The sequence below is a fragment of the Passer domesticus genome, chromosome 12 (genome assembly GCF_036417665.1).
Source record: "Passer domesticus isolate bPasDom1 chromosome 12, bPasDom1.hap1, whole genome shotgun sequence".
In the NCBI taxonomy this organism is placed as follows: Eukaryota; Metazoa; Chordata; class Aves; order Passeriformes; family Passeridae; genus Passer; species Passer domesticus.
The window spans coordinates 16,897,646-17,041,824 of NC_087485.1; the positions used below are offsets into that span (position 1 = coordinate 16,897,646).

General features: G+C 39.6%; 2 long non-coding RNA genes across 2 annotated transcripts; both read right to left on the bottom strand.

The window, feature by feature from the left end:
- Window positions 1-16,960: 16,960 nt before the first annotated feature.
- On the bottom strand, window positions 16,961-102,680 carry LOC135279661 (uncharacterized). The gene is made up of 6 exons (XR_010346885.1): window positions 102,615-102,680; window positions 102,053-102,291; window positions 43,340-43,404; window positions 22,964-24,353; window positions 21,686-21,847; window positions 16,961-17,946 (listed from the first exon to the last, which is right to left on the bottom strand). It is a non-coding gene; the product is annotated as an uncharacterized LOC135279661 (long non-coding RNA).
- LOC135279448 (uncharacterized) lies at window positions 58,509-61,246 on the bottom strand. The gene is made up of 3 exons (XR_010346679.1): window positions 61,113-61,246; window positions 60,243-60,358; window positions 58,509-58,719 (listed from the first exon to the last, which is right to left on the bottom strand). It is a non-coding gene; the product is annotated as an uncharacterized LOC135279448 (long non-coding RNA).
- Window positions 102,681-144,179: the final 41,499 nt, after the last annotated feature.

The following is a 144,179-nucleotide window of genomic DNA, read 5'->3' on the forward strand; positions in this document are numbered from 1 at the left end:
AGAAGCACAGCTGGCACTGCAGGAGGGCTGAGCCCCCATGGGATGGGACTGTGCCACCACCCTGACCCACAGGGGGCCAGGGCAGGTTCTGACTCTGGCAGTGGTTTGTTTTTGCACTACTGCATTTGTATTTTTAATTTTCCTAGTAAAGAACTGGTTTTCCTGCTCCCATATCTTTGCCTGAGAGCTCCTTAATTTCAGAATTATAATAGTTTGGATGGAAGGGGTTTACATTTTCCATTTCAGAGGTGGCTCCTGCCTTCCTTAGCAGACACCTGTCTTTCAAACCAACAGACACTCACCAGTACAGAAAAAATAACATAAATTATGGGATCACAATGAAGGGGTTTTGTGCAAAGTCTTGCCCTGGAGCATTCCTGTAAAATTTCAGGTGCTGTGGGCAAGTCTGCAGCCTGGAATATGGTAGAGATACTGAAGGTGTTTTACATACAATGGAATTTTAGGTACTGGATTTTGGGGTTTCTTACTGCAGTTACAGCCACACGTTTTGTGCTCTGGAGGTGAAGCTCTTAAAATAAGATATATTTGGCTCAACAAGGCTGGTTGTACCACCCAAGTCACCTCCCCATGGCATCTCTAAGTCACATTAAGAGCTGGAATCTGCCTTAAACAGCACCAAGGCGCAGGAATAACTGCTAGGGGACACCACGAGCTCTGGCAATTTGTGTGGACATTTGTCTTTATCCCACAGCATATTTAACACAGATTAACCCCTAACCTAATCACTTCAGCCTACTCTCTTATCTCAAATTTTGCAAATAGTTGCAATGACTGATTTCACGGCATTTAAAAAATGGTTCAGTGGAATTTAAGCTTTTATAAATCTTAAATTATAATTTGGTTCTGCAAAACAAACTTTTTTTTTTTTTAATGCAGCAGGGAATTTTCGACAAGTGATATTTTTTTGGCACAAACAATGTAAAAATGAGGAATTGAAATGCAGAAGATGCAAAGTTCCTGATTCCATTAATATGCAGATTCCATTAATAAATGGAAGCACTGTTTCACTAACTTCAGGTGGAGGGGGTTGCCCATTCCCAGACTGTACAGGAATGGAACTGGAGCACTGGAAACATGAGACAGGAACTTCTGTGCTGGCAGGAAGAGAAAACACCACAGTGAAATTAAGTTTAACTTCTACAAAGGAAGTAGCAAGAGCTAAGACCAGAATTTAATTTTTTTTCTTTCTTCATAGTACAGCAGACTACAGATAATGCTACATACAAAAATCAATCCATTGTTAGCAATGACACTTTTTAAAGCAAAAATTTTCACTTTAACCAGATAGCAAACATTCAGATGCTTTTCTTAAATAAAGAATGTGAATTATAACAGAAAAACAAAATTAATTCTAGCTCCTCCTAGGCAATAGACTCATTCTGTTTTAAGAACTAATTATTTTAATAAAGAATTTATTAAAAATCAAAATGTAGGACAGACTGTTTAAATGTAGAGTTTGTAAAGCCAGAAAGAGGCAGCATTCATTCTCTTTGTCATTCCTAATTGACTGTTACCAACCCAACAGGACATATAATGATGAGAGAATAATGAAGAAAACTTTAAGAACTGAGACCATGCTTGAAGCACCCCAAGGTGTTCTGTGGACCAAGAAGGCAAAAGGAGTTTTCACACTGACCTGGGTACAGATGGGCTTCTGTGAAGAGAATGAAAATTTGTCCAAATCTTACTGCAGAGATTCCCAGAGCCTTTTGGGGAGCCATTGTTCTAGGGCAGTTTGCTGCCGACAAAATTCTGATGAATTCTCTTCCACCAGCCCAGGGATTATTAGAACAGCACAGGGAAACCTCTCTGAGCATTCAGTGGTGACCTGAGTGGCCCCAGGCAGAGGGAGGACAGGTGACCCAGTGTCCTGACCAAGAAATGGGTGATGGAAGATCAGAGAGGCTGCTCACAAACAGAAACCAGTGAAAGGCTCCTGCCCCAGTTCACCCATTCCAGCTGGAGTGCAGACAGGGAAATGAGAATATTTTCTACTTTAGTCATGTGCCTCATGCTTAAATAGCCAAGATTTGAGTCCCAGTAAAGACAAAGCAAACTCCTTATTCACAGTGAATCCTGATGAGAGCTCACATCCATTTCCAATTATTTATGCAGGAGGCCTTTAAATCAATCCTTTTCCTCATCACAGCCTTCTCCATCTCCTTTTCCATCCTTCCTGACTCTGCAATTAATTCTTAATGCTGAACATGGGTATTTCAACATCCTGGTTTTCCAAAACATAAATTCCACATGAATGGATTGGCTCCCCAGTTAGGATGCTCCAGTGTGGGATGTGGCTTTGGCCAAAGGTGAGGGAGCAGCTCATGGTGCTTCCCCTGGTGGTGTTGGGTGCAGTATTATAATAACCCAGTCCGTGGATGCTGTTGGACAGCTCACAACAGCTCCACACACACGGTTTCATTTTGCCCCCAGACTCCAAAGGAAGAGGCTGTCAGAGCTACTGGGAGCTCACAGGAGAACAAAACAGAGCTCTGTCACGAAACATGCTGCAGCAGAGAGCTTAGGCAGATATTCTGATTCTCATTTGGCTGAAATTCTTGTGCATTTTCTTATGAGGTGTCTGTGGTGTGACAGACAACAGAATGTGCCTTACAGCTCCTACATGCTTGATTTGTGTGCATTGATCACACAAACCCCATTGGCACAGTGCAACCCTCCTGATATTGATTAACACACAAATACACGTTGTGACAACCTACCTGCACCAGAATCCACTCCTCCAGGTTACACCTTGTGATTTTAACTTCCTTCCAGTAACATCTATCTTGGTCTAACATCTTCAGCACAAGATCAAGGATATAATAATTAATAATAATAATAATAATAATAATAATAATAATAATAATAATAATAAATAGTAATAATAGTTGTTGTTGTTAAAAACAGCCATGATAGTAAAAAGTCCAAATCTAAATTCAACATGTTTCTTTCAGATAACTTTAAACCCACTTTTCCACACCTGTAACTTTTCAAATAAAAGGGTTATAATAATAATAATAATAATAATAATAATAATAATAATAATAATAATATTGTTAAAAACAGCCATGTTAGTAAAAAGTCCAAATCTAAATTCAACGTTTCCTTCAGATAACTTAACTTTACACCCACAATTCCACACCTGCAATTTTCAAATAAGAGTGTGAAAAAACAGCGTTCCTTGCTATGACAACTTCTTTAAACAAGTTATCTCAGAAGAAAGGTCATTCCATTTGAGTGCATTTCAGGTTGTTTTGTGTCTGAGCAGCAGATTGCACCACACAAACACTGACCAGTGAATAAAAAAATGAACAGTACAGGGTATAAGCTTTCAGGATCTGCAGATTAAATATTTGTTTCAATATTTAGAATCATAGAATATCTTGAGCTGGAAGGGACCCACAAGGAACATCCAGTCCCTGCCCAGACCCCCCAGCAATCCCCCTGTGCATCCCTGGCAGCCTTGGGACTGTGCCCATTTCCTGGGCAGTGCCAGCACCTCTGGGAAAGCAGAACCCTTCCCTGATCTCCAGCCTAATCCTTGTGACTTTAGACCTTTACTGCAGTTCAGATTCATATTTCTCTTACCCAGTTTAAACAAGTTTCAAAACACATTCCTCATGTGGCATTCACATTCTCTGGAAAAATCCCTTTGCCCTGGATTTTTCTCCTTGGAAGCTGAGAAGCCTCAGAGAAAAAGGAAAACAAATATTATCTCATTTGCTTCTCTTTTTCAGAGAAAAAAGAAAACAAATATTATCTCATTTGCTTCTCCTGTGTTTTGCTCCTTTGGAATGTGTTTGGAGATTGTTTACCCACAGTGATTGTTTCTTTGGTTTTGCTGTGAGTTGTTTTGACTTTTTGGCCAATCAGTGCCAAGCTGTGTCGGGACTCTGTAAAGAGTCACGAGTTTCATTATTATCTTTTTAGCCTTCTGCAAGTATCCTTTCTGTATTCTTTAGTATAGTATAATTTACTATTCTTTAATATAATATAGTATTATAAAATAATAAATTTGCCTTCTGAGAACATGGAGTCAATTCATCATTCCTTCCAACATCTAGGAACCCCACAAATACAATACCCACATCACTGAAATCCCATTTTGTGTGCAGTTGGCACATGCTTTTTGAGCTCTCCTGCTGGTGACCACTCATTACAAACATCCTTTCCTCCATCACTGTTGCAGCTCCTGGAGCCTTCCCACCCACCCAGCTCTGGGGGTGCCACAGGCTGCCCTCAGCCCCCCACACCCTGCAGAGCTGAGCTGGGAGGGCACAGCCGTGGCTGCAGCCAGCCCTGACCCTGTGCCAGGGCAGCTGTCAGCATTCCTGCCCAGCCCAGGGCTGGGGCTGCCACACTGGGCTTGGAATGGGACAGCACATTTCCTGGGAATAGCATGCATCTCAGGAGTTCTGCAGGAGATAAGTAACATATTCCTGAAGGTCTTTAACTCCTGCCTCTCTCTCTCTCTCTGCTTCAAACACACTTATGAAACATTCCCTCACATTTTTGAGTCTATTTATATTAAGCCTGACTGTGAGAGATCCATTTCCTGGGGTTCATTGCACACAGAATAATATACAAACAAGCACACTAAATTCTCCCTTCTATCATAATATTAGATTTGTGCAAAAATTTTGGGTTTTTTTCCCCATTGCCTCCTGTTTCACTCCCTTTGATGGCATTTAGCCAGTGACCAAGCTGAATGAGCTTGTGCTGATATGTTACCATGGGTTTGTGTAAGGGCAGGCAGATTTCTTACACTTCAAACAAGTTTGCAACTCCAGGAACTTACTTATTCTTTCCAAATGAATGGTGGTAAAGATTCTATAAAAGAGAAAGAAGGTGAGGGGAAGCTGACAAGCTACTAGGTCAAGAGAGAGGTGAAGGATCTGAAAGACTCATAAAAAAATAAAAATAAAAATTCTTTTGCAAGCTCATAATGGCATTTCTCCCAGTACACCAGGGAGCAGCAAATGACCCTGCAGAGGGATTTAAAGGGGGAGATGGGGAGGGGGGAATTTCTGTTGTAGGAGAAAATAACCAGAAATCCAGTCCTGCAAGGACATCTCAGAAACCCACAGTCTGCTGGGCAAGAGCAAACCAGAAGATTGAGAAGATGGTGCTTTTGGGAATGCTGGAGATGTTGAAGAATGGATCAGGATATACAGAATTCTGCTAATGAAAATTACAGAAATCTAAATAAAATACAGCTTCTTATTGTATTCCAAACTGAAATCTATAGACTGGGTGATTCTTTGTCTAAAATGTTATGGTCCAGGAGTTGGCACTGATAATTCAGCATCCTTTCATCCTGGCTGCTGCCCTTTCTTGGAAAAGCTGACAACTACAGAAGTTGGACAGGGACTGTGGCCACATTTTCATTTGGCATTATGTGCTCTGCCAGGTAAGAAGAGCAGATAAACTGTGAGCTCATATCTCTCTGTGCAGTGGGGTTCAGCACAGGATCAGCAGGAGCTGTTACTGCAACTGCAATTCAAAAGCTGGGGCTCAGACCTTCAAAGCTTCTGAAAGGCTATAATTGCCTAAAAGAAGTGGCATCATTTCCTCCAGGCCAACTTCTTGACCACTGTTCCATGACCAACTGTGTTTTCTTGGAAGTGGTAGAACATTCCAAGAATGAAGGAATACAGACTACTTAAAATTACTTTGTGCTGTCTGAACTTGACTCAGGCGTGCATGGGGGGACAGAAATATTGTTGGCTCTCAGAAAAAAACCCCTCAGGTTTTGTAAGAACAAAGTAATGCTAGCTCATGCCTTTAATTTGCAACACAATCTTCCTGTAGTTACTCTTTTCTGCTGCAGCAAGGCTCTGTCTTCTGCCAGTGAATTGTTTTAATTGTCAGGCCAACAAAGAACTTCAGCAAAGCTTCCCAGTCAGAGCTCTCCAAAGTCAATGGTAGCAATCAAACTTGTCTCTGGAAAGTTTTTTTTAATTAAAATTTATCTGCTAGAATTAATTCATACTGAGTAACTCCAGCTGAAAGGGCCATCCATAAATGTGTTAATCTATTCCTCCCAGGTCCTTTAGCAGTTTTCAGAGTTCTCTCAGATTACACAGATTTAAAAGGGATAAGTCATAAAATAAGAAGTATCTCACAGTAGTTTCTGCTTTTAGTTGCATTCATATTTAACTGAGCTGTGCTTGTCTTATTTGGCTCCACTTATGAGCTAAAATGCAAATTTCACCATGAATCCAGGGAAGATGAAGGCCTCCTCAATTTGTAAAGTAGGAATTAACACAGTTTGCTTTAACACTGTAAAATGTTGCAAACAAACAGATCATGAGAAGTACCAGCTCCTCTCATTTGAAGTGACACATTCACACCTTTGCTGATAGCAGAGTTTGGCTGCAGAGAGCTTCTGCAAGGTTGGGCTAACAATGCAGCAGAGTTTATGTTTGCACGCTGACAGTGTATCCTGGAAACAGAACCACAGCTTCTGGGCTAATTCCAGAACATAACAGCACCTTGTATATTCCAGCTTCTTGTTCACATCTCTTTCCTCTAGGGGTTGTTTGGGGTTTTTTGCTTGGTTTGTTTTGGTGGGAGTTTTTATGTCTATGTTGTTTCTGATACCAATACAATGGCCATTGGAAGGGTTTCTGGGGATTCCATTGAATTATTTGTGTCATAAACCATGCAGAAGTGGTCTGGCCAAAGCTCTGCCTGCAGGTAGGCAGGGAAAAAATGTGACACAAATTCTGCAGGTTTCCTCAGCAAACAGGATAAGGCTTATTCTGCATCACCCTGAATTTCAGTCCAAGCCATTTCAAATTCAGGTGGCATCTTTCTGTTTGACATTTGAGCATTCCCCAGCAGAACCCATGATTAGAACTTTTAAGAATGACCACTCTAATCATAAATGCATATATGCAAGAGAAAAGGGAAGAGAGACGTTATTATATACTGGGGTTTTCATTAAGCTTTACCATAAAGTTATTAATATCCTCAAAAGCAAAATTAATGATGAGGTTTTTTTTCAAATTTGCCAAGAAACACTTTAGCACAACCACTGCAGACAGAGATGTGTTGTTTCAAATAAAAATATCATTCCCTATTACCTCAACACAACCTCCTAATATTAATTTGAGGTTACCTCTAAGCCACAGCAACTTGGCCTCTTCACACACAGTCCTGTTATTTCCAGCAAGGCTGCAGATCTTTGGTTAAAACTCCCACAACCCAAAGAGCAGCACTTTTTTTTTCAGTGAATATTACAGAAAAAAGGCTTAAATTTTCATCATCTTGCCAACTCCCTAATGGCAAAGTTGTATAGACCCATATTTAAAGAGCAAAACCACTGTGTCCCCATCTTGAGTCATACAAATTACTGCTTTCAAAGGACTTACTTGCTGAAAAGGAATATGCAGAAATGTCCTTGCATCTTTCAGTTAATTTGTTTTCCTTTTTTTTTTTTTCTTTTTTTTTGACCTTCAAGTGTCATCAGAGGAACAAGCACAGAACACTAATTAGGACCCTCCAACCACTCCTAATAAGCCTTAATAAGGAGTCTGCTGTACTGTATGAATCAGCACCACTGTATGAGGCAATCCTGTAGATTTCAGGCAATATTCCACCACAGTCTGTGCATTCCCCTGCCAACAAAAAACTCACCAGCACCTCTGCCAAAACTCAACACATAGTTACTTTGCTTCTAGTTACTCAAAGTGAGATTAATGAGTACTCACTTTAGCTTATTTTTTACTTATTAAGAGTTTATTCAATTTTAATGTAGCCTAAATCAACAATTATGGGACCTTTGTTGTTGTTTGCTTTTAATGCTTTAGGCACTTTCAGGATTTACTGTTCACATCTGAAAAAATTGCAAAGGTGCTCTGGGTAATTTTTCCTCTGGAAATGTACATTTACAATTAAAATTAATTGCAATTATTAAACACCAACACTTTGCCTCAATTATCTGAGCACTCACATTAGAAAAGAAAAACCTTAAAATATTTATTTGCAAGAATTAGAGAACATTACTTTGGGCCTTAGTGAAGTCTAAAATGCCCATTAAACGTCTGAGTGAGCTTTGGAATAGTCAAATTCCCATTAAAGCTAAAATATTGACCACAGCACACACATTCCTTTCTCTGAACTCACCTACAAGTTTAAATCAATTCCTCAGTTTTCTGAAACTTTGAAGGAAGTGGCTTTTTGAAAATATCAGGGTACAAAGGAGTGATGAGCATCAATCCCTTGAATAAAACTATTTCCCTCTTTTGCTCTTTCTTAGAAACACAAGAATTTTTTAGGTTGGAAAGAATCTCTCAGATCACTGAGTCCCACCATTATCTTGACTCATAACACTTTTTTAAAGAGAAAAAAACCAGAAAAATATATCAAGTATCCTCATCATGTGAGGTTCTATGTAGCACACATAATTTTAACACCTCACTGCTTGGAAGAAGAACTTTTTTAAAAATCATCAGGGTCCAATTCTGAAATTCTGTTACATTTTTCAAAGATTTGCAGACATATTCTGCATGATATCCAACTGTGACACCTTTGTGCATGCTGTTCATTAGCAAACACATAATTTGGTTCTAACTGTCTATTCCGAAATATTCTGGCTAAAAGGTCTTGAAATATTTCCAGGAGCTTTTGCAAAGTGGCCGTCCCTGATCTCCAGCCTGGACTGACCCCAGGGACTCTGCTGGAGCTGCCTGGGACACCTGAGTGTTGGAGAGCAGGGCTTTGGGTTTGTGTGTGTCATGGCACTTTCCAAATTCCTGCTTTTCAGGGCACAGACATATCCCAGGATCACCTGGGACATAAATAATGAGCCCAAAATTGTATCACAGGTTTAGATGTTTGCTGTTTATCCTCTGCAGAACCAGAAAAGGCATGGAAATTCCCCTGCCCTCCTACTCCCAAACTTGACTCCAGTCTGCCTGATGCTAACACCTCTTTTTGTTTGACTTATATTAACAACCCAACAGTAACACTGTAATCTCACTTATATAAAAATACACTGTTCCAATGAAGTAGATGTAAGTAAATAACTTGCCAACCAATTTCATAATTTTGTCTGTGCCCATTTCTGCTGTTTCAAATGAAGTACAGAATATACAGTCTTCAAGAAGCAAAATAAAGCAAGCAATATCTCTATTTTTTATCCTAGTAATACTTTATTTAATTGTAATCACCTTGAATTAACTTAGACTTTTCCCAGTAAAACATTATTTTATATTGACCAAACAAAATCAACCAACCTAAATCAGCAGGTTTAATAATTTCACATCTCCTGATGAAAGCAACTTATTTCTCTACTTCAGAAATGCCAAATAAGTAACCATTTTTTTCTTACTGAAATAACTAGATCCATACAAACACTGCTATTCAACAGAGTACCAGCACCAATACAGTGAAGTTCTTAAATATTCTGGTTGGGTCATTAAAACAGGTTGGCGTAGAATTAATTGACAAAACTTGCTACAACTCACCTCAAAATTATTTGGTCATGATAAGGTAAAAGGCTAAATTGTACGTAAAATCATATTTTTAAATCAGCATGAATTAGCCTGGCAGTTAGGCTGCAGTTGGTTAACAGTTTAATCCTCTTGGATGACAGAGTTAAGAAACATTATATATTATTAATATGGCTGGCTAATTTCTAATTAGGAACCCATTAGCAGTTCTAACAACAAGAGATTTTGATGGATTTGCAGTCAACCTGGCCAAAAAGAAAAAAACTAATAAATTACTAGGTGACCTCTTGCATGGGATTCTTCCATCTGTCCATTATCATTTAATGCCAGTGAAACCTGGATTGGAAATAGAAAAAAAAGTGGGTGTGTTCTGACCTAATTTCATCAGTGCACAATGACCCCTTACCTTCTTCTGTGGACTTCCCTCAGGAGATCATGGTAATGTGTCTTAAATCAAACTGTTTTTTCTTAATTAAGAATTAAAATCCCGAGTTATTTCCTGGCTCACTCATTCTCCTAAGTTTGAAGGTGTACCCTGAGAGAAATGCAAGCATTAAATCATATCTACACGGCCTATTTGCAAAAGGGAAGAATAATAATTGACATTAGTGGGGACTGAGCTGAGCTCTGAAGTCAAGACAGTTCCAGTGGCTCTGCAAGGGAGCTCCCAGAAAACCAAAAATTCCACATTGAAGGATGTGAGGCTCTGCATGGAAAGACAGATGGACAGGAAAAATGGAGATGTTGCTCAAGGCCCACTGAGATGGCCATCACTCCTCCACAGGGAGGAGTAAAATTTAAACACTATTTAGCTGTTTTTCCCTTTCATTGCTTAGGGCTTATAAAAGCCAAATTAGTCTGGGAGAGTTTTGAATATGTTTTATTGGAGTCATTCCTTGTGGATGCTGAGGACTGGGCAGAGAAGAAAGTCAGATAAACTTCCCCAGACATTCCTCTGGGAAGTTTTGACAAAGCTCAGAGGAAGAATTAAAACAATCCTGCAGCTGGTGTTTTGCACTTCTTGTTACTTGTAAGATGTTTACAAGAGGGGTGTTGGTTCTAATTAGCCAATGGTGTGAGGGGTGCTCATTAAGGACCAGCCAGATCCACCTTTATGGTAACTGTCTAGAAAAAGAATGTCTGGTTTCTAATAAAGGCTGCATTTTGCCTTCTGAAACTTTGGAGTCTCTGTGTCACTATTATTCTATGTCACTCTCTATGTCACTTTATTCACCCATCCTCAATATAGTGGCCACAGTTCCTATCACCAGCTGAACTCAACCTCAGCCCAGGTGTGGCTCCTACTCTGGAGAAGGTTTAGCAGCAACACTGCAGCATTTGAAAAAGAAAAGATGTCAATATTGTAAGGCTCAGCTTGCCCTGCACTGAAGGGACAGCAGAGCATTAAGGAAAAGGAAATGTGGAAACTTAAAACAGACCCAAATGTCTTCTGTGGGATACCTGGAAGGACTCTGGAATCAACAGGAATAAAAGGATGCTTTGCCATGTCCACGATCTGCTAGAGCAGACAGTCCCAAGTGTTGAGGGCACATTTCTAAGGAGTACTGGAGAACTTTTGAACACTGCCCATCAATGAACTGCTGCTTCTTTGTAAATCTGTAAATTCCAGATGCTCTGGCTCCTGAGAACACTGAGGAGCAGTCCCCACCTATGGCTGATGTCACGTGTGAGGAGATGAAAATCTTGACTCCATGTTTCAGAAGGCTGATTTATTATATTATGATATATATGATATTAAAATGATATACTAAAACTATACTAAAAGAATAGAGAGAAAGGATCCATCAGAAGGCTAGAAAGGACAGGAGAGGAATGAATAACAAAAGCTCATGACTCTCAGAGAGTCTGAGCCAGCTGACTGTGACTGGCCATTAATTAGAAACAACCAGCATGCCCCAATCACAGATGCACCTGTTGCATTCCACAGCAGCAGATAGTTATTGTTTATATTTCTTTCCTGAGGCTTTTCAGCTAGAATAGGAGAAAAATCCTAGCAAAGGATTTTTTATAAAATATCATGGCTACACCCACCATTTTACTGGGGGCTGACATGAAATGCTGTTCGGGAGAAGAATGAAGCAGGGCAGGAATTTCAGAATTTCCTAGAACAGGATGAAACAGACTGAGCAGCATCTTGTGTCCGAAAATTCATAAAGTGCATGTCAAGCACACCGACAGGACACAGTGGCAAGGGTAAAGCCAACCTGGCCAAGAACAGCTGTCTACAAACAGTGAGCTGGGGCTTTTTGTCTCAAACCTGTGGCTATTGACTGGAATAAAATGGACTGAGTGGCAGCACAGCATTCAGCTGGGTCAGAGAGGTTTGCAGATAATAATTGGACGCCCAGTCATAGAAGAAAGCAGGTTATAACCAAAGGAGAATATTTCTCATGATATTCCACTTCTGAAATAAAGCAAAAAGCTCATGCATTATCCTGTGCTTGAAAACTATAAACTCTGTGAACCTGTAATCCACTCAAAGTAGCAAAGGAAAGGTCTCTTATTGCTGTGGTGCTTTTTGCTTTTTGGAGATTTATTCCACCCACCCACTCTGGTATATACAAATCCCTTTCTATTTCCCCTCTCTTTCAAAATAGAAAAATCAGGTGGGGTTTTTTCCTTGTTTGCTTGTTGTTGTTTTTTAAGAGTGATGAAATCTGAGTCAGATCATAAAACATTTAATAAAATAAATAAAATAAAAAATATTTTAAAATTTTGTACCCCAAGCCAAAAAAAAAAAAAAAAAAAAACAAACCCAGAAAACAAAACCAAACTAAAATGTCCCCAAGTATTACCACAATACTATTATTAATTTATCATATAATCTGACATTCTAGGTTTCATTAAGAGCAAGAATAAATTTGGGGGTTATCCACTACCCTATAATGAAGATTTCAAGTCAAGCATACATTATAAAAACTGAAGATGGCTGCAACAGGTTAGCCAGTGAGTTATTCCTAAAATTCATTGCCACTAAAATGAAATTGACCCTGTAGCCAACCCTGTTTGTAGAACATATTGTAACAGATTGTGTTTTATTGCTTATTCTTTTAAAGATCTCAGACTGCCAATGGAAAGCTCAAAAGCAGCCATTTATGATTCAGTTTTAAAACCCTGTAGAAGTATGGATTATACACAAATTTATAGCTCATATACATTTAGATCTGTCTTGAAAAATATGAGAAAATACTAAATGTTTGTAAGAAAGAGGCACAATTCAAAATGAAGAGCCAAAACAGGATTGCTAATCAAATTTCTCAGTGTTTCAGTGTCTGGCTCTCTTGAAACATTTCCACAACATTTCACAGCTTGGCTTAAGTTACTACTGCAGTTCAGTTTTTACTGCAGGACTGCCTGGATTTCAGTGTTTGGTGTCCACTGGCATTTGGAAATTTGGTCAGTGGCTCATACCAGCATAAGAAATTGCAATTGAATCCTTGTCTGCCCTTCTAGCAGTTCAATTATCTTTTCTGTGAAGTGGATACCTTGTGCAGTTTAATAAATTATTATTGATATCTAATCCATAGACATCAACAGCCATGGATAGCAGGTTTATTCACTGTCCTAGGCCAGAAAGACTCTCCTTCCCTTTCTCATGAAATAAAGGTTTCTTCTGCTGCAACTTCAATCAAAACTTGACTTTAAGTTTCATATTGAATTTGTTTGATATGTTTATTTTTAATTCCAAGCACTGCCTGCCATAGATTCTTAATTATTGTTCAGTGCATTCATAATATATCTTTTTTAAACTTATGAGCAATGGCTGCTTTCTGCCTGATTCTGAAACCACATTTTTCTCCAGTGACTTGGGCATTTGCTTTCTCTTCCCAGACCTCCCTTTAAGCTCTTGAATGGGCAACATCCCCATATTTTTGTTTTTCTAGTTCAGAGGAGAAGCTGATGCACTTTGGTCTCAATGAATGGTCCTGTATTGAGGAAATAGTAATAGGAAATTCTGCTTTCCTTCCTTTAATATCTCTGAGTATAATATCTCACTGCTGTAGAAGATATTTTAGCTTCAGTCAAGGTATACAGACACACATGGTGTGAGATTATATGTGACAACTTCCTTTTCCACTATCTTTGCTGAGTTATTATAGGAAAATGCAACATGCTCTTAAATAGTGCAGAAAAATAAATTACTAAAAGCCATTCAGGCTTTTAGTACACTTTCAGGCTGTTTTCTTAAATAACTAAAGGCCAGCTAAATTTTTCTCTTAAACCATTGTGGACGACCCCAGGTAAAAAGAGCAATGGAAGAAAAAATACCTTAAAGTTGGCAAGCTGAGTAGCATGAAGTTTGTTCCTTGAGAAAAATCAATTGCTAGAAAGGCAAGAAAGCTGAAAGGAGAGCAGGCTGATGAGAAAAAGGAAAATTAGGATTTCCTTGTTAGGCAGTAACGTTCTCACTGACAGCTCTTTTTAAAAATGCTAAAGACAGGTTAGATAATTTATATTTTGAAAACAGGTTTTTCCCTTTCAACTCAGAATACCTAAATTCAAATAATTCACTCTGATTTACAGATCTATATTGTACTTCAAGTTTAATTATGAAGGAGGAACCCTCTAGAAATCCACTACTGCCACTTATAAACTGACTCCTGTTCTTCTGAAACTGAAGTTACAATATCCAAACCCACATTCCAGAGGAATTTTTGATATATCCAGTATGGAAACCAGTGTCCCTACAGAATCCTCAGTATCCTGCATGTCACTGTAAAATCTAAATGCTTAGTTAAGGTACATTAATTGTGGGTATGCACAGCTTTTCAAAAGCAAGATACAGAAAATTAGTAATCCATCAAAATTTGAATTTTAACAGAGCTGCAACATTAAAGATAAAAACAATGTTGTTGCTGATCATCAAGGAATAAGAACAGCGTGTAAATATTTGCTTGATTTCAGTTCACCTTAAAAGAACAACAAAATACAGAACAAAGAAATAGCAGATAATATGCAACTCCCACATAAAATTTTGAGCCTTTGCCTCGCATTTATGAGGAATATTTCTCTGCTTCTCAATTTATAATTACAGCTTTAAGTAAAGTTTCTACATTCTATTCTTGCATTGTGGCCTTCCAGTACCTGAAGCAACAAGAAAGATGGAGAGAGACAATTTACAGAGGTCTGTAGTGACATGACAAGGGAGAATGGTTTCAAACTGCCAGAGGGCAGGGCTGGATGGGAGATTGGGAATGAGGAATTGTTCCCTGTGAGGGTGGGCAGGCCCTGGCACAGGGTGCCCAGAGCAGCTGTGGCTGCCCCTGGATCCCTGGCAGTGGCCAAGGCCAGGCTGGACACTGGGGCTGGGAGCAGCCTGGGACAGTGCAAGGTGTCCCTGCCATGGCTGGAAGTAGAAAAAGATTTTGAGAGTCCCTTCCAACCCAGCCCATTCTGTGATTCTATGAACATTAAGCAGCTTTCTGCTTTCTCTGATGGATGTTAGCTACAAAATGCATTTATGCTCCCAAAGTCACAGGCACATGAAGGAGGAAAGAAACTGCAGAAAACTCTCCTACATTCAATTTCCCCAAATTGCAGTTTGTTTGCAAGAGAGGGTTTTGGTTAGTCAGGCTCCAGTGTTCGGTTTATTTCACTTACTGTAAGCTGTAGGATTTACCAGGTACCGGGAGAAATCAAGTTTAAACCTTCCTCATGCTGGGGGAACATTAAAGTAGAGGAAGACACAAAAAATTATCTTAACCTTCACTTCTCTGCATGGGCTTCTTTCTGGTTCTCTGCCCTTTGCATTTTTATGCCCACACATATGCAAATCTAAATCACATACACACAGACACGCAGAGCTTTTATAGGTGGATTAACAATCTTATGTAATATGGCAGCTCCACATGCATGAGATGGAAAGATTGCTGCTACACCACTGGTAACCATGGCTAGGATAAGCCTGAAAAGCCAGAAACAATGCAGGCAAAGTGCCACAGCTCATAGAAAGGACATTTAGAGCTGTGGCTGAGCACCAAGATGAAACAGAAGAGCAGCTCTTCACTTCCCAGGGTTTGTTTTGCAGTGGAGCTTTCACCTTCAGCGTGTCAGTCATGGTTCACACCAGGGCTGTGACACAATCACTGCCTGGAATAGGAAATGTTTTAGAAACCCTACAACAAGAGTCCCTCTGGCCCACTTAGAGCTCTGTGGGGCCCTAAACCAGCAATGCTTTGGGGCCTGAGTGCAAAGAGCCTGGGAGGGTGTGATGGACCCACCACAGCCCCAGGGATGGTGAGGGTAGGAAGGCAAGCTGAGGGAAGCCTTGCAGGGACCCACCCATGGGTCTGGGGGGGACAGTGTATATCCACATTCTCTAAACAGAGAAAGACATAATTTCCTCTGCCAGGATTTTTCCTGGGAAAGGCAGTGAGAAGCTCAGAGAAGAAGAGAAAACAATACTTATCTCTGTTCGCTGCTCCAGTTGTTTTGCACATGTGGAATGTGTTATGGGGATTGTTTACCTAAAGGGATTTGTTAATTGGACACTGGTGAAGGTTGTTTTGGTTCCTTGGCCAACTGGGTCAAAGATGTGTCCTGGTTGTCTCAGAGAGTCGTGGGTTTTTCTTTAGTATCTTTTTAGTATAGCATAGTATTCTTCAGTATCTTTATAATATAGTGTCTCTTTAGTATGTAATTTAGTATACTATTAGCATAATATAGCGTAGCTGAATAAAGCAATTCAGCCTTTTGAAATCATGGAGTCAGAGCACATAATTCCCTGGCTGGGGGATTGCCTGTTTCTGCTATGGGACAGTGCTGGAGAGCTGCTGTGGAACAGCCAGCCAGAGCTGAGAGAACCCTGTCCACCCTGCCTGCAGCACCCCAGCAGGAAGCTGCTCCTGAACTGAGCTTTTAACTGAAAAGACAGACATAACAGTCAAAAAAAAGCCAAAAAATCAAGCCAGGCTCAGCTCCTGCTGTTGTCCTTCTCCAGCTGCACAGTGTCTCTTGCTGGAGGTGGGGCTGGTCCAACAGCCACCGCTCCTCACACAGGGACTTCAAGGGGACCCCTGGGCTTCCCCACGAGCCCCCACAGATCGAATCATCCTGACAGGCTGGAAGAAGAGAGGAGATATTACTTCCAGACAAGGTTATTTACTTTTCTCTCTTAGGTTTGTCTTTTTCTCCTGCCACAGTTTGCACATTTGCAAAAATATCAGGAAGGATCACTTGGGGCAGGGACCAGAAACTGGTTTCTTTTCATTCTCAGGGCCCTTCTCAGCCCTTCATCTCTGAGAAAACAAAGATCTGATAGAAGTTGAGTGCTGGAGTGTCTATAAAACTTGGGGAAAATATTTTCTGTGATTGAAGATTGTGTTTATTCCTTTAATGATACACTTAGTCACAAGGGCTTTTCAAACATGTATGAAACCTAAAACAATAATAAGTATCTAAAAAGATGCCCTAGTTATAAAGGCAGAGCACACACAGCTCTCAAGCTAAATATCCAATCACTTGTTTGGGGTATAAGCAGTTTCAAATAGAATTTTTACTGGTTTTTGTTCTCATTAACACTGAGTGATAGCAGCTCCGTGGCATAAGAGGGAAAAATATAAAGACAGTTCTAGAGATGAATAGAAAAACTGTGATAGTGGGTCTGGTATTACACATAAAAATATGAAATATGCTCATACAAATGCCACCAATTTTGTGATAATTCTCTTGAACAGAATAACAAAGCCTGTTTCTCATTAGTGGTTTGATAATTCTTTTTCTTTAGAGTTTTCCACTTTCTCCTGTGCTTCATTCTTCTGCCATTCCAACTCCAGTGGCTTAACAGCACCAGCATTGGTGGTGGAAAAGGCACCACCATTTCACTGTCACCTTGTACCTAAATAAATCCAGAAAATCTTGAGGATTCTGAAGCAGAACAGGCTGCTTAAGGAGATGAAGCAGACTAATGTAGGGGTCCAGCTAAATCCAACCAGGTCCTCTGGAATTTTGTTTGCAAACACATTCAGGAGAGATTATGCCTTCCCACCATGGAAACTGCAGCAGCAGAAGTCTTGAGATATCCATGTTTATCACACTTCTCCTGCTTGGATCTGTGGAGACCCACAGCAGCTACACTTCCAGTTCTTTCCTTATTTCTACACGTCCCCAGACTTGCCTTCATTGACACAGTTCAATTGACACAAGATATATTTTTTGGGAAGCTTGGAAATGTGATTTCCATGATCTTTCCAAACTGCTTCCTCCTTTTCTCTGCATAAAGCCACAAACATTCCTTTGCAGAAGGACTGTTAGTGGCTTTATCCAAAGAAAAGGAGAATCACATCAACAGGAAACATCAGTCCTCCTTCCATCTTGCTGTTCTCTAGCTCAGATCTGAGATCAGTCTAATAACAGCAGTTTCACACTTGAATTTTTTCTGATAATGAGGAAACTGTCATGAACAGTCCAGGACTTCTGCTATCCTGCTCAGCTGTCCTCTGTAATTCTGTAGAGGAAGGAAATATAATTTATTATAATGTAATACTTGTTCCTCTCCAGCCACAGCACATCTCTGAACTTCTACACTGCATTAGCTCACAGCATGTTGTGTACATTCCAAACAATATTCCAGGCTGCTTCTTGATGAACATTTTAATATTTACTCTTGACTTAGCATTTAGATTTGATGGCAAACAGAGCTGAGATAAAGAAGTTCTCTGCTTGGACAGTCCATGAAGTTCAGCCAGCCTGTCTTGACACAGGTGGGTTGCAACCAGAGCCAGCATCACCTTAAATCCCTCATGCTTGTTAAAGATTTATGATTCAGCAAACCCCCCTAGAGCCTCGAGCTCAGTGGCAGCAGGAGAATGCAGTCTCCAGTACAAAGCATATAATTTACACAAAAAACTGAATTATACTGGGTCCAACACGAGGAGCCACCAACTGTGACAAAATCCAAGTCTTTAAAGTGCACTGAGCCTATTTACAATTTCTGTGTCTTAAAAAGCTGCAACTGCCCTAGAACCAAAACCAGATTTCCACCAGATTCTGAACAGCTGAGCAGAATTTTAAGGAAAATACAACCTTTTTGTTACACATTGGTGTTCAGGTGCTCTGAACATCAAACCTGCATCACTCACTGTTGTTCAAACACAAACATTTGCAGCTTTAGGTACTTTCAGGCTATGTGGATCTCCCTTGTTTAATTGCCTTAGAACACACATCAAACATGATTGAATGAGAAAGATAAGCCTTTCCTTTTTGAGGAAAGATTTGTTCTAAATTGTATTGAACAGGAAACTAAACCAATATGAAATGTTTCCCTTCACATGATCAAGTTATCAACAGCACTGAGCAAACAGATTGTGCTTTATCACCTGTTTTATTGTCTGTTTGTGTACAAGCACCACTGCTATCGACTGGGCACATTCCTCAAGTCTCTGCAACATCACAGCCCCTCAACCATTTGATCTACAGGCAGAATTATGATAAAATATGAGAGGGTTGATAGATTTCTCAGACAGAGAGCAAACATGAAGGAGAAAAAAGCAGAAAATTATAAAATAAGTTTTCTGTATATATATTTATGCTTTAATCCTACAAGTAAATAACTATTATACTCCATTTGCTGAAAGTAGAATTGTAATTTGTACACATACACAGTAAGCTCTACCAGAAAATAGAATTTTTTATCACTTGGAATTGAAATAGAGACATTTTGTATAGAAGCCTAAAAAGACCCACTACATACCTTTAATGTATCCAAGCTGAACAATATTAATTGCCATAAAAAGTAATTTTTTTCCCACTCTGAGCAATATCAGGTAAAATATTTGCTAAGCAGATGAAGAGGTAAATAAACTCTGTGTTACACTGTAGGCAAAAGGAAGAGACATTTCTTCATGCATTTTCCCAAAGGAATAAGGCTCACAGACAATAATTTAGAGAAGAAAATATTGCAGGAGACTTTCTTATGAGAGGCTACATCTAAAATCCAGTAAAGAAAATAGGAATTTCTCCACTAAGATCACAGGACTCTAAATCTAACACAATATATAGAAAAACCCCAATGTATTTAACTTCAGTTCTCTGTAAGAGGTATACAGAAAAACCTCTTTTAATGATCAAAAGCACTTATATCTACCTCTAGAAATTATCATGCCAGGAATATGTTCTTTTTTTGGACACACTGGACTGCAACAAGATTGAGGCAGAAAGCAGAACAGCCACTTTTCTGAATTACTACAGAAGTGTTCAGGGTATCAGATCTAGCAAGTGTCTCATGGCTATCACCTGTGCTTGTCCTAATGACAAAGATGAAAATGCATCAAACAAGATCTGAGCTCAGTCAAGGAGGCAATCAAAAAAAGCTTAGCCTAGGAGGGAAAAAAAAAAGCTAAAGGAATCTGCAATAAAATAGAGCATTTTTATTTGTTTCTGTGATTCCACACAATATTGTTCTCCCATCCTAGTACTAATAATGAATCCCAATACAGAGTTTATTTGGAGAAGTGCATGCAACCCTTCTGCCTTGTTATGAAAAGAAATTCTTCCTGGATTAAAGGAATAAGATTCTCTGCACAGAAACTACTTTATCTGAAAGTGCACAATTCCTGTGCAGCTTTTTCCTTCTGATATCAGGTACATGTTTATCACTTGGCTCAAGCAAAAGGACCATGTAGTTTTCATAGTTCACTTTTAAACTTTCATTGAGGTATGAAAAATATTAAATAGATTTGATTCCACTCATCAAATGTACAATTGGATTCTTATACTGTGATGTTTAGTAAAGAGAAGCTTTGGGGTCCAAATTAAAAAGTGCAGTTGCTCTGTGGGCAACAAGCAAGAAACACTTCTGCCCTTCATTCTTTAAAGAGAAGACATTTGCCCAGGCAAAAATCTTGTAACAAACTTAATTCTGAGCACATGCATTGCATAAAATATAAATAAATGTAGAAGCAGGTACAAGAAGGGAGGTCACTTCAGACATCTGGTGTTCTGTCTCTAAAGTTCTGTGGTACTGATTCTAGCTGTTATAACCAGTAAGATAAATTAAGAAAGAGTTATTAAAATTGCAGCCAGTTAGAGGAAAAATGACATTTATTTCATGGAATCTCCACCTTCTAATGACACTGATCACTGTAACCTAATTAGACCAATCAACACATTTTGTATTTTTTATATATTATGTATATGTGCACACACTCACAAATATATATCTGTATATATCAGTATATATATATTTATATATTAGATGTATTTTATATTTGTCTATTATATATTATATATAATTATATTAATATAAATACATTTTATTAATATAAATATGTATAGATATATAAGAATATATATTTATATTAAAATGAGCTTATTACTCTTAGATTGCACACTATTCAAGTTATTAAAGTAAAAACTGTGCTTGCTTAAACATTACTTTCTCTTATTTTCTACATATTGTTTACACTGGGGAAATCACTTTTTTAGGTAAACATTTCCTGATTTCTCCACGTTAATGGACTGCATCAGGCTTTGCAATACAGTGAGGTTTGATTCCCCACACAAATGTTTTCTTGTGCAGAGCAGCAAGGATAAGGATGAATTCCTCTGAAGGCACCTCCAATCTTCTAGCTGGTTTCATTGCACAAGGAATGCTGGATATAAGGGGAGCTCCCTTCCCCCAGAGGCACAAAGCACTACTGTTAAATTTGTCAGGCAATTCCACCAGCCCCTGACCCCTTCTCAGCCTAACACATGAAATGAGGAGCAGCCCAGAGCGCATCAGCGCTGCAGTTTGTGCTGTCTCGGAGGATGAAGGCGTTCCCAGAGCCCCAGCTGCCCATCACTGCCAGCCCCTCACTGCAGAGCAGGGCTCCCTCCTCCTGACCTGGCAGCAGCCGAGCTCCAGCCCCCATCCCCAGCCTGCTCCGGACTCCTTCTGCAGGAAATGCTACAGTGCACTGCTTGTCTTGGGAATAGGAATCATGAAATGACTTACTGGATAATTATGGCTTGAGAAGAAATGTGTTAAAAGCACAAGCTGTTTAAAGACAAAACCCCTACTTGAATTCACAGATAACTTATTTACTGTAAATGTTTGTGCTCTAATCAGTAAGTACTTTAGAAATCAATGTGGGCACACGGAAAATGTTTTACTCAAGAGATGGAATTATCTTTGGACACCTCAGGACTGTGGAATAAATCTTATAAACTAAGAACTATCATAAATATATGCACATTTCACTTACCTTTCAAGACACATCTCACCACAACCAGCAAGTGTGGGGCTGAGTAAGCACCTGTGCTGCTTCCTTCCACACCCTCCTGCCATCAGCAGCACATCTGTGCACGTATGCTGATTATTGTTTTACCATTTCCTTTGTTTTTGCACAAACACATCCCATAGGAAGCTACAATTCAAAACAAGGGAATTTGCTTTAATACACTCCCCTCCTAAAGAGCAAACTTCATGGGAGCTGTGAACTGTGCTGCAAGAAGAACATGGGTACCAGGCAGGGCTGAAAATGCAACATCCCATCCAGTGCCACCCCTGCCATGGCAGGGACACCTTGCACTGTCCCAGGCTGCTCCCAGCCCCAGGGTCCAGCCTGGCCTTGGCCACTGCCAGGGATCCAGGGGCAGCCACAGCTGCTCTGGGCACCCTGTGCCAGGGCCTGCCCACCCTCACAGGGAACAATTCCTCATTTCCAATCTCCCGTCTACCCCTACCCACTGCCAGTTTGAATCCGTCAAAGATGGAAGAAAAAAAAAATATTGCATAGGTAGGAGGGTAACTTTTATTTACTGCTTTTAACACATCCACTTATTCATTTTAGGATATCCAAATACATGATGCTAAAACCTTTGAGTCATTAGTTCAGGACAAAGCTTCTCGTGAGAAAACTTCACTGCATTTTTAAGGACATGATTCAAGACAAAAGTATTTCTTTCTGTGAATTTCAGATATTGTTCTTGTGGCTTCCTAAAACACAAAGTATGAGACTTCAGTTAAACTGACTTTTTCTAGAGTCTCATAAAGTTTGAGGAAAATTTTTAAAAATAATTTAAATTAAGCATATTTATGGAAAAACAGTTGTATTTCCAAAGAACACTGGCAGCACTCCTTCCGCAGCTCCTCTCCACATAAAATTTGTCTGTGAATAAGAAAATATTCAGCTTTTGATTTCATGACCAGCAACCACATTTTTAAGTAGATTTGTTGAAGTATCTCCCTCATAAAATACATATCCAAATTCCAACATAGCACCAAGTTTCACAGCTTAATAGAAATTATTGTTAAAGTTCTCATTTTGCAAATTTAGTGGAGGGATTTGAAAGAGATTCACACTTTCATAAATGTGACAGTGACAGACCATAAAAGGGGGGTGGGGGGAATTATCTTACCCATTGGGTTAAATATTGCTTGTATGCCTGCAATTCCTGCTGCACAAAGCACCATGAGATCTTTTTTGATAAATATTTACATATTTTGTAAACATAGCAAATATCCAGCATAAAATATGTACCTGGAGAGGAACCCAGCAGGACTCTAATTTTCAGAGCTGTCCTGCAATTAAACTTTTAGTCTTTACATCAATAATGGCACTGAATATTGAGCTAGATTGCCATGCAATAATTAGCTTTAAAACAGGACTGGCGTTTCTGAATGCTTTCTAGGCTGCGGCTGTGAAATGCTGGGTGATGTTATTTAGCACATGCACAGAGCACATTGGCAGCTCCTCCCTCCCGGTGAGGGATGGCCATGAGACCATTATTGTCAGGATGATTGCTGCTAACTCTCTCCTCCATTAGTGAAATGGGCTGTTCAGCTGTGCTGCGGTGGCCAGGATCCTGGCAGTGAGTGATGGCCACTACAGATGCTTTATGCATCTGTCTTAATGAACAGCCAAGACAGCGAGATAACAACTTTTAAGAAGGATGCCAAATAGCAATTTGTTTATTCACTGCTACACGTTTCTGGTGCTTTTTGCTTATGACAGGACACCTTTTACATTTTTGAGCAAGGCGTTGCAGAAACAAACATTGGAGGTGGAGTGGAAGATGTAGAGCAATAGCAGAGATAAAGTGAAATAAGACTCCAGCTTTAACACTGCCAGAGAACAAAGGGCTGACGTGTTGAGTAGGCAGGTTCCAGAGAAAAGTCCCTGTCCAAGATAATTACATTTTGCACATCAGCTTTGGACTGGATAAACTAGTCCTGGGTTTGCTTGTGTATCATGACTCCAAGATTTGAAACAAGTAAAAGGATGAAGGAAATCAGCAGTGCTGTCATTTTCTTCCCTGACACTAATGCAAGAGAAAAAGAGAACATGTTTATATGGTGTGACTGACACAAGACTTCAGCTTTAAGGGAGCATAACCATTTATCCTTGTTTACAGCAAAAGAGAAGGATAAGGAACTGCTCTGTGATAGCAGAGGCACAGCTTTCATTATCAAACACAGCTTACCCAGAAACTGAAGCACGTGTGTTTTAGAAACAAACAAAAAACAAGACTGGGAAATATATTTCAGAAAAGTGAGAGAACAGCTCCGCAATGCCTCATCTCCAAAGGCACCACAGTGTAACAGTAATGCTGGCCATGCCACACACACTCCAAAGACACACAAGTTATTTAAGAAGCAGGGTTTGGATCAGTGCTTTCACCTTTGCATTCTGAAGAGATTCTGTGAGAGAAGTTCATCTGCTTCTTGATGCTTCTATGAAAGTCAAGAAGGGAACTCTTTCTGATGAATAAAGGTCCTCTTAGAGATCACCAATCCAAATTCAATTTCAGGCAGTCATGACAATTTGCCTTCCCAGAAAGACCTTGTTTTGCATTTCCAGTTTTGTTCTGAGCCTTTTTTGTAGCAGGTTTGGTTTTTACCAGCTGCTGGGTTTCACTGCAGCAGTGCATCTATTGATTAGGACAGGTGACAAATGAATTAGTAATAGAAGAGCTGATTTAAAGTAGGAGGCTGTAACTTTATTAACTTCTATCACAAGCAGAGATATTACACTAAAATGTTTTTGCTTGGTTCAATAAGTTGCTAACAGTGTTCCAAGCCAAATAAAGATACAGCCTAGGCCCTCAGATCATCAGGTCTTCAACTATTAAAAAGAAGGAAAGCAAATAGAGAAGAGCTGTCTGAATCAGAGAGGATTGAAAATACCTTTTTAAATTATTGTACCAAAAAGATGGTGCTCATTATCTCCTCAATATCCTGTATCACACTGGAAGTAATCTATTACACTGCAAGTAAACCTGTTGCTGGCTGAGTTTACAACTTCCCTCTCCCTGGTAGCCTGGTTCTAAACATCCAACCTGCTGTAAGAGGAGACCTTGGAAATGCAGGTTCCCTGGAAAAATTCATTCCTGGTTGTGTCTTGGCACAGCATCCTGGGAATGCTACAGCTCTCTTTAATCCAGGACAGGGGAGGTGGTTCCTGTCCCACACATGGACACACAGCAGAGGCAGACAGCAGGAGCAGCTCTGCTCTCCTGGACCAGCAGCTGGCCAGCAGTGGGCAGCTACCTCTGAAATGAGTGGGCAAGGACTGCAGGGCTCATTTCCAGGGATCAGCCTTCTCCCTGCCTGTGTGATCACAGGTCTGGACAGACAGGATTAAAACTGCCCTGGCACCTGCACACTGGCACTGGGAGGGGTCCAAACCCTGCCACACACTGTTCAAACACACACAGAACTGCCCCAGCTGACTCCAGGGATACACAGCATAACTTTGGAAGCACCACAGAGTTTTTAACCACATTAGCAATTGCTCTCTGACACTTTAACTTGCAATTTAAAAAAATACATATATACATATTCCTTCAACCTCTATGGTTCAAACAGAACCAATGAACTCTGCTTGTAGCAGAAAGCAGATTTTCTGCAGCAAGAAACCACTGCTGTGGTATCAGTTATTTATATTTGCATGACAAACAGTTGCTGGCTCCTTGCCTAACGCGTTGGTGTTGGAACATTTGGTCCAAACAGTGTGTCTGCCAGCTCAGGACTGTGCTGAATCTGTCAGCAGGCGTTAGAGAAATGTGTCACCCTTGACAGCCTGCATGTGGATGGTTTGAACCACGATGAGGGCGAGTGACTGACCACAATGCAGCCTGTCCTAGGATTGCACACACTTCCCACGCACCCAGAAACAGTGAGGGCAGCTCTAGACCCATTTCTATTTCCTGCCTGTGGGTGTTGTACTGTTGCCCACCACTCTGAATACTATTTCAATTCCACACAAGTGGGCCAAAGCAGCCTTTACAGCCAAAAAAAATCCCAAACAAAATAAATGGAATGAAACCCCAACCCGGCACTCCTATGTCAGCAACTCAAAATCTGTTGCACAAATTAGGATATTAAATACCACAAGCAAGTTCTCCAACTGCCTTCCCCTGAGACTCTGCCACTACAGGGCATCTATTCCCGAGTCAATGGATGCAAAGTGAGCAGCTCAGGCAAAGAAATCCTGCAATCAAAAGAGCCACCAGGGCTCTCACCAGTCACTTTTGTGTGCATCTTCACTGTGTGATGCCAGATGTACTAAAATGCACTCGTTTAGCCCGTGCTGGAATCACAGGGATAATTCTGAGGCTCTTCTGAGGAGGCTGCTCTGTGTTTCACTGAGGCTCTGACCTTCCTCCCTCTGAGCTCAGTAGGGGTTGGCTTTCAAAGAGAGAACCACTGAGCCCAAAGGTACCCACACTACAGGCAGCACCAGAAAAACACTAGTGGTATTCCAGTGATTGGATGGAAAACTTATTTGTGGTGCCTCACTGGAATGCAGAAAATCATTCTTTACAAAGCAAATAGAATGAATTGTAATAATTGAAAACAGCGTGAGCTCTCACTGTTAATTTGGGGAAAGGGATCTTGAAATCTGAACAGTTACCATCTGAAGCAATGACAAAGAATTTACCAGCAATTTATAGAAATACCAACCCAACGTAATAGGGATTTAACTGAGCAGCAGATGGAAGGGAAAAGAGTTGTCTCTGCTTTTGCAGAACTGCTTAGCACAAATGAAGCCAGCAGGGTATCTGCTGAGTGACATCACACTTGGATAATAAATAGATCTTCCCTGGCAAAATTATGACCCAAAAATGTAACTCACTTTTTGAAAGTTTAGGAAACATATATAAACAGTATATTTAGTAATTCTTATTTGTTCTGTTTTCTGGAATATTAAAAAGTGACTGCCAAAAACTTATATTTGTACCTCCATACTGTGTTCTGGACACTCATCCTGGCAAATTTAAACACTTTGTTCCTTAGCTTTAAAAAAAAAAAAAATTACCTATATTGTACTTTTTTGTTGTTGTTCTGTTTCCTTTTGGGAATTTAAGTCACTACAAACAAGTGATTTTCCTTATCAAAACAGAAGACTTAACTTCGCTTGGAGGTTTCTGAAACTTAATTTCCCCTTTCTATACACTCATGATCACTGAAGTCATAAATATACTTCACCTCACTGCAGTCAATCATGGCAAAACTACATGTCTGCATCTGCTTTACCCTAATCCTCAACATAAATGTGCTTAAGCATGGGAATTAACCTGCTGAACCATACTTAATTACATCTAGGAAAGAAAAAGACAGTTCAGAGCTTGTCCTGGAGATTGGATCCATATTCCACAAAAACATCAGTCCAGCAGGAGGGCTCTGCTGGGCACTGAGGGGTGCCAGGGGTTGGGTACAGCCCAGGAGCCAGGCTGTGATGCTGCAGGAGACAGTGAGGGCTGGCAGCCACAACAGAGCCTGTGCTGGGGAACAGCTGAGGACACAGCTCCCTTCCAGCCCAGATGTGCCAGACAAAGCTGCTGCCAAGCTGCCTGTGCCTGCTCCTCCTCTCACAGCTCTGAGTGCCATCCTCCCTCAAACAAGCAGGGTGGCTCCAGCCAGTTTCTGGAGGAGTCTCTCCAAACCCAGCTTGCTGCCTGGAACGGGGCAGGGAGCTTTCCAAAGGGCAGCTGTGCTGCTGGGGAGAACAGCTGGCCCTGCAGGGGTGAGCAAGGGGGTGCAGGGCATCACTGGCAGGAGATCATTGTTTCCAGAGGCACAGGGAGCCACAGCCTGGCCCAGCTGTCTGTGCCTGGGATGCCTTCTGCAGGCTGCCCTAGAACAGAGGCTGGACAGAGATAAAGAATAAAGTAGGGACTTATTAGAAGGCCTCAGTGGATCCACCTTGGGCAGCACAAGAGCCCAGCCAGGGCTGCACCCAAGATGAACCAAAATGGTCCCAAAATGCACGATGCGCACGGGGTCTCTCACTGTGATCAGTTCTGCTCCATTTGCATAATGGAGCTCATTGTCCAATTCCAGCTTTAGGTTATGAAGTCCCATCTTTCTTGTTTCACAGAATTCACAGAATCACTGGGTTGGAAGAGACTTTCAAGATCATTGAGTCCAACCCAGCCCCAACACCTCAACTCAACCCTGGCACCCAGTGCCACATCCAGGCTTTGTTAAACACACCCAGGGATGGTGACTCCACCACCTCCCCAGGCAGCCATTCCAGAACTTTATCACTCTTTCTGTGAAAAGCTTTTTCTTAATTTCCAACCTAAATTTCCCTTGGTGGAGCTTGAGACTGTGTCCTCTGGTTCTGTCAGTGCTGCCTGGAGAGAGCCCAACGCCACCTGAGCACAGGCACCTTTCAGGAGCTGTAGAGAGTGAAAAGGGCACCCTGAGCCTCCTTTTCTCCAGGTTGAGCACCCCCAGCTCCCTTTTTCTCTCTCCAGCCCACGTTGTTTTTGCTCTTGGGCCTGAGATTTGGATCATTTGTCCTTGGTCCCCAGCTAGAGAAGGAATTGTTTTGTCTCCCTTCTCTGTGCGGAGAGCTCACCATCCCTTAATATGAAGCTCAGAACTACACACTAAAGCAGTACAGAATCTGAAAAATATGAAAGCTAAAACTGAAGGCATCACCTGTGCCTGCTGATGAGCTGGGAGCCAGCACAGCCCAGCTGGATAAGAGCTACAATCCCCAGCCCTCTCCTCTCCCACCTCCCCCATCCCTGTGAAAAACAGGCTGTGATAAACCCAAGGCAAAGAATTGGTAAATGTTTTACTGGTCTTTTCACCTCGATTTTAATGATTTGACTGTCCTTACAATTTTAAAGTACCTTCCTGAGAATCCTTTGAATTATTCATCCATTGTGCAGGAAGGCCAACGTAGAACACCAGTAAATATTATGCAGGTACTGAATGGGGAAGTGCTTTGTCTATTTGCTATTGTGTTATTTAAACAGAATTCTTATTAGAAACAAAACATGACCACCAGGAATAAAACACCTCTTTTTTGATATCTGAGGGTTCACAAACTGTTTTAAAATGCACCATGCTCAGTGTTATGCTGGTAAAATTACACTTTGCCTCTCCACTAACAAGCATTTCCATTAAACATAGCATTCTCAGCGAGATGTTTTCTCAATGGCGAATACTTTGATTGACAAAGGATTAAATTACTGCTGAGCCTTTCATGATTTATGGCTCTTAACACCTGTTAGGTGTTAAATTTACCTTTTCACATCTCTGCTGTGCAAGATATCTGCTCCCACTTCGTTAAGGTCCTGTGTTTTACACCGGTGATGACACTTCAACACAAAAACTGATGCCTTTTTGAATATAATACTGCAAGGCTTTTTAATAAATTTAATTATTTCACAGGCTATTTTTTGTCTCCCAGAAAGGATTTAAAGAAGGAATTTTGGAAGATAAGCAGTGCTGAATTTGGCGTTTTTCTTGTTGCCCCCTGCAATATGGCATGGTGAAAAAAAAATACTTTTTGCACTAACAAAATGTCTATAGACATTGTGTCCGAGTACAAATGGCAAAATATATTGAATTCAGCATCTAAATTTCAAGAAAGGATTCTCTTAAGGGCTATGAATTACACCTAAAAGAGGTTCAATATATATGTACAGTCAAATATAGCATATAATTAAACAAAAAAATATTTAGTCATCACCCAAATTTTCTCTTAAAGAAATTTATTACAGTGCTGCAGTAGCACAGTTAAAAACCACTGAGACTATCAGAGCATCACAGTGTATTTGTACAGGCAAAAAGTGCTCAAATGTTTTAATATGGTGCTGTGCAGTAATAACTTCAGTGTGCTCCCAAATCACAGAATTAATTTACAGTCCTTTTGCAAAACTAAATGGATTTAATATAGTGATCATAAACTAACATTAGCAATTGATGTAAACAGCTATGTGAGAGAGATTTCCTTCAGTTCTGTACCTGTTTGTGGTGTGATAAATCAGACTTCAAGGTATTACAGTAGAGAGGCAATCTGTTTAATATGGGAAACAGACTTGGAGGCAGGGAGGTGACCTGTTTGCAGAATTCTCCTAAATCCCAGGACAATTATTAGAGAAGCACTTCTATATAATCTTGACAAAGGCAGTGAAACGTGGCACTGTGGTGATGTGACTTCTGGAGAAATCTTTTAATTAAACAAATGCAAAGGGAAAGGTTAAGTGAAAAATAAACAGCTCCTAAACAGGCATGATGAAAAGAGCTTAACCCACATCAAAGGGGCAGGAGATGGTTTCAGTATTAAATCAGACCTCGGGAGTTAAGCTGGCCAGGAGGAGCCTCAGAGTCTTTTCTGAAGTGCACTTCTGTGTGACTCAGCCTGTTCTTGCTCACAGCCAGGCTATCCAGAGACTCCACAAAATACATATGCAAGTTTTCAGCTCCACGTTAAACAACAGCAACTTGCTTTCCATTTCCTTCTTTAGGAACCATTTTTAAGACAGCTGCAACCCACTGCTTCAGGATTCCAGACTGGAATCTTGCAACAGAAAAAACTGCATAAAACCTGTAGGAAGCCCAGACAAAACTCAGATTGGGTGGTGTTTTTTTGTGTGTGACTTCTCTGTACTCTTTGGAATAGCAGTGAACCAAAACCACCTGGTCATCTTGCACAGGACATCACTCTGGTTCTGAGGAGAAGGAGCTTTCCACCAGCTGCAAAAGAAGCTGGCACCCACACTGCCTGGGTAAAAGCTGCTGCTTCACTAAGGCCTTTGGAAAATCACTCAAAAGGTAGTAGGAGACTTTATTCCTTCTATTGAGAGTCTACCCCATTTCTTCTCTCTCTATAAGACAACATGCAAAATTAAATCCAGTGAAGAACTGTTGGAAATACAATTTCTGAGACCTGAGAGCCTCATGCTCATGAGTGTGGTGACAGCCCCAACAATCATGCACCTGCAGTCAGTATTTCCTGCTATGTCAACCAGTTCTAAGTGGCTTGTCTGTCATTTTGTATAATTCAGCGCCTCATCCTCCTAAGATCCATACCACCACTTCCTTAAATCTTACTGGGAACACTCTGCATTTTCAAATGTGAGAAACCTTAATTGGAAACACCAAATGTGCCTTTCTCATCCCAGTAGACAAGAGACCAAGCAGATTCCAAGTTGGATGTGTGCACCAGAATTAAGATTTAAAGGAAATTTATGTGCTTCAATCTGCAAGAGCAACACTCAGAATTCCCATCTACTCCCTTCAAGCAAGTACATTTTCAGCAGTAATATTTCAGGTGTTACAGATGTGATTTTCTGGTGAGACCAGACCTAAGTTACAGTAAAGGTGCCTTTGTTTGGTTTTACCTCAGCAACATTTGTCTTCTACATTAACATTTTTCACTAAACTGGAGAAGGGGATTCTCTCTCCTCCTGGCCCAGCACATTTGCCTCGTGTTCTCCAGGTCCAAGTACAGGCACCTAAAGTACTTTACATCCTGCTAGGGAGCTCATCTCCTCCCTTTTCTATCCAACAAAACTCTTTCTCATGTTCAACCTCTCTCCTGGCCACAATTTCCAGGTGGTTGGGTTGCAGTTTGACTGATCCCCTGCTGAGGATCAGTATATTAACCCAGAATGATGATTTTTCTGCAGGAGGAAATGGGGCTGGGGTTGTTTTTCCTGGGGTTGGCTCAGCTCAGTGAGTGGTCAGCAAAGCACCAGATTCCAGATGGACTGGAGTGACCACGCAACTTTGAAAGTGATAAACAGCTCTGGCTTTAGCTGCAGAGGAATATTTAGATATTTCTGTTGCTATCTAATGGGTAACATTAGGTTCTTCTCATTCTTTAAGGTTTTTTATATCAGCTTTCCAGGTTTCTTCATTATCTGACCACCTTTATTTGATACCTTAAGTGTCTAGTTCCAAACCCCATTATGAATTATGAATAATGCTGGCTATATTTATAATACATCCAAAATCAGATAAAATATGTAAAAAGAAACAATAATTAGTTTTACCACCTGTTTTTTCTGCGAGGCAAAGAATTTATCAAGCTAAGATCAAAAAACAGTCCTCTTAAAAAAATAAATATTGTTTTTAAAAGGGATATTGATTTACCATATCTTCAAACAGTATAAAGCAGGAAATAATACTGCTAATGAAAACATCTAAACAGCCTAAGGTACTTGACCTTTCCCAAAGCTCACTATAAATAGCTTCCAATACTGAGGCTTGCACTCTGCAACTGCAGCAGATTGATAAGGAACAACAGCAATGCAGAGGGAGCAAAGCAGGTTATGAAACACTGTCCCTTGTTTCAGATAGTACAATATAAACCACTCCTGTTAATGCACTGAGAGTGCCAAGGTTATGTGGCTGAATTCAGTCCTGTGATGAACGAGTGCAAAGGATGTCAGAAATGTGCTGGGATAAACAAAGAGCAGAAACAACTCTTGTTTCTGCAAGAGAAACTTGCATTTCCTTTGAAATAGCCTGGTTTTTTTGATAATTCCCTAAACAGCCTGGGAGCCTGTGTTAAGTGACTTTAGGCAGCACCTTCAGTAACACAAAGCTCAGCCCAAGCAGACAAGGCCATTTGGCAAGGAGAGATACGATAAAAAATAAATAATAAAAAAATATAGGGCAGAATGATGTGTTTAGAGTTGTACTCTGTCTAAACACGCTGTTCCATATTGCTATGAAGCAATCTTTTCTATAGTAAACCCACCTTCAGAATGAAGATATTTCTTCTGATTGCAAAAAACCCACATAATTCATAATTCCACATCAAGAGCAGTATAGCAAGTGGTTACTACTTTCTACAGTCTCCTTTTTAAAGGTAACTACTTTCTCTCTTTTGGTTTAAAAATTATCCAAAAAGCATGATATAAATAGAGGTAAGCCCTACCTAGGTAAAACCCTTCCACAGCATTTTAGTATTCATAATATTGGCCCAAGAATTAATTTCTAAGAATTAAACAAGTTGGCCCTTTCTAAATATTGACCTAGTCACCAACGTTTTCCTTTTTCAGAATTCATTAGACACTGACATGGCTCATTTAGAAACCAAAATACCTGATCTATTCAGTATCCTATGAACATTCCCTGCCAGCCTGGGGCTGGGCATTTTTCAGCTCCCTAATTCCATTACAAAATGTTTCCAGTGTAGTTGTGATGTCTTTGCATATGAAGATCAGCATCTTACACAGATAATAGAATCTGAATGCTAATTTCTCCTAAAAACAACCACTAGAACAAGAATCATCAGGCCTTGCTGAAGTATTAACTTTGTTAAAACCAGCATTGTTCCTTTACACGTTTTTAAATGCCAATAAACTACCTTAGTCCCCACAGGTCTGTCATAATTCATGCATGAGATTATCTCATTTTACTACTCTGGAATATGTTCTGAATACAATTTTTGTTTCATTTCTTCTGGGAAAAGGGAGAGGTTACTACTTCAAACTGCTTCATCTGAAAAATTTCATAATTAACTCAATGCTAATTCTGTGCTACAACACAAACATAATCACGTTATTAAATTAATATTTAATTATAAAATAATCACTGTGCAATATAAAGGGTAAAAACAAATTACAGAATGATTACAGGGTAATTAAATATTTATCATTGAAACATCTGAGTGACAATTTGTGACCATAATGTGCTGAGAATTCTGTCCACAGCAAACTGCTGTGAACCACAGTCAGTCTCTTTCCTTATCTTTTACACTCAGATTAATAAACCAGGCTTTATCATCTCTGTGTGAGAGTAACCATGGGTTTTCACTCAGCTATATTATCCTCTGTGAGTAAAAACAGAACTATTATTCCAGAATTGTGCTGTTCACTCAGGAGTAACTGAGCTACTTTTTATAACTGTTCATTAAGAATATCGTGAAGTACCAATGTTTTCTTTTCCTCATGGAAGTGCGTAAAAATAAAGGAAAACAAAAGGCCTGAAAATTTCTGAGGTTTAATGAAGGGAATGAGACAAGAGCTCCTCCATGATCAGGTATTACCACACCTAAAACCCCATGGGTTCAGCCTAACCCACTTCAGATATTCTAAATTTGAGTGAATTTTAAATCTGAGCTGCACAGGGCCCCTCTCAGCTGCCCTGGCAGAATAAAGCTCCTTCCTCAAGCACAGCCCCCAAGCCCAGGCACAAACATTTGCATGCACAGAGCCCTTGCCTCTCCCAAAACGCTGGGCTCAGGCACCAGCAGGGCTGGAATTCTCCATGCCTCACCCAGGGAACCAACACTAAAGTTTTCACAGGGAAGCTTCCTCCCAGGAGCTGCTTCTTGTTGAGACAAAGAGAGGAGCAAACACGAGAAGAAAGCAAGCGTGTTACTTCACTGCTAAAAACAGCTTCCCTTGAAATTTCACTGAGTGATGATCTAAAAGAAAGCCGTGATCCTTAGGGCTGGGATCTGAAGGTTAACCCTGAGCAGAATCTGCACTCTGTATGGCTGCAAAATAAAAATGCCCCAGAAAAAAAGATGCTAAATTTACCATAGGTGTAATACCCAATCCTAAAAATAAAGGTAAAAGTATTTCTGCCACTGCCATGCAATGAACAGCTCATTCTGTGCCCAAAAATGATCTCTTTTTTTTTTTTTTTTCGTTCTGCAAGCACTGGTGATGGTGCAGAGGAGATGTCACTAATCTACTTTGTTCTCAAAATCTAGTGACAAAGATAAATATTCCCAGAGAATTTCCCTGTGAGGCTCTCCAGAAGAAGGCTCTCTCTTTGCTTTGCCTATTCTCCCTTTCGTTTTTTTAGCACCAAATCTAATTTACTTGGGAAATTGTGGAAAATTATCAAAACAGCTCCGATTTCACCCCTACTGAACAGCAAAAAGCCAATTCTTTTACAGCATTTAAGTTTCCAAATGGAGAATCTTTGTATTCCTACAAGATGTTTTACCGTGAAAGTCAAAAATGAAAACAAGGATGCCCAGAAAAAAAAAAAAAAATCACACTTGGGAAAGGTAAACTTCTTCAAAGAACTCTCCACAGCAGGTTATCAATGGAATCTAATGGAACTTCCTAGGAAGATCAGTTCTGAGTGAATTGCTGCAGGAACTAATTACTGCAGAGTAAAATGACAGCACACAGTGCTGAAGAGGGCTGAAGCTCCTGACACAGTTGGCCTGCTTGTTACTTAAATGAAAGAGCTGGATAGGAAACTTCACATCAGTAAGGAGGACAAAGACGTGAAAAAGTATATTCTTGAGATGAAACAGAAGGTAACAATGTAAATGAAGAAATTAAAATCAAGCCTGGGCTAACTGCAAGTTAAAAATCGATTTGACTGGGCTAGAATAGTTCCTTCAAACATGGATGTCAAAAAATTCCATGTGAATGAAATTCTGAAATGAAATCATTGAACACCACAAAACCTTTCTGCAGAGATTCTTAGAAAGAAAGAAAATATTCTTAGCTTAGCTACATGTAAATATTGCTGGACAGCAATAAGTTTAAGGCAACTGATGCCTCCACTATAAATTCATACCTTATCATTAATACCATTAATAAGACTGACAAAGCACAGAAATCGAGTAACAGGTTGAAAATATACATTGGAAATAACATAAATAGCAAAAGTAATTTTCCTGGCACAATCTCTGCTTAGTCAAAAATGAGTAGAGCTGAGGAAGGAATATTTGCTGTACAGTAAGGAAAGCTTAAAAAAATTGCAATCTGTAAAATAACATGGACAAGGATAAAAGCCAGACCTCCATACAGTAATCTAAACATGTTTAGTATTTTATTAAAAATGTGGTTAGAATTTTTTGTTATGATGAGTGTGTTTAATTAGAGAAAAGAAGGAGGATGGGTCTTTGTAGGGTATGGGACTCCAGAAGACATTCCAATCCATTGACTGTTCACAGCCACAGCCTCACTCTGCACAGAGGGGAGCCCTTCCAGACCTGTTTTGAAATCCTGGATTGATCATAAACTCACCCTTTACCTGGCTGACTCCACCAGGATTAGTCATTTATTCAGGTACCTTGGGCATTAAACATCTTTTGCTTATGCCAGCACAAACCTACAGCAATCTTGCTTTACATCAGCACAAGACAGAATGCAGAATTTAACACCAATTACAAACTGGCTCTTCCTTTAGCTCTTGCCAAATAGCAAGGAATTATTTGTTGCTTCCTAGGTACCTTGGTGATTAATGAAGTTTAAGAAGGGCACCTTCACTAATAATATGTGCCTCACATTGATCATGTTTCCAGCAATCATTAGTATTCATTAACAGCAGTCAACTTCTTAATTCCTTTTTGCTTAAGTCCAAATTATTGCAAGTTATTTACAACACCCTGTAGGAAAGAACAAAGCTCTCAGAAAATCTTAATGGCTTATTCCCAGATCCTCATGTACCAGCACTTCTGGGAAATACATACACACTGCAAAAATATCCTGGCTGATAGTCCTGAGAATTAACTGCACATAAAACTCTCTGGACAGAGTAAGCAGAAGATAAACTTGCATCAAGCACATGGCAGAAATACAAGATACAGGAAGGTAAAATTACTCACTTGCTCAGGTCTGATTGTCTTCTATAAATCCAGCACTGCAGGCCTTCTCCTCCAGGTGGTCTGGTGCAGTGTCTTAGGATAATTACAGCATCAAACCATCCTACAATTTGTCTGCACAGTCTCACCAGAAAGCTCCCGGGCCAGTTCCATACAAGGAGCTCTCCCAATGTGCCTATCAATTTACTTCTTGCTTCTTACAAACCAAATCTGTTTTAGAATAGTGGAATCACAGAAGATGCTGAGTTGGAAGGGACCCATCAGGATCATCCAGTGCAGCCCCTCTCCCTGCACAGACCCCCAGAAATCCCCCTGGGCATCCCTGGCAGCCTCGGGGCTGTGCCCATCCCTGGGAGCCTGGGCAGTGCCAGCACCTCTGGGGAAGCAGAACCTTTCCCTGATGTCCAGCTGTTCCCTGGGTGCTGTCCCTGGCCCAGGGAGCAGAGATCAATTCCCGCCCCTCTGCTTCCCCTTTAAATACCTTTAACTGGGAATTAAAAATATTTTTGCCCAAGCTGAGTATCTCTTGCCTGTGACAGTGACTGGTAAAGATTTTCCCTCTCTTTATCTTACCCCTAAACTTTCTTATTTCAGTTTTTCCTCCCTCATCCAGCTGAGGAGCAGGGGAGAACAGGAAGCTGTGTGAGCATTTGTCTGGAATCTCTGTCTGCCCAAAGATTTCCAGCATTTCTTTTTCACAATGGTCCCATCCTATTTTTCAAAACCTACTCTGAGCTATTCCTACATCCCTCCAGCCAGGTTCTCCACTTTGCAATCTGTGTATGAAAAGTATTCTAAATAATATCTATGCATCTTTCTTATCACTTTTCTCTTTTGATTTAAATATTCAAATATTACAAGGCAAAGCATCAGAGCTCTAAGATTTCTGAATACATCACCCATCTGGCAATGGTCTGATGTTCCTAGCTGCAGTAGAGGAGTAAATCTGAAATTATAATTCCTTCAAAGACTGTCAGGAGGACATAAATTTGCTCAAATCTGTAACATTTTGTGAAATGCACTAGAAACATTGCATGCCTCAAGTTGCAATGTGTATATACCCCGTATCAGGAGTTCAAATATAGAAAAACAAGTGAAATCTATGATAATTTATCCACTGAGGAACATAAGAAAAATATAATGCCATAAACACAGAGACTGCCTTTTGGAGAGTTAGTTTCTAATTCCTCTATTGGATTGAAATAAAATGGAAATATTGTGGTTCACAACTGTAAAACACAAATGTACAAGAAAAACACAGACCTCAGGTGAGGAGAAATCTGTTGAAGAAGAAATAGTTGACTGCATTTGAAAATATCAGAGATTTCTGCTGGTGTGTCATTCAGCAGAGATTGTTTCTTTCTTCCTCAGGTGAGCTGCCTGTGCAATAGGAGAACTAAACAAAATAATTGTCAGAGCTTTAAAAACCCAACACTCACATTCACTTGCCATTTGTGGTTCTGCACTTCTGGTGCCTCATGGGACATTCTGGAGGCATCTCATTGGTGTTCAGGCCTGCCCAGCCAGCCCCAGCTCCATTCACATCCACAGAGGTCTGTGATGTGCGACAATCCTCCAGCCAAGGAATTTATTGTCTCACCCACTCCACCTCTCTTCTCTCCTTTCACATCAGAGCAAGAAGAGCACAGGAATGAGGAGAGGTTTGGATGTAGGCTTTGGCAGGAAAGGCTGAAAATCCTTCCACACTGTGGAGATCAGCCCTGCTAATGATGCCTTGTGAAGGCTGACCTAGAACAGAGACTAGATGGAGCTGAAGAATAAAGCAGGGATTTATTAAGAGGCCTCAATGGATCCACCTTGGGCAACACAACCCAAAATGGTCCCAAAATGACTGCTCACGGGGTCTCTCACTTTGATCAGTTCTGCTCCATTTGCATATTGCAGTTCATTGTCCAATTCCAGCCCATGCAGTCCCATCCTTCTTGTTTTTCTCTCTTCAGTCCACGTTGTTTCTGCTCTTGGGCCTGAGATTTGGATCATTTGTCCTTGGCTAGAGTTGGTCCTCAGCTAGAGCAGGAATTGTTTTGTCTCCCTGCTCTGTGCAGAGAGCTCACCATCCCCTCATATGAAGCCCAGACCCACACACTGAAGCAGCACAAAATTGGAAAAATATAAAAGCTAAAACCTGAGGCATCACTAACACTGTCCTGAGTACTTTCTGCAGCAATGAGGGGGGCAGTAACCCCAAAGCTGATCTCTCTCCTGGGTCCAAGCAATGTCCTGTGCTATCATACAGTTTCTGATGCAGAAATTTGAGTTTGATGAACAGCTCTGTGACATAAAAAGAAATAATTGCCATCATCTTCCTGAATAGCTAATTTGAAAGCCTGGCAGCTATAAACACACCTCCAAAAAGCAGCTATTAATGAATGGCTTTTCCTCTCAACTTTTCAGGTCTGAGAAAAGAATAAGGAACTTCAAGCTTGTCCATATGAATGATTATGGAGATATTTGTCATCCACAGGCCCAGCTTCATGCATGGGTTAGCTGTGGATTCACCTCTGTGGGTTGGCATGAGGCCCTGCAGCCAAAAACCAAAGCAGAGCTTCAGCAGTGAAAAACCTGACCCAGCCACACAGTTAAGCAGCTTAGACATTCCTTTTCCACTGGATTTCTTTGTAGCAAAGAAACAGCTAAATAAATAATAAAGCAAATTTTAGAGAAAGGCTTGAAAAATTAATGGAAATCTGCAAGATCAAGCCTGGAAGAGCCCGATGTGAAGCTGGCTGCATAGCTCTGATCAAATCAGAATAGTCAGGAAACAGTTTCACAGCAATGCAGACATCTCTGGGAATACTTTTATAGTGACACAACCTCAGCACAATTTATTAGACTTGTTAAGATATATTATAATAATATCTGACAAATAAGTAAGTTTGGATCTATTCCAAAATGAATCTACATATCATTGTAGCAGATTCACATGCTGGTTTAAAAATATGGAATTATGCAATAGACAAAATTACCATAAAGGTAAAGGAGCAAAATAAACCAAGCAGTAAATAAATTGATTTTCAGGTGATATAGCTCTTAAACCTCCTCTGAACCTTGGCAACACAAAACAACACATGATGAAAGAGATGAGCAATTCCACTTCACTTGTCCCATTGCTGGGCTCTAAAACCTGGAGCAAATTAAGGGATGGGGATTTCTAGCAGAGAGCTTTATTCTCACTACTGCTTAAATGTGCAAAATAAAAACAAGGCCTATTTATAAAGTGCTGATATTGGGGAAACTCCAGGCAGCACTGAACACTAAAACTCTATGGCTGGTCTTTTCTTCAACATCCTGGTTTTTCTGGCTCAAACTTTAGCCAGCTCTGTTGGCATTTCCTACACTGGGTCTCTCTCTCTCTCTGGTTGAGCTTTTCTTTCTCATTTTTGAGAAATACTTTCTCATACTTTCCTCCTGCTCAGCCATTTCTGAGACTGGCAGTGGGAGAGAGGAATTTTGCACATGTAAAACAGTTCCCAGACTTTTTTGTTTTGAAGCCTGCTAGCATTTCCACACTTCCTACACACGTAAGCAGGCTCTCAAAGAATAACAAGAGAAAGAATCTGTTCTCAGTGCCTGAACTGAAGCCTCTCACAGCTCAAACTGTTGGATTTTGCTGACCAAACTTTACAAGCATTGTGTCTCTGGAGGAAAGTGGATGTTAAATTAATGTCCCAATGCCCTGGGCTCACTGAGCACCTCCTGCTCTTTAGCAGTGGAGAAGGGTTTAATGATAATTGCTGTTACAAAACAAAATCAGGTGTTGGCATAAAAAGCTGAGATCTTTTGTCTCCTTGCACTCTGCTGGCGTTCTGACACCACTGAATCACAAGCTAAAGAAAGAAAGAAAAGGAGCAGTCTGAAGGTGCAAAGAATGTGCCAAAAAACTGACTTGTTAAAGAAGAGAAGGTTGATGATAAGCAAAAAAAAAAAAACCCACAAAAAACACAATCCCAAACAAACCAGGATTGGTTAGCATTTCTGAAGGGTAAAGAGCTGGGAGGAAGAAACAACAAGGAGCTGAGTAAGAAAGCTCAGTTTTTGTAGTCAGTCCAGTCTTGGTGGGGAACAAGGTGTAATCACAATGTACCTGTAAGAAGGGCCCAAATGCCAGGTATTTCTCAGCTTTTAGAGTATGTGCAGTGGAGTGTCACTTTTATTTTGTACATACTTGATGGAACATAAACGTGCTGAGAGCAAGTTCAGGAAGGAAATTTCAGTTTCTCAGAATTTTTTTATTTTCTAGAAAAATAACACTGAGTCAGGACAATGAGCCAAAACTTGGGAGCCTGTACTTGTTGCCAAATATGACATATTTCTAGAATGAAATATCCACTTCAAGGTACCAAACTACTTGCTAAAAATTAGAGCAGGACATCCAAGCAAATTTGGTAGTTCTAGAGAGATATGGATAAAATATATGGATATGAATAAAATATCTGTCATTTCCATGGTTATTCACCATTGACTAACACATGAGATTTTTATTCTGACTGTGGAACTTAATTTCAGTCTGCACCTGCCACAGCTCCCATCACAGCTCATTAGGGATCCCCCACAGTCAGGAAATCTGGAGAGCAGATGCCAAACAAGTTGGCCTGCCTAGGGATCTAGTCTAGAAGCCATGGATTATGAAATCACATGGCAAGTGGTTCCAAATACATGACCTAAGAGGTGTTGGGTGCTTGGCAACCCATCTGTATTCATCTAGAGCCAGATGAGCAATTTAAGAGAAAATGAAGTTTCATTATGAGCTCATAAAAATGGAAAGCACTTACATGAAATGCTTCCAATCACATAATATGAAAAATGGAACAAGTGAAAAAGTCACAAAATGCAAGGCTATTGCTACTACAACAATCTGGTAAATAAATTCCAAAAAAATTCTCATTTTCGTGTTCTCCTCCATTGCTAGGTCATATCCTCATAAATTCCTGAAAACTCTTACCAAAGGAATACAAAGAGCAGTTTCCTCATGTGGGAAAACACTCAATATTGTAATGGCAGCACTTACTACAATTTATCGTTTGCTGCCAAACTACACACTGCACAGAGGGCACACTGCTGCAATGCATATAGCATCAGTGATCCCGTTTTTAAAATCATACAGAAAGGGGATATTTATTGAGAAGAAAACCTGACCCTCAACAATGCACTGTTGTTGGAGATGATACGAGGAAATCACATGATATATTTCACACTAGGGACCAAGGAGAAAATGCTTCAAATCAAATGCACTTTCTGGATGAAGGAGAACACACAGAGCAAAGCCAGACAGAGAACCTGCAACAACAGGGTACAATTACAGTTACAACTGCTCCAAACACTGCTCTCCAAAAGCAAACATTTTTTTAGAATTTCTTTGGGACCTCTGTGGCAATTTAAGGTGACTTCTTTAATGGAGGAACTCCTACAACAATGGGAAAATCTCTGTGCCATAAAATTGAAAAACCTTTACTTCTCCTCTCCCATACAGCACACGAGCATTTTGATTACCACTCCACACTAAAAGGATGTTTCAATTTAAAGCTCTTCAAGGGGCTGCCAGAAATGCTCCTCTCAATGATAAGTCCATTTTACAAGACAAGTGGGAGAGCATTGCCTTCCTAAGGGCCAGGAAAGTATATTATTGTGTTATTTACAGCCAAGTGACAAAACAAAGAGAAATGTGGAAGATGTCAAAGAGAATCCAAAACCAGAAGCATTAACAAATAATCTGAAAAAAAACACACAATGCTTGGTTTTTTTCTCTCCCCACCCCATTGGTCTTAATATACTCTGAAGTTTAAAAATGATGGAAAACCTTCTGAGGGAAGCCTCAAAGCTGTGATCTGCAGGTTAACCAGGAGGTAACTTGGTTCTGCAGGTTGAACAATCACTGTTGGACCTCCTACCTCATAAATAGGAAAAACTGAGGATGAGAAGGTCCATGGCAGCCGGGGCTGCAAAGATCACACAGTGGAGCTTAAGATCCTGAGAGAAGTGAGCAGGAAAAAAACTCAGCTAAATTAGAGCTCTGAACTTTAGCAAAGGAGATTTAGCCTGTTCAGGGACCTTCAGGGAACATCACAATATGAGACTGTCCTAAAGTGCAAAGAGGTGCAGGGAAGAGGCAGGGCCTGGCTTGGGGAAGCGTTTCTATCGAGAAAGGTCAGACCACAAAGTGCTTTAGCAAATATCATGGACATTTCAAAGCCTGTATGGATTGAGGATGCTCAGAGAGTTTTTCTATGCATTGGGAGACCATTCCCTACCCCTCTGAAACTTTCCAGCAGCCACACCAGGTGCCCAATGCACAGATCCTGAGCAATCTGCTTGGAAAAGCACCACCGCATATGAGGACAAGAGTAGGTGATAGAGAGAGGCCTTCTAAAATAAATCATTTTAATCAAACCCAAGATATTTTGAAAAAAATCTAACAAAACCCAGGATTATTTTGGTTCTCTGTAATAAAATGACATCTGCATGAATGAGTATTGCTTTCCTGTTTCTTGTGCTGCATGTATACTATTATAAACACAAAATACAGACATAATTCATTTGAGAGAGGATATAAACTAACAGTAATCTGATAATAAAAACATATTTCTTGGTACAAAAGATTAAATAAGAATGCATTTTATCAAAAATATTTTCCTTTGTCGAATATCCTGTGCACTAATTACTATTGCATTTCTAACTATCTGCCACTGGCAGATTACAAGCCTAATACTGTATAGAGAAGAGCCTATTTCACTAATATTTTTTTAAACACTAGTTTCCTATCCCTGGAGGTATTTAAAAGCCGTATAGATGTGGCACTCAGGGACGTGGTTTTGTGGTGGCTCAGGCGGTGCTGGCTTAATTGTTGGACTCAATCTTAAAAGTTTTTTCCTACCTGAAAGACTCTATAATGTTGTAATTGTATGATTATGGCTCTCATTCAAAAATGCCCCTAGATTATTCCAACATCTTCACTGCAAATTGGATCAGACTCAAAGGTCAAGAATGGTACCAGAAGACTGACTAATCTCCAGCAGAAGTGATGAAAAAACCTCTATAAATTAGTCACTGCAAGAGTGCACTTACCTCCCTTTCTCCAGGCCTTGTGGTGGCTAAACTCCTTCAAGGGCTGAGGAGAGGCAGAACTTTACCTGTAAGTGAAACAATTGTTTGGTGAGCATTTAGTTTTCCTGCAGGAAACCTGTGCCAGTCCATCAGGAGCCTGCTGAAGTTTGCCAGAGTTTGTTTTCCCATTTTGCTGCCACCTGGGCGTGGAGCTCCAGCCAGGTGAGGCACCTGGCCCTGTCACTGTCACAGGGGCCATCGACCCTCACAAGGAGCACACCAACCACAAGCACTCCTTCCCAGGGGCCTGGGCTCTGGGATAGAGACATGCAGCTGACAACTGCCAATTATTTCATCTTTTGTGCCCATTTCCCTCTGGGACACTCACAGTGTCCACTGCTGAAGGTGCAATACACTGCTGCAAATATCTTCATTCTTCCAATGAACATTCTGCCCAAGGAATTTAATTACAAGGAGGAGTCTTTTGAATGGGTTACTCTTGCAAGCAGCAGTAGACAAGAGAGATGAGAAATTAAAGAAAAATAAATTGTAATGTTGGTAACAAAAAGACAGACATGATGCATAACTTGTATATTAAATAAATATTACCCATTTTGTCTGAAAATTGCAAAGGGGTATCATGGCAAATAATCATTTGTCTTTATAAAGGAGCCAGGAGTGTTCTGGAAGTTTACTGTGGCCTCAGTCAAACAAGGCATGCAAGCATCAGTTAAGTTTAAACTTTACAACCCATGTAATGTAAAAATATGTAAAAATGGACAAAGGGCACATTTTAGATGACCAGAGTGACCTTATTTGCTTCTTTAAAAATGCTTTGGATAGAGATATGTGCAAGCAAAGCACAGTTCTCAGACTATTTGGAAAAATGTTTAAAGTACACACTTATGTTTTAGCCACCCTGACAATTATAACTCTGTTATTCAAGATCTGCTTATTTTATCATGGTAGCTTGTAACAATAATAGCAGTATTTAAAAAAAAATAAAAGAAAGAAAAAATAGGAAAAGGGAGTTACTGGCAAGTCCTATCAAAATCATCAAAAACTCTGTGTTAAATCTTAGCACACCTGTTTTCCAAGCTGTTGACAAAGTTCACAAGAAGGTTTGGGGAGCACACAGTGCAGATTTCTGTTGAAAACATGTATCTTAGCCATCAGGGGAAAGAATCATAAACTAATATCAAAGAAATGAAGGCAGAGTTGGATTTTAAAATAAAAACCCTTTGTTCAAGTTTAGTATTTACTATTTCATTCAGCTACAAGCACAAACACACCTGGTTGGTTACAAAGCTACAACTCCTCTCCAGGAAAAAGGAAATGCTAAATTAAATAACTCCAGGTATTTTTTCCTTCTTCATAGGACTTATCTTTTGAAGTAAGAAGTTCCAAAAATGTTGAGAAAATTTCAAGAGAAACAGATGGGATGAAAAGAAAGTCTGTTAGATCACCCACTAACAAAATGTGTGGATTTGGTCATTTCATATCTCAAGAAGAGTTTCAGGCACTTGCTTAGAGTAAGGGTACACTTAGGCACTCTTCAGAACAAGGACCTATGCTGGCTTTGCTCTGAGAATTGTGGAATGGTTTGGAAGAGACATTAAAGATATTTTGTTCAGCCCCTGCCATGGCAGGGACACCTTCCACCATCTCAGGCTGCTCTAAGGTCCATCCAACCTGGCCTTGGACATCTCCAGAGATTGGCCACACTGAGCTCACCCCAAAGCTGGAACAATCCCAGCTGTGCCAGCCTTTCCTCCCAGCAGAGCTGCTCCATCCTCTGCTCATCCTGGAGCTTCCTTTGGGCTCATTCAGTGCTCACCCATTTTAGAAAAGCACAACAGCAAAAGCATCTCCCCCAAATCCATCAAGCAGTTCCTCTTGCAGAGCTTTTTGCAGGAGCTGTGCATGTGAAGTGCAGCACGTACAGTACTGCTGATAAGTGTTGGCACAGCAGGCAGTCCATAATAAGCCACAGAGACAGTAAAGTATTGCAGCAATTCAGCACAGAGACAAAGAATTCTGGCCATGAAGTCATCTGTCTACACAAATCTAGGAAAAGCAGGAAAAATGACATCTTCACTGAGGCAAATAATGTTCCAAACATACCAAGCCATGTAAATCATTGCAGGAGAGCACATGTTCATCTTCATGAGCAGACTATGTGCTGACAGGTAGATCATTCACAGCACTGGCAGCCATGGTAGAACTTCTATTTTCTCTGACTTGACTTCCCAGCACTCTGCTTACTTCATACATTTCAGTTGGAGGGAATAAAATAATCCAGCACAAATAACTGTTGCCACAGAGATTATTCTGGAATTACATACTCATCACACTTTCTTTTTTCTCACATTAACTAGACTAAGACTTGCAGGAAGAACTTTTCATATCCTGATTTAACTTGGGGATAAATGTCAATTAAGTCCAAAGCAGTTAATGCTAAAGAAAAAGAGTCTTTCTGAGACGGGTACTGAACCAAACCAAGTGAGTTCAGAACAGAGATCTTTATCTCACCCTGGCCAGTTCTCTGAAAATTAAAAAAAAATATAACCCATACAATTATTACATTATTTTCAGAAATTCTGCTTGATTTAAATTCATGGAAGAATGGCATCTCATATTGGAGCCAGTCTGGTCACAGAGCTCAGAGAAGGGGAATAAGAAGATTAGAGAAGACAACACCACAGAAGGACTGGCTAGAACAGTCTGAGAAAGAGGCATTAGGATACTACAGAGATTTTATAACATCCTGAGAAGTAGTGAGGAAAAAACTGTGGGGCAATAGATTTTCTCACAGTACAAGAACTGAGAAACCATCAATGCAAGTATTAGGTAGCATATTAAAAGTCCAAAAAGGAAAGTAATGCTTAAACTTTTAACACAATCCATAGTTACATCGTGAAATTCATTGCTACAAGATATGGTGAAACACAAGAATAATTTTTAAAAGTCTGAGCTATAATTCCTGGAAGATTCTTCACAAGTCACAATCAAATGTGATTTGAATAGTTTTCAAGGCATTTCCAACTCAATAAATCTGCACCATTGTTAGCCAAAAGCTCAAATAATAAAGAGGGGAAAGGTCACTCTTCTCCTTCAACATTTCTAGTCCTTTTTTCTGGAAACAGTGAAAATTCTGCAGCTTCAGGTGTTAGGAACAAGATACAGTGTATGACAGCTCTCAAATTCTTATTATTTCCTTAGGAATCCTGAAGGAAATCCCAATCAGAATGCACTTTAATAAAGGGGTCTTCCTTGCATAGGTGATTTCAGGCTGCATGTATAACAATATTAGTTTCTAACAAGGGCAGAGAAATATGACTAGCTGATAAGATGTAGACATTGTTTATTAATTTCTCAAACCAGCACCAAAGTTTCAAACTTACTAAACTCATAGAAAACTAAAGTTCTCAAAATCCTGCTCAAACCATGAGCTACATATTTTGTATTCTAGAAAAAATGAGTTCATGCCTTACATTTCTAAACTTCTAGTATTGCCATAAACATCAACCAAGACATGTAAAACCATAAAAAACAATTCCCCAAAAGTACAAAATTAGTGCATGTTGGGATATTTTTTTCTCCTCACGGTCCTGTTCGTATGTTTGGTGAGTACCCTTCTAATTGCACTTACCAGAACTTAGTTAATTAGGGGAGTTTGCTAATTTTTTCAGAGCAACTGGAATAAAAGACAGAGATTCAATTCCATTTAACATCATGCTACAGCTATTGGAAACAAAGCCTGCTTACTTAATGAAAAATAAAGAAAAATTCCAAGTAAAAATGGCAAGCATTCCACATGCTATGTCCAAGCCAAAAGGACATGGAGCAGAACTATCCAGAAACATAATGGATTCTCCAAATACTCTCAAGGTCCCATGCTGCCATGCCTCCAGTCATCCCAGGAGCAATGACCACACTGGAAAATCCATAGGAGAGCCCTCACCCTGTGCATTATTGACCTTGAGAGGGAAAGGATGCACAGCTCCCAGTGCTACAGTCCCATCACTTACACTCCTATGGACACTGGGGGGTTGGGATCAGCCAGGATTCTGGAAACAGCTCAGTGTTCCAAGGGCATTTGACCCTGGAAATTCAAATGGAGACCTCTGCTGTGAATTATTACTCCCTTACATTTGAAATAAAATAAAATATCATGTTTTGAGCTGTATTTAAATTACAAGAGTCCCAAAAAAGGAGTCCTGAATGCCTAAAGAACTGAAGCAGTCCTTTTGATCTGAGGATCACAAGCTTCCTGAAAACAATTTCACAGACTTTTATGAGTTGCAAATGCCTCTGTGACTGAAATGTTCCTTTAAAGAAACAGCCCCAGACTAATTCAATCTGTGACAACAACAGTTTTTAGCTGACATGCCCGTGCCATTTCCACACCAAGCCCTGGTCTGTAGGGTCCGACATTGCTCCAGAAGGAGTGGCATCTCATAAAGAATCAAAATTTCTTGATCTGATATCCTCCTTTGTTCAGAGAATGGCCAGAGGTTTCTCCACCCACCCTGACCATGCAAAATGCAGTGGACTTATACTTGTTAAAAGTTCATCTACTGAACGAAAAGCACTGAAGCAACAGGAGAAGCCAGCAGTAAATATGGCAAGTTGAAAGATCTTAATGTGGTCTTAAAGACACATTAAGATCTTTCAACTTATAGTTTTATTAAAAGTCTTACTTTGGTGTCAGTTTGGGGCTGGACAGAACTGGAAAAATATTATCTTGGAAGTCGCAGCATGTTTTTGGATTCTTTAGGGGTTCTTTGTTAAGGTTGGGATTAAATGTGTGAGATGGTATTTCTTGTTCAGATTCAGATGTTTATTAATTCTTATCTATAGTACAGTCTTATAAGTTATGAGTCCTATAGTATTTCACATATAAACTAAAAATTGAGCTGAATCTTTTTCTCTAGAAGGCCATTTAAGGATAAACTGTCTAATTGAGAAGTGACACCTAAATTATTTTTACTTTTAACCTAATGATTAACTACTTGTGCCACACAATGCTGATGTTTTTATCCAATTACACAATACTACCTAAACCTTTGAAACAGAAGGTGAATAAGAAGGACTAGCTTCCACCTTAAAATTTCTATCTTGTTTTTTATATATTGTATATTCTAAAACTTTAAACTCGAAGTTTTTTACTATGTGATAGTACACACTTCTATTCAAACTCCACACCCACAATCCCAGTCCTATCACTCAATTTTGGAAGCCTTCTCCAGGTCAAATGCAGTGTTCTCTTGGGGGTCAGTGCCTGGCAACACAGGAAATCTAAAATTCTCACCAACCAGGGTTCCAACACTTGTTTTTTCTCCATTTGCATTATACACTACTTTATCTAGAATGCACCGCTAATAGGGAAATCTTCCTGTTGTTAAAAATACTTTGGAAAATTGTTTGTATTGATTCTTGATTCAATTTCTAATTGATATCACTAGAATTCTGTGTTTCGTACCAGTTCTTACATTTTATGCAACCTATTTTACCTATTAATTTAAAACCAGAAATGTGTTCCCCAGGAGCTGAATACCATTTTTTCCTACTTGCCATGCTAATGTTCATAATGGCTTTACCAAAAATCATAAATAGATAATTTGAGTTAAAAAATTATTAATTACTTCTACTGCCACATGTCCTGAGTATTTCCTAACTGTGTATAAAACTGATCCTTTCAAGATTAAAACTCTATTTTCCATAAATTTCCATCAAGTATTTTAAGAGAGCTCTGCACTGGTATTTTAATGTTCACTTACTTTGAAAACAAAGTGTTTTCATCCTGTAGATATCTCATTATTTGTCAATCTTGACAATTTCTTTGTTCTGCTCTCTCATAAACCACTTTCCTTGGGAATCCCTGAGGAATGCCTGTTTATCCTAGGGAATACCTCCTTCCTATCAGTCGATGTAATTGGAGAATCTTCTTTTCACCTAAAAAGCATCCATCAAACCCTCAAACAAACAACAAACAAACAAATCAACCCCACGCCCCCACATCTTTCAGATCATTGTGCTGTTCAAAGGAAGCACCTTTAAATTTTTTAGGAATGTGGTGAAGAACACAGTGAAGAACATGCAGCTCCTGTAAACACCTAGGAGACTAAAATGTGCTGACAAAAACAAAAAAAACGTGGTATGCTTCAGTCACCACAAAAATTATGAATGAATTTTTCTACTTGTTGACAACACAAGTCCACAGTCCTCTAAAACAGGTTAGCTGTAAAAAGAAATGTGATAACTCTCCAGGAGCAACAGAAAAATTTAAATTCAAAATGATATGCAGCATTTTACTTCCTAATCAAATGCTTGCCAGATTATGGATTTGATAAAGTGCACACAGCCAGAAATTACACTTGCAATGAATGCTACCTGTCAATAGCTGGTCATTTATTTCTCCAAAATCAAGTGTTAAGTCATTGAAAAAGTTGTGAAGGGAAAAAAAATCCAGAATAGCAGCAACAATAACAGAAAACAATCTGCAAGAACCTCCTTAATTCTCTTTTCTGTAACATTTGAAGTGAGAAAGTGAAGAATCGCTAAATACATTCTGTGCTTGACTGGTATGCAAAACTTCCTGTCAATGGATGTAAACTCCTAAAAAGATCTGCAGCTTAGATAAGAGAGCTGCTGTGGGACCAGAGAAAAGAATTTTACCTCAAGGATAGCACAGAAAAGAAAATAAATGTCAGGTTCAGAACAGATGTTAGGAAGCTTATCAGGAGATTAAGCTGGAAATGGCCTGAAACACAAAACATCCCTACACCTTGTAAGATGCTTAGCAAGGTGCATCAGCACCACCCAAGCACTGCAACGCAGAAAGGAGAATTTTCTTTTGTTGGCTTCCTTTCTGACATGTTCTTTAACCAACCCTGAATGTGTGCAGCTTCTGCTGCTTCCTAAAGCAGCTGCCTCCCCCAGGCTATCAGCCAGCCCTCTACCTCTCTTGGAATTCTGTCATTACCCCCAAATTCCCCTGCTGTTGTCTTCACAACCCCTTGGCCTTTACCTTTCCTCCTGCCCTCGCTTATCCACTTCATTCCACTCCTATTTCTCACCAGGTACCCTTCACACAGCAAGTTTTACTCCTCTTCCCCAACAAAGAAAGTAATTCTAGAAAAACACACATCATATTACTCACTCCTGCATACTTTATTTCTCTTGCTGTGTTATCAGTGTTCATTACACACTGTTTGATAAGAGGATTACCTGTTGATCTCTAGCACCTCTTCTGCACTGGGTATGCACAAATAGCTGTTTTCTTGCCATTAATATAATTTGTTACTTGCAGGCTGTGAGTTCCATGGGATTTCAGTCTGAGCCCCAACTCCAGAATTACAGCTTTACCTGTGGTTCACTCCACAAGATGGAATTGTTTTCCCCATCTACCACCAATGCAGAGTTTACTTTTAAAAGCTTGTCAGTAACACACAACTGTGCTGTCTTCTCAACCTTATTTTAATGGACATTGCAAGAACAGATTACACTCATGCACCTCACAAAAAGCAAAATTTTTACCGTGCTCACTCATGCAAAGGAGACAATTTTATCTTAAAATGTTTACCTGTCTTTAGGGAACCTTGCAGCATTTTTATTCTGAAATAAAACAGTTCTTACATAAGCCAGAAGGGCACTCCACATTCTAAGATTTGAGCTCTGCTTAAAAATTGACATTTTTTATTCAATTGTTCATTGAAATTTCAAGTTTTTGATACTAAAGAGTGCAGTTTAAATGAAAACAGGATCCCTGGAGAATTTAATAGCATACTTCCCATAGTTTAGACTTTCTGAACAAGTCAGCTTTTATCAGCAATAATTGAAGTTGCCAAATTCAAGAACAGAACTGATGTGGCTACACACTGTGAAACCATTTAGTGACAGCACAAATACAGAACACTGTAATTAGTTGCCTAACCATTGGTACAAAAAAATTGTGCAATGTACTGCCACCTCTACAAAAAAATTCAAAGTGCTTATAGTGTGCATTATTTCTAGAGTCATCAACATTAAGTGGCTTGCTTTGCCCATCTGTACGTGTAATTAATTGATTCATAACTTTATGTAACTGAACAAAGATATTTGAAATATATTGAAGTGTTATTGAAAGATCATTATTCCAAATGATCACAACAGCACCTGCATTTGAAATTCCAGATTTTCAGTTTGACTCGTGTAAAAACATTCTGAAGGACTACCCAAAGAATGCTTTTGAAAGTGATATTTGTTCCCATCAGGTACATGATGTTGCTTGCCTTTAAGCTGTTTCAGAGCCATTCTTATTTAGTGAAGATTTTTTACTTCAAAGAACAGAGGTTTACATGAGGTCTCCCCCTTGGTGCAACTTCACAGCTGCACAGGTGGAGGAAAATGAATGAGCACCACAGCGAAGGAAAACAAAACATGTTTTCATACAAAACTCCCAGAAAAGAAGGTTATGAATGTTCTTTTTGACTTTTGACTTACATTTTTATTATGCTGCTTGACCTGAACTTCAGTCTAGCCTTTCTCCTGCCCATGAAACTCAAAAGATGGACAGAGGACATATTACACTCCCAAAAAAAGAGAAATATGCCCCATGTTGCTGCTTCAGAAATTTACCTACCATCACCAAGCTGTTTATTAAATTACATGTAGCAGAACTGCCCAAAACTTTAATCTTTACCAGCCAATAGTAGAAGACATAAAGGGCATTATATTATTCTACCAATTTTCCTCAGCCTATATCCTTTCAACACACCCAAAGCCATGTGTACCAAGGAAATTTAAGAGAAAAAAAAAAAAAAGAAGTGAGAGGTCATTTCCTCTTATGATACATAAAGATGGAGTTCCATATTTATGCAAATTATTTAACAGTTTCCTAGGTTTATTTTACAAATTTAGATGCCCTAGTTTTGAAAGGTAAGTAGTTTATTGTAGATATGTTCAGAACATCTTTGCTTGATTCATTTAATCTCTCCCTTGCACAGGTATCAAACTGTGATTCACTCACTGAGGTTTGAAGACTTTCAGTTGTTTCTCTTACAGGGACAAGTGGAAGGAGCTTGTGACTTCTTGGATACACTCACTGTAACTTTTAAAACTAAATTTCCTTCTCAGAGCAGGACACAAATGATCACAGAATCACAGAATCTCTAGGTTGGAAGAGACCTTCAAGATCATCGAGTCCAACCCATCCTATCTTATACCTCAACTAGGTCATGGCACTAAGTGCCACATCTAGTCTCCTTTTAAACACATCCAGGGATGGTGACTCTACCACCTCCCTGGGCAGATGATTCCAGTGTTTGACCACTCTTTCTGTGAAAAACTTCCTCCTTAGGTCTAACCTGTATCTCCCTTGGCGCAGCTTGAGACTGTGTCCTCTTGTTCTATCTGTTGTTGCTCGGAGAAAGAGACTGACCCCCAGCTCACCACAGCCACCCTTCAGGAAGTTGTAGAGAGTGATAAGGTCACCTCTGAGTCTTCTCTTCTCCAGGCTAAACAAACCCAGCTCTCTTAGTCGTTCCTCATATGGCTTGTGTTCCAAGCCCCTCACCAGCCTCGTTGCTCTCCTTTGGACACGCTCAAGCATCTCAGCGTCCCTCCTAAACTGAGGGGCCCAGAACTGGACACAGTACTCAAGGTGTGGCCTCACCAGTACCGAGTACAGGGGAAGAATGACCTCCCTGCTCCTGCTGGACACACTATTCCTGATACTGGCCAGGATGCCATTGGCCTTCTTGGCCACCTGAGCACACTGGTGGCTCATGTTCAGCCGACTGTCAACCAGTACCCCCAGGTCTCTTTCCACATGAGCACTGTCCAGCCACACCATCCCCAGCCTATAACGCTGCAGGGGGTTATTGTGGCCAAAGTGCAGGACTCGGCACTTGGACTTGTTGAACTTCATCCCATTGGATTCTGCCCATCCATCCAACCGTTCCAAGTCCCTCTGAAAAGCTCTCTGTCCCTCTAACTGATCGACACATGCTCCCAGCTTAGTGTCATCTGCAAATTTACTAATGAAAGACTCTAAACCCTCATCCATATCATCAACAAAAATATTAAACAGAACTGGCCCCAGCACAGACCCCTGAGGGACACCACTGGTGGCTGGCCTCCAGCTGGATGCAGCACCATTCACGACCACTCTCTGAGCTCGGCCATGCAGCCAGTTCCTTACCCAGCACAGAATGTTCCTGTCCAAGCCACAGGCTGTCAGCTTATCTAGGAGTATGCTGTGGGAGACAGTGTCAAAGGCCTTGCTGAAATCCAAATAACATCTACAGCCTTCCCTGCATCCACTAGGAGGATTACCTGGTCATAAAAGGTGACCAGGTTGGTTAAACATGACCTACCCTTCCTAAACCCATGCTGACTGGGTCTGATACCCTGGCCATCCTGTAAATTCTTCATGATGGCACTTAATATAAACTGTTCCATTATTTTGCCAGGTACTGAGGTCAGACTGACTGGTCTATAATTACCAGGATCCTCCTTTGCACCCTTTTTGTGAATGGGTGTCACATTGGCCAGCTTCCAGTCTTCCGGAACCTCACCAGTGAGCCAGGACTGTTGGTAAATTATGGAGAGTGGCTTTGTAAGCTCATCTGCCAGCTCTCTCATTACCCTGGGGTGGATCCCGTCAGATCCCATAGATTTATGAACATCCAGGCATTTCAGTAGTTCTTTGACTGTCTCCTCTTGGATAAAGGGGGAACCATTCTGCTCCCTGACACCATCAACCAGCCCAGGGGGGCAAGTATCTTGAAGGCAAGTCCTCTTCCCACTAAAAATTGAGGCAAAGTAGTCATTAAGCACTTCTGCCTTCTCCTCATCTGCAGATACTAAGTTCCCTGCCTTGTCCAATAGGGAACTAAGGCTGGTCTTACCCTCCCTGCTAGCATGAATGCATTTGTAAAACCATTTTTTGTTATCCTTTACAGAAGTCACCATTCTAAGTTCAAACTGAGATTTGGCCTCCCTAATTTTTTTCCTGCACGCTCTAGCAGCCTTCTTGAATACTTCCTTAGAGACCTGACCCTCCTTCCAAAGCTGATAGGTCCTCTTTTTATTCCTGAGTTCCTCTAAAACCTCTTTGCCCAGCCAGGCTGGACGTTTACCCCGCTGACTTATTTTTCAGCACACAGGGACAGTCTGTTCCTGTGCCCTCAGGATCTCTGTTTTGAGGCATGTCCACCCTTCCTGGACTCCTTTGTTTTTAAGGGCTGTCTCCCAAGGCACGCTTTGAATAAGTCTCCCAAACAGGCCAAAGTCTGCCCTCCGGAAGTCCAGTGCAAGAGTCTTACTGGTGCTCCTTCTGACTTCACCAAATATTGAGAACTCTATTATTTCATGATCACTCTGGCCCAAGCGACCTCCAACCATCACATCTCCCACCAGCCCATCTCTATTTGTAAACAGCAGATCTAACATAGTCCCTCCCCTGGTGGGTTCACCCACCAGCTGTGACAGAAAGTTGTCTTCCATACTCTCTAAGAATTTCTTGGACTGCTTCTTTTCTGCTGTATTAAGTTCCCAGCAGATGTCTGGTAGGTTGAAGTCACCCACAAGAACAAGGGCTGATGATCTCGAAACATTACCTAGCTGCTTATAGAACAAGTCATCTACCTCTTCTTCCTGGTTGGGTGGACAATAACAGACTCCCAGTAGGGTGTCAGCCTTGTTGGCCTTCCCCTTAATTCTTATCCATAGACATTCAACTCCAGCTTCCTTAGTTTCAATTTCTATGGCAACAAGAGTCTGCTTAATATAAAGGGCTACCCCTCCACCTCTTCTTCCTTTCCTGTCTCTTCTGAAGAGCTTGTAGCCATCCAGTGCAGCGCTCCAGCCATGTGAGGCATCCCACCATGTTTCTGTGATGGCAACTACATCCTAGCTCTGCAGCTGCACCATGGCCTCCAGCTCTTCTTGTCTGTTGCCCAAGCTGCGTGCATTGGTATACATGCACCTCAGCTGGGCTGCTGATTTCACCCCTAACTTAGCCTTGTAACCCTTGGGCCTGCTTCCAGAGAGCCCAGCTGCATCCCCTTCCCCCTTCAAACCTAGTTCAAAGCCCTCTCAATGAGGTCTGCCAGTTCATGAGCTAAAAACCTTTTGCCCTTAACAGAGAGATGTAACCCATCTGGTTCCAGCAGAGCAGATGCTGTAAAAGTTTCCCTATGATCAAAGAATCCAAAATTTTGCCGATGACACCAACCCTTAAGCCATTTGTTGATGATGCGGATTCTCCTGTTTTTTTCATCATTTTCCTCTGCCACCAAAGGGACTGAGCAGAACACTACCTGTGCTCCTGCCCTATCAACTACCTGACCCAGTACCCTAAAGTCGTTTCTAATTGCCTTGACACTCTTCTTTTCAATCTCATCACTGCCAGCCTGGAGTATCAGCAGTGGATAATAATCAGAGGGCTGAATCAGCCCAGGAAGTCTCTCAGTGATATTTTGTACCCGGGCCCCAGGGAGGCAACAGACCTCCCTGTGGGATGGGTCTGGTCGACATACAGGGCCCTCAGTTCCCTTCAGAAGGGAATCACCTACTACGATTACCCTTCTTTTTTTCTTGATGTTAGAGGTAGTGATCCATCTTACAGATGAATCATAACTGGGGGGCTCAATGGGCAGACAGTTTTCTTCTAAGTCATCTAGTTGGGTCTCTAGTTCCAGGACCTCATACCTATTCTGTAGTGGTACCTGGCTGGATGATGGGGATGGGGAGGAGTTTTTGTTATTACCTCCCATGGTAATAACAAAATTGGGGACCAAGAATGGGGACCAATTTCCACTCCTCTTCATCCACCAGGTGCACTTCTCTTGCCTGAGAGTGGGAGGCATATAAGTTCTCAGTCTCTCAGTCAGAGGCCTCATTTAAAGATGGAAGGGCTGAACTCCACCAGTCTATTTCCCTTTCACTTTCCCTGATGCTCCTTAATCACATGATGACATGTGATTTCTTCATTCAACCCTCCAACTTTCTCCTCCTAAATTTCTCCTCTTAAAATGTTAAAAATGCCCTCCTAAGCTTTAGTTTGGACAGCACTTCATGAGGTTGTTTAGGTGGGACTCAAGGTTTCATAACAGACTCCTTCACTGAGGATTCCTTGTCTTTTGTACTTTGCTTTCACAAGCACAAAATTCCTCAAAAGAAACAGACCATTTAGAAAGGCACTGACATTATTGTGTTTTTTCTTGACCCAAAGACTTCCTGCAGTTTCAATTCTCTGCTTCTGTGAAGCATCCAAAATACTCTTCAGGTTCTAAAGTGACTGGCAGCAATTAAACTCCATCCACAACAGAACTACTGGATATTAATTTAGGCACTGGGCAGCACAGAGCTATCAAAACTGACTTCAGGGATGTCTCAAGAATTATTGCTCTTGCTGTGTATGCAACAGCTATTTATCCCAGGTTCCTGGGCATCAGGAAGCTGAGCAGAGCTCCAAAACTCCTGCCTGGTGCGTAGAATTACTGACCAAAAGACCAGATACTGAAAGTAAAGAGGGAAAGGACAGGAAGAATTTAACAAGTAAATTCATACTTGAAATGGATTAAGAGGTGATGATCCATGTGTACCCCTATGACAATCAAGCCTGGATATTCACAGATCTTCCACTAACACCTTGTGCCTGTGCAAATTGATATTTTTGACGTTATTGGGCAGACTGAAGAACTTTGGAGGTAAGGAACACATTCCTTTATTTTGTACAGTACTAGAGTATGGTGCCAGGAACACCAAAGTGATGGGCTGGATCCCCACAGGAGCTGCTTGGATTCAGTGAATCTCCTGGGTTAGAATGTTCTGTGATTCTAATACCAACAAGATTTGATATTTAGGTAATACAAGAGATGTACACTGATGAAAAATCAGCTCCTCTCCAACACTTCTGTGCTGTTTCATGTGCCTGATCACTACATTTGTTCCCTGCAATCATTCCACCAACAGAAGACAAGTCCCATCTATTTGGAAGAAACTTTCCATAAAATTTCAGAATGCTTCTGTATATAAGGACCAAATATACTCCTGTTTCTGGAGAGAGGTTGCCCTGGGGCTGAAATGCAGGAAACAGCCACTACAGCTTAGAAATATGATTTCAGGACAAGCCCCCTGTATACTTGTTTTTATTTTATTATCTCAGTTAGTGGTAATGAATTCAACTATTATAAACCTCTCCTATAATAAGCAACAATGGATTAAATATCACAACAGCTATCAAAAATATTTTGCTATCAGATATTTCTGCTTCACTTTCAATCAATTCCAGCACCCTTTGGTGTTGGACCATTTCCTTTGCACCCAAACACTCTTTTATGAAAATATAAAAGAAATGTAAGACATTTTTCCAACAAAGACTACATGTAAAATAACAGAGTTCAGAACACTCTGTTGGAAATCTATCTGGAATGGACAGTTCATCAAGAAAAAGAAATAAAATTTAAAAAAAAAGCAGAAAAAATCTATACTTACACAACATTAATTTGTGGTGAAGAATAACCAGGTAAAATCTTCACACCTTTGTGGAGCATTTCACATGTGCACATCTACATGCTTTTCTCCACAAATAATTTGAAATATTTTTATAAATTGTCAGAGAATGGCATCCTAATGTCCTAAGTAAGTGTAGCCATCTAACAGCACTGATTGCCTGTATTTATTACTGCGGGTTGCTTTAAGAGGAACAGATGGTTTCCATGTGCTCCCAATCAAATACTCTCAACTGCTTATTTGATCATCCACACTAGGTTTTTTGATTTAAATAATTGAGCTTTAGCGTTCTGTACTTTTTAAATTTGACCTGCTGCCTGCAGCTCTTTTGACTTGTGGCAATTGCTGTTGGCTGGTGGCCAGCAGCCTTCTCCTCAGACCCCAACACAGTTAATTCAGCAGTGAATTAAAAACAGACACTCTGTATTCCTTAGGATAACATAGTCTAAATTCTGTTCTTCAAATAATCCCTATAGAGGCATACAAGAACAATTAATAATTCAACTATTAACCAAAAATAAAAGACTCGTTTAATCTCATTTAACACTGAGCAGTCTTATGACACATAAATGAGTGTCTTTAACCCAGTGTTTATTTAATTATTTAAAGAGTAAAGTAATTTAAAATACAAATGCATAATTTACAGGGAGACAAATAACATTTAAAATCTACCTTCTATTTCTCTTGTCCATTTGTTTCGGAGCCAAGGCTTGTTGCAAAATCATTCTATTACACTCTGCATCTTGGGTTATTTACTTGAAAACACAAATATGTATATCAGTGACTTCTTTAGCTGCTATTCATTGCAAAAAAGCAGCCCTTGGTGTTCTGCTGACTTTAGTTTGTTACTTCCACTGAAGTTGGATGTTTTAATGAGATAATATAAGCTCTCTTGCCTGGAAGTGCAAGGAAATAAGCACACTTGACTTGTCTGGTTACTGAATGATGGAAATGTATGTTTTTAATTACCAACACACAATTTGGCATATGGTCCCTTTTGAGAGAATTCTTCAAATAAAAGTTTTAAACATCAGGGTAATCACTGGCAAAATGGAGGGCTAATCCAAACATTAATCTGAAAATAAAAATAAAAATTGAGAGAGTGACAAAGTGCCTGGGAAAGAGCACAAGCACAAAAATGTATTCAGGGAAATCTTAGTTCTTTATAAATATGTATTGAAGGGTCTTCTGAAAATGAAGACACATATAACTGCACCAAGGCATATTGTCTAATGGTGGAATTGCCTACAAAATTTGGCATATTACATTTATAAATTAAATTTGAATTATTTTTTAGTTTTCTGTTTTGGTCCATCAAGGTGAGGCCTAAGGAAATTTTGTGTTACATTGCTGATTAGCAGTATAAAATTCCAACCTAAAACCTCTGATGGCTGAGTCAGGTCAATGAATCTGTTAGAACACAATGAGGATTAGTAGGTTGGTTTTCTTCTGTGTGCATGTATATGCAGTGAACCATACAAGTTTGGGTGAGGATAATAAGGGCAATTAAGGTAAGGATAACTGATTTGTTTTTTGCACCCATCCTCCCAGAGCTACAATAGTGCATCAGCAAAATATCTTCAGAGCCAAGAAAGGAAAGTAAAATGAAAAAAAAAGTGTAGTTAAATGCTTCCAAACACAGAAACGGTGTCCAATGGGCACCCTGGCAAATGGAAATGTGCAGGGGAGGAGAACAGACAGTGAGAAGCAGGGTCAAACAAAGGGTGAACATGCTCCAACCCACCCTGGTTCTGGGTTCTGACTGTCAGGGAGCAGAAGGTCACAGCACATTAAAATGGAGTTTCTGCACAGGGAGGAGAAATAAAAGTAAAAAGGGCAGTACTACCAGTGTTGCCAAAAGCAACAGCACAATCCAGGGAGAGGAGGAGGACTCCATATGCCAGAAGGATGGAGAGCCAGATTTGCAAAGATACTTCAGTACCTAACAAATGGTACTGAGCTCCTAGCTGCAAGACATGTTAACAGTTGATTAATCTCGTTGATTACAAAGCTGTACTGTAGTTAAGTCTCTCAGTTCCTCAGGGACATAACAGGGTCTTTTCAGTCACACAGGTTTTTCAGCTCTTTTCCACCTACATTCATCTAGTACCTATAGGTTTGGGCAATATTCATCCAGTCCTGACCAGATCCTCAAATTTTCCAAAATGCTGCAATACTTGGATTTCAAAATGAGTACTCAGAAGGTATCCCAACAGTTTGTAAATTAGTAAAAAACCTCAGCTAGCACTGATTGAAAAATTCTTGCAGACTTCCCATGTTCATCCACCTGAAGTGGATTTCAGTTTATTATTTGCTTTTATTTTTTGCTAATTAAAAGCCCAAAGTGAAAGGAGTAACTACTTAATTCTATTGGGATAAAACCCTTAGATGAGTTGAAGTAGAATAGGAAAGCAAGTACCTGTTTAAACTTATTTGGAGTAGGATATTGGATGTCTTACCCCAAACCCTTCTTCCCAGGCTAGGGGATATTGGAGGACCACTCTCACTCAGCTTTACTATTTCAGTTATTTCAGACTGCAAAATAACAAACCAGTTGTTAATAACAAACAAACAAAAGCAAGCAAAAAACCAAACAAAACCAAAAAAAACCCAAATCAAAACAGAACCCCAGAGTGGGCTGGGTTGGAAGGGGCCTCAAAGCCCATCCCTGGCAGGGACACCTTGCAGTGTCCCAGGCTGCTCCCAGCCCCAGTGTCCAGCCTGGCCTTGGCCACTGCCAGGGATCCAGGGGCAGCCACAGCTGCTCTGGGCACCCTGGGCCAGGGCCTGCCCACCCTCACAGGGAACAGCTCTGAGGAAAGGTAAATCACAGAAAGAATATTGAATAAAACTGGGAGGTGAAGATCACAGCTGCTTACTGGAGAAACAAAAGAGGCTTGGAGGTGTTTGGGGGTTTCAAGGTAACTAAAATGTGTTGGTTATGTAAGAGGCTTCTCCTAACTTCAGGAGTGTGCATATGCTCAGAGTGCTCTGCAAAAGCAAAGTCTAACAATATGGAGAAAATAAACACCTTGATCATTACCAGATGGAATTTGTGTATTCGGCACTACTTAATTTCATAAATACTTAATCATAATTAAAGTCACTAGATGGCTTTTTAAAAGCAGTTAGTTGTTAAGATGATTGGCAGTTTTCCTTGCTGTTGATAACACCTAATGATGCATTGCAGAATGGAAAGCTACATTAAGAAATCCAAAAATACCTTCCCTGTACTCGCCACATTAGATAATTCTGAGTTTTCTTTCCACAGACATTTATTGGTACTTACCAAGTAAAGAAGGCTGATGGATGTCAAAGGCTCTCCAAGGATACTTTTCTGTTTATTTATTCAAAAGTTTCTTCAACAGATTTTTATGTGTTGGTTGGTTTTCCCCCCTACTCTATGGCCAACAAACACAATTAGTTTCATTGGATCAACTGAATCACTTCAGAATTTTATCAATTTTTACCTGTCTTTAGATAAGAAACACAATTATTATATTCAGCATTTAAACTCAAGCCTTGGCTCACAATAGAGCATTAGGACATGAAAAAGTATCTTCACTTGTTTGTGCAATAGGAAAAAAAATCTGTGGGAGTACTGAAGAGGCCAAAACCAGAAGATAAAAATGGGATCAACCTCATATATGAGAGTTTAGTAAACATAAATTAGCTTCCAAATCAGGTTTACACAGGACACCACTCACAGCTCTGATAGCCACCCTGACTTGCAGCAAGCCCAGAGTACAAATACAGAGTCCACCTTCCAAACCTTCCATTTTGCGTCTCTTCACAGTGTTTATATACCAGAATCCTACAACACTGAGCATATTTACTTAACTTCAGGCAAACAAGAAAAGCTCCTTAGTGATGTGCTCTATTTAACTATTTTTTAATTAATTCTAAATACAGAGGCTTTTGTTGTATTTAATTATTCGTATTTGGTATGACAGACTAATCACAAACATTATCATTAATTCTGAATAGAAGAAAAAGAGAATATAATATTTTCCCTAAATTTCTACTTTTTTTTCTTTCTGGTTGGCTGCACCAGTGGTAAGTTTCCCCTATTTATGAAGGAACGAAAAAATAAAGAATTTGCAACGCTAACCACCAACTTTGATATTTCTCTGGAAATGTAATTGTTAATTCCAATGAGAAATTTAAGTTATGCATAATTTAGGGCTTTTAGTCTGTACAAATACAGCATAGCAAAAGAACAAAACACTTACTACCTAAAAGTTTCAAGCCTTAATTTGGCCTGGATTTGTAAAGGAATTTCTCTCAAAATTGAGTTTCCAGTTGTTCACAGTACCTTCGCATAACCATCAACAAGGCCAAGGGCTTAAAAATCAGGCTACTTTTAATTTTCAAAGCCTTTATGTGCAAGCCAGACTTTGAATCCTTTTTGTATAGAAAAAAATCCTCCAGAAATGTGTAATTTTACACATTAAAAAGACAATAACAAGAACACCCATGAAGATTGTTGATGAAAGGACTTCAGGTGCTCCACCCTGGGTAGTGCCAATGGCCAGGATGGCTCCTGGCTCCTGCTTCCTGCCCTCTGGAACACTGAAAGGACACTTTGCATTCCTCCAGTGCTCAGGCCCCTCTCCCAGGCTCCGTGGCCATTCCTAGGCTGTGGAGACTGGCCTCCCAGGGAAATCAGGCATGAACCCATCAGGGCCCAAGGAGTTTTGCACATGCAATTTAGGTGCTCCCTAACCTGATCCTGTCCCATCACAGCAAAGACTCCCTGGATTGCTGGGGCCCTGGGTTTCTGCAGGCCAGCCTTGCTGCCAGAGGCTGGGATGGAGATGTTTGATGGCTCGGCCTCCTCACCCCTGTGCCCCAGGCCCCCACCCCAGTTCTGCAGCAGGCTCCTGCTTTCCCTCCTATTCCTTTGGCTCCTGATGTATTAATGAAAACTCTTCTTGGAGCCTTTGACAGCTCCTACCAGACTTGACTCCAAGTGGGCTCTGGCTTTCCTAAGCCCACTCCTGAATGCTCAGCTTCTCTGTATTCCTCCCAGAAATAATTTTGTCTTTGTCCTTGCTTCTATCTCCCATGTATTCCCTTCCCATGTTTGAATTTTGCCAAGAGCAGCGTGTTGATCCCTGCAGGCCTCCTGGCTGGGTGTCCTGGTTTTGGCTAGGAGGATGTTCCCCAGAGTATTGTTTTTAGCTTCTAGGATGTTCCCCAGAGTATTGGCCAGCTTTCCTGCAACCCTGCTGCCACTGAGGCCCCATCCCTTCCTGCTGAGGGAATCCACACTCCCTGGCAGCAGAATCCTGAAAAGATCCAAGTCTGGCCTTCCAAATAAAGCTTTGGGGTTTCTAATCTTGAGGAAGGAGCTGATTCTTTAAAAGTGTGGGGTTCCCCCTCACCCCCTAGCATGGGACAGCCATGGGACACCTCCTGCCCCTCTGCTCCCTGGTGTGGCACAGGCAGAGCTCTGCCATAGCTGATTTCTCAGCCCCAGAGAGGGCAGCAGGACTGGGACCCCTCCTTGCAGCCCCCAAGATGACAGCCCAGGAGGTTAGGCTGTGCTTTGGTTAACACTAAATAAGCTCAGTCTACTTAAATATAACAGAGCTTCTATGCCTAACATGGGGGCTCAGGCTACAAACCAAGGGATGACTTTTGCCAGCAAATGCCCCAGCAATGCCATCCTCTGCAAGGTTCCAAACCCCACAGCACTGCACAAAGCTGAGTGCACTGAGGCCACTGGTGCCCTTGATGGCACATAACTCATGCCCTGTAGCTTAAAAATACCCCAGCTGCTTTGTAAGGTGACACCACTTTTCCTACTGCAGTTTTTTAAATGATGCTGAAAGAAGAGTCACACCTTGTTCTTAAAATAAACAAAGTATTTTGCTTTTTTTGTAACCTCTGACAGCACAAAGTAAAATGATTCATTAAATGACTACTTTATGGTTATTTATGAGATGCTAACTAGGTGTATGATGTGCTAATTATTAGGAAAGCACACATTTGGAACATATCCAGGTGTCTTTCCAAATCTTTTTCCCCAGGTGCAGCTGTTTTTCAATTTCTTTCTGTTTGAATGAACATTACAATAGCTACAATTTCTTCACTTAGTTTCATTGTTTCATCAGAGCAAATTCAGGGCACCTGATCACCAGCCATTCTCCCTTACCTGGACACTGCTTTTACCAAATCCACAAAACCATTTAAGCAAGAAAAGAATCCCCACCATAATTTTTAAAATTAAAACAACAAGATAGAAGACTAAGAGGCTGCTAATATTCAAAGCCTCTGCAAGGGCAGTGAAGAAGATCTTTTAAAAGCTTCTCGGAAAAAAAAGATTGAAGGACTCCCCAGGTTCATCCCAGTCTAACTTAGGGAAACATTCCTATTGCTGATCATACAAGTCTGGATGATCAACATAAGCACCTAAAAAGAAAACTGACCCCCTCCATGCTCTGTGCTGTCTCTAGGGCTGACGGAATTGTCCTGTTCTAAAGACACAGAACAAGGATGTGGATTCCTGGAGCAGGAAGAGCCTGAGCTGAGTCCCAGAGGCAGAGCAGGCACCAAGACTGGCCCTCAGCCAGAGCCCAGCTGCAGAGCTGCCCCAGCCCGGGCAGCACAGGAGGGACCTGGAGCTGCTCAGAGAGCCCAGAGGAGGCTCCAGGACGAGCAGAGGATGGAGCAGCTCTGCTGGGAGGAAAGGCTGGCACAGCTGGGATTGTTCATCTGCACAGGAGAAGCTTTGGGCTGAGCTCAGGGTGGCCCTGCAGGGCCTGAAGGAGCTGCAGCAAAGATGGAGAGAGACAATTGCCAAGGGCTGGAGGGACAGGACACAGGGAATGGCTCCCAGTGCCAGAGGGCAGGGCTGGATGGGGTTTGGGAATGAGGAATTGTTCCCTGTGAGGGTGGGCAGGCCCTGGCACAGGGTGCCCAGAGCAGCTGTGGCTGCCCCTGGATCCCTGGCAGTGCCCAAGGCCAGGCTGGACACTGGGGCTGGGAGCAGCCTGGGACAGTGCAAGGTGTCCCTGCCATGGCAGGGGTGGCACTGGATGGGCTTTGAGGTTCCTCCCACCCCAAACCACTCTGGGATTCTGCGTTTATGGCAAGCAAGAGGAGCCCAAATGAGTGAATCTTAAGTTAAATATCTGGGAAATTCTTACTACGCTGGCATGTTCAATTGGAGGAGATCAATACACACACCCCATTTCATGGACTATTTACTAGTCTGATTGTGTGATTGCATCACTGCTAAATGGAAATGTATTTCAAAAGGATTCACTTACATTGACATCACTGTCACTGATTACACTGATGTGGTCATGCCTGGAAAGATGTTTAAGTAGCAGTAGAATTCAGAATTAATCAGTTTTGACATATATTTGAGTGTAAAACCTGTGGCTCCACAGCACAGAACTGAGAAAAGAAAGAGAAGAGAAAGTACCACCAGACAGTGATATTCTTTTACCCTGAATACAGCATTTTTTATCTCACCCCTAGCATTTTCCATAGTACTTTGTTAAGATTATTCCCACACTGAATTGGATGTCAAACCATACAGCACAATCGTATCTTTGTGCTTCAAACAGTCATGAGCTAAGAACTGAGTTCCAGGTTTCGGCAAATGGAAGGATGGAAAAGGAAGATATTTTCCTGACAATAAATTTGAAGTTAAGACAATAGTAAATAACAGAAGGCAGCACATGTGTGCAGAGCCATGGTATTATAGATAAGGCACAAAGCATTTGGTGCACACCATATAATTAAGTTGAATATTTACATTTCCTAATATAAAAAATATTTTTAAATTATAGATTGCAAACAAAAGGTTTGTTCATCTGGCAGTAATGGGAAGAATAAAAGATTTTACTTAATATTCTGCTAAGTCTAAATTCCTGAGCTTGTCACAGAACAATTATTTCATTTTTAGTTCTTAAGGATGCATGCCTAATTTGGGGAGGTTTTTGATCTTTGCTTACAACCTGCATTTTTGTGTTTATTAGCTAATTTAAGTTCTTTTCCACATTCTGAGAAAATTCTTTCAAGTACTTGGATTATGTTACAGGTCACATGTAATAAGTTAAAAAATAATTTCATTGCACTTTCCCTTTAAGCAAAAGTTCGGGGGCAAACAGTTAAAGTTCAGACTAACAATAGATGTTTTATGAAAACCTGAGCTTGTGAATTGTAGAAACAAAATATTTCTAAGGCCTTTTACCAAACTGAGCATACTTTCTCTTATAAGCAGAATACATTTTTTTGCTTGGTTTACAAAAATCACTAAAGCAATGTTGAAGGCAACAAAGAAATATTCTAAGACAGAAAATAAAAGAACATCAGCTTGTTGCTGGTATAGATAATTGTAGCCTCAAGTTACAATTTTATTCAAATGCACATTATTTCCCCCCTCTCTCTCCTGTCCTGCCCTGGAGATGTTAATGCATATTTCAGTGACCATGACACTCCCCTTTTAGAACAGCCTGGTCAGCTGCTGCTTGATGAATTTATGCCTCATCTGTAATTAACTATGCAGTCTGGAAAAGAAAACCAGGAAAGACTTAAGAGAAGAAAGGCTGTGAGAGAAATTCTGGATATATTTTTCCCTAGAAAATGAAGTATATTTGCATTTATTTTCATCAATACTTTGCTAAACGTAAATAATTTTCAAGAAAGAACCTTTTTTTTTTTTAATACCATTCATTCAAAATTCAAATAGAGCTAAACATGAAACTACCCCTGATTTTGGTATTGTTTGAAAACTGACAAGAAGGTAGCAAATGAAACTGTAGTCTAGGCTCAGGGTGCTGGCCTGCCCCAAAATTGCACAGGAGCCCTTTAGCTTCCTACCCAATCCTGCAATGGTTTTTGTTCATAATTTAATCCAAATGGGAAGAACTCTGGGGTTCCAATAGGCAAGACTCAGGTTCAGCCCCTTCTTTAAATGCTCAGAGAGTACCAAAGAACAATGAGCAATCAAGAGGAATAACAGACTAAGTAAAAACCAAAACTCAAAGAGCTAAAGCCCTCTCTTTGAAGCAGGTGCCCCAGGCTGGGTTGGAACAATGCCCCCTCTCCCTTTCACTGGGTCTGCTCCTGATTCCCACCGGGAATCTCCCCCAAAGGGCCCCACGCTGCTCTTAACCCCTCTCCACCCACAGGATTGTCCATCAGTGCTGGGGCCACCTCCTCTCCTCCTGCTGATACTTCATGTTTAGCTTTTATATTTTTCAGATTCTGTGCTGCTTTAGTGTGTTGGTCTGAGCTTCATATTATGGGATGGTGAGCTCTCTGCACAGAGCAGGGAGACAAAACAATTCCTTTTCTAGCTGGGGACCAAGGACAAATGATCCAAATCTCAGGCCCAAGAGCAGAAACAACATGGACTGAGGAGAGAAAAACAAGGATGGGAAGGTTTTTTATAACCTAAAGCTGTAATTGGACAATGAACTGCAATCTGCAAATGCAGCAGAACTGATCACAGTGAGAGACCCCGTGCCCATCGTGCATTTTGTGACCATTTTGGTTCATCTTGTGTGCAGCCTTGGCTGGGCTCTTGTGCTGCCCAAGGTGGATCCATTGAGGAGATCCTTTTAATAAATCCCTATTTTATTCTTTATCTCTGTCCAGCCTCTGTTCTAGGGCAGCCTCTCAAGGCATCACTGCCACGAGTGTGATGGAGATCAGGCAGCTCGGGCTGGCCAAGTCCTTTTTAACCAGAACAGGGCCAGAAAAACCTTGCTGGGTTCTGTAAAATCCAAATAACAGTGACTGCAGCACCTGGCTCCAGGCTCTCCAAGCCTCTGATTATGACACATTATGGAATCCACTGCAACTTCCATTCCTGAAAATTATTCTTTTAAATCTTGTAAAAGAGGTAATGCCACAATGCTGTAGGTATTTTGAAAGTGAAAAAAACCCAAAAAATTCCTAACAAAGCAGTGCACAGTTTAAAAAAAAATCTAAGTATTTTACAGTCAATATGGTTTTAAGTATTCCAACAAAAAATTTATATGTCTGTTGGCTTAGCTTAGTTGATTTTTTTTTTACTTTAATCCCAAACAATTTTCTCTGTTGTTTTAGGGTTTAAAAAAAAATTCAGCTGAACTAAAAATTTCTAATGAACATTACATACAGTCTGAAAGACAAGTCATTAAAAATAAATTCATACAAAAGTTGATCTTAAGCCAGCACAGATTTAATTCATGGCTTAATATAATAGATAGACATGTTTTTAAAGAAGATAATATATTCCTCATATGTGAAATCATTCTGGATCAAGACTGTAGTGAATTTCTAAACAAATAAAGGAACAAGTTTAGAAAAAAAACTTTCGAAGTATAAAGAAATTGTCTAAATTTTACCAAGTGAGTTGGTAATTGAGTTAGTTAAGCTAAAGAAAGAGCTCTAAAACACTTAACAATCATTTCAGAACAGAAGCATTAAAAGTGTCTAAGGTGGGCAAGAATACCCATCTGCAATCAACCAGAATCTAGATATTGTCTAATTTCAGTGCAGTACAGTGGAAAAGGCTTATAGGTGACATAAAATCTTATTACAATTTTCCTCATTCTACTGGTAATTTTCATTAATATGAAAAATAAAAAGGCACATTACTATGACAGTGACATGATGTGAGCAATTTTATTGAAGTAGAAAGCTAAGAATGATAATATGCAATAATTATTTTATTGATGCACAGGAAATGAATTATTCATAGTTACAAAGTATCTGTGGATAATTCTAATTACTTGCTTTTAAAGTATATGAGATCCACAGAAAATACATTAACAACTTTGATTGAACACCTGCTATCCTGTGGAAGATAACAAGCACCAGATTCCAAACTTTTCTGACACTGACGTCAATGGCATTAGGGCTTCCAAGGGTGTATTACTGAAAGATCATGGAGGATTTTGTTCTATTCTGTGTTTCACTGGCCTGTGATAACTTCTGATAAAACCAGGCAGACAGTAAGAGCTCAAGTTCATCTCCTGTTTCATATTTTTAGTTCATGGTTCACTTTGTATCTGTATTTTATCTAATGCAGGGTTATTAATGAGGTCAAAGTCTGTATTATCAAGTGTCCTCTGGGATAAACTTATTATTTAAATTCTCTAATCTGCATAACTCTCAGTGCTAGCATGTAGTAATAGTTACTGTTATTCTGTATATTAAGCTGACCTGATAATTTTTTGATGTGTCTGATCTTTGCAAGCAGTTTTAGGTAGGTGGCTACAACTTGCAAATTTTGAATTCCTGAAGTTCAGATTCTGCCACTTCACTCTGAGGATTACCTTTAGACTAACAACAATCCAGTATTTCTACTATCAGCTGCTCAGCTGGAAGCTCAGTGGAACAGAGAAGGGAATAAAGTCCATTATAAACTTCAGGCACGTGAGGTAAGGGGCAATTCTTCACATCACTTGCCATAAAATCCTGTCCAAAAGTGTTGTGCACCATAAAACCCATTGCTTTTAAGACAGGCAGAAAGCTCACGGATTATTTCACTACCCTTTGCCAAAAATAAAATTAAATCTAGAGTGATTTGAATGGAATCCCTACCTCTGAATCCCTAGTTTGTCAAAGCAGCAGCAATAAATATTTCCTTGGGATAAAAAAAAAAAATAAAAATTATGGGCTGTGCAATGTATTTCTGAAAAATACCCAAGAATATTTTAGTACTTATCTGGACATTGACTGATCTGACTTATAGGGCAGATAATAATTACCAGTTGCCTCGGGGTTAATCAAGTTAATTACAGTATGAAACATACCACCATATGATACATTAATTTTTAAAGATTCCTTCTCTATACATTCTGCTGGACTACAATACATATTCCACAAGGCACCACATAATCTTTCCCCCTCCACACTACCCTATAAAACTATTTATTTCCTGGGTATTCTATACATTCCACTACAGGACTGCACACTAAATAAAGTATTTCCTCACAAGTTTTCATAAAAGATGAAATGCAGTGGGCATGTGCTGAGTTAAGCTCAGCTATACCTCCTGTTCATCCAGTGTGTTTGGTCTCTTCTAACCCAAATAATCTTAACTTCCCAAGCAGACATTCCATTGTTAACTTCATTTTGTCTGACTAAATATAGAACAGCTTTTGAAATTACTTAGCAGTGTGTTTGCTAGGGCAGATGCTCAAAATAAAGGAAATGTCAAGAGAAGCTGAAGTGTTGGAGCTGAAGGTCAGCTGATTTTTCCTGTGTACATTTGTTAGGCTTTTTCAATTGCTTAAATGTTTAATCAAGCAGATGCAACAGAATTATGAAACAAGAGTAAATACATCACAATCATTTTGACACAGACTTCATAAAATCAGAATGGCAGGTTTTGTTGGTTTGAACTGTTCCAAATCAATCTGGTGTTTGCAACTGCCAATACATTCTTAAAAATTTCTGTAGGTTTTCAGCTACTTAGGAGCAGCTCCAGCTCCCCTTCTGCTGTGAGGATTCAAGGCCCACAGGAGCAGCTTAAGAGGCAGAAAAATTATTTCATTTTCTTTCCCAGTTCTGGTTTTCAGTTGCCACAGAAATTGTGCCCGGCTGCGGTGTGATGGAAGGGATTTTACACAGAAATTATTTCTTTCTAAGAAACAGATTAAGAACTTGATATGTCCTAAAAACCATCAAACAGCCACCCAGATATGATTTTATCACTATTGGATTTCAACTGATATGACACTATTTGAAAAATTATTCATCCTATTACAAACCTATGGACATGTCATCTACTATTCTCTGACAAGACTGGTCTTTAAGAGAATATTGATTTAAAAAAAAAAAAAGAAAAAAAAAAGAAAAAAAAACAAACCAGAAAAACACTGCAGAAAAATTTGTTCCTATTTTTTTAGGAACTTTTTTTAGGAAAAGCTAAAATTGATTCCAAATTTTACCTAAAGCAGATGGTGAGATACTCTCCTTCTCCATGACCTGTACCAAAAGGCACATACCACTCTTCAAGGAGTTCATGAAATGTCAAACATATTTGTGCTGAGGGGGCCAGACAGTAGAAAAATATGGACATTAAAGGATGTTTAAAAACCATCCTGACAGGAAATAAAGATGGAGCATCAAAGCACATAAGAGTAACTTGAAGCCATGAGATCAGTTCAGGGCCTGCTGCAAGATTAGGAGTTCATTTGTTGGTAGATGCTGTATTTGTTACTGGTACATGATACACATCTGGAGAACATCTCTGCTTGTTTGGATGAACCAAAAACTGAAGGGAAAACACAGCTGCCCTCACCAGAGCTGTAAGTTACAGACAGCTATCTCAGCCACTTTAAATAACATGCTGAATTTTGAATAGCAGATGATTCAGTACCTCACAAAGTGGAGGGAATTGCCAGAAAGGAAATGCAAAGAAACTTGAACGTACACAGAGCAAAGCAATCAAAGTGAGAAAGAAATAAAGTGCACTGCCACAAGAATGAAAACTTTTGATCATAACCTAATATGTGTACACACCATAGCAAGAAGGACAAAGGGCACTAGGGGCTGTGCTACTGAAAAGATGGTGATTATTGGTTTGCTTTATGTGAAGCAAAGGAAATGAAAACACAGAGCTTAGATATGACAATTAAACTCTGATTTTTTGCTAAAGTTTACCCTAAGTGTAACTTATGTAACTCACTGAGAATTGTATTTAAATTGCACAAAATCTGAGAGAAGCCTTCTATAACTGCCTACTCCAAAACTTTTTAGCTGGCTGTTTGCTCTCAGCTGTAGCTCTAAATCCACTCTTATCTTCCATGAAATTCTCACAGTTCAGTTAATCCAAAAATATAAACATTTACTCATTTATGAGCTTCAGAATCAAACAAGTTTCCAAATGTAATCTCTGAATATGACAGAGGAAACAGCATGTCTAGAAATGACTGATCAAAGCAACAGCAAGAGCACAGCCTGTCCTTGGATTCACATTCAAATGCTTGGCTTGCCTTTAAACAAGATACACGTGTAAGATGTGAGCCACAGCCAGCACAGGGCTTGCAGTTCCCATCTAACTCATCCCCAGTTTGATTTGTGCAAATATGTTTATTTATTATTTAAAAATGATTACTTATTTTCAAAGCCTTCCCAGCTAAAATGCGAACAGAAATGTTGTCATCAGCAGAGACTAAGGTAAAGTTTTGCTAGAAAATAAAGAGCTATATCACTTTCTGTCGATGAATGGAAAGTCAAGTCCAGCTGAATTGTAATTATTCCAAAAATGTGTGGCAATTTCATGTGGCAAAGTTCAAGTGGTGATGTACTTGGGGAATGGCAGAGATGTCCTTAGAAAGGTAAATATGCAGGTATTTTCCTGTAAATAAATGTACTGCATGACTAGACCTGTTAATCAGAAAAAATAATGACTGGGTGTTATAATGAGACATGGCTGCCCTGAGCTGATTGATCACTCAAGGTTTATTTTCAAGTGTTACACCAACAAAACCACTAACAACAGCAAAGCAGCTCAACCTTTCCTGGGACATTTTCAAAATTAAAATAGAATGTCTTAGAGAAAAACAGCAAAAGGCAACACCACCAACAGGAACTGTGAAACTCATTTCCATGCAGGGAGCACGAAGAGGAAGAGGAAGGAAAGAAGAGGGAAGGGGAAGGAGAGGAAAGGAAAGGGAAGGGAAGGAGAAGGAGAAGGGCCAAAGTGAACTATTTCTACTTAGGCTATTGTAACTATTGCCATTTTTAAAGAAGCCAGAGTTTTGTCATAAGGGCTTTGTCATACCATGACATAAATATTACTTCATGTGAGCTGAAGTGTTTTTCTTTGACTTACACTGGACAGAACTTTCCATATTCTTGGAGTAGAAATCTAATTCTCATACCAAAAATACAGTTATTATAATATAAAAAATAATTATATGTGAATGAACATTGTATCTGACCTTGTGCAATGTGCTCAATTAGGATGAATTGCTGAAAGTCATTCTCTGAGAAAAACCCATATAAACTCCTTCAGGCTTACCTCAGAGTAGCCCAGTGTTCTTCAACATGCAACATGATTTTTAATTGAGAGAAGCATATAAAAACATCTCTATACATTATAGACTCACTGCAGAGAATATAAATAAAGAGTCACGGTAGGATTCAGATTAATTTCTTTTTTAAAAAATTCATATTCAGTCTAGAGAAAATTAACTGCACTTTTTTTTTTTTTCCTGAAGGTTCATATCTGAATTAAAAGTATCAAAGACAGAAGGACACATCTAATGTGGTCTGAACACCACAGAGAAGGAGCAAAGCCCATAGAGACCTTCTAAGATTGTTCAGTAAAATAGAATTTGAAGTAGGGGCAAGAACTGCTGCATTCAGGGAACCAGAACTTCATAGAATGTCCTAGAAACAAATAATGCACCAAAATGAGAAAGGCCTCACAGGAGAAATGAAATGAAGAACCCTGAACTTGCAGTTCTATTCCTGTGACCAATCAGGACAAAACTTTTGGCCCCTGACCAGCCCTAAAAACCCCAAACCACAGCAGCTTTTATGGTGAGATACCCTGATAACTGCCTGAGCTCTTCACATTCAAATCTCTTGTAGAAAAGGTTCAAATCACCCCCCAGTGACAGAAACTGGGCCAATGGTTTCTACAGAATCTTTCTGACTGACATCCAACAGACCTTTCCAGAGCAGCTTAATGCTCCTTTCATGGTGTCTCACCTCTGCATAAATAAAAAGCCCAGGGAATCAGCACACCAGTTAGACTGGGAAAACCCCCCTACAAATTAACACAATTTTGATGAATGTTAAATTTTAAAAATATTTCAAATTCTTAAATTTATGAATAACAAAAAGATAAAAAAACCCAATAGTTTTTATGCTTTTCCTTCTTACATTAAAACATGTGAATTACAGACTCGGAAATACTTCCCCACATGCTCTCTTGTATTTTCAAGGTGCTAGAGGAAATTAAAACCCTACAAAAAAATTTAAATCCCTGCAAGCTCCAGCTTTTATTTATGCTGGAGATATTTTATATAACCATGTATATGTATTATACATATATACATTAAAATATCTGAAAGGGAAAAAGAGTATTTTTTCAAAATCTGAACTGTATTTCATTCTGCAATGTGCACAGTTACCTTAATTTTGAGAACTTAAGAAAATCCAATTTATATAAGCAGATTTGGAATCCTTTTCTGCAATTGCCTCCCCTGAAGGTTTTTTTGATGTCTGTCTCTTTTGCTGGAAGCATTGCCAATGACTTTTTCTGAAAATATTTCAAAGTAGCAATATTATCAAATACATAGGAGGTAGAAACCTATTATTTTAAAGAAAATAAGACTTATTACTACAAAATGAAGAGACAGACTAAGCACCTTCTTCAAGATCAGCATCAAGGCAACTTTTGTAATTGCTGCTTTTCAAATTGTGTGTTCTTTTGAAACTAGAAAATATAACTCTAAATACTTGGACACTTGACATGTGCAACACATGCCTGAGGCTGAGCTTCCAGTTTCAGATATTTTATTTTTTAATGTATTAAATCATTCCAAGGACTACCACCTCTTACACAGGGACTGGAGAAAGCTAACACGCTGAATCAGAGACAGCAAGGATTTTTTCCTTTTACCCTTCTTTTATTTAGCCTTTGCTATCCCAAATCCCCTCTATTTCTGGGTATGGGTTCCCATCAAGAAGGAAGCACTAAGTTCTCTTCCCTTTCAGAACCATTGTTACCAAATAAAAAGACCCACATTTTTCAGAATCGATATATTTGTATTCTAAAATGTCAAAAATTACTTGTTTGTATTCCTATTTGCCATATAAAACTAGGGTCACTTGGAAACAATTAATAGCCTTTGCAAGTAATACCACTGCAAAATGCCACATCACAAGCATGATGGATTAGTTTGTTTAAAAGATGATAAGTGAGAATTACAACCAGTCTGGTAGTTCTTTATCTAGCAATACTTCATTTCTTTCATCAGCAATTATAACAGAAATTAGAAAATCATGGAACATTTCTGTATTTTCTGTGTACAGTTCATGAATCTCTATTTATCAAGCTTATATTTTGTGTTTAGATAGTTTGAATATTTCATAAAATTTGTGATGCCAGTTTTTCTTTAAGAAAAAAAACCCCATATTTATATATCTTTGTTATATAATTTCCTAAAGAACAGCTTTTCATCATAGAATATCATTAATATCAATTTTAAAAATCAGTAGACAACTTATCAATTCTCTCACTGAATTTCATTCAATTTCAGTAATTCTCAACTAAATTTCAATTAAATCCAATTTCTTCACATTAATTTAATTACTTCTGATCTCTATCAATAGCCTTTGTTAATTTCAATTACTTTCAATAAACCTTCAATTAAATCCTTTTACCTCTAATTCATTTCCATACATTTGTTTAACTCATCTGATGGCTTTAAAACCAATCAATACAATGTCTGACAGGTTTTCTCTTGAAACATCATATATATATATATATACACCAACTCATAGAAAAAGTATTAAAATTTGGAAGAAATTAATGAATTAGAAGGTTTATATAAATTTGACAGTTTCCTATTGCCTATGGAATTAATTGTGAATACTCATAAAACAGTGAAGGCTCTTGGCTTTTCCATCATGTTAGAGGCATGTGGACATCAATAGTTTTCAGAGTTATCCAGATATTTTCCAGGTTATCCTCTCCTGATTTGAAAGTCTCCTCAGAGACACCACAAAGATTGTATTTAGGGATCCACCTACAGAAAGAAACACCTAAGTGCCAGATTGCAGAATTCAAAGCAGGCGTGCACGCTCTGGGTCCAGGGAAACTGCTCTGGCTTCACCTGAATGAGGCTCTGATCACTTGGAATTTTGTTTTTTTTTTTTTTTTTTTTTTAATTTGCTTTCCCAAACTTGGATTAAATCTTTATTCCTTCATTAGCTAGAACTTCTCTCTGAAGCAGAAGACAGAATTAAAAAACACTGGCGATCACCAGATCAGCCCCTTCAAATCCAGACTCACAGCCAGGGGAGCTCTGTGGATGGTTCTGATCCTTCTCTTCTTCCTCTCTACCCACCTGTCAAGGCCAAAGATTTTTAGGGGTGCAAGTTACACTTTGTTTCCTCTCAGCTCCAGGAGCTATGAAATTCTGAGCTGCTCCAGCCAGGACCATCACCAAACACCAGCTAGACAAAAGGTTTTGCTGCTTGGTTTTGCTCCCACCTCACAAAGGTGAAGCACATTCCCACTGGATGAGCCAGGCTGCAATTCAGGTGAGAACCTCAATATTCCCATCTCTTAGGGTACATTCCCAAAGTTCACCAGGCAGTGACTCTTACCACTGAATTTTGCAGAATCCCATGAAAACTGCCCTAATCTGCCAAAAATTATATTGTTTCTTAGTAAATGCTGCAGAAAGTCCTCCTGAAGATGGTTTATCCACTTTGAAAATACACACATGCAACCCTAAAACCCAGGGTAAGTCAATAGTTAGAAATGTATTTTTCTTTCAGGAAATACACTTTGAGCCCTATTTTCCCGTGCTTGTGTCAAGTCCCCCTCTCAGTCTAAGTATTTCCTTCAAATGTCTAAAAAAGCCTTTTAGACTTACAGAAATCTATCAAATGCTCATAAAGCTTTACATTCCTATAATAGAGCAATAACAGAAAAATAAATACACAGAGCTTCTAGGAAAAGGTGTTAATTTTCAAAGAGAATGTGTGTTTTATAAGGCCATTCCTGAAATAATCCCCCCGATTTCCCCTCATTAGAGAGCATTCCATAAGCACTCTCTCTGCCCAGAGTTGCTGATAATTAGACCATCAGGGATTCTTTGCAGCCTGGCTTGGACGAGGACCTCAGTGCCCTCAGGGCAAACTCCTTCCTCTTGAATGGAGGAAAGTGAAACAAAGCTTGGCAGGTTTGGTTTCTTTAAGCAGTTTTTAAGGCTTCTTTTGTTCAATATGAGAATTGAGTTTGTTTTCTTTCAGTCTCTCAGGGGTTTAATATAGAATGGTACCCTGACTCTAAGTATTGTGAACCAGAGAAAAAAAAAAGTATTCAATGGAGTACTTTATGTTCTTCGTTCTACAGATTTTCCTCAGTTAAACTGAAAAACAAGGTGGGGGAAAAGGAAAAGGAAAAGAAACACACACACAAAAAGAAACTAACAAAAAAATATCTGGAGAGAAAACATTCCGTAAGACATTTAGAATATTTTTGTAATATTCAGCTCTTTTCTCCACTAAAGTTCTTACTAGGACTTTCCCAAAGCAATAATTTTCAGCTGAATTTATTAAATACTTATAGCCAAGCCAGAAGTATGTAGGGAAAAAAACCCTCAGATTATTGAAACTTTAGTATGTTTCGTCTCTGCTGTATGTTGATCTTCTGAAGTAGGCACTAGTAAATCATCTTCAGTAATCTATAGATTGCAAATTGTAACAAACATATTTTTCTCTTTTAAACTGCTACTAAGTAGAAAAGGTCTACATGACCTAGACTTTTGAAAATCCCACAGAAGAATCACTCATCTGGGCAAGAAAGTTCTTGAATGCTGAGGAATTGCCATAAAATTTAAAAATAAAAGGAAAAGAACTCAAGTAGTAATGACTTAATGCACTACAATTTAAGACCAATTTAAAACTCCTTTAAATTCTCAACACATGTAAGATAATAAAAAACATAAATAGAATCACAAAGCCAATAGCGTTGGAAAATCCCTCCCAGCCCATGGAGTCCCAGCAGTGCCCGATGCCCACCTTGTCCCCAGCCCAGAGCCCTGAGTGCCACCTCCAGCCCTTCCTGGGACACCTGCAGGGATGGGCACTGCAAAGCTCCCTGGGCAGCCCCTGCCAAGGCCTGAGCAGCCTTTCCATGGGGAAATTCCTGCTGGAGCCCACCCTGAGGCTGCCCTGGCCCAGCCTGAGGCCGTTCCCTCTGCTCCTGTGCCTGTTCCTGGGAGCACAGCCCGACCCCCGGCTGTCCCCTCCTGGCAGGGAGTTGTGCAGAGCCAGAAGGGCCCCCCGAGCCTCCATTTCTCCAGGCTGAGCCCCTTTCCAGCTGCCTCAGCCCCTCCTCCTATGACTCACAAAATGAATACATCTCCCCCCTTCCCTACCAGATACCGGCACTAAATAGAGTTCGGGTTTAACCGAGATGCAACTTCAAAATGGAACATTTTTGATAAAATTAGCATCTCTCTCAAGCTATTTGGCATACAAATCACATATGCCAAAGATATAAAAAAAGTACACTTACACTGCCTGTAACAGCCATACACTGTTTTCTTTCTCTAAAAGGCACTAAGCTTAACAGAGGAATTCAAATTCCAGTCTCTATTCTCTTCTCCCTTTTCCTCCTTGTCCAAACCTCCTAATGATTACACAGCAGTTACTTGTTCTATCCTCCCTGCAATGTACTTCAGATTTTGTCAGCATTTTCCACTTCAACGTGGCATTATTCTTTCCTGTCCTGCTTTGAGGTTTCTGAGTAGTTTAAAGTGTCTTCCCAATAGAAATATCTTTGTGTAAGTATGTCCATTTCTGAATGGTTGTGATTAAGGAGATAATGTTGCAGGCAACTAGCAGAGCACATCATGTAATTAAAACCAATTCTTTTAGGGCTGGTGCATCATTCTTCCAAACTCAATACATTGGCACTTCTGTATACTCTTCATAAATTCAAATATAGTTTTATCCCAGCACCATCACAGTGTTTGTTGTACAGTGTGTATGAGAAAGCATTTTGAACTTCTTGCAATGGTTTTTAAACTGCTATAATTTTTCCAAATGTAGTTATCTCTACAATAAGCAGAACACACTTGAATGTTGAGGACAGGGTCTATTTAAGGAAATTGTTTTTCTGCTAATCATGTGTCATTCTACCTTCTCAGAGTAACTCTGCTCTCTTCAGAATACTTGTCAAGGCACACAAAAAGCTGAAAGTTTACACACGCCAGGAATTGTCAGGACAGTGGCTTAAAACACAAGCATGATACCCCCAAAAGTCATCTTTGTACCTGATAGCTGAACAGTTCAAATATTTTCCATTACCAGAAAAAATGAATTTATATTGATCTTCATCCTCTCTAGAGCATCCTTTGGAAAAATGATATATATGTATAGATGAGGCACTGTTCACTTCAGTACCATAACGATTGGCTCCAGGTGAGGAATGAGGACAGCAGCTCATTATACAGCACACATGGGGCAGTGCCTTTGTTTCCTTGGCTTTTCTTTGCCAGAGTAAATGTTCTTGTTTAAAACTTCCTCACCAAAAGCACCTGTATTTACATTACAGCATAAGGAGGCTTTAGCCAGCAACCAAAAATCCCAACCACCAACTCAAAAAGCAGGGGAGAGTAAGGGAGGTTTGAGACAGTGCACAGTCCTTACTCCTCCTGCTGTAAATGGATAAATCAGTAGCCATTTTTATGGAACATAATCTATTATAATTTCTCATTTCTCTACAGTCATTGTATTTTGCTTTATAACGTTCTTTATAAACATGGATGAAAAAAATCTAAACTATCTCAATAAGGCAATCAGATGGGGCTTTGCAAACAACAAAACCAACACAAGCAACAATCCATATTCAAGATCAAGGAAAAAAAGCCCAGTAGCTCTCATAAAACATCAGAAGGGTTTGAATGGACCTTTAAGATCATCTTGTTCCACCCCCTGCCATGGGCTTCCAGCAGCCCAGGCTGCTCCAGGTGGAAGTGTCCAAGGCCAGGCTGGACAGGGAAGGTGTCCCTGCCCATGGCAGGGGCTGGAACTGGATGGTCACAAAGCTCCCTGCCTACCCAAGGCACTGTGAAAATTCTGAGGCTGAGCATAATTTCCTCATCTGATTGGAAAGATTAAAGCCCAGTAATTAATTATCTTTATGAAATAAAGAAATCTTGTGGATAAATTCAAGAGGTACAAAACAGTAGGAAAACCAGCACCAGATTTTTTTTTTTTTTGTGAGACACACGATCCCTATTTCTTTTTCAAAATTCTCTACATCCAAGTGGAGATAACATCACAAATCATTTCTTGTGGAAAGGGTTATATTTCTGTATTCCAGCCCAAAAACTGCAACAGAGGAGCAACAAAACCAGGTGATATTAAATTGCTCCACAGTGACTCTTCTCTAAGGAATTTGCAAAAGGCAGATTCACCAAGAAAATGTGGAGTAGGGAAACATCTAAACACTTCTGACCAATTATCCATACACCAGGATATACCCTGAAGCTTTCTGTGCTGGCTTCACTCTCACAACTAAGGACAGGAGTTTTGATTGGTTTGAATAAAGGAGAGAATAGAGGTTTCCTATAAATATTTTCCCTTCTGGGCTTTTTTAGGAACAAACAGACTTACTTTACTACAGCTAAGAGCTCTGTTTTGCATCCAGTGAAACGTTCTCTACTCTGGATCAGCAAAGGAAGCTGATTAAATGAAAGCATTCCTCTTTGCTTTGTGCAGGAAGAGTTTCTCAGGTTTGTAGATAACCAGAAAATTCCTCAGAGGTCCAATCCTCCAGCATCACCAACTTCAGAAGCAGCTGAACACTTAGAGACATCACAGTTACTGTCAGAAGTTTGGAGCTCTCATCTTTGCTAAGCCTGATAAACTCATTTTTATTTCATGCCAGCAGTTAGCAGTGGTGAGGGGAGACCCAAGCAGGCAGCACTGCACTCCCACCCTGCAGCAACCCCAGAAGGCTCAGAACCAGGTGGAGAATTTATGAGGAGCCTCTGAGGGGTGAAGAAACTTCTGTGCAGAGAGGTCTTGGACTAAAAGCTACTGACTGTAGCTGTGCAATCAGCCAAAGGTGGGGTTTGCATTGCAGTGTTTGGTTCCTTCCCAGTCACCAGCTCCAAAGCCAGCGTGGGGCTCTGATCATCTCCCTGCAGTTCCCCAGTCAGGAACCCCTGCCAAAGTGCAGTGCAGAACTACATGACGTGACAAAATATGATGCGACAGGGAAATTTTAAAGAAGAACCCACTAATTTGAACTAGTAATTGCTACAATTCACACAGCCCCATTACTTATATGCTGAATTTTCCAAGCTGGATTTGTGGCATATTTTTTAACTGGATTAAATGTCAACCTCAACGGAGCAATTAGCATTTTTAAAAAATATTTCTCATCAATAGAGTACTATTTATCACCTGGCAGGTAATAATTTCTTATTCCTACCTTTAGTACTGTGGAATATTTTCTCTCAAATAATATATTCAATCAAAAGAACACAACATTTTATGCTAATGTAATCTTTGTACAGCTTTAGCAAAAATCTCAAGTGCTGATAATTACAAAGAAGTCTGTGATGGGATTCCAGAAAACTGGCATTTTATTTATTTATATTTAGGGGACAAAAATTCAGCACATTCTTGAACAATGTTCAGTAGCACAAACTGTTATTTTTGCATGTCTTGTATTTCTAGCTGAGATATTGGAAATAGCTCTGGAAAAGAGCAGACAACACAGTGCAAAGCTTCTGGAGAACTGTGCCATCTACATACAAACACCACACTTCCTTTGGAAAGGTGACACAAACATTTCCATCTGTCACTTTTTAAATTTAAAAAAGAGAAAAATGGGCCAGGTTCTATATAAAGTAGCACTCTGGCACCATGTAGCAATATTCTAGGATGACAAAAGTCATATAGTAATATAAATTTTTGGGTGGTCTGCTGGGTACCACCACAATGCTTCCTTGACTGGAGATTGTGAGTGGAGATTTCATCTCCAGAATGAACACAGAAAAAGTAATTATTGGAAGATGAAAGTATACATTTAACAGATTATATATTAGAATCCCAGAATGATTTGGGGTGGGAGGGACATTAAAGTTCATCCCATCCCACCCCTGCCATGGCAGGGACACCTTGCACTGTCCCAGGCTGCTCCCAGCCCCAGTGTCCAGCCTGGCCTTGGGCACTGCCAGGGATCCAGGGGCAGCCACAGCTGCTCTGGGCACCCTGTGCCAGGGCCTGCCCACCCTCACAGGGAACAATTCCTCATTCCCAATCTCCCATCCAGCCCTGCCCTCTGGCACTGGGAGCCATTCCCCTAATTGTGATTGTGGACATTTACATTGCAATGCTTGGACTTAGCACCAAGCCTTGCTCAGAGTTTCCAGATGTCAGGTTAATATAGAAAGGAAACTGCCCATTTCTCCTTGTTTATTTACTGCTTCAGATGTTTTTCCTACACCCAAATGGTTTTGTTCCTAGAAATTTCATAAGGGATTCATCCAGGGCTCAAGCTCCTGCTCAGCTTAACTGGTTTTATTGCCAGTACCAGCCAACTGAGAATAGCCAAAAGATTGAAATTCTTTATTTTTGGGTGTGTAATTGGCTTGGAGCATTTTTAAAGCTAACAAAATATTGGAAATCCTCAATGCTACTGCACAGTCTCAGCTCTATTTTGCAGAGAACTGCTCAGTATCTTTCCATTCTTTGGGTGATGTGCCAAAGTTAGCATGTATTAAAAAGTTCCATACAGTACATGACCATTTCTAATCTCTCACATCTTCAGCTTTCTCACAGCCAATACCCATAGTGTTTGTTTCCATATTAATTACACATATTTCGGGCAGGATTAAACAGCACATAAAAAAAAAAATCAGAGGAACCAGAAGGAAGTGGTTTCTTAAGCTCTTTTATCTGCTTAGAAGTAAATAATAAAATGTCAAGCTAGAAAAATTGGCTCAGATAAGTATGATATTTCCTGAATTAGTTCCCTAAGCTTTTATCCTTGCTGAACACTTTCAAGTCAATCCTAAATGCTGTGCTTACCTTAATATTAAACAGTTGTGCTACAACATGTGCACAATATGGGATGTATGAGCTGTTCTCAAAGTGAAAGAGTTTGTCTCTGTTTAAATAAGGAAAATATCGAATTTGTTTGGCACCAGAAGGAACAGCAAAGCCATTAGGATTATTTTTAGGTATTTCTCTTCCATTTAACTGAGGGCTTCCACTGGTGTTATCTTCCATTATATTCATTATACACTGCAAAACTTGAGATCTTAAATCTTGCAGCTATTTAATTTCATATATTCAAGTTTTAACAATAATATAGTTATGTCTGTTAGCAATTACACTGTCATAATTATATCATCATATTTTCAAGTGTTCAAGGCTTTAAAAATTTTAAACAAGCTGTCATTTCAGACTCCACAGGGCTTTCATTCTTTTTCTGTGACCTATGAGAAATCCTGTTAATACTTAGTCGTACACTATATATGGAAAGAGAGTACATAATTTAGATAATGTATCCTTAATTCTGGATCCAATGCCCAGAATGTATGAAAGGAAGTGTTTTAAGGAAGTATTAAAATCCTAAAGTTATGTAAAATTGAAATTCTAAGCCTGAAAAGAAGTCTTTACAAACCCTTTTTCAGCATGGTAATGAAAGAATTTAGAATGAAAAATATGTTAATGTATATATATATATATATATATATATATATATATATATATATATATATATATATTTAGATGGCTGCAATATCCATGATATAAACAAAACAGAAATTCCACAAATTTTGTATTTAGCTACAATTTTGGCTACACACCTCAAGGTTCCCTTTGCTCCCCTTTCAGACGTCAACACTTTGGAATCCCCTCGCATCCCTAAATTTAACTGTGCTCTTCTTCCCAAACCAGCAGGATTTCCCCGTGAGGTAGATCACTCAGGCCATGCAGAATGTTGTCATGGAGCCCTTGATTGTGGCCTTAGCAGATAAGACATGATTCTATCAGCACTGAGAGATGTTCTTTCCTCTCAGGAAATGGCCACCAAGGATGACAGCTGCTACCTGCATATCAAGAAGATAAATTTACATTTGAAGCCCTCTCTCCATTCCCCAGCATCCCCACCACTGGGAAGCACTCCTTGCAGTGTGAGCAGCCCAGCAGGAGCAGGGGTGTGTAGGGATGCTCATCCCTGAAAGAGGAACAGGGCTGTGCAGGGATGTTCATCCCCTCAAACAGGAACAGGGCTGTGCAGGGATGCTCATCCCTGAAAGAGGAACAGGGCTGTGCAGGGATATTCATCCCTCAAACAGGAACAGGGCTGTGCAGGGCTGTTCATCCCCTCAAACAGGAACAGGGCTGTGCAGGGATGTTCATCCCTCCAAACAGGAACAGGGCTGTGCAGGGATGCTCATCCCCTCAAACATGAACAGGGCTGTGCAGGGATGTTCATCCCAGCAGGAACAGGGCTGTGCAGGGATGCTCATCCCCTCAAACATGAACAGGGCTGTGCAGGGATGTTCATCCCAGCAGGAACAGGGCTGTGCAGGGATGTTCATCCCTCCAAACAGGAACAGGGCTGTGCAGGGATGTTCATCCCTCCTGCAGGAACAGGGCTGTGCAGGGCTGTTCATCCCTCCTGCAGGAACAGGGCTGTGCAGGGATGTTTTCATCTCTCCAAACAGGAACAGGGCTGTGCAGGGCTGTTCATCCCTCCAAACAGGAACAGGGCTGTGCAGGGATGCTCATCCCCTCAAACAGGAACAGGGCTGTGCAGGGATGTTTTCATCTCTCCAAACAGGAACAGGGCTGTGCAGGGATGTTTTCATCTCTCCAAACAGGAACAGAGCTGTGCAGGGATGTTCATCCCTCCAAACAGGAACAGGGCTGTGCAGGGATGTTCATCCCTCCTGCAGGAACAGGGCTGTGCAGGGATGTTCGTCCCTCAAACAGGAACAGGCATGTGCAGGGATATTCATTCCAGCAGGACCACAGGTTGGCAGGGATGTGCACCTGCTTTCAAGGACTGTGGGTGCAACACTGAGGTCAGGATGGTGCTACTGCCTCCCAGATATGTGCCTCATCTCCTCCTGCTGTGGAAGCTGAGGAGACCATTTTGTCAGGCAAACTTATCTGGGCAGAAGTTTATTTGAGAGGAAATACCTGTAAAAAAAACCTGACCTCTGTGCGTGCCTTGAAACCTAAACAAAAGTGGTTCTTGTGTGTGCATCTTATACACAAAATTAACCAGAAACTAACTACAAAGGACTTCTTTCATCAGTAGCATTAAAAAAAAACAAACCTAATGTTAAAAATTACAACAGAATTAATATTAAAATCCACTCCAGTGCATATACAGAGAGTGAAGGGATGGGCATCATCTTAAACTGTGCCAGAGCAGGCTCAGGGTGGGCACCAGCAGGAATTTCCCCATGGAAAGGCTGCTCAGGCCTTGGCAGGGGCTGCCCAGGGAGCTTTGCAGTGCCCATCTGTCATGGTTTGACCCTAGCACAATGCCAGGGCCTCCATGAAGAGTATATTTCTAAAAAGGGTTGCTGTGAGATGTTACCCGGGAACAGAACAAAACAGGCTCCCATTCGGGGATGGAGGGAAAAACCCAACATTTTATTAATAACAATATCCATAAAGGAACACACACACACAGAGCAAAGAATAAAAACTTTCCAAATACATTCCTCCTCCCCCCTCCCTTTTCTCCACAGAATGAGATAACACCATAGATTCCCACCTTTCAGGTAATCAACTTTCAGTCCATCATCATCTTTTCAAATAATCCACCCTCAAATCCATCGGGGAGAGAGAAGTCCTCCCTTGCACCATAGGCTTCCCCCCCATGTCCAGTGCTCTCACCACTGGACACAGGCCAGGACTGCTTTTAGGGTATCTTGTTTAAGGATGCTCTACCCAGTTCCAAAAGCAGCAGTCTCTCAACTTTGGGACACCAGTCCCCCCCAGATTTACCCCCTGGGGCCGAGGGGCTCGTGAGCAGAGATCTTCCCCTCCACGGAGACAGAGGGCATCCCACACCCTCCTCAGCCGTCTCTGTTCACTCCACTGCTTCACTCTTGGCTCCAAAGCATTGTCTCCCCCTAAATACAGTCTCCAGGTATGGGTCTGTCCATGGCCATACAAGAAAGAGTCCCGCTCAAGGCCACTCCATCATCTCTTCCCACCTAGGATTCTTCTCATCTCTTCCAGTTTTCCTCACACGCAGTCCATCATCTCTCTCTCCTCATTCTGATTCAGGAGGAGCAGTATTTGCAAGGTTTCTATTACTCTACCAAGGGGTTAAAAACTTCGCCTCTGCCTGTCCAGGACTCCCACAGCTGCCGGGCACCTTCTCTCTCCACCTCCCCCGCTTCTGGCCGGCTGAGTTGCCAGCACGATCTCTGTCCCTCTCTCCGGGGCGGGGGAGGGGCTGCCCAGACATCTCAGATCTCATCCACCCCTGCATGTTCTCCTCCACCTCTGCACCTTTTGGGGCTCCCGGCCTCCTCCCTGTCATGGCCTCCCCCTCCCCCACCCAGACGCAGCTGGGCAGGGGAGAGGCCGAGACCTTACTCACCAACGCCGGGTTCCCAAAGAGGAAGTTCTCTGGGAATTTCTTGCTTTTAACCCCCGTGTGTTCTCAGAGGCGTATCCAAACCTCAGTGGCCAGATTAAATGCCAATTTTGGATTTGGCCACTGATTGGCCCGACTTAGACTTTTCTAGAAACACATTTCCGGCCAAACCACGACACCATCCCTGCAGGTGTCCCAGGAAGGGCTGGAGGTGGCACTCAGGGCTCTGGGCTGGGGACAAGGTGGGCATCGGGCACAGCTGGGACTCCATGGGCTCAGAAATGTTTCCCAACCTCACAGATTCTGGGATTCTATGAATAGATTTGTAGTGCAAGTCAAGTACACATCTAACTTAGCATGAGTTATAATTCATCCACCCTTAAATGGAACAGCAATTCAGAAAAATAATGTGCATTTCCTTTGAGGTTAAAGATGTCCTAGGGAAAAATAACGTGGCAGAGTCATAAAACAAAACAAGGGGGAGGAAAATTTGTACTACATAAAGTAGAGTGTTTTCAATCCATCTTGATTGATGGTTCAAAACAAGGCATTGAAAGAAAAAGATATTAAATTTCAGCACACAACAATGGTCAAACTTCTCTTCCACAGGGCATATTCAGACTTGCAAATAAACACAAATAGTCATTAAAAGTTTGTATTTAACATATTGCACTTAGTAACTTAGAATTGAGCAAAATCCCTGAATACAAAAAGCAATTAAATGTAAAGAAAATAGAAAATTGCTGTAGTCCTTTTCTCTTCAATAATATATGCTTTTTTGGTATGATTTTGTGAGGCAGTTTCAGCTAGATCCCCTTTGTGACTCTCAGAATTATTAATATGACGTGCTGTTTTTGAAAGCATTTGGAAAATGTGCCAACATGCAAATGAAATAGACTATGGCAATAACATATTGATTCTCCTTTTCTGACAATAAATTTTATCTTAAAAATAAGTACATGCCTATGGACACATATTAATGTAAATAATCCATGAAGGAATACAGAGGGTGATCGTTGCCAACAAGCAATAACAAGGTGCTTATATAATCTCAGTGGAGGTCAAGGGGTTTTTCAGGACTTCAGTAATTTTAAACCTGTCTCTGGAAAAATACATCAAACAAGCAGGTCCCTTTAAACAAGATATTTTGCTTTCTAACCATAAAAAGCACAAAAATATTAAATCTTGGATTAGAGAGCAATTATTTTTTTAAGTACTGAAAGTAATCCCTGTAGCTGCTCTTTAACAGCACTATAGGCATGACTGATAATGCTTTTGGAAACACAGGAACAACGTGACAGACATTTGGGATAAAAAGTTGCTCCAGTGTTTATTTTTAGTTACACAAACTTATATTCTTTTAGAAACTATCTTTTCTATCAGCTATAAAGAAGAATCAGTCTACTCTAAGTACTGTTTCAAGTGCAGCTCCAAACTTTCTGTAATCATTTTCTGAATTGGTACAATTTTATGATGGAAATATCCTGAATGTCTTTAAAAAAAAAAAAAATTGAAAACGTGATTTTCTATTTTCAATGCACCTGAATAATCTCCCAATGGAAGAGTTGGCTAAATAAAGAGAAAAATAATATAACCTTTCCACTGTTGCCACTGAAGCAGCCTATTCAGTGATCAAACATAACTTAGTTACATGCTGCAGAAATGTAACAACTTGTAAGTAATGAAGAATCCATATCTTCCAGTTACCAACTGGATTTAAGGAACATCTGCCATCTAAACCTCTTGATACAAGGGGAAAAAATAATTTTCTTTGATACTCCAATAAAATCAGATGGTGTGTGGTAATGAGGCAGAAATATCCACTTCATGGAGGCACCCAAGGAGCCCAACCAGAGGCTGAGGAAGACTAAAAGACAAAGTTTAAAGAAAAAAAAAAGGATTATTCTTTTAAACTATGAATATTAAAAATATCAGTTTAAAAATATTTAAAATATGTTTTTAAAAGCATATTTTGGCACAGGCATGTTAAAAACTTGACTTTCAGTAGCACCACATTGACAGCAGCACTGTAATCCCACCAATAAAATCAGTCCATCCATAGGTGTAACAGCAAAAGGAGACATTTGAGTAAGAAATTGCTCCTGTTTTTCCAAGCATTTACAAAGATTTTTCCTGTAGCAATGATGAAGAAATCTGAAAACCATATTCCAGAAAATATGAATATTGTAACTATTTCTGAATGTAATAGATCCAGTGACCATTTTACTTCTTTATATTCTTTCCTGGTTCCCAAAAGATGGTTTCTCAACCCTCCAATAGCAAAAGCTGATTTTTTAAAATTTGAAATAAACATATTTAAATTTTTAGTAGAACTATTACATACAACTAAAAAATAAAATATCAAAAGATATTTAAACTCTTCTATATTTTTTACCTTGAGGAGAAAGAACAGAATAAAAATTGTCTATGTGAATTTGAATTGGAAATGAAATGTTTCATCTCCCAAATACACAGGGAAACACAAAGAACATAATTGGAAATGAGACCACTAATGAAAATTTCACTGAAAATTTGGGTACAAGTATATGTCCTTCCAATATACCTATGATTTCAGTAGATTGTATTATTGTAATTTTAAACTTGAAAATTATTGGCAAATCTGTTTACTTAATCCAAATTTTAACTAAATCTGTGACAGTAGGAAATGTAGAGCGAAATACCAACTCTTGCTTTCTTTTCCTAATTACTCACTGAAATCACCCACCAGCCCTCAGCCCCAGGAGTTCTGCACACAGCATTGTGGTGTGCCCCATTCCTGTTCAAGCCACTGGAGATCTTCTGTAGACAATTCCTCACTGCATTAATCAAAACCCCCTCTAAATTTATTCCTATTCTTCTTCTGCTTTTCACTATTCCTTTCCTTTAAAGTCCCCTAAAATTCAGGGACTCTGCTTAAATTCCCTTTTTCCTTTAGAATACGAATGAGGAAGAACACTACATTTGGTATTCCTGAATTCTCAATGTGTAATGGAAATTTAAAAATTCCACTGAAAAGACTCCAAAAATGCATCTACACATATTTTCATTTTGCATATCAATCCATAACGTCATTCTAACCATAATTTGAATTTTTTTCCCCAGCTTCTTTTTCAAGCTATAGAAATAAACCAGAAGCTTTGCTTTTCAAGCACAACTGAGCCAATTAAGAGATCCAAATTACAGGATAATTGATCTCATTTTGACCTTTGAGAACTAATTTAGGGAGTAAAATGGCAGATCATTAACAGCTCAGGAAAATAAATTTTGTATGAAAGTCATATTAATCCTTCGTGCAAAATAAGTATTTAAATGTCCATGCAGTTTACTCATCACCTTTTGCACTTTTCATCTTTTGTACATTAAAAAAAAAATCTACAGTCTATTATTTTGAATTGATACTTATTTTAATTTTGAGTTTATTCTCTATGGTGTTCAGGGGTATCCATCATAACAAAGATTTAATAGATTTACAGGATGGTTTGGGTAGGGAGGGACTTTAAAATTAATCTCATTGCACCTCCTTCCTTGACATGTTTGCTACTATGTTCTTCTTTCAAGTTAGAATACAAATTTCAGTTAAAGTTTTGACATAATGATTTTCTAGTGTGCTTCCTGAATGTCTGTTGCTAAGGGAATGAAGAACATGTTGAAATTCTGTATGGAAGGAACTGGATTTGAAAAGTGGGATTATTGGATTTGAAGCAATCACTGAATCACAGAATTGTTTGTGTTGAGGGGCCCTAAATCCCATCCAGCTCCCCCTCTGCCATGGCAGGGACACCTTGCAGTGTCCCAGGCTGCTCCCAGCCCCAGTGTCCAGCCTGGCCTTGGGCACTGCCAGGGATCCAGGGGCAGCCACAGCTGCTCTGGGCACCCTGTGCCAGGGCCTGCCCACCCTCACAGGGAACAATTCCTCATTCCCAATCTCCCACCCAGCCCTGCCCTCTGGCACTGGGAGCCATTCCCTGTGTCCTGTCCCTCCAGCCCTTGGCAATTGTCTCTCTCCATCTTTGCTGCAGCTCCTTCAGGCCCTGCAGGGCCGCCCTGAGCTCAGCCCAAAGCTTCTCCTGTGCAGGTGAACAATCCCAGCTGTGCCAGCCTTTGCTCCCAGCAGAGCTGCTCCATCCCTGGTGACATTTGCACTGTGGCAATTCCTGACCCAGCCCTTTGGGTGCCACAAGTGCCCCTTTCCTGGCAAGCAGTGTTTCCATCCTGGCTGCTGTGTGACCTTGGTGCACACACTCACAGCTCCTGGGCTCACTTGGCAGCACGGAATTCCCTCTGCTCCTTCTCTGAGCCCTTGGGCTCACTCCCACAGCACCCAGTGCCACTGCAGGGCAGCCACAGCAAACCAAACTGCTGACTTCCCTTCTGGATTTTCCTGGTTTGTCTGACGGGAAATTCATGGCAGCAAGATTTCTCTTCAGCTGTGAGAAAAACATTGTTTTTTCTCTCCTGTACACTGGGCTCAGAAGGGTACACGAGCAGCAGAAGCTAATCACCGTGGTTGTACATGCAGAGTACAGTGAGTCCCCTTGGTTTTTTTATCTTGAAGGTAGCTTAATAGTTTGAGAACAGAGTCTTATTAATGTAAATGAAGCTCTAATAGCATATTGCATGAAATTCTTTTTATTAAGCATTTCTTTGGAAAACAGCCTACAAACTGGATTAATCCATTGCACTGTATTTCCTGTAAGCACCTAACCAAAGTGACTTTTCAAACAGATTGCTGAGTAAACTTTAAAGTAGCCAATAAAGATACTTCTGCTGTAAAAAAAAAAAAGTGTTTCATATGTAGTTAATTTCACACTTATTTGCACTGGAAAATTAAATTTTTACTTATCAACATGCCACAGAAATACTGGGCGAAACTCTGCTCTGATGTTCTACACAGCACTTTTTGCTTCAGGCAAACTATAATACAATTAATTGACAATTAGGAAGCTGACATTATAATCCTGGTAATATTGTCTAATTCTCCAGTGGCACTGTCCACACGGCAGGTCCATTTCATCAAAAAGAACAAAAATACTTGTTTGCAATGCCTGAGAATGAACCTAAATTCCTGGATTATTTTCTAAAATAGTGTCAAGGAACACTAATCATTAATGTGCTTTTGGAAATGATGCCTTAGGCCTGTCATTCCGGGGCACTGCACTTTAACTGGAAGGAGAAAGAAAATAGGATTGAGCATCTGTGACTGACACTAACACCTTACACTGGCTCATTATCTACTTAAAACGAGAAGAAAAAGTGAAAATATTTTCTGGGCAAAATCAAAGAAAGATTAATTGTCTGTCATTTAAAACAAAATGGTGTAGACAAAGTTTAGGAGGTTACCTCCATCCGACTGAAAATCTGCTTTATTTTCAGATAGATTCCAAATCAAGCGGTGTTCATCATTTCTTTTTAGATTTCAAATGTGTTCCAAGTTGTAAATATTACTGAGAGTTGTTTTTCTATTTCTTGTCCTGAGGCTTTTCTCATATAACAAGTGTAATACCCAATACATTATAAATTAACTCCTCCTGACAGAACCCAAGGTTTCTCATGTAGATCAATTAAGACTTAAGCACAGCAGACAATGATGCAAGTTTGATTTCTTTTCAACAGTCCATCAATAATTTCTTACGCATTTTTCTTCTTAAATATTGAATCAAGCATCAACAATAAATCCGGTTACAAGTCTGCCTCAGTGGCTTAAAGTGGGCATCCATTTGAGTCCCTGAAATACAAGAGTTACTTCAAATTCCTGGGAAAGTAACAGAAACTACGGAAAAACCCTGTCCTACAAGGCTGTACACTGCTAATAGTCAATCACAAGAGGAAGATCACAGGATCTGTCTGTGCAGGGCCAGGGTTCTCCTCCATCACTTCTGTGTGTCCCTTCCAACCCAGGAGATTCCAGGTTCTGGGATTTATCACAAAGCTGAAAGTAACACCAAGTAGATAATATATTTAGTGATTCTGTTTAGTGTGTAGTTACTCATACATTTAGTGATCTGCTTCCATTGCACCCCTGACACAACAGCTGAACTTTCAGATTTGTTTAATCAGGAATAAACCAATCCCACTGGGAAATAATCCCATTCCCCTCGCTGCTCTCCCTGATCCCTTGTCCCTGTGAGTTTCTGCCATGCCGTGGTGAGCAGTCCTGACCAGAGCCTTGCAGCTCCAGGCTCTAGGAGGAAATGGTGAGGCTTTGTTTTCTCAGCAATGATCCATTTTTATATTTGCAACAGGCCTTCCCTGAGTACCCATGTGGGATACAGAGACTGCTTTACTGGAAAAGATCCTGCATTCACTTAATCCTAAAACACTTCTAAGAAAATGTATCTTTTTTTCTGACAATTTACCAGCCTAAGTCTGCTGTTCCTTAAAGTTTTAGGAAAACAAGTTAAAGACAGACTTTTCTCCCTATATTCTCTACTTTCAATGAGTAAATAGTAAAAAGTAAAAGTCAAAAGATTTGTCAAAAGTTCTGCAACATCTTATAAACAGTGTGCAGTACTCCCTGTAATCAGGCAGTATAAATATTGGCTGACTCACACTCCCTACTGCTTATCTGCAAGTAAAAAGCTTATCTTGTATGTAAGTAAACATTCTCTCACTGTCTTTCATTGATGCCAAATGATAAAATAGAAACCCAGCCTGGAGAAGCCCTCTCAATTTTAAAAGGCTTAGAAGATCTGAAATATCCAGATGCAAGATGCTCAAGGCAAGGGGTGCAGCAAACCTGCTTGTTCCCTCCCTGAATAGCACTTAGAAAAGTGTCATAATGGATTGCTTGAGGATATATTCTATATATTTCCAGTGGCCTTATTGCTCCCATGCAGTAAACACAGAATTATGAAAGGTTATCAATTATGAGTAACCACCATGCACATTGAAATCACTTTGTTGCTCAATTCTGCAATGGTACTTCCATTATTTTAATAATTCCATTTTGCTTTTATTTCCAGAGTTGCTAGTTGGAACAGATCTTTCACGAAATATGTTTTGCTTGATTTTAATTGTATTACGTTGAAATAATTCAGAAATTTTCATTAAAGAAAAATCATGAAATTCAAGCTAAATCAGGACTGGCTGGTGATTTTAAGTTTAAGCAAAAGTGCTGTAAGGGAGGCCTAATAGTTTATGACTACAAATAGTGGGAGATCTGTGGTTGGAAGACAGATTAAATATAAATAATTACTAATATTTACAATGCAAATCAACAGTGCCATGATTGTCATATTTGCAATTATCCTTACAGAGTTGGCTGTCATGAATGTAAACACCCATGTCTTGTAAGAATTAATTTCTCTTCTCAAAGTGTCAGATGCTACTTTTCTTTTGATATATTTATTTTTCTTTGAGAAATTATGTTGTTTGGGGTTTTTTTAACTGGGAAAAATTATGCTCATTCATAATTTCATTAGAACACTATGGAGCCAGAGATACATTCTTTATCAATCAAATGTTTTTAATATTTTGTTCAGCATGATTAGCCTTTATTTAGTTTGTATAAGGGTGGGTTTCTTGCATTTTCCCTCACCTTATATGTTTTTACTCTTTCCCTGCTTCTCTATCTCTTGGTAGGGATAGGTCATCAATACTGGATAAATCACCAATACTACACAAATAAAACAGACTTGATGGTAAACATTGAATATTCTCTCATACTCTTCACACACAACTACTCTCACCTTGCTTCTCTGTTGGAAGGTATCACACACAAACCTGGTTCTAAAATCAAAGCCTTTAATGACACTGTCAAAATACTCTTTCCATCTTGCCAGCCTCTCCTGACTGACATTCCCACATCTGCCAACAAATCCCCTCACTCCAAATGCTCTCTAGGAGAACTCCAAGATGTTACTATCATCCATTTTTTTCTAACAATCAGTTCAGATGGACATTCATCAGTGCATCAGCAGAGAATGGCTCACACTACCTTTGTCCAGAAAGAATTTCAGCATTCAATTAAAGTTCTGTTTTCTGTCTGTTTTTTTCTCTCTCCTCAGCAGATATGGACAAGGAAGATAAGCGAGAGCAGGAGGGAGATGGGGAAGAAAGCCAGAAATGTTATGAATAAGGAATATTTGTGGCCTTCTCTCTTTTGCTACTCTTCTCTTCTACTATTCTAAGTTGACCTGAGGAAAGAAAACAGACAAGGGACAAGACTAGCCATAATGAAAATATGTTATAGTGCCATGTAATATTCTAAGACACCTGACTGCAGCAGGGGATGCTTTAAGGGTTTAGGGGAAGAAAGGTCAAAAATAACATTAAGAAAATTGCTTAGAAATTCTGCTTTCATTGGAATACATCCTTTCCCCCTGAGACAGAAGAGAATTACACAAAATCCCAGGCTGGGTGAGGCTGGAGGGGCCCACAGGGCTGCTCTGGTGCCACCTCCCTGCTCCAGCAGGGCCATCCCAGAGCACAGGGCACAGCAGAGTGTCCCTGTGGCTCTGCAATGTCCCCAGGGAGGAGACTGCACAGCCTCTCTGCCCCATCTGCTCAGGGCTGGCACTGCCCAGGGCAGCAGTTCTGCCTCCTGGGCAGGGGCAGCTCCTGGGCTCAGGCCCTGCCTGTGGCTCTGGGGCCGTGGCTGGAGCACTGAGCAGAGCTTTTACCTCTTCAGAGCTGTTTTTCCAGTTCCCCAGTGCACTGTCCCTCAGTGCTCTCACAGTGCTCCTTTCCTCCTTTCAGCTGTTAAATGTGTGATTCTTGACTGAAAACCTGTAGCTAATTAACTAAGGGCTAATAAGAGCACAATAGGAAGAGAGTGCCAAATAACTTTGTTCAAACATACTCATATGGTCCAACAGACATTTTGAACCACACTTTCTCTCCACAAGTTAAACTAAAGAAGACCTCTTCTCTCTTCTCCCTGTCTGTGTGTACACAGACTGCTGAGACAGACAGGAAAATTGAACAAAATACCAGTTCAGCTCTAACACGAATGACAAAGTCAAATAACGATATTCTAAAGATCTTTCACTGTGTTAGACAGTCTGAGATTTCATAAAGGATCCAAAGACCACAGAATTCTGCTGCTTTTTCTCTGCAACACCATCAGCCTTTTAAAATCTTTTTTCTTCTATACATGTTTCACATTTCATGAATTATGTGCATTATTACAACATCTGCAGGTCCTGCTTGTGATCAGCTCTTCATGTTACCAGACCTTGAACTTCACAGTTCTGAACTTCCAGGTCCCCAGGTGCTTTAAAAAAAAAAATTGTCGTGTCCCATTTAGATTAAAATAAATTATTGGCTAATTCACAGCAAGAAAAGAAAATCCTAGCAAACTAGAAGCCCTGCCATTTTACTGATTCTTAATATCAGCTGATCTATTTTTTTTTAAATTTATTTCATTTATTCTATGAAAATAGTAGCCAATTCCATAGTGGCCAAATGGGTATGTCCATAGGCAGACCTGTGGCAGCAATTTAATGAAGGATAAAAAAATCATATCAAACTCTGGTGCACTGTCCATTAAAAGCAGAGGATAACTTTGTTAGATCCTCAGCCCAACAATGCTTATGAGATCACACTAAGCACTTTAAGGAGCTTAATGATTGTTCACAGAGTAGACCAGGCCAGCAGGGATTTCCACATGCAATTTGAGTGTGGTTAGATCTTGCATCTGAGGTTCAGATATCCCTCTAATGACTTCCATTTATTTGCACTAAGAAGTACCCTGCTGTGGCTCAAAAAACCATCTTGCTCACAGTTACATCTGATAGTCAAGACAGCTTCACATCATTCCAAAACCTGAAGTGTGGGCTGTGTATAAACAGTACTAACAGTAACAAAGACAAGTTGGGAATTAGGACTGCAGTGTCAGAGAATTCAAATGCAGGAAAGCAAAGCAGAAATCCTTGGGATCCCATACTCTTTACAAATGCAGCTCTCATAAGAACACTACAGAAATTATGTACTTTAAAGTAACTTGGGATCTCTAATGGCCTATGCTGACCAGGGCACAAATCCTCTACCATTTTTAAATTGCATTTTTAAGCAATTTATTCTTATTATTTAATTTGTTAACAGTACAGCAGCCGCTAAAACTTCTGATTAAGGATCAAGAACAAGGGTGAAAATACATCAATTGCACATCACTGTGCTCCTACATTGCCTTTTGTGTAAAAAATAGACTCTGTACATGTTCATGTGCACATGAACATCATCAAGCTTTGCTTCTAATCAGTACTTCTTTTAGTGTATTTTACCCCTTTTTTCTTAAATCTTAAACATCAATAACTCCTCATGCAGCCAGGAAGTGGGATCTAAAAAGCTAATATTGACAATTTTCTGCCCTAACGGGAAGCAGTTCAATTCAGCCTCTTCATAGAATCTAGAAATATCCTGAATAGGGTAAGAGTGAAAACATTCTCTGTTACCTTTTATTTACCAACTAACCATTCCCAGTTTGTCTTCTGGAGCCAGCTGCCCTAAATTAAAAATGAAGTATCAGCTCTTCTACTCTTCTATAACTGCACTTTAAAGTCAACTACAAGAAAAGTCTCATATTTCTTAGGGGATAAAGGTACTTGTTTAGGCATTATGGAATGTAATACCTAGGTTTTGAATCCAGGGGATATGGGGGATAAATCCTGATCTGCTCCAGTCTGTCAAAGTTGAGATGTTCCAAAATATAATATAAGCTTTAGTGTAGAAATACATCCACAGCACTGCCAGGATGCCTCCACGATTAGAGTTTACAGGAGTTTAGGATTCCAGCTTTCACAGCCTAAATTCAATGAAGTACCACTTTGGAGGAATAAATCCTTTCATTGACAGGCAATGATTGTGCATTCTTAAAATTCAAAAGGGGGTGCTAGGCTGTGCTATAAATCCCTTCACGGGATTCTGAAGAGTTTTGAAGACTCTGCCTTGTGATATATGGGATAATAAACTTTATGGGTTACCTAAAATGTATCCCCAGCCTAGGACCAAGGGCTTTCCAGACTGAAAAAAAATATTATAGAATGCTATGATACAAAGTCCTAAGCACAATAAAGCTGATTAGGTTCTAATTGACCATTATCTCTCTCACAGACAGAAATATATAGATTTTATGTGCCAATGTTCACAGCTAGTCAAGAGACATAAAATTGTCAATGCTGTTAAGTTACAATAAGGGAAAAAAACCCAACCCAGCAAAGATTATTTCAGATCTTTTATTGCCAAGCCTTTGGATCTCAGTTGCTCTCAACATCCAAAGAGCACTCCTAGCTTGAACTGTTTTTATGTTTAATTACAGTAAGATGAATGCAACTCATTCTATTTTGTGTTCCTTATTAATGTCTACAAAGCACTGAGTGTGGCATTATCCCTTGATATCTACTGGAATGCTGAAGACAATTCAAAAATTTAATTTACCGCTTCCTAAGTTTCCCATTAAAAGCACATGATACACATTGATTGCTTCCTAACATTTAAATACCCATGGGTGGAGCTATTTTTTTAAAATATAAAATTCTCAGACTACTCGAGAATTCTGTTTAGAGCATCACAAGTGCTGCAGGTACTGCAGTTAATGAGTTACTGTCATCAGCTGAGGTCATGTGAGGCATGCAGCCCTGTGTGCAAAGCACACCATGAACGAGGTGATTTAGTTGGAGATGCTGTGAAAACCAAGTGCACACTCAGAGGGGAAAAAAAGGCACTATTATCTAAATCAGTTTTAGGTATTATCCTTTCCTTGGAGGTGTGTCCTGTGAAATTATTAAAATATTGTATTTTGTAAAGCATTCACAGAGAGATCAACACAATCCTTTATCAGTGCACTTGACCTCGATCCATTTCAGATAAGAGATCACACAGTAACGAAATTGGATTTACACTTTTTTATGAAGTTTAACTATGTGACCGTGCTTGTGCCCTCTCCAGACCATGAACACCACCCCAATTCCTGCACAGTCATTACCCAAAAGGTAAGACACAACCTTCTCTGTTTAACCCATATTCTGAGACTAGAGCTTGGCAATAGGAAAGTTTCTGTAAATAATATTTATTTAGCGTAGTTAGCATTTTTATTGTAAAAAGAACATTACAGCTTCTGTAGAACTACATAATCTATAGTCAGGGCTTCAGAACTCTCAGGCTTTCCTGAAAGACACGTTTTATGCTGGTTCTGTATACTGAAGCAGACTTTAAAACAGAAAATTTATTTGTGCAAATGATTCTCCACTGCAACTACAAGAAGTTTGTATCTATAGATATAAAATTTTGCAACCAAACTCAACTATTGTAATAAAAATACTCCTCTACAAAAATAAAGCTATCCTGTAGAAAGCTAAGAACTGTCCCACATAAAGTGTCCTACCTGTGCTTTCAGGCAGTAGAATTCACAAATGTATTTAGACTTTGTTGAAAAAATGCAAAGAGAAAACTACTGTAATTTGAGGTTTTAAAATTACACAAGTTCCAATGGCTAAGGAGACTGTCATTTTTTGAGACAGGACATATCTTTCCAGTAGAAACTTAATATCTCAGATTTATAGAAAACAAAATAAATAGCTACTAAATTATTTGTAGTGACATTTTCAATTAAATCACAATACTAACGAAGAACATCAGGGGAAAAATACAAAAAAACCCAGTCTTATTTTGTGCAGAGTAGAAACTGAAATAAACTAGAGTTAAAATGAAAGATGAGTTTTACTTGAATTAATAAAAGGAAAAATGCCTCTCAACAAAGAAGTTGTGCCTTCATAAACTCCTACATATCAAGACACTTAAATTTTATTTGATCCCTAAATCTACGTACTTCCAGAAATGTTTTCTGCAGTTTGGTTATATTGCAAAGTAAGATTATATTGCTATTGAGTTCATTTTCTCAGTATATAATGCCAAACCGAGTTGCAGTGTATGACAGATTTATGTCTATATGCTTGGGAAAAGCAGGAAATAGGAGACATTTCAATCTACACTGCATGGCAAGACCTCAGAAACAGTTTAAGAAACTTGATGTGTTACAAGGTAGAGGAGGGTTCAGCTTCTCCCAAGCCTTGTCTAACACCACACACATATTTCCAGCAGCATGGTTTAAAACACAATGCAGAGTCTGAGGTGATTTCTCCTGAAAAGCAAATACCTGCTCTGCAAAGCCTAACTGCAGCTCATGGGTAAATTAAAACAAAACAGGGACACAGTTCCTGTGAAGACACTTGTGACAATGTCAATTGATAGGCTGAATTTGTGAAAAAGCTGAATTTACAATGAATTATTACATATTTCAGTGCTTTTAGCCATGATTACCACACAGACACTGGGAGCTATAAAGAAATAAGTTTTTTTACAACCAACTAGTGATTGCTATTATTTCATGTGGTCCTGCAGCTGCACATGTAAAAATCAATGGCATTACTGCTGTTTGGTGATGTCCCTGATACAAATTGGCAGCCTGTGTTCAGCTGATAACGATATTGGCATCATAGAAAGAATTACCCTGACTAGCACTGTGACAGCCTTGTTGGCAATCCAGCAGAAACCTCAATCCACAGAACTCACAGAATTCACAGAATTCATAGAATTCATAGAATTCACAGAATGACTGGGTTGAGAGACCTTCAAGATCATGGAGTCCAACCCATTCTCTAACACCTCAACTACACCATGCCACCAAGTGTTATATTCACTTTTTTTAAACACACACAGGGATGGTGACCCCACCACTTCCCCAGGCAGGCCATCCCAGAACTTTATCACTCTTTCTGTGAAAAACTGCAAAGGAAATTATGCTTGAAGTGTTCTCTCTGCCCCCAGAGCCCTGGCAGCCTCGGGGCTGTGCCCATTCCCTGGGAGCCTGGGCAGTGCCAGCACCTCTGGGCAGACCCTGCTCTGCCCAGCTCCAGCTGCTCCCTGGCCCAGAGCTGCCCCTCAGGAATTGCTGCTGAGCTCTGCCCTCAGTCTCCAGCCCTGCCTACAACCACATGGTGAAAGCTAAAATGAAGCACATATTTGGCAGGGAAATCACCTCAACATAAAGGTTAAAGCAAGGATTAATGGCACAACAGAGACCTCACTGTATGGACAACAGTGTCATGCAAAGAAATGAAAGACCATGGCTTGCTTCTTCTCCAGGGTCCTCTCAGGCATTAAAATAGGCCTTTAAAAGAATAAATGTACCTATAGGTTCTGAATATTTAAATTTCAAAAGAAAACCTTGAAACCTGAAATCCTACAGAGTGGTTAATCTCTGGCATTATGTACACAGCAGCACCTGAATATCCTCTGTTAGTCACTACAGTCCTGTGATGAGAGCCCTCACGTTCCCCTCTATCCTTCAAACAAAACACTTCCAGTGGTTCACTGCCAACACTAGCAAAGGCCAGACTGCTCTGTTTTGTACAGCAAAAGCACAACTACACTGAGGTTATATCTGACTTAAGGAAATTTGACAGTTTTTCAATAAATATACATAGCAGCATCAGGTCAAATGTCATTCTTCAAGCTGGTGTACTTCACCTGTGCATCTGCATTTCCAATGCAAACTGCATCTTCTGACTCCATTTCCACTGTGCTCTGTTTCCATGCACTGTCATCAAAGTACCAAAACAGGAGATATATATATGTATAAAAATCCTACTATAAAATATTTCTTATCATGTTCATGCAGTTCACTTGTTTCTTAGTGCCTTGCTTTTCTTATAATTTCTCCTGTGGTGTTGAGCTTTTTTTTTTTCCTCCTCCTTTTAACATTTTGAAATAAATTAAAAGAAAATAACAATCCCAAAAAGCTCACACCAGTTGGCAGGGAAATTAAAAATCACAGATTCAAAAGTACTTTCCTAGTTCATGAAAACATCTCTAATGAGACAGATGAAAATATGAATTGCTCCTAATGAGCTCAAAATTGCACATATTTCCCTTAGTTTAATTTTGTAAGCCTTCACAGATATTTTGTGTTATGCTTTATTATAAAACAAGAAGTGGCCACAAGGCTGTGATAACCAATTTGTGAGATTAAAGCACTCAACTTGAATGGTTTCATTAACTTCCAAGCCATGAGTCAGAGTTAGCATAAAATACAATTCCTTTGCTATTCATAGAGGGTCTTACTCTCCAGTGACTTCCAACATTTTGGAGTCATTAGCACCTGAGAAGAATAACACTGTTATTCCTGACAGCCAGAGCTGTACTCAGTGGCAGAGCCATGAAAGGATAATTTACAGCCAAGCTGTGACAAAAAATGCTCTAACAAAGGTTGGGTCTGCTCTGTGGGGCTCAGCCCCTGTGGCAATCCACCCTGCAGTGCCCACTCTCACATTCCAAACAGATTTGGAAGGGGATGAAGCAAAGCCATTGCAAACTGACTTCAGTTTTTCTGAAGAGAGTTTGAGATGGACAGGAACGCATGAAGGTTATTGAATTTTATATAAATCTATAGAAGATTATAGAAAGTTATTCCACTGCAGGCAGAAAATGCAAATATGAGATTTGCAAAAGTTCCATTTGCAAACAGATTCCTGTTTTTAGACGTGACTGACTCATGTAATGGGGGTAGGAGAGGGGAGGAAACGACGGTAACAAAAAAAAAAGGGGAGGGGATAACAAATCTAAGACCCCATGCAGACAGTGGGCAGTCATGAGACCCTGCAACATTCTCAGATCTGGAGTTCTGAGGTTTCTGTATGGATTCTAACACAAGTCAGTGAACTTTACATGAGCTTTTGCTTCAGAAGTGGATGAAATATTATTTACTGCTACAAACTACAGAATAGTTGCGGTGTGCTCAACTAAATAAAGTATATGTGCAACCTCCAGGCAGACTGTGCTTTCTCTCCTGTGGGAAAGAGAAGGGGTGTCTTTAGTAAAAATGAGCTTATCTTTGAGTAAAGTGTTTTAGTATCCAAATGCATTCAGTCTTCACGCTGTCATTTGCTGTTAAATCACAGATTTTAAAGGATGACTGCTCTACCACATACCTCAACCTTAGCACTTTGGCAAAGTGAAGAACCTCATTTTCTCACCAGTTGTACGTAAACAGTTTGAGGTGCTGACCATATTGCACTGCCAGGAGAGTCACAAAGTGCTGATCACAGAAGAGCAGTGTCTGTATAGCAGGAGCACAGGGCAGCATGGAATCATACTCAGCATGGCAACAGAACAGAAGGAAATATCACGACTGAATGCCAGAACATGCTCATGGGTGTCCTGTAAGCACCTACAGAGTAGAATAATGAAGAGAAAGAAAAACATTTGCAATAAACATCCTAAAACTTTGAAAACTAATTCTGTGTATTTGTTAAACCTATTTTAGAAAAGAACATTCAAGCCAGGTTGGAGCAACCTGATCAGTGGAAGGTGTCCCTGCCCATGGTCCCTTCCAACCCAAACCATTCCATGATTCCATAGCTCTCCTTCACCACTGCTGTTTGTTCCTGCTCTCTCCATTCCAGCAACTGAAATAAGGCTTTCCATAACCTTGACATCTGCAAGGACAATTTAATTTCAAGACCAGGAATGTCCTCTGTTTGTGAACCTCACCATTGCTATGCAGCCCAGGCACAGTTGGTTTCTGCCGCCTTCCCTTCCCTTCCCCACACTTGTAAGACCCATCCCTGTGTGACACCAGGGCTTGTGACTAAAGCTCCCTGGAGCCCACTGCTAACAGGTGGAGGACCAAAAATCTTGGCATCCAGCTCAAATTAACTCAGCTAAATCATACCTAAACAATCCTGGGGGCAGCTCACAAACTGAGTCCTCTGTCCTTTCATTTTTCACACCAGATTTGTTCATTGCATTAATAATTTTCCTATGAAAATACCAAAACTGTACTTACAGCTTTGCTTAGCATTAACAAAGAGAGTATGCTGTTGACATTCAATATGTGAAAATGTATTTATAAATAATTTACTGATAATCCAATTGCTTTTTGCTGCAGGAATGGATTCACTAGGGTGGTCCTTTTGTACTCCCAGATTTTATGGGGAGTTTGGTACTTCTATGGTATTTCTATGAGCATATACCTAACGTGCTACTTTAAAATTCTTTATATGTTCTTCAGAACACCAAAAAAAAAAAAAAAGAAAAAAAAAAAAGAAAAGTACACATAGAAAATCTCAGTTGAAAACTGTGGCCTTGGCAAACATTTGTGGATTTCCACAGATCTTCATAGAGTCTTGACTGAACATCAGTCAAATAGATACTGTGTGTCATCTCCAAGAACATCTCATCTCCTGCATTTAGTTAACAGTCAGAAAAACCTTCATGCTCTGTTTCTGAAAGATTGATGTTAATTTGAAATCTACTTATTTCTTTGGGGGTTTTAAAATATGCTTTATAAACTCAAGTTTTGGATGTCTAATAAAAAGTAAAATAAAAACAAACAAAAAACCCCATCCCAAAATATGATGCCTTCAGCAAGAGGATAAGGCGAGGAATGGAAGAAAAAAGAAAAAAAAAATCACAATTTCTGTGGTTCCTTCTATTAATAAAATATTCACTTAGAGGGAAAAAAAAATATAAACTTAAATGGACTCCAAACTTTCACAATTTAATTAAAAGGGCTCTTAAATTAATCTCTTTACAGCGAAAGCAGCAGCCCAGGACAAAATGCATATGGTTTCTTTTTTAAGACCAGTTACATTTCTTAATTGGTTTCAGAAAATACCCAGCTATTGAATCCTATAGAATGAGTGTGTGGCCTTTAAAAACCCTTGTAAATGAGAACTGCTGGCAGGACAATTAGCATTTAAAAGCTAGAATGACCTTAAATCTGTGCATCATTGTGATTCGTTTGGACTTTAATATCAAGTACAGAACCAAAAAATACCTCAGCTGCCAAGAGAAAGAGCTCCCAGCAGCAGGAGAAGGACACTGGGTAATAGGGTGAAGCATGTGCAGTGAATCATAAAGGACAAACTGGTGTGATCAGCTTTGATTTGTGTTGACTTAGCAGCCAACCAGAAGGGCCTTCCTGGGCACTGAGCATGCAAAAGGAAGGGAACAAATCTTTTGCTTCTGATCTTACACAGGAGAACCTCCCTGAATCCCCATAATGAATTTCAGGTTGCACAAGGTAATAAACTGGGCGTAAATTTTGTTTCCAAGGAATCACTGGAAAACCAAGTGCCTAACTCTACTGTGAATCTGAAATCATCTAAACAAAATAGATGGAACACTTCACTTTATAAATATATATATATATATATCTCAGATATAAATATGTGTGTTATGGTTATATATACAAGAGGTATCATTTAATTTTAAATATAATTTGCATATATTGCTTGCAATTATACTAATTAATGTAATATTCTGCCATTCTGAAAAAGAGATGACTTCTTATGTCTCTAGAAATGACAGCACTGCCGTGGGGTTGGAGCAGTGGTGTGTTACAGCTGCTGATTGTACCAAAACCAAAGATTCTTAAGTCAAAAGCTGAACATTTATATTGGCTGAGATTGCAATTAAAGCAGAATGATGACTACAAATGTTCCCTATCTGAAGGTGATTTGTTTTAAGCTTAAATCACTGTGTTAAATCTTTTGCTCCAGCTCTCATTCTCATGTTCCAAAGTACACAAAAACAAACATCCATAAAGGTTAAATATATTTCTATATAGAAAAGTCATATTTTTACAAGATGTTAATAAATATAACTGAGGTAAGTCCCATGATAACAATAACAACATTAATAACAATAATAATACTTACCCTGAATATAGATGATGTTCTAAATATCATAAATTGCTTACAGGAATAATTTGATTTCATTTCCTCAAAGACAACAGAACTTAACCAAGTAGTGAATACATCAGTAACTACTGATATCAGTGAAATTTCAGCAGCAGTTTCTGGAAAACCCACTGATGGCAAAAGAAATGCACAGTACCCTGGTCATCACAGAAATAACAAGATCACAGAATTGTTTGTGTTCAGGGGCCCTTTAAACTCATTGAGTGCCACCCCTGCCATGGCAGGGACACCTTGCACTGTCCCAGGCTGCTCCCAGCCCCAGTGTCCAGCCTGGCCTTGGGCACTGCCAGGGATCCAGGGGCAGCCACAGCTGCTCTGGGCACCCTGTGCCAGGGCCTGCCCACCCTCACAGGGAACAATTCCTCATCCCCAAGATCCCATAAGAGCCCTGTATTGTATTTGCAGGGACCCTCCTGGCAGTGAGGAATGATGAATCTGACTCCATTTTCTCAGAAGGGTAATTTATTATTTTATAATACTATAGTATATTAAAGAATACTAAACTCTACTATACTAAAGAATACATAAAGGATACTCACTGAATGCTAAAAAGATAATAATGAAACTTGTGACTCTTTCCAGAGTCCTGACACAGCTTGGCACTGATTGGCCAATGAGTCAAAACAACTCACAGCAAAACCAATGAAACAATCACTGTGGGTAAACAATCTCCAATCCCATTCCACATGAGCACAACACAGGAGAAACAAATGAGACAAGAATTGCTTTCCTTTTTCTGAGGCTTCTCAGCTTCCCAGGAGAAAAATCCTGGGTGAAGGGATTTTCCAGAGAATGTGAATGCTACAGCCCTGCCCTCTGGCACTGGGAGCCATTCCCTGTGTCCTGTCCCTCCAGCCCTTGGCAATTGTCTCTCTCCATCTTTCCTGCAGCTCCTTCAGGCCCTGCAGGGCCAGCCTGAGCTCAGCCCAAGGCTTCTCCTGTGCAGGTGAACAATCCCAGCTGTGCCAGCCTTTCCTGCCAGCAGAGCTGCTCCATCCTCTGCTCATGCTGGAGCCTCCTCTGGGCTCTCTGAGCAGCTCCAGGTCCCTCCTGTGCTGCCCGGGCTGGGGCAGCTCTGCAGCTGGGCTCTGGCTGAGGGCCAGAGGGGCAGAATCCCCTCCCCTGCTGCCCCATGCTTTGGGGTGGTTGTGCATGGCCAGCTCTCATGGGCCCCAGGATGCTGCACTGAATGGTGGTGTTTGAGGTCAGTGAGATTTGACCACATCCTCCTGAGCCACAGCCCTGCCTGCACCTGAGAGGGTTTTAGCCACATTCCCCAGAATCGCTCAGCTAAACTTATGGCAAGTGCGTTATCTTGTCAGTTTTGCACTTTCTATGTGGATAAAGTTTATGATGTGCAGATTGCTTGAGAGGAGACTATTTAAATCAGATGTTAAGTCCCATTAAATAATTTGTGCACTCATGCCAGGTGTTCCACAGAGATATTTCAGATAGCAATTTTCTTTATATAGCTTACGCAAATACTTAAAAATTTTGACAACAGTAGATACATAAGTAACAGTTTGTCATTCAGGAAATGACAGCTCCATGTAAATAGAGATTACCAAAATGTGTGTGATTACACAGTTTTAGAATATTAAAATAGTTAATAACTGACAAATCACCAAGGGTTAAGCAACACACTAGTTTTATGGATTTTAGGAAAAAAATTCTTCACCAAAAGGGTGGTCAAGCATTGGCACAACTAGCCAGGGCAGTGGTGGAGTTACCAGCCCTGGAGGCAACATAAAAGATGTGCAGATGGTGCACTTGGGGGACATGGTGCGTGATGGCCTTGGCAATGCTGGGGTAACAGTTGAACTCCATCTTAAAGGTCTTTTCTAGCCTAAATAATTCCATGATTCTGTAATTCTAACTTCATACCTAAGTTTTGCAGCTCTCCAATATTAGAAAGAGTGCCCTGGCAGAATCCCAGTGTAGATAATCACATCCTACCTGCCTCCATCTCTCCTGTCATTTGCACTCAGTCAGTTATTTATTTTCCAGCTAAGATTGTCCTGTAGATTTTGCAATTAGCTTTGTATGTCAGAACACAGAGCACTGATTCCTATTTAAAAAGGGTGAGTTCAACACACTGAAGTCAAACAGTACCATGGCAATGTCATGTTTAATTCATGTGTAGCATAGGTTGTTTTGTAAAATTATGATCATTATTTTCTGTCTCAATTTTGTCTTACATGTAATTATAACAGCATTAAAAATTAAGAAATATTCCTGCTCTGTTTATCATCTGAAGAGACTAGAAATAAAGGTGAAGAGGAGGGCAGAGCTAGCAGCTCATCACACTGTGAACATAATCAAGACTTCTAAACAGAACAGAAAGTTTAACAGCCAGACAGTTCCCCAAGCCAGTAGGTGTTAAAATAGTTCTGAAAGATCCCTGGAAGCCAAGCAGATTGAAACTGGGAGTGTGGTCTGCAAGAATCCCACAAGCAGCCAGGAAGGAAAACACAAACACAAATTCTAGATGCAGGGAAGAGAGAGGGCAATGTGCACTGGTCCAGCAGTGAGGGGCACTGGCTGCACCTGCCCAGGGAGCACTCAGCCAGCAACAGCCAGATCTGAGCCTGGAAACAAAGCTCTGGGCAAGGCAAACAGATGGGAGGAGAATGGAGGAAACACACTGCCAAGAGATGAACGGTGTTGAACTGTACAAATGTGTGCACCAGAATAACTATGTGTGTGTAAATATATACATACATATATATATATATAAATTAATGTCTGTAACCATAATTACATATTATATATAATTAATATGTAACTATATATTAAAACATAATATATAGTGCTATATAATTGGTCCATAAATATCTAATTAATATAAAAATACATATAATTTATATATACACATATATTAAAGTTATATATTTGATATATACATATATTATATATTATATGTACACTATAATATTATCTATTATAATATTATATATGTTTATATTATAATTATATTTTATATATTACATAATGTTTAATATAATTATAAACACACACAAATAAATAAATAAAAAATATGTATATCATATATAAATTATCGACAACAAACAGCTAGGACAGGATCTGGGAGGGGCAATGAAACTATCCCCAGAACACTCAAGCTACAAAGGACACTGACAGCTGTACTTGTCCTGAAATCAGAAAAGCAAACTGGGTGCTGCTGCCCACTAAGGAACCTTCTCTCACTTCTAGGAGTTCCTGAAACTTCTTCCTTGCAAACTGGTGACACGTCCTGAAGGATGGCTGGTCAAGCATGGGCAGAAAGGACTAATATAATTTCTTCTGCAGTTAAATATAGTCTCACTCACAATATCTATTATATATATATTATATATATATAATATATAGAAAATATATATAAAATATATATTATATATACATATAGATATTTATATAATATACTCACTCACAAGAGTGATTTTTCTTTTCCTTCATCCCAAAGGTTCTCTCACCTTCCCAAGGGTTATCAGACCCTGTGGAAGTGAGGCACAAATCCCAGCAGGTTCCCTGTTGGAACTGGATGTCAGTGCTGGTGACCTAACTTCTAAAGGATTTACGTGCTGGGAAGCTGCATTGGAAGATGGCAACTGAACAGTGGTGTTTGATTATGTATTTATTTCTCTTAACCTTGCCCAACTGCCTTCAGAATAAAAAATGTCTGAGGAAACTGCACACATGTAATTTGCAAGAGACAGAGCAATACAATTAAGTGTGAAATAGCTTTGGACTACTCTTTTTACAAAATACAGTTCTATTCTATAAAATACTTTGAACTATAATGCCCAAAATTAAGGTTTTTATTCTGAACCATAAATGTTCTGATTTCAGTGGAAAGAAAAATTCTCATTTTTAACGTTGCATTCACTTAGCTTTCAAAATCTGATCCACATTCTGCTCTGTGTGTGCTAACATGAACAGTGTTGTAATCAATTGCATTTAGCACAGCGAATTGATAGCAATTTCATTACTGTTTAATACTGAAAAGGTGCTGGGATGAAATTTTCCTAATAAAGGCCTTTTAGCAAGACCTGCTTTTATTAGCATTTCATATACTATGTGGGGACCATTAAGATTTGCCCTTCAAAATCCTAATCCAAATTCTCCTCTAGTCATATGTGAATAGCACCATTAACAATAATTATATTATTTCAGGCTTCCAGCAGGAAGACTGAACCATGTCATATATTGGGGGAAAATGGTGGAAAATAAATAATGGTGTGGAAAATAAAATGGTAGAAAATAAAATGGTCTGGAGAAAAAATGGTGTGGAAAACAAAATGGTGGAAAACAAAAAAGAGGATGCACACAATCATGGTATAGATTCATTTTTACTGATTTTTTTGTTGTTTGTTTAGTAACACCATGATCACTCATTTAGCCCAGAATTTCCACAAGTCTCCATCCCAAAAAACTCTCAATGTCTTTTTGTGCAGGCACAAAACTATGAATAATGCTGCAAGTTTTGGCATATTTATCACACCATGGGGGAGAAGGGAAGGAACCTTAAAGGCACTTAAGCACTGCTTAAGCGTCTTTTAAATGTAGCATCAAACTCAAATACCACAAAATTAATTACATTTAATTTAATGTTTTCAAAACATTTCTAATATTTTAGATTTCCTTTAAAGCATACCAGTGAAAAAGGGAGAAGCAGTGTGTAGTTGCATCTTTTGCTTGAAAAAAAAAGGGGTTTTTTCCTATCAAAAAATTTAAAGATGTTCAGGATGTTTCCTTTGCTCTTGAATAGAACTGATACCTCATTCATTGTAACCTTCATTCTGACATTAAAAGATCAGAACTGTGTCTCAACTAACCAACTACAAACAGCTGTCTATTAAATAATATGAATCCTTAACTTACAGCATTAAAAATCTAAAAACTTATCTCAATATCAAAAAATATAACAGAAGCCAAACTGATCTATTTGCTAGATCCATGACTGCAGAACAGACACAAGAAGTTCCATCTGGCTTTTTCCATCGCAGTCTCACATTTAAAGTTTGAAAATGAGCCCATTGAATTTCATTTACTATACAAGTTCTTTGGATAAAAAGAGATTCCACTGAAAAGAGGCCTGAAAAAATGAATGCAACTAAGCAGCTGACTTCTTAAAACCACATTTAAACTGTCACGTCTCAAGTTTCACAATCAAGGGAGACATGGGAGCAATAATCTATGTTGTGGTTTGTGCAGAATGTGATTCTGAAGGCCAAACACTGAAAATAAGACCTTAATTTCCTGGCATCAGTCTACCTATTTTGAATTAATAGAGGATTCAAGATTCATTATTTCAACTTATAAATATACTCCAACTACCGTAACTTTAAACAGCTGATCTCTTCCTCCAAATTTACAATTTAGCCTTTTCAAACCAGCGTGAAACTTGAAAACATTTTGTAGGGACAGAGGCAGCAGCACCTACTGCTGAGACACCTCAGTGTCAGCTCTTCATCAAAAAATGAGAGTGAAAGATTTCTTTTTCCTTTACCCTATTTTCTTTTACCTTTAGAACTTTGAAATCTCAGATAACACCTTAAACTTCACCAGAAAATTCATACACAGCCAATATAATATTACAGTGATGATTTAGAACACTGAATTTAATTTGAAGTATCTGTTTTGTTTTTTATAAAGATAATTTTATTAGGTATTATGCACTGAAAGTCTGTTTTCTTGCTTTCCTTTTTGATCATTTACTTCCAAATTCCTTCCTTGCTTAACTTCATTCAACAAGAAAATAATTTGTTCCTCTCCCAGTTCTCCTCTTTGTACATCATCAATATCAAGCCCAAACCTAAACTATTAAAACAATGACACTTTATTAGGGGGAAAAGGGATAAGAGGTATGTTGTAAAACTGTGGATGCTTCAGAAAAAGAAATATAGAAAAATATAGCTGTGACTGTAAGGTAAATTATGTATTAACACATGATAATAAATTTTTATTCTCACTCCCTTAGTTGTTCTTTGAGAAGTCTTGGCAGCTACTTCATTAAGAATTCCTTTCACTATATACATTTTTACTACACAAAGTCACATTGAAGTGAAAAATCCATGCACCATTGACTTTAATATGACTTTATATAACAAGACTAATGTACAGTTATAATATATTTCAATGAACCACACTGTAAGGCAGGAAAACTGGGCTTAAATACACAGAATTTGTTTAGTGAAAGGGTTGACAGAGAGAGACCAAAAGGATGACCTAAAGGCAAGACTTCCCAAAATATATGCCTGCAATGATGCGTTAAATTTTGGAAAGGAGATTATTTTCCCCACACTTCCCCTGTGCCACCACTTTTTCATTAAACATCCCTTCTTGCTCGTGCAAGGCTGGGCACTCCTGGCTGGACCATGCAGAAGCAGGATGGATTCCCCTGGTTACCTGCAGCACTGCAAACAGAACTGTGCCTGTCTTGGGGTCAGCTCAGCCTGAGCTCCACACTCACTGTCTTTTAAAAACAGGGGAAAAAAGCAAAATTCAGTTTTTCTGGCTGAAGTTTCAGGTAAGGTTTTACAAATGGGTAATGACATCACTTCCAGCACTCTCATTCACAAGGAAAATATCAATTCTCCATCCTCCATTAGGAAAAAACCTGTGAGCTAAACTCTTCCCCCACAACATTAGGTATGTGTCCGTGTGCATCGTTGCACACTGCATAATGTACAAATTTCAGTACAAAAAAAAAAACCCACCAAAAATTATAGCAGCACTGTAAGTGTGATGTGTTTATGAATCTGCCAGTTACTTGGATTTTGCTACATTTTCTCAGATGACTAATTACCACTAGAGCACCTCCCAGGGAGTTTAGCTGGCTGCTGTAAATTAAACTGTAAGACCTTATTATATTAATTGAAGAAGAAGTGAAGAAAAAAAATGAAAGCTGTGTTTGTTGAAAGAAACTACATGGCTTTAGAAATTTGTATAATTTATTATTATTTTTTAACTGTTTGTTTCTCACCTCCAATTTTTTTGTTCTTCCCTCTCTGATTTGTTTTTCTCCTTTCTGATGTCTTATCTGTGCTCATAAAAACTTCTAAAGACTCAAAAGAATGGGATACTTTGGCTGGTACATATATATACAGCTAAAGAGCCTCCCCACCCTGCCAGGGAACAATTCCTCATTCCCAATCTCCCATCCAGCCCTGCCCTCTGGCACTGGGAGCCATTCCCTGGGTGCTGTCAGTGCAGCTCCTGGTACCAGCACAGGCCAGGGTGAGGACCAGCCCTGCCCTGGCAGTAGTCTGTGTTTGGTACGCCTCTCTCTGCTGATGGACCAGTCCATCTAAATAAAGAAACTCTCCCCTGACAGAGGCAGAAGTTTCAAATCTCTCCTTTGGAAACCTAGGTCTGATAAATTTTTCATAAATGGCTTGAACACAACAACTTTTACAGCTGATGTGATTCTGCATCATTTCCTCAAATCAAGAAATAGCACATTTCCACAGTGAAAAGTGAAACACTAACCCAGCAGTCTCTCCCCATAACCAGCAATACCAAATGCACCTGAATAACTCCCCTCATTTCAAAACCTTGCAAAAAGATTTCTATCCAGAAGTGAATTTTTATTCTGTGAGTGTGTTCACTTTTCTTCCTTTCCCCCGCTTTTTCTTCTATCTGCCACATCTTATGAACTTATTATATGCACAAATCTCCCAAATTCACACATTTTAACATCCACATCACCATGTGAAATCAGTCAAAGTCACAGAAACTCTTGGACTTTGTGACTCAACTAAAGCCTGGGAATCTAGTCCTCAAGAAAAAAAGATTTTTTTTTACAGGATGGATCATCATTTAATCACAATTAGAATGATTTCCCTTCTTTCTCCTATTATGTAAATTTCTCCAAAGCCTATGACATGTTCCTCTACAGTAGACAGGCACAACTATCAACATATTATCTATAGTCTTCATCAAAAGTCTTATAAAATGATAAAGACACTCCCAAGAAAGGCAGACAACTCAGTCACTGCCCATTCAAAATACTCTCACAACCCTCATGACACAGATGCCGTACTACTACTTCAATTTAAATAAGGTAATTCATTATTACATCTTATTTATTTTAGTGCTTAATTATAGACTCCTTTTTACATCTTGTGAGAGCACACACAGAAAATAAGCAATTGCATTAACCACTTCAATATGGACAAAATTAACTGGATTACAGTCAGCAAATTGCAATCTTTGGTTCTGAAATAACTGTAAACTTTCATGGAGAGCATCAGCATTGAGCACTTCTATTTCTAAACACAGATCCATACTTATATCCCAAATTGCATTGCAAAGCTGGGAGTGTGTAATGAACTTTAGGCGTTGCCAAGAAGGAATTAAGACAAACCAAACCCCAACCACACCCACAACACAAACATCCTCTCCTGATTGTAAGGGATTTTCATCCAGACATCTGAGAGACAGCCAGAGGCCCAAGTATTGAAAATGCAGAATAAACTTTTCCGTGCATGTGTTAATTATCAGAAGGTTACACTGGGACATTTAAGTAGAAAACCCCATTAATAATATGACTAGAGGGGAAATCGTTCAGCTCTGGGTTGCAATGGTGATGAATAAAGGTTGCCATGAACTTGAAATTATTGTCTGAAATTACAATGCTGTATCAAAGGTCAATGCCAGCTTTGCTCATTTAGGAAAGAGCTAATTATATTTACAACATAGACTACTTGAGCTATAAAGCAATTAAAAATAGTTTTAGATTGGAATTAATAAATTGATTGATAAGTGATCAGTGTTGTAGGGTTACCTGATTTAGAAGCCCAACACAGGAACTGAAGGAAAATGGCTTGTAGAACCCTGTGCTGCATCAGGAGCATTTTCCCAGAAATCAAATGAAAAGCTATGAGTTGAGATTACCAAATACTACCCAAGGTGAGGAAAAGCAGCTTGCCATGGCTACCAAATTTGCAACCACACTGTGTCACTGGGTAATACTGACTCTACCCTACACTTCAGTCAATTGCAGAGGAGAGCAGGGCCAGCAGAGCTATGGGAGGCACCAGGCAACTGTTTCCAGCAATGGGAAATTTGCACAAAGTTTGTGTATTTCAACAGCCATTCTGAATTTGCCACAACTAGTGATCCCAAAGCAGCATTTCTGGAAAGACACAAAGAATTTATTGTGGGGGAATGAGGTCAAACTTGAAACAGAACTTTACAATGAACAAAACAACAACAAAAAAAAAAGGTGACCCACAAGCCCTCCCCAAAGCACACAGCCATCCCCACATTGTAAATATTCCCCAAAAGACCCAAACACACAGCAGAAACACATGAACTCTCTGCCTCATGCACAAAGTTCATAATTACCACCCTGAAGGTTTTAAACATTCTGACAATATTGCATTGACTACCCTCAGAATCAAAAGTCTGCCCTGCCCAGCAGAGAAGAGACAAACCTGACAGAAATCTGTCATTTCAGACAGCCCTGAAAGACAGCCCTGTAGTCACTTATACTTTTTTTCCATTATTTTCAATTTTTACTTGGTCTTTCCTTTTCATCACTTGTATCTCAATAGGCAATCTGATATTGTTAATATTATACTGAATAATGTGTTGACCATGGAGACAAAGAAAAATACATATTCAGGAAGCACCAAACCTGCATGAAAGAGGTGGTTGCAACGTTCTTTGAATGTTATTTTAGTGCTTACAGGGCATTATGCTGTTTAAGTAGCTGACTGAGTTTTTCTGCAAATTGGAACATTAATATTTTTCAAGATAACAATTCAACCAGAAAGGAAGTGAATTTTCTCTAAATGTGACATCTATATCCATATACTATGTGGTAGTAACATAGGAAAATAAAGCTTCTGTTATTCTGACTTATGACTTGAAAGTTGCATATCTCACATATTGTATTGTTTTACATTCAGCTAAAACCACTCAGACACCATGAGAAAAAAAATATACAGAAATTTTAATGTTATTTAGGATGAAAAAAAAGTAAAATAAAATCCTAACCATGCCCTGAAATGAAAGAATCAACTTTATTCTCGAAACCCATCTTTTTAGCACTTTCTTTGTATTACCCTGGTAGGAGGAAGAGATGAGCACTGCTAAAACAAAGTTAGGACCAGTGTCAATAAGGAGTAGAAATGAGATATCATGGCAAATGAACTGGATTATTTCCATGACTGAAGATAAAGGGAATGAAAGCCGTAAGTATAAAAGCCAAAAGGATTCAGCTAACTAATAAAAATCCTAGGCTGCACCAAAGATGTCATCAATCAGAAATGGCTGTGGAGAAAATGGAGATGGATGCATTAGAAACCATCCCTGCAAAACACCCTTATTGCTGCAAACCATGTTTGCACAAGTCAAACACAAAGCTATAATGCTAAAAGCAAGTTATATTCACTGGAGGTATTGGAATCAATCCTATGGAAAAGTGCACTGCCAGAACATCATTTCAAATAGAAAGGGGCAAAGAGAACAGGACCTGGATTTGTTCCTGCCTCAGCAGGGATGTTAAATGTGAATGACCCATGAGAGGTGGGCACACATTTTGTCACTGCTCTGCCACACGCAGAGGATGTTTTATAGGCATTGTGGTTTTGGTAACACCTTTTCCTGTTGTTCTTGCTATGACAGCCAATAAAACAGCTGAGCTCAGCCTCTTGGAGCTATTTCCTGGTAGAAGCTCACATCTCCTGTTAGTGTCCCTCCCCTTGGACCAGCCCCAGCATGGAAGACCCTCCCTGGCAGTGCCAGGTAAGGCTGTTGGTCCCCAGAGTTCCCCTGGCAGTGCCAGGTAAGGATGTTGGTCCCCAGAGTTCCCCTGGCAGTGCCAGGTAAGGATGTTGGTCCCCAGAGTTCCCCTGGCAGTGCCAGGTAAGGCTGTTGGTCCCCAGAGTTCCCCTGGCAGTGCCAGGTAAGGCTGCTGGTCCCCAGAGTTCCCCTGGCAGTGCCAGGTAAGGCTGCTGGTCCCCAGGGCTCCGTGGGTGCATCTGCAGAGGATGCTGTAAAACTCTGAGGTGTTACCAGCACAGCTTTTACAAGTTATAGGAGACAGATGAAGAAAGGCATGGTGCAAATTAAAGGATTGAAAAACTATTTCCTTTAAAGACCAAGGCAAATTAGGGTTCATGGATTTAAGCAGGAAATTAAGTTTTTCTACAATCAGAGCTATCAGCATCTACAACACCTTTAAGAACAGTCTCAGATGAGAAACTGTAAGGACAAACTAACTTTATATGCATCTTCATAAATTAAAAAAATTAATATTGAATATTTAGAATAATAAATAACAATAAATGAGCAATAATAAACAAACAATAATTACTAAATGAACATTTAAAAACTTAATATTAAGAAACGAAAGTTGCTGTATATGACTGGTGGCACCAGACCTAAAGGTCATTTCAGATGGAAGGCTGGAACAGCTGGGATTGTTCACCTGCACAGGAGAAGCTTTGGGCTGAGCTCAGGGTGGCCCTGCAGGGCCTGAAGGAGCTGCAGCAAAGATGGAGAGAGACAATTGCCAAGGGCTGGAGGGACAGGACACAGGGAATGGCTCCCAGTGCCAGAGGGCAGGGCTGGATGGGAGATTGGGAATGAGGAATTGTTCCCTGTGAGGGTGGGCAGGCCCTGGCACAGGGTGCCCAGAGCAGCTGTGGCTGCCCCTGGATCCCTGGCAGTGGCCAAGGCCAGGCTGGACACTGGGGCTGGGAGCAGCCTGGGACAGTGCAAGGTGTCCCTGCCATGGCAGGGGTGGCACTGGATGGGTTTAAAGGGCCCCTCAACACAAACAATTCTGTGATTCAGTGATTGCTTCAAATCCAATAATCCCACCTTTCAAATCCAGTTCCTTCCATACAGAATTTCAACATGTTCTTCATTCCCTTAGCACCACACATTCAGGAAGTACACTAGAAAATCATTATGTCAAAACTTTTACTGAAATTTGTGTCCTAATGTGAAAAAAGAACATAGTAGCAAACATATAATCATTATATTTTCTGCAGAAGGTGGGTCAAAATCATCTGCAGCCCAGGGCTAGTTAATTATAAAAGACAATTTACATCTGGCATCTTTTGTGCCTAGCTAGACATGATAGATTTATTAGCCGCTGATATGTACTTTACACAATTAAAAACAGATAAGCAGGTCCTACCTTTATACTTAGGAACTATTAGGCCGTTGTTACAACAGCTGCTGCAAATTAATCCACTGTAATACTTCTATACTCCACCATTAGTTACACAACAAAATCTGAGCTTCTTGAAAACACAAAAAAGTGTGAAATTGTTCTAATTACATACTTAACTTATGAAAAATGAGAGTATTCCATTTGTCACAATCCAAAAGTCCTAGAAAATTAAAATATAAATTACTTTGAACCAGTTTACTTTTCACTACAAGATATCCATCTAGTGAGACCTTACCCTAAATTAAGATATGTTACCTTTACATTCCTATGGCCAGGAATTTATTTTCTCTGTTCACCTTATATATCAAGAATTTATCCTCAAATGAAAAAAGAAAAAAAAATCACCAACTCCAGAAAAGTAGTAGATTACATGAAAAAAAATGACAGTAAAATACTCAAGCACTATTTCATTTAATACTTAAACTTCAAGAGCATTTTAATATGCATTTTCATTGAAAATGAAATGAAATCATGAAATCTGACTGGGAAGACAGAAGTGTGAAAGGAATCAGGGAGGATTTAGGAATACTGAAAGCCAAGAAATATTATAAAGAAGAAGAAAACCTGTTTAGAACATTTCAAAATTAGGTGTCACCAAGGACATTCTGCTGTGAAATGATGGCATCTTAATATCTTCATCTGAGGGACCTTGATTTGAAATATTTATAAAACACATGAAATGGGACTCTTGGTAACAATGAGAACTGTCAAGTACTGAAAATAGGGAGTATTGCCATGCAATTTTTTCCTGTCAAGCTAAAATCCTTTCTTTCAGAGCTGGGGAAGAAGTATCACCTCTAATGCTGTTATTTATTCTTCCTTCCCAGGAATGGCTCCCATGCCACCACCCTGGTCACACGGTGTGCCAAGTCACACCCCTACCTGAGTCCCTCTCCACCCATTGGCAAGCACACAAAACCCAGAGTTTTTTCCTACCCCAGCACAGTGGGGGCATTTCTTCTCTAGGAGAGCTTTATCTGCACTGTCTCTTTAGAGAGGGACCCCCAAACTTTAAAAAATCAGTCCTAAATCCTTGCTAATTCCTCTGCTTGGAAGCCTCCATCCTTGTGGACTTGGTGCAGCTCTTTTGGCTTTTCAGAACAGAAGGGGATTGGAACATTTTAACATAAACAAAGCACAGTTCAGGGGAGCAGTAGCATGTGAGTAAAGACCAAGCAAAATTTGTGTAATCTAGTTTTTTCCCCCTTCCTCATCAACAGAAACCAGGAAATAGATCATTCTCAGTATGTCTTTTCCCCCATTGGAGTGCCAAGAGATGCATCTGAACTCAGCCCAAAGCATCCTCCTCGAAAAATGCAGTGGAAAAGAGATTTCTGTGAAAATGCCCATGTTGTCAGAAGACCAGTGTTTTGCCTTACTAGAACATCTTTTTTTTTCAATAACTATCAAAAGAAAAATGGAAATTTTGCAAAGAATTCCTGATGTGGGCTGTAATTTCAACCAGACTTTCAGTGTCCAACAATTCCCCTCATCTACAGCAAAACATCCCTGGACAGCCATGTCTCAAAACATCTGCAGGGTGACTTAGTTTCTCAACTTTCATTTAACATTAATCTTGCCAGAGGGGAGTGTGTGTGTGTATTGTGTGCTTCTTTGTTGATGGGTTTTCCCTGTTCAGACAGAAAAAATCTGTAGCATTCTTTTTAATTTAAGAAAAAAATTAAAATATCCATAATTAGAAGGACTGATTTTTCAGTCCTAGGGTTGCAACTTAAAATAGAGATTAACCAAAACTCACCAGCTGCACTATTCCTGTCATAAGTAACTCATACATATATATACTTTTATATATATAGAAGAGATACATGTGTGTATATAGGTATATAAATATATCCACACCTATATAATCTTAGCAGTGCCATGTTAACATCTGGGCTGAAGATCTCAGGGGTTTTTTCCATCCTAAATGATTCCATGATTTACAATATGTTTGCATCATTTAGTGGCAAAGACTACATAACAAAAGGGAAAAAACTTGTCTGCATTTATGAAAGAGTACATTCAGCTGAAACTAAAAACCACACAACTTTTATTCATGGTTTCTTATTTTTTAATGATTCCTAAAAGGGAGCAAATGCTTGAGCAGTAATTAGTGTTGAGGAGCCATCAAAATCAGTTGTTACAGGATTGGGATCTTCAAAGTCAGCAGTCATAATCTCCTAAGATTTTTCCATTTGGACAACAAAATTTGTCTCAAACATATAAATCAGATAGAAAAAATAAGAACATTGGAACCCAAAAGTACAGCTACCAGCTTTTCCAGAATAATTTAATTAAGATGGTATTCTGTCCAACTGAAGCTGGGTGCATATGCTGAACACCCCAGCACACAGCAGTAAGCACAGGCAAATAAAATAGAAATAGAAGTGCATCTACTGTTTTTGTTTAGAAAATAATACCACAGTCCCCACTTCCCAAGTATTTCTCTTGTTCATTAATGCAACATTTAAATGAGCACATGTCCCTTGGAACATGATGGAAATGGACACAGAATGAGGAATAGAAGTCAAAGTCCTGCTATAATTGAAAACATTGGCAAGACTTTAAAAATTGAATCTGAGAGTTTGAAGTCAAATCAAGAAGCCCCAACATGCTCAACTCTTCTTGAGATGGAAAGCAAAGAAAAGAGTAATCTTGAATATTAAAATACCTTCAACTGAGCAATAGCTCATTTTTGTAGATATTAACTGTTATTAACAACTTCTGCTTTGAACTGATGTAAAAAACACTTCAGCTTGTGGTAAACATTATTGGAAAAAATCTTCACCATTTCAGAGAGGAATAAAGCCCAAGTACATAGATATCTATATAACAATGTTTTATAAAGCCTTTTTATTTGTTCAATTAATATCCACTCTGCTACTTTTATCCAAGAAGCATAAAAATATTTAATGATATTGACTATCACTGTTCTAGGCCATATTAATAAAAACAAATCACTAGAGGGATGCCTCACTACACAGTATTCATTATAACTGCTGTACAGAGGGAAAGAACCATCCAGAACCTGTGCTAAGGTTGCCCAGCAGCACCAGGTATGTGCAACTCCAGGTAATCCAACTCCAGCACGTTGTGAGGACACAACAAAGTCAAATAACTTATTTAAAGTAGCTGCAGAGATTGCAAATCCACTTTCCCAAAACATTCCCTTCACAGTAATGTTGTAAACCTTTTTATGGTCCCTGCCCTAGGAGATCAGATGACACAGATATGCCCAAGTAAAACTGCTTGAACTGACACCTGGTGCTGTTTGAGCAATGTACAGATTGCTAAAAACTGTAAATGAGAGAAACAAAACAAATAAGAGGCACAGATAAGACCTAATCATATTTATTATCAAGAGACAGGCTTGAGACACTAATCACACAAACTGGATTCCTTCCAAGCAGTGCCTGAAAAAGCTTAAAAGAAACCAAAATAACCAAAACCTAAATGACCAAACTAAGAAATAAAGGATCATTCTGTCTCATTTGTGTAGCCTGCAGTTCACAAGGACAACAAGTTCATGTTTCAAACCTTAGATCATTTCCAATGGCACACAATTTGCAGGGGTCCATCCAATTGCTTAGAATAAAAATAAATAAACCTAGCTAGATAAAAACCTTACATCTTGTTATGAGGGAACACCCATGAGTCCACTTTGGTCAACAGTAAATGTGAACCAACAAAGAATTAACACAGAGTCAGTGAATAAATGTAAAAATACATCTCGCCATGTAAGAACTAAGCAATAAAAGTTTTTCATTTTTTCATCAGTTCTGGGTACTTTGTTGTGGTTCATGTGATGACTTTTGTCAACATTAGACAAAATATTAATTATTCTAGACATGTCTAATTAAGCAAGTTCACATCTTAAGAATTTTTTAATTGCAAGAGGAATGGCAAACTAAAATCTGCAGCCTTTCCTTTCAAATGTGTTTTACACTGAGCTTCATCTTCTGGTACTCTCCTTTTCCTTTCCAACTTAATTTCAACATTGAGACATGCAATGATTTGGTTACAAACATGACTGGCTGCCTTTATGATATTATATGAATTGTCATAAAGAATGCTTTCTAGTTGAATTAACGTGACAGGTATGTAACAGATTCTGTAAAAATAAAGTCACAATATGCCATAATATTTCACAATGCTCTAAAACTGACAAGCAGTTCCCTAATTACTGCTTACATAGAAATTCTAAACACCATTTTCCTCTGTTTACTTTGCTAAGCAATCTATTATTTCTGTGCATGCTATGCTGAAAATGCAATCGCAGTTAAAAAGAAAAAATGTGATAGATTTATCTTTCATACTTATCAGAAAAATGTCAAGACCTGACAGGATAAATTAAACATCTGGTTACAGGAAAACTCTGGATTTATAAACAGCACTAAGTTTACACGGAAGAATTGGGTTTTACTTCTCTGTTTTATTCTTACTGGCTAAAAATATTTAGCCAATGCCTGTTGTGCTGCTTCAATTCCTAGAAGATTTTTACTCTTTTTGCTTATGCAGATCATGGCTCTGCACTGCAAACTGAAAAGGACTCTTTGGCAAAAACCCTTTTTGAGACCAAACAGTCTCTTTGGTCTTCCCAAGGTGCTGTTTTCATTACAAGGGGAAAGAATCCCTCTTCAAGGAAATCTTGAAGGAGATTCAATTGATGTGGAGGTCTTTGTATTTAAGGTATCAGTAATTTCAATAGAAATTCAATAGAATAGAACTGTTCATCAGAAAATATCCCTTTACTAAAATTAAAACAGTTATTGATTTATTTCTACTGCTAAAATATCTCTATTGCATAGGAAATTTCTGATAAAATCCTGACATTAGGAGCACAAAACAAACTGTAGACCAAAAGCTGGGCTGGGGCTGTGGAGCAGGGATTCTGACCCTTCATGGCTTGCTAAATTCCTTGGAAAAAGGGAAACAAGTAGGACCCTTTCTCAAGGCCCTGCGCCTCTGCTAACCAGAGATCTTTATCCTAAAGTACTTCCAGGGACCCCCATCTTGCAGGAACACAGTGCATTACTCCACCCTTGGGTGCACTGATTCATCACAGCCTATTGTGTGTTTTTAAGCTAAACAAGCCCACACAAAAGTAGAAACAGCAGCTTATGTTCAGCCTGTGATTTGCATATTTAAATTCAGTGTTTAAACATGTCTTAATCTGCATGCTGTGCTCCATCTCTTGAAGTGGCTATTATGAAACTTATTTGTCTCTGAGAAAACGTTAGATGCCAAACTAAGCAACGTGTCTGGAAGACAGCAATCATTTTATCCAGCCTCCTCGAGTGCTTTGCCATCTTTAGAGCCATTCTTCCAGCTTTCCACAGCTCTGCTTCAGTCTGCAGTTCTGCTAAGGACTGTCCTCACCATTAATCCAAATTCCAGTTCTCTGCATAATATTATCACAAACACAATATTAGCACTTACAACTCAATTGCAAGAAACAGATAAACCCCATACTAGAGATGGATAAATACTATATGGGCTCTAGTGAGCTCCTAGGATCATAACTTTATGAATGAACAACTCTTTTCAGTAACTGCACAGCCTGTTTCTTTCCATCCCTTAAACCAAATGAACATTAGAATGGTTTCTCTACTCCTTAAGAATATGGATTTATTTGTTTCCATTAAAAAAAAAATCATTCCAACTTCAAGTTGCTCACAGTGCCAAAAATCACCTGAATGCAAACCGCTGAGCCTCAAGCCAAATCTGGGAAATGTGTCTCAAATAATCAGTTTATAGGTGTTTTAAGGCAACAACGATTTTTTAAATACTTCTGATAATTTTAGATAGGTATTGAAATAGAATTAGAATAATAAAAAACCTGCTTACTTTTCTGAAATGAAACACCAAGGGCTGAGAAAACCACCCAAAACATGAGTGAGACAGTTTTCAGAGAGACATCTCCTTTCAAAGCAAAAATCAACTTTAATCAAAAAACTTATAACTTTTACTTCAGTCTACGTTTTTAAAGAAATTTTCAACCTTTACCCTGAAACACAAAGAACTCCCACTGAACAGGTCTCCTTTCTAAAAATTAGAGTTAAACATTTACTGTAGCAGTTATACCACTCTATTAAAATGAGTAGTGACTGGTGAAGTTGGTAATCGTGTTTGCACTTCAAACCACAGAACAAACTTCATTTTTTTGTTTAATTAAAGCAGTTACTTTTAGTGCACTCATGAGCAGACACCAAACTCTCAAATGTTTGATTCTATGAAGCAAATAACAGCTAAATAAGCCTAACCACAAATTTAATTAGGATGGTGAAATGGCTCCAAAGGAAGCACAGTGGTCTGCTGTGACAAACCACAGACCAGGGGAATCCACAGGAGAGTTTAACTCAGAGCAAATGACCCAGCTGAAAGGGGCAAAGCTGAGGATGTCTTCAAGGAACGCACAGTTAACAGCTACAGAAAGTTGTTGGTTCATTTTTCAAGTGAATATGAATACGTTTAACTGCGGCATAAACAAAAAAATATAAGATCCAGCTGCAGGTTTATAGTTCTTCTCCAAGGAAGGATGGTACAGGTGTAGAAGCCAATGAAAATGTTTGTTTTCCTTTGCCTACAGAAAGAACGTGGCTGGTTTGCTTGTCTGATGTTTGGTGGTTTCTGTAGTTTTCTTTTTCCTTCCTCCCCTCCTCCCTCTCTTTTAAGTGGAGAGATCAAATTTAGCTGGATGTTTTACTGGAACTCACAGGGCTTGGGTCAGTCTGATTCTATTCAAATCCCAAGAAGTTAATATTCCACTTTACAGTTTCTCACCTGCTATCAGAGCTCTGGTGTCTCCTTAGAGCTCCCAGGGTCTCCTTGAGTCCCAGCCTCAATGCAACACCTCTTCCCTCACTTCCTCTGTGCTGCCTTTGATTCTCAATACACAGAAACACAACCCACCTCTGCAATCACAGGTTTCAACTTCAAGTTGTTTTTACTTTTCCTTTACATGCTTTAGAAACTTTTTTTTTTTTTAAAACTCATATCACAAGGCTATCTGGAGTGGTAAGACCTGTGACTCCACTCACTGGGATTTGTTGCATACCTCTGTGCTTCAACCCTCCTGTTTATGATGAGATGAGCAACATAAAATTTTATCTTATAAAACAAATCCAGTCAAAGAGTCAGGTCTGTGACACACAAGGGCCTTTACTGACTTGCAGAGACCTGCAACTACAGGCTGAGTGTAAAATATTGCACATGAAATGGCTAAAAGTTCCTTTACGTGGTACTTGGCCTTGTTCCGTGTTTTCTGACATGTAACTAAATTTCATCACACCAGCATTAATAATCTCTGCTGTTGTTCTTTTGCACAATATATTTCTTAAATTCCCTCTGCATTACCTGCAGGAAGGTGAACACACACAATGTTCTTACAAACACCTTTGCTGAGATCTCTACTGTCCCCAAAGCTTTAGTGCCAACACTGTTACTCTGGTAAGTAAGTGTGCACTTCTTTCCTTGGAACACCATTCCCAACCACATCCCAGGATTGCACAGCAAAACCCTCTCCATCAAGGAAAAGCTAGGGCCCCTGTGAGGGAGCTTTTCTTTAGGGCACCGAAGCATATTTTTCTTCATCAAACTTGTAAAATTGTGTTCTTTATACTCCAGCTGGTCCCAGGAATGGTAATCTGAAGGGGTGGAATGCAAAAAATGTGGTGGCTTGACTGAAAAAGTAGACACATTTTAACATGCTATCCAAAAAGGGCATAGCTGATTTCTTCTCTACAGGAATGATGATTTGCAAAATTGCTATGAATGTGATTTAATAAGCAAATTATATGCTTGTATTTAGCATTATATTTCTTTTAGAGTGTTATCATTTAGACAAGGTTTTTTACACAATAGATCCTGTCTTACATGGCAGTGGATGCAAAATTAGCATTATTAATTCTCAAAATTCAATGGTAAACAAGTGCAAGAAGTCCCAAACCTATCTAAAGAATTAATACTTTAACATAAATTTAGATAAGAAAGATTTAATATTTGACATGTGTATTTATTATTTTTATTATTTATTTTTATTGTATTGTATTATTTATTACTCTTTTTATTTAAAATATAGATTGAAATTACAGAACATTACACAATAAAATGGGAAGTGTAGCTTGAGGAGTAAAATGCAGTAATGATGTGACATTTTCCTGTATGACAAGTACGTGTGGAGGCTGGTTTGTGTCAAGTCACTATATCTTGGAAAAACATGGGAAACTGTTGCAAAGCTCCCATTTTGTTTGTTTTTGCAAAGGCTATTGCCATCACTTATTTCTGATACACCAAACTGTGAAAATAAAATCACTAAGTTGACTAAGAAGTCTAATTTAAAAGGTCAAGATTTTATCTTTTACCAACACTTTAAAAATGGAGATACCACTTATGATGGGATGAGTAACTCTGTAAAGAAAATACGGAATTTCTGCCTGCAGCTTTGAAATAAATATGGAACACCTTCCCTAAAGGAATATCAACCTCCTGCTCTAACTGCAGCATCCAGTGGGATATAGATTGCAACATTTCTATGCCCCTTGTTGTAAGTCCCATATGACAAATCTAAACCCACTGTACATTAATGCACCCACATCTCACCAACAGGTCATTTAGAGCACCTGCAGAGACACAGCACAAGAAAATTATTTAAAAAGTTTTAATAATTGAAACTTTTTAACTTTTATTAAAAAGTTTCTTCTTCAAGACGAAACTATTGGTATCTAAATTACACTTCATATACTACAAGATGTTAATTGGCATTTAGGTAATGCACTAATAAACCTAAATGCTCTAATTACACTAACAGCAGCACAGTACTGTGTGGATGTCGGCCACAACAACAGAATCACAGAAATGGGGTGGGAAAGGATTTCAAGAAGCTGTGTTTTCTCATTTCTATGCTTTAAAAATACCCAAGCAGATTTCTGATCTGCTTTGTAATTGTTTCAGATCTATATGTGATGAAAAAGCAATCAGTGCTTCCATGGAAGAGTGCTAATAAAGTGACTATTCTACCCATTTACTATCTAGTACATAAAATTGTTGCTTTGTCTGTTCCGTATGTAAAATGGACCTCACGTCAGAGAGCCAATGAGGTTGGAAAATCCCTCCCAGCCCATGGAGTCCCAGCTGTGCCCGATGCCCACCTTGTCCCCAGCCCAGAGCCCTGAGTGCCACCTCCAGCCCTTCCTGGGACACCTGCAGGGATGGGCACTGCCAAGCTCCCTGGGCAGCCCCTGCCAAGGCCTGAGCAGCCTTTCCATGGGGAAATTCCTGCTGGAGCCCACCCTGAGCCTGCCCTGGCCCAGCCTGAGGCCATTCCCTCTGCTCCTGTGCCTGTTCCTGGGAGCACAGCCCGACCCCCGGCTGTCCCCTCCTGGCAGGGAGTTGTGCAGAGCCGGAAGGGCCCCCGAGCCTCCATTTCTCCAGGCTGAGCCCCTTTCCAGCTGCCTCAGCCCCTCCTGGGCCTCCAGCCCCTTCTCCAGCTCTGTTGCCCCATCCTAAATACAGTAATAAAATAGATTTAGATGTGCAGCCACATCTCAGACATTTTCCACTCTGGAAAAAAGAGTTTGGAGCTCACTTTTAAGGGTGGTTGTGCACTGTGTTTTGGGTTGTACTATCCTGCCCAACTCAGCTCAGCAGATCTGACTGGAATTCCCGTGAACAGGAATCTCTTCAGCAGTTAATTAAGCAACTTGTATCTTTCTGACAGGACGGGTGTGATTTCAGTTCTCGGATTCTTTCTTTGGTCTCTGTTTTGTTGGTCAAAAGAAAAGATCATTACACACTACTGAGGGTGCTCCCCCTTTGCATCTTGAGATGCAAATGAAGACTTCAAATAGTGCAAACACATCTATTAAACATGAACAAAGGTAGCAAGACTCTGAGAGAAGGTGGCCTTTCATTAATATTAGATTAATGAAAAATCATGTTTCCCACTTACTGCTGTCATAATTTACAGCAATTCCACATGGGAAATTAACTTCACAGACCCTTTTTAACCCCTTATTTTTTAACAAGTGAAGGCAATTTAAAGTGAAAGAACAAACCCCTCATTTTGGTATACCTAAGACATTGATTGGCACATACAGACACAAACAATGAACTGAACCACTGGGCTGTATTGGATTTTCTTTTCAAATGCAATATGAGTAAGACTCACTATTTTTGCCTACTTATTCTTTATTGCTGTTGGGCAGTGGATGCAACACAGTATGAATGGCAGAACCAGCAGCTGTTATTCTACCACATGCTGGAAGAACAAAAAAAAACCCCAAGAAAACAACCAAAAACCATCTCCAGCTGTGTTTTTAAAAGTATCACTTCTTCTAAATGATCACAGGCCATGCATTTCTTTGACTTAGTTGAGAGCCAGGGCTCTCAGCCAGCTTGGTGCAGCTTTTACTAGAAACATGTAAGAATTAAGGAGCTGTCAAAAAATATCATTAGAGCTTTTTAGTGATTATTTTCCTTCACTAAGTCACTCCAAATTAGAATCTAATGCTTGCTTTCTTTTATGGCTTCTAGTTTTCTGGAGGTGAAAGAATACAAGCCACAAATGAAAAATCTGACTTGGTTTGTCATTAATTTTTAATTTGTTTTGAAACATTTTCTACATATCTTTGTAGGATTCACAATTAATTTTAGAGACAGTACAGCACATATCTGTTAATAGCAGAGAGATGGAAATCTAAATGTCAGATCCCAGAAGTGAGTTTGCCACTGTTCTGGAAGCACCACTGCCTACATGGTGAAGGCTATTCCTGAAGTCCACCACAAAAAAGCTCCCTGGCTGCTATATATATTTTTTAAGAAGTTTGTTTTTAAAAATAGGTTAAGATGTATTCTTTTATTTGTTAATCACACACCACACCCTCAAAAAAAAAAATCAGTTACTACTGGTTTGGCATTACTGGTTAGGTAGAATCTGAATTTAGAGCAATATCTAAGCATGAGTGCACTTTATGTCTTTGTTTCTGACAGAGCAAATGCTTTCCCTTTATTACATGCACAAATCTGCCTGCATTGAGAACACACTTCTACTCACCCAGGGACCACAAAGCATCACAGAGATGTAAAGTCAGCAGCACCACTCTGTATGGGGTCCCTGCTTTGGGTATTTATTATCCATTATGCCCTCCACATCCGCATGGCCACACCTGCCCCTAGTTTCTGCCACACTAATTCAGGAGAGAAAGGAAGGATTATCTGCTCTACTACTCCATGTACCAGGAAAAAAGTGAAGCATCTGCCCCTCTTGGCTCTCATGTGCAAAGTCTGCAACAACACATGTGAGGAAAGCCACAGAAACACACAGAGTGCATGTTTGTTACTGCACCTAAATTTAGGGATAAAGCTGATTCCTAACGAAAAGCATTTTTATTTGCATCTCTCCAGGTACATGTGCTACTGCTCAGAAAGGCTGAATTTGTGACACACCCTATTTTACCATGCATTCAGCAGGGTTTTTTTTCAATCTTGTAATTTTCCAGTGCCCCCAGTAAATCTGTAAAAAAATGAGAAGTTTTGAGCACTGCATGCTTACTTGTACAATAAGATGATTCTGTCTTCTTGCTTCTTACCTGTGTTATTTTCATTTATTGTGTTCTCAAAGAATACTGATCATGACAGATCGGAGAGCACTATTTCCAGAAAGCACTCTGCAAAGTATATAAGGATAGCAAGCTCTTGGTTTCCCTGGTTACCTTGAATTTACATGGCACTGAATTAAGAACAAAAACCTGTTAGTCAGAATCCTTATTGGTTCCATCTAGAAAGAGACTTTTAGACAATGTTAACCTCAACATTTTTCAGACTGACTAAAAAATAAAAAACAAAACACAAAAAAGCAGCAAATTTGTAAATATGATAACTAGAAACTGAATTAAGATAAAAGAATCTGCCATGCTCAGGAAGCTCTGGAGTTGATGTTATGATGAGATAACCAAGGGAGGAATGCATATGTCATGTACATGGCTTTAGACTGACCCAAGGATCCCAACTCCTGCCTGCTCTAGAGGTAGAATTCCCAGAAGATTGCCAAATTACTTTCAGACCTGGCTAATTTCCCCCCAAAATCAAAGTCCAGCATGCAGAATTAATATAAAATACAGCACTTTTACAAAAGGTTACTATTTTTGGAGAGCCAGATTAGGTTACAGCCTTCTGTGTGAGAACTGGCATATACATATTTATATATATATGTACACATGAAAGGTGTCCTCTGACTTTCACCAAACCCAGCATCAAGTGTTTATCTGCTGTTTAAGAGAGCACCAGCCCTCTCTGCTTTCCAGATTTCACAAGATCGGTGTACAGTGTAGCCCCCTGGAGCCAGGAAAAGCCCCAACACAACTACTGAAGTATTTCCTGATTGAAAATAAGCCTTGACATCAGCACTTATTTTATCATCAGCAGTGACATCACACCAGGCAGCAATGATTCTCTCTTTTTGCAACTTTCACTGGTGCAATTTCAGCAGCTCTTATCTGGAAATCACTAAATGTTATTAATGTCTTTGTCTCCATCATTGCTTCTCCATTTTTTCAATGTATTAAGAATTCATAGAGCAGGAAGAGCACAGGAGCATCACAGTAATTCAGGAAGGAAACAACATGAATACAGCTAACAAAAGAGGAGCGATGTAAAGGAGGGTTGAACACAAAATTGGGAAGGGTAAAAAGAATTTCAACCCTTGAGAAAGGGCAAAAGCAAGATTTTAAAAAGTATAAAGGAAAATCTGTATTCTCAATGATTAAATATATGTAAGGATGAGAACATAATTTAGCTCTCTACTGAAGTCTGTAGAATTCAGTAGCAATTTTGGCTACTAAGACTTTTAGTTTCCACATAAAAATAAAAATCCTCAGTATTCCTAACTTACAAAAAAAGTTCATATTCCCTTTCACTGAAAGTATTTAAGCATAACTTCATTTTATTATAAATAATATTGGAAAGGAAGAAATACAATATTACTGCACCTAACAACTCAGTCTTTAGCAGAAATTTTATAACAACCTGGAATCCCACAAGTAAAAGGTTGGAGCACTGGTACTTAGTTATAACACACACTCTCAGTCTTTCTGTTAAAGTAGATTTTCATCTCCAGGTTGGATGGGGCTTGAAGCAACCTGCTCTAGTGGAAGGTGTCCCTGCCCATGGCAGGGCTTGGAATGACCTTTCAAGTCTCTCCCAACCCAGGCCATCCCATGATTCTGTGTTTCTCTAAAATTAGGAAAACAAAAGAAAAATGACTGTATGCACGCACACAAAAAGCTGTTGATGCTCTGATTTCTTCTACCATCAGAAATAAAATTACTCACAGTGCAAGGAGCCACTGGCAATGCACACCTTCTGCTGCTTCTTTGCTTCTTGCTGCAGGAAAGTGGATCTCAAAGAGGGCAGAGTCCAATTTTCAGGTGCACCCAAGTACAAACCAACAGCCACATGGACAGGGTAAGAAAACCCCCACCAAAACACAGAACAAATATGTAACATTACAGCTGAAATTTTGCTGTGACACCAGGGCCCAGCACATATCACTGTGCCACCTGAAGTTTCCTCAAATACCAGCAAAAGGAAAGTAACTGTACTAGGATGCCAAATCTCTCTTCCCACTTCTCTCAAGAGAATGTGGCATGCAAACCATCAGGGAAAAAACATAGAGCTGCAATTCTACTTTACTGCCTGAGGGAGTAAATAAAAATAAAGGCATTTCACACACTGATATCTTCTTTAGGCAAAGAAATCTCTCAAATTTTAGAAGTGTTTCATTACCAGGCTCATCTAAAAAAAGTCTGCAACAACTAAAGCCAAAGCACAGAGCTGCTGCACAGGTTAGAAAAAACCAAAAATTTCTTGGGATATTATGTCTTGAATCTCTGCTACCAGATATTCTCCTGGCACAGAGAGAAGCTCTGGAGTAGAGTCCTGCTCTGGAAGGCAGTGATGGAGTTCTCCTGACCAGGATCTCCAGTGACCTGTACAACAGAAGCCTCTCAAAAAACCCTTTAATCAACAGATTTAATGCAGGAGTACAGACAGATACTCATCACCTGTGCCCTGCTGCTCAGCTGGTCATTTTATACAACTTTCTAATGAAAAATTAATTTTGCCTCATTTACCATGTTATTGTTTTCCCTTTAAACTTGCCTAGTATTTCTTCAAGCAGCTGACAGTAAGCTAAAAACCTTCACAGAGGCACCTCAGACTGGAACCACACTCTCCACTTCTGAGATAAGTGCAAACAAAAAGATCTGGAGATTTTCAGACTAGGAAATTAATACCCATGAAGCTGCAAAAGCGTGTAAGGAAGGTGCTATTGACAATCATCAAGTAAAAATTGGGAAAGAGCAAAGGGGGAAAACACAATCTAGTGCTTAAAGAAAAAAATACTATAGAAATAAATAATATAGAAAAAATACTATAGAAAGAATCTGGCCTTTAAACCCAATCATGCACAGTCTGCCAGATCTTTTTCATTTGTTCTCATGTTCCCTTTTCAAAAGGTTTGCTTTGTTGCTTTAATGAACTTTACTGCTCTGACACTATCACAAGATGGCAAAACAGAGATGTTTCAATTAGCTAAATAATTGAGCTTCTTGACTGCTGCAGAAGTCAATATAGAATCTATAAATTGGATTTCTTGCTGGATAGGATATAATGAATCATGGAATATAATGTTTGCAACAAGTTATGAAGAAGGATGAGTGGGTTTAGTTCATCTTTGAACCAAAACATTTCAAGTCTTCTCTCTGACTAATTCTCAACTAAACCTTCAAATTAGGTTTCCAAGCCTTGCCAGGGGTGTCAGGCTGCATCACATCCTGGCATAATTGATCTCTGAGGCTTGAGCAATTCCACTTTGAATAACCCTGATGGAACAGCAAAGAAAACAAAGGCTGTGAGCCACTCACCTCATATGGGCCCACAGTTTGGTGATCAAACATGGAAGGGTCTCTCCTCCTCCCCAGAGGAGCAGCACAGAGCAGGAAATGCACATCCAGCACAAACCTCACCAGGCTGCAAGTGTCAGGAGAACATCCCAGAGCAGGCACAAAGCACCTCCCACCCACAGAAACCACCTTTGCCAGGGGACAGGGCACACAGCTCAGCTGCTTCTGAGAGAAACAATCCAGACCTTGGGTTTTGAAATGCCAGTATTTGTGAACTTGTTCAACGTCTGTCCTAGGAACAATAAAACAATCCTGCAAGAGACCCCTTCTCTTTTACTGTAAAAACAATGGTTCAACCTTCTCCTCCCTGCTCTTGCCATCCCCTTTAGCCCACAACTGTTTCACTTTGGGGTTACACAGGCCATCAATTTTCAGAAAACTTTGAAAACTCAAAAAACAAATTTTCAGACACGTGATCTAAATTTTAACAGCTAACATCACTCTTTCATTGCATTTGAGTAACCCCAAGTTATATGACATTATGCAACACTAAACTCACTCAACACCTGAACCTAAAAACTGATCAAAAGCCTTTAGGTATTTAATCACTCTTTAACAAATATTTGCACAAAATAATTAGCAATTTTAATAGCTCATAGTTTTTAGATATGTGGTTAAATGATAATTAAATGGTTAAATTAATTATCCTCACAAATCTAATCTAACAATAGAGATGTGGTCAGGTACCTACCAGCTTTCTAGTTTGAATTAATTACATGCCAAGTAGATTTATCTTTATGTATTCTACCACAATAGGCGCACATTCAACCAACAATCAAATGAAGGTTCTTTGTCATTACTCTTAATTAAATATATTTAATTACAGTAGAACGACAGGCTTGCAGATTCTTTAGTCAGTGTTACTTTGGTTTCTGACACATTAACCCAGTTTTTACACTGAGAAGGGGCTGGGATTAGCACCAAAAAAATTATGCAAAAGATTTCATTTATATACCAGAACATAATACATGAGGAAATTCACTGTGAGCACCTCAGACTGGAGCTTTCAGTGCCCCTTTCTTTTAACAAGCCCCTGTTCAGCTGACCCACTCCACCTCTCTGCCTCCTCAAAATGCACCTCATTTCATGGGCACGACAAATGGCAATGGCTCACCTCAATTTTACCTGGCTCCAAACTTATAACCTCACAGGATAACCACTATCAATAAAGATATATGGTTGATATTTTGAATTTTATGATTTTATGATTCTTATGATATTTTAGAATTATTTTTCTGTGGCTTTAAATAGTCTTTAGTTTGTTGGGGGTTTTTTATTACTGTTATTTTTAATTTCACTTACAGGAAGTGTGAAGAATCAACCACTCACACCTACTTGTCCTTCTAATATCAACGTTTGTAGTTGCATCTTTCATGTCTTGTCTCCAGGCCCCACCAAGTGCCTTTCACTCATCAGAAAGGAAGAATGAAGAGGTAAAATGCATTAATGACAACATCCCTTCTCCACATCCCCTTGGCTACTAAGTTCAGTAAATTCATTGACAGTTTTGTATAGTTTAAAAAAAAAAAAGAAAAAAGTTAAACAGTTAAAAAAAAGGGAAGATGAGAATAGCAAACTAAAACCATGAACCTTCAGCAGCAATTTAAAAAAAGCATTTTAAATCTTATAAAATTAACCAGTGCACACCTTAACACCTACAACCAGAAAAAAGCATTCCAGGCTGTCTGGATGACTCTCAAAAATCATTGTACATTGTCAGGACTTCCAGTAAAGAACTTAGCAAAATCTCCAACAAACCCCTTATGAATTGAATATATTTTTCTCTCTTTTTTTCTATAACAAAGTCTGCTCCTGGAAGAGTCACCATTTGCCACCCCCAATGAGAGTTCTGTACAGGTACACACCAGCACTATCTCAATTCAATTAGGTGAAGAAAGAATTAAAATACTTAAGTCTGCTCAAAGTGATGGCAAATTTTATAATAAGCTTAATCTGTATATTACTGCAATTAACAGCAGTTTCTCCATTAAATTTCATAAAAAGCAGTATTTGAGCATCTCTCTATCCAGCTAGAAAAAAGAGTGCTCAAACACCATATCCAAACTTAATGAAATGATCCTGCAGCACCCTAAATCTTGGGTTCCACAGGGTTACAGGAGTCAGAGACCTTTCAGACCTTCAAGACCATAAATGCAGCATCATATTTCCACTGCCACTACCTTTGATGGAGGCCAAAGAGACAGGAGCTCTCTCCAAAGTTCAAAGTCACTTCTAGGCCCCCTGGTCTTTAAACAGAAACTCTCTTCCAATTCCTGCTGCTGGGGCTTCTCTTTTACCTTGTTACAAACACCAGGAACCAGACAGCAGAGATCTCACTGGCACACAGCAAGACAGACAATGCTACCTGAGATTTGCTTCAAATTTACAGAAACCTGAATTTATAAAACTATGACCAAGAAGACACTCAGAGCCAGCAGCCTAATCACCCAATTAGAACAGTGCAAATATGATAATTCCATTAACAGGTTTTACATTTCACCTAGAAAACACCGACAACCAACACCCTGCTACAAGGTGAAGATCTGAAGTGGAATTATGTACCTAAAAGCCTTTATGCAGCAAAGGTTGGGCATTTTCTACCTTATCCAACAGCACCTGGTTGCAGCTGAGCTGCTCTGTGGCCCAGAGCTCTGCATGGGTTAAAGCTACTCGCCCATCCCAGTGGCCAGAGGTAGAAGTGTCCAAACAGAGACCCAACAGCTGCTCAGAGAAAAGACAAAGCAAAATCCATCAGTGGAGGAGAATAAAGGTTTTCCAACCTGTCTCTCAGCATCTTATTTCAGTTATCCCATGGAAAAACAAGCAAGGCCAAGTCAGCATAAACAACTTTCCTGGGCTTTTTCCATTTTCTCCTAAACCTGCTCGTGGCATTGTCATGGTCAAGCATCGTACCAGTCTTGGTCAAGACTCCAGTTTCTTTCTTTCCCATGTGCAAGACTCAGGAATCTTCATGTGCTTTTCATTTCAAATGAAACATAATTTTTCCCCCCCATTTGATACAGAGGTTTTATCTGAAATCTTAAAGCAGCCTGAAAAAAAAAGCTCCCAGCAATAAAAATCCATGAGATTTCAGTCCCAGGTCCTAGGTTAAGGCCTTCCACCCCCTGCTCATAAACAGATGATAAATGTTATCACATAACTTGAAGCAGCTTTCTTAGAAGTTGTGGCCTTATGCAAATGCCTACAGACTAAAGGATCTAGATCCAGAATGATCAGAACAGCAAATTATGTTTTTGTGCCACAGTAGTTGCTTGCAAGTGTGTCAGCACCAAATTCAGAAAGTGTATATTCCAGTAGGAGGCTTTCCCAGAGGTATGATTTCTCAAAGGTTAATATGCAATTAAAGCAGCAAATTTATTATACTGGATGGAATTTCTAAAAAGCAAACACACAATCTGTGTTCAAATTACTTTGGAATGGATATTTCTATTAAAACTCCAGTAAAGTCTGTTCAATAAATTACAGCATTTGTAATTAGTTATTTCAATGAAGCATGCTTGGCATATCAAATATTCATGAACTGATGATACGAGGCAGAAATCTATGAAATACAAGATATAATTGAGTTCCTATGTGATTAATCCACCATTGTTTTAGCAACAATAGAATTCTACATAATCTGTTCCACTTTATGTAATGTATGTTTTAACAGTTTAATAATAAGCTTTAACAAGCTGGACATCCATTCAGTGTAGGGTTTGAGTGCTCAGTGAACATATAATCTGCTTAAATGTGCCCTCACTAACCAATGTTCATCCATATATCATGGAATGGCTCAGGCTGGAAGAGACCTAGTTCCAATATTGTAAGGTTTATTTTATAACCAATTGACAAATTTTCAAATATAAAGGCAACCAACACATTATTTTCCTGTAAAAGTAAGTAAAATGTATGGAAGCCTCTATAATATCTAATTATTGTCATTCCCAGGCTACTTTTACATACGGCTGAATACCAAATAAAATTAAATCGGTGCTAAAATTAACAGAATGCTTGCAGTTATGAGTGCCCTGAGTTTGTAAATTGATCTCTAGCTAAAAAACTTTTAAGTAAACTGGTGAAAGAAAGAACTCTAAGAAAAAAAAAGGCCTTTGGCTTCCTGGGCATCTCTCAGGCAGCCACTGCAGAAGTAACAGAGAGAGACAGCCTCCTGGCTACCAGTTTTGGATTTCAGCCTTCACAGACACTTTCCAAGACTTTATGAAAAAATCCAAGCTATATTTTCCAGTATTGCAAGAGTCTAACTTAAAGTGACAAATCTAGTACAATTTCCTTTTGAAGACTTCTGCAATCTTCAAACAGAACAAAAGAAATTAGAAATTAATTGTTAGCACATACAGAACCTTCTAGATGCTTAAGGAGTACCTCATATGTTAGATAGTTTTGAAGTTCTCTGGTCGTCTATGGCCATATGTAAACAGAAAATCTTCCCTCATGTGCCCTTATCATCTATTCAATCATATAGTAAAGATGTCTGTGGCATCAGACCCTCTCAGTGCTGTGATCCAGGTTAAGTCAGCCTCTAGTTTCATCATGGACATTGATAGAAGACAGGAAAAGTGAATGAGAAGAGCTTCATCAGACAAAAGACTGGGTGATTCTAAAAATCAGACCTGAGAAGAACAGGAATTTTATTCAAATACCATTAAGATGAAGAGAGTCAATACAAGCTTCTGCTTTGCCCAGAAAATACCATTTACAAGCCTAATGGAAGGTTTTGCTCTTCTCCTTCCCTCCTCCAGATTAAAAAGTATCTCCAGGTTTTTACCTGAGAACAAAGTTCCCCAATCTTAACATCTTGGGTTTTTTGTAAAATTGCTTGATATCAATAAGAGGAGGAGAACTTCATCACTTTGCAATGGCAGCAGTCAGGCACAAAGTAAATATTTCCATTTCCTTTGCTGTCCTACCCTTTGATTCCATATTCTCTGAACAGAGAGCTTTATCAACATATTACCATTTTTACTATTTACCATAATCATGGCTTGGTTACCATTGACTACTGGAAATTTTCCAGAGTAGATGAATTTTTTTGTTTTGTAGAATCTGTAAATTTTGATGGAGGTAATCAGTTTCCACCCATATAAACAAAACTATTTTTCACGTGCACACTACTCATCATCACAAGTTGCTTCACAGGAGCATGAACAAAGGTTCCCTGGAAACTGTTGCCTGGTCTCTTAGCTTAGAATCAACCCAGCTCCAGAATGCTGGAGAAAACTGTTGCTGTAGCTCACAAGAACAATTTTGCAAATATTTTCTGGGACCTGTTTGAGGGAATTCCCACTAAAAGACTCCAAGAAGCTGGAAGTCACTACAGGAAAGTACTCACACTACTATATTTGTAAGTAGTCAACTTCTTTAACTGAATAATTTTAATTTATTTTTAAAAGCAGAGTGACACCTCTAGTCTACAGTGAGCCCTTCCTACTTTTTCACATGCTTCCCACTCATCAAGTGGAATAGTTAAAATTTGGAAGACCAAGACAGTTCATCCTTACATAACTCTTGTGCTCCAGAGATGTTTGCTTTGATGAACAACTGAAACCAGCACAGTATAAGGTTTCAAGGATTAAGCATGGAAGAATATAAGATAAAAAAGCACAATCTGCCAATTTAAGTGGAAGCAACTAGAATCACTGCACACAAAATAATTCAAGTCACATATTATTTTTATTAATTATTGACTAGGGTCAATTACTCATTAAAGTTCCAGTTTGAATGCTGTTTTCACCTTAGACAAGAAAAAAATATAAGCAGAAGGAGAATAGTTCTTCTTACCTATTCTGATACAGTGACTTATTTTATAGAGCAAGTCAGCACTGAAAGTACCAATAATTTTTATAAAATAAACCTTCTACCTAAATATTGTTGTTTGTACTTATTAAAAGCATCACCATCCCCTGAGCTCAATCATTTCTTTAATACAATAACTAAAAGAAAAAAGACAACAACCAAAAAAACAACAACAACAAAAAAAAAAAAAAAAAAAAAAAAAAAAAAAAAAAAACCCCACATATCTAAACCCAGCAACATTAAAGCTAGAAGATTAAAAAACCCAAAGCAATGTTTTGAAATACAGTGAAATAAACTCCACATCACTTTTGCCTGCTTATGGAGAGGCCCTTAGCTCTGTTCCCACGCAGTTCACCCCAGTGCCCAGCACTGAGCACAAGTCAGTTTGTAATGTCACAGTGTTCCAACAAAAAGGTTCTCGTGTGCACCTTGTGAAAGGAATCGCCACAGAGCATGCTCAGGAGCTAAAGGAAACCTTCCATTCTTTGATTTTATGTATAATATTTGTCTTGATTAAAAATTTAATCATAAATCAATCCCTGAGCTTCAACCAGACTGAAAAATGACTGGTAAATACCACAAAACAACATAATCCTTGGTGAATATTTGGCTATGGTGAATATTTGTTACTTGCAGGCAGTTGGGATATACCTAAAATACTGAAAATATTGAGATTCTTCTCAGAAGTCAAACACACTAAACCATAATTAGGAGGGGGATTCCTCCCCCTTTCATGACACTCATTAATGCTCAAGTTGTGACTAAAATTAAAATGTATGTGGATTCTCCCTGTTGTCTAATTCATACAACAGAATCTTCTGGTGACAATTGTGAAGTACACAGGTATTTATTAACCTGAGCATTACTCCATGGCTCTGTGCTGTGCTTAATACTATAAATATCCTTATAACTTGATACTCACCCTACCATTCCATATTTCCTCAACTCCTTCCTCATAAGGTCATTTTCCCCCTTCTGCTAATAATTCCTGGTAAGCGTCTTTAAGTCTTAATTTTTGCCTGAACTTCTCACTTTTTGTGTTCCCCAATCCACCTCAGCAGCTGAAAAAAAACAAAACAAAAAACCAAAACAAAACCAAACCACCTCGAGTTACATCTCTTTCCTGCAGCAAGACTATTTATATCCCCTAGTTATTTTCTAGAGGGCATCACTCCTTAGCTGTCCCTGAATTCCTCTGAAGAGACCCTCAGCTGTGCCTTGGTACCTTCAGCGTGTGAGGCAGTCCTTGTTAGTTAGTGTCACCATGAATAATGCACTTCAGTGTTTGAGAGCACGTCTTTTTAACAGCTGCCTGTGTCCCAGCATTGCCATTTACTGCTGGCCACAAAGCTTCCCTCCTTGGGAGAGCTCTGCTGGTTTGCCTTTTCCAGCCTTACACTGCCTGACAACGTGAGAAACACTGAGCTACTTCCTATGGATTTATAAAGCCAATTTCTGCCTATGGAGACTAACTTGTTTTTATTATAGGCAGCACAACTGACTGTTCTTCATCACGAGCAGAAACATTTACCTGGCTCAATGTGAGCAGTGCTTTTAGTGCCATACAAGTACTTTAGTGCACAGTGATGCTCTTGGACAGTAAATGTGACATCTTCCCTCTGCCTTGCTTCTGGGGAAATTGATTGTGCTGCCCTGTGTCAAACCACACATTCAGAGGTGCAATATCTAAATGCATTTTAATGACTGTACTCTCACCTGCTCACTTGGTCACTATAAATATCCCCAAATAATTTCTCTCTGAAGAAATGGGCCTCCTAGCATTCACTTCAACACACTATTCATTTTGGTAACTTTCCCAGCTCTGAGCCAGTATCCAGTTTTGAAGCACTTAGGAAACTTTTCACACAATGTGAATGGAAGTTCCATGCACAGCACTTGGTCCCTGTTCAGTTTTATTTACAGATCCATCAGAGGAAGACTTCGTGACAAAACCACTGCAAGAGCAGCTTCAAATTTTGAAAATGTTGAGGTTTTTTATCCTCTTTTTAAAACCCAAGTATGTAATTTGTTCAAGTATCTTAATCCAAGTTACTTCCTGTCATCAAATTAGTTTTCTGGGTCATCTTTGCTCATGTTACTTCATTACTAGGGAAGAGACCATCCCCCTGTGCCAGGCACTGGGGAGGCACCTCAAGATCCTTGAGGGTCCCTTCCAATGCAGAATATTCTGTGATTCTGGGTGTTGTGTCCAATTCTGGGCCCCTCTCGGCCAGAGAGCCCTGGAGAGAGTGGAGAGTGTCCAGGGCAGGGAACAGAGCTGGGAAGGGGCTGGAGCCCCAGCAGGGGCTGAGGCAGCTGGAAAGGGGCTCAGCCTGGAGAAATGGAGGCTCGGGGGGGCCCTTCTGGCTCTGCACAACTCCCTGCCAGGAGGGGACAGCCGGGGGTCGGGCTGTGCTCCCAGGAACAGGCACAGGAGCAGAGGGAACGGCCTCAGGCTGGGCCAGGGCAGGCTCAGGGTGGGCTCCAGCAGGAATTTCCCCATGGAAAGGCTGCTCAGGCCTTGGCAGGGGCTGCCCAGGGAGCTTTGCAGTGCCCATCCCTGCAGGTGTCCCAGGAAGGGCTGGAGGTGGCACTCAGGGCTCTGGGCTGGGGACAAGGTGGGCATTGGGCACAGCTGGGACTCCATGGGCTCATGGGCTCAGAGAGCTTAGCCAACCTTAATGATTCTATGAGTCGGTGATTCTGTGAAAGGATGATTCAACATAGATTTTAACTCCAAATCTATCATACACAAATATTACAAAGGTCAAAAATCACATGAAAGAAATTTAAGATTATTCTTTAAGATGGAAATAATCATATGTAAAGACATCATTACATGAACTGCCCTTGGGTTAAACATCTTCAGTGAAAAGTTAAACTGGTCCTCTCTATTAAGAAAGGATTTTTGGTTCAAATTTCCTTGTCCTTGAAGACAATTCAAAAGTCTTTATAGCTATATTACTGCTTATGTAAATAGAAACACCTTCATGTTAACATGTAGAGAGACATTCTGATTATCATTATTGACAGGCCAATGGAAGAGAAAAAATAATCACATTTTGTAGGCTGACTTCTTCCCTCTAATGCCTGGCCTTTCTGGCTGAGATGCCAGACTCATGACCACACTGCTTAATTCTTTTTCAGTCAAAGATGATGTAGAGTTGCGAAAAAAGCTGTGCCTCCAATGAGACCTAGCCTTGTACACATCTAGTAAAACTGGTATTTCTGAGTTTGAAGTTTCTCAAAAGACAGATCTTTGCCTTGGAAATGCAACTCTCAGTCAGTGACTTTGTTGGTAGAAGGTGAAATAAGATGCAGCTTGTGCTGCACTTAATGTAATAAAATGGCACAATACAAACCTGATGTACATAATAGATGGTTACATATATCAAATTACACATGCACAGGTAAATTTTTTAAAAGGGTGACCTTCTATAATTTCTTAGGCAGTCTTAAGCCGTGTTAAAAATACATTTAAAATTCTGATGGTTACAGTTCTAAAGCTGCTGACTCATAATGTCTGAAAATGTAACAGCAAGTAGGATCTTAACTTGATGCATGATTTACTGAACCTTTATGATTTATATGAATTATTAATCCTTTACTACTTAGATGAGCTGGTACAAAATTTATCATAGATTTGAGAAATTAATATTACTTATATTTAGCCTACTGTTGTATTTCTTAATTCAATCATAGTGTTTCATCAAAACTTCTCAAAGCTCCTCTATGGTTCTGAAAATCCTTGGCAGGGAGGAGAGAGGCAAAATAATAAAAGCATCATTGAGTTTGTTTTGCAGATGGATGGACTATAACCCACTTTAGTAAGGATTAACTATCCCAAATAGATGGCCAAATTCTGTAAAGCACAGCTCTGTGACCCTTGCTCAGCTTTGAAGCCTAAGACTGCTGCTGAACCAGCCCAAAGAAAACATATAAAATAAAGAGTTAGGAGATTCTTACAGCAGTAAGGAACAAATAACAAAAACTTTGGAGCTGGTAGTAGTTAAGAGAAAAACACGGACTTGAAGAGATGTAAAATGAGTTGGAAAGTGGCAGTTCAGAAAGATCAAGAATCCTCACACTCCAGCAAGCAGCACAGGCTGTCACCTTTCCATCTGGGAGGTGACTCCCTGCCCAGCAGTGACTCAGCGGTCACTCCATCAAGGAGGTGAGACAAGACTTGGCCTGTGTTAGTTCCAGCCTTTGCTTTCTGTATTAGCAAATAAACAGCTTCTCTCCGTGCTATCAAAATCTTATCTTCTATTCATTATGACCATTACTCACTATTCCTTGGCTTTTTTTGCCTCAAGCTAACAAAATCAAACTGATAATTCCTGGAGTTCCTACCTGACATTAACAGCATCTGGTGCTTTGTTATTCCCAAGGGTTCCCAGTGCCTCCCAAATTTCATCACCAGTTCTTCACAAACAGCTCAGTTGTCTAGAAAATAGCTCCCTACTTATTTCACCACTAAGACTCACTACACAACCACCTCAAACATTCCATAATTATGTTCTTGGCAACTATTTAGAATTCTCAGCTCATTTATTCTGTCCTACAGCCCCCCACCTCTCCCTCGCCTGTTCCCCAAAGATTCAGTCTCATCATTAATTACCACCCTAGTATTTTGTACTCCTCTCAAAGAGAAGCTTTACTAACACCATTTTCATTTGTAAGGTATACTTATCTAGTACTGCACAGAAATTAAATAGGAGGTCAATGTAATAAAGGCCCTTAGATTTCTGCATAGAATTACCAGCTTGGATTCCGTTTTATGCATCTGACCCTTGTTCACTACCAAGCAACAATTTACTGGTGGTCCAGTGAAACGACAGAATTGTTACCCAAGGAAACCCTCATCACCTGGGGAGAGAGTGATGTGCAACAGAAAATGGCTAGGGCATGTTTTTTTGAGGTTGGTTGTATAACTTAGGAATGTGGGGTGTTTAGTTTTTTCTGTGTTTGTTTTTTGAAAGGGGGTCCAATAATCTCCAGGGGACCATGGTTGGAGAGAGCTCTGAGCAACCTGGTCCAGGGGAAGGTGTCCCTGCCCACAACAGGAAGCTGGAATGAGATGACCTATAAGGTTCCTTCCAACCCAACCATTCTGTGATTCTTTGTAAAATTCCATTCTAAAATGAAATTGTGGATATGTAATCTTTTCAAAGAGGAAGAATGTGGAAGAACACACAAACTTATACATATAGCTTAAACACCAACTGCAGTGCTGACACACAGTCCAAGCAGCAGCAAAGATGCTCTGGCCACATCCATTTTATACCTTCTGAACTTTTTTCCCTGCAAGGACATTATGCATTTCCTGGTCACTTGTGCCACAAGGGTCTTTGGCAGCAATTTAACACCCTGTTAATTCTGAGTTTTCTTGCTAAGTACTTCTCCCTCATTTACTTCAGCCTGACTTTCATCAAAGATTTCTTCACAATACCCAATTCTAATGCCATGAGAATGCTCCATTTCACAAGGGCTCCAGGAGCATTCATGCTTCACTACATTTCTACCCAGTACCCCACAGGTAGCACCAATGTTGTCTGAGACCTTCAAAGGCCTTCCCACTTCAGGAAAAAGCTCAAGCATGTGCAAATGTAAAGATGAATACTCCTGTTCTTCACGGTCCCCCAAAACACCCTTCCATTGTACTTTTAATCTCCTTCCTTTCCTCTATTAAACCACACAAATATATTTTTGTTCTTCATGCAATTTTCAAGCCACCCTTTGTTTTTTACACTTCAAGGTATTCTCACAGTCCCCCTATGGTTCCCACAAGCTTCTCTCTCAGTGTTCTACCAACAGCTATCAACCAGCTCTGTAACCTGTACAGGCTAAGGCCTCTTTGCTGAGGGATATTCCTATCAATAATTTAAATTCCTCACAGGTATCCATAACTGAGCATCTTCAGCTGTTTCCTTATTGTGACATGGCTCCTTCTCATCCCCAGGCTCAACAGCTGCGGAGCTCTGTCACAACCATATCTCCCTGTATTTATCTAATAAAGCTGCAGGGCACCAATCAACAGGCAAATTAATCCATTTCATTTGACTGCTATTAACATCATTCCCTGTTAAGTGATTCCCAAACATTTTTCCTTCCTATTGACTCAGATACAGATGAAAACCACAAACAAAGTTCCTGGACAGAAGGCTGCATTTGGCTTACAGCAATCTAGAGACACTTGTATGAAGTGGTATAATTTTTTTCTGCTTAAACAGTTTCCACTGTATTTGGACAATCCCAAATCCTTCAGGCCAGTTGGAAATTGGCTTGAGAGGCAGCTTGGCCCATCAGCATATGGAAACTTATGATCCTTGCCCAGAAGCTGAAGCTCTACCAGCCCAAGCTCTTATTTTTTGCAGCAAAC